Here is a 129320-nt window from a genome sequence, read left to right as displayed (position 1 = left end):
TTAAAAACGGGTTTAAGGGATATGGAGAACAGGTGGGGAGGTGGATTTGATACAAGGAAGAGATCAGCTATGATCTGATTGAATGGCGGAGCAGGCTTGAAGGGCTGAATTGCCGACTTCTGCTCCTGCTTCCTATGTTCGCGTGCTCTGAGGACCCCTCGCCCACTCCCAAGCTTGGGTCATCACGGTAGCCTCACCAGTTTCAATTCGGTCCTGTGTTGGCATTTGGATTAAGTTAACCTTTTGATTAATAAAAAGAAGAGGAGGTGACCCTTCCCTCATACTAAATAAAACACATTCTCAGAAATTACAGATTCACGCATTCCATAATTTGGTTTTTCCGTAGAAAGTAGAATTCTGCACAGCCCAGAAGATGGCCATTCGGCACATTGTGCTTGTGCTAACTCTTAGGTATGCTCCGAACTTGAACACTCTCCTCTGCCTCCAAGCTGACAGTGCTACCACTACACGACAGCTGGCAAACATAATGTCAGTAAATATTAGGTCATCAACATGTAGGACTTTTCTTCGAAGCGTTTTATTTTTATTTAAGATTGCGTTATCGTAGATGGGAAAAGATTGAGCGGTGTTAAGAGGGTGGACTGGGAACACCTGCCACTGCAGGGACCCAGTGTCAACATCAGATGCTCCTGGGTCAGACAAAGCCCCCTCTACACTGTCCCAGCAAAATGTCACGACCTTCTGTATTAATGTGCATTTTATTCCCACCAGCACCCCTCAGCTTGTCTGCATGACATTGCCAAATGAAGGATACTCTTGCACCGTGGGCTAAGACTAGTAAACCCACTTCACGAGGAACCTTGAAAGCTGGGGAGGATGGGAGGGCTTCTGTGCTATCAGTCAGGGAATAGATTAAGAATGTGAGTCTTGAGAATTGAAAGGTTCGCAGCTCACCCTTCGGACAGTTTTGAAGAGATTACTTACCACGCCATGGGTTGCTTTCTCAAAGTATCAGCATCGCCATGATGGGCTGAGTGGCCTTTATTGCTATTTGCTTCTCTCATTCTGTGAAACTCAAGATGCACTGTCACTGAGCACGAGGGAGTTGGACTGACCAGATTATTTATTTGTTAAATCTCTACCATCACGTCCTGTATCTTTAACCACCAATCAGATCTTTTACTCATTTTGTCTAAAAATATAACTTCATCCCTTGTGAATGAGTGTGGTCACTTGGCCCAGTTCTCACGATGAGGCAAGTTTAGTGCATATTATCAATGAAATAGTGCTCCTAGCTCAACACTGACTTTTGTTGTCACTGCTCGTTCTGCCCACGCATGTTTATAGTTTAAAGATACATTGCAATACCTCCTCAGTTCAAAACAAACGCTCGTTCCTTTAAAATCTTTTGGGGTGGATTTTCAACAGTTTACAAACGCAAACCCATCACTTTTTAAAATATATTTTTTAACATTTTACCCATTAAGGGGCAATTTAGCGTGGCCAATCCACCCAACCTGCACACCTTTGGGTTGTGGGGGTGAGACCCACGCAGACACGAGAGAATGTGGAAACTCCACACGGACAGTGACCCGGGGCCAGGATCAAACCCAGGTCCTTGGTGCTGTGAGGCAGCAGTGCTAACCATTGTGACACCATGCCACCTAAATGCAAACTCTTCACAAAGGGTGCTGGAGAATTAGAGCACTCACTCTCGCCCTGACACCAAACTGTCCCTGTCTCCTTGCAAGTTGCTGGTTTGTAACTCGTAGTGGTGACCAAGATCCTTGCTCCAGTCAATTGATAGACACAACAACTTTACCTTTAATTCAAATCATGTCTTTATTGAACACTATAAGATCCCAATGCTTATCACTACTGCGAGAGGTTCTATTATACACTGCATCATAAACACATAAATGATTCTACCTTCCTTTGCCACCATACAAGTTCACTAGCATAGGTTACATAGAATTTACAGTGCAGAAGGAGGCCATTAGGCCCATCGAGTCTGCAGCGGCTCCTGGAAAGCACCCGACTCAAGGTCAACACCTCCACCCTATCCCCACAACCCAGTAATCCCACCCAACACTAAGGGCAATTTTGGACACTAAGGGCAATTTAGCGTGGCCAATCCACCTAACCTGCACATCTTTGGACTGTGGGAGGAAACCGGAGCACCTGGAGGAAACCCACGCACACACGGGGAGGATGTGCAGACTCCGCACAGACAGTGACCCAAGCCGGAATTGAACCTGGGACTCTGGCGCTGTGAAGGAATTGTGCTATCCACAATGCTACCGTGCTGCCCTGTTAAACTGTTAATACTTATCTAACATCTAGTATTGGATTTGTGGAGGATGTCACTAGTCCATCGCACTTGACCAGGCACAAGTGGGAATCGAACTCTGTCTTCAAGCTGGAGGCTTGAGGCTTCCTTCTTCTGTGATGTTGTTCCTTGACATTTCACTAATAAAATCTCTTTGTCTACTTCTTATACAGATCCCGCTGGCACTAATCTCATGCTTCCAGTCATGTGCTCACGGGATAGTACTAATCAATCATTGTATTTTCTGGTCACGAATGTTCAAAGAATAGTGACTCACTTGGGGGTCATTCTTCTCAGGAATACGACATGTGGGGGTCTGTGTTTAATCACTGTGTACAAGGCATAGGAACAACCATTGCCCAATCAGTTCCTGAGCTCACTCCCTGACTGCACCTCTGGTTTTTCACTACAGACCATCACTGTTTATGTTGATACCATCAGGCTTTATCAGTGTCTTCCCTTTGCTGGGGCCTTTACAAATAACCATCAGGCAATAGTGTCTCTTTCACCTTGGCCATGTTTCCCAGTAAGTTTAGGGCCAGGACTACAGTAGGCCTCTGAAAATAGAAGTCATCAACCTGCTCAAGCCTCTTAAAATAGCTTGTGCTTTTTAAAAAGAAAATTAATAATCCAAAGTAACTTACTCTGGTGAGTACTTGAAAAGTGACAGATTCTGCCATTAAATATATGAACTCAAATCAAGAACCAGGAATAGGCCATTTGGCCCATCGAACCTGCTCCACCACGCCATAAGATCAGGCTAATTAGATTGTGGTCTTAAACTCACTTTCTTATGGGCCCTCCATGACCTCAACCCCCTTGCTGAGCAAAAATGTGATCAAGGCGGCACAGTGGCACAGTGGGTTAGCACTGTGGCCTCATGGTGCTGAGGTCCCATGTTTGATCCCGGCTCTGGGTCACTGTCCATTAGGAGTTAGGAGTTAAACTAAAAAGTAGGACCTCAAAGTTAGTAATCTCAGGATTGCTACCAGTGCCACGAGCTAGGCAGAGTAGGAAAGTCAGGATAGATAGGATGAATGCGTGGCTCAAGAGATAGTGCAAGAGGGAGGGATTCAAATTCCTGGGGCATTGGGACCGGTACTAACCGGACGGTCTGCACCTGGGCAGGACTGGAACCGATGTCCTAGGGCAGGGGTGGGCAAACTTTTCCGTGCAAGGGCCACATTCAGAAATTCACAATTTTAAAGGGCCGCATAGTATATTAAGTAAAATAATTAATATTTAAAATAGCCAAAATAAAAGGTTTTTAAAGAAAAAAAAGCAATTAATTTTTATTAATTAATATTTTAAAGTAGAAACTTCACATGAAACACATGTTGTGCCGAGCAATGATCACCCTACTCAAGTCAACGTATCCACCCTATACCAGTAACCCAACAGCCCCCCCATTAACCTTAAAATAAAAATTAAAAATTAAAAAAAATTTTTTATGACTTGATCTTGGTGGGCCGCATAAAGACCTTTGGCGGGCCGTAGTTTGCCCACCCCTGTCCTAGGGGGAGTGTTTGCTACAGCTGTTGGGGAGGGTTTAAACTAATGTGGCAGGGGGATGGGAACCGATACAGGAAGTTGGAAGGTAGTAAAACAGGGACTGAAGCAAAAGGAAGTAAGGTGGAAAGTGTAAGGCAGAGAAGCCATAGTCAAAAATCAAAAAGGGCGACAGTACAAGGTACAGTGACTGAGGGGAGCTCAGTGAATAGGCCCAGTAATAAAACTGGAAGTAAAAACATTAACGATAAGCGACGCAGCAGGTTGTTACATGAAGATATGGGTTCAACGACAAGGAAAATTAGGAGAAAAGATAAGAGGAAATATAACTTAGGAGAGGTTACTGATCGAGATGTTAAGATTCAAAACAGAAGTAAAAAAACCAACATAAGTGTACTTTACCTGAATGCTCATAGTATTCAGAATAAAGTAAATGAGTTGATGGCGCAAATCATCGTGAATGACTATGATTTAGTGGCCATTACTGAAACATGGTTAAAGGATGGTCACGACTGGGAGTTAAATATCCGAAGGTATCAAGCTATTTGGAAAGACAGAGTGGATAGTAAGGGAGGTGGTGTAGCTCTGTTATTTAAGGATGACATCTGGGCAATAGTAAGGGATGACATCGGTGCTATGGAGGATAAGGTTGAATCCATTTGGGTGGAAATCAGGAATAGTAAGGCAAAAAAGTCACTGATAGGAGTAGTCTATAGGCCACCAAATAGTAACGTTATGGTGGGGCAGGCAATAAACAAAGAAATAACTGATGCATGTAGAAATGGTACAGCAGTTATCATGGGGGTTTTTAATCTACATGTCGATTGGTTTAACCAGGTCGGTCAAGGCAGCCTTGAGGAGGAGTTTATAGAATGTATCCGCGATAGTTTCCTAGAACAGTATGTTATGGAACCTACGAGGGAACAAGCGGTCCTAGATCTTGTCCCGTGTAATGAGACAGGATTGATTCATGATCTCATAGTTAGGGATCCTCTCGGAAGGAGCGATCATAATATGGTGGAATTTAAAGTACAGATGGAGGGTGAGAAGGTAAAATCAAATGCTAGTGTTTTGTGCTTAAACAAAGGAGATTACAATGGGATGAGAGACGAACTAGCTAAGGTAGACTGGGAGCAAAGACTTTATGGTGGAACAGTTGAGGAACAGTGGAGAACCTTACAAGCGATTTTTCGCAATGCTCAACAAAGGATTATACCAACAAAAAGGAAGGACGGTAGAAAGAGGGAAAATCAACCGTGGATGTCTGTGGAAATAAGGGAGAGCATCAAATTGAAGGAAAAAGCATACAAAGTGGCAAAGATTGGTGGGAGACTAGAGGACTGGGAAATCTTTAAGGGGCAACAGAAAGCTACTAAAAAAAGCTATAAAGAAGAGTAAGATAGATTATGAGAGTAAACTTGCTCAGAATATAAAAACAAAAAGTAAAAGTTTCTACAAATATATAAAACAAAAAAGAATGGCTAAGGTAAATATTGGTCCTTTAGAGGATGAGAAGGGAGTTTTAATAATGGGAGATGAGGAAATGGCTGAGGAACTGAACAGGTTTTTTGGGTCGGTCTTCACAGTGGAAGATACAAATAACATGCCAGTGACTGATGGAAATGAGGCTATGGCAGGTGAGGACCTTGAGAGGATTGTTATCACTAAGGAGGTAGTGATGGGCAAGCTAATGGGGCTAAAGGCTGACAAGTCTCCTGGCCCTGATGGAATGCATCCCAGAGTGCTAAAAGAGATGGCTAGGGAAATTGCAAATGCGCTAGCGATAATTTACCAAAATTCACTAGACTCTGGGGTGGTCCCGGTGGATTGGAAATTAGCAAACGTGACACCACTGTTTAAAAAAGGAGGTAGGCAGAGAGCGGGTAATTACAGGCCAGTGAGCTTAACTTCAGTAGTAGGGAAGGTGCTGGAATCTATCATCAAGGAAGAAATAGTGAGGCATCTGAATAGAAATTGTTCCATTGGGCAGACGCAGCATGGGTTCATAAAGGGAAGGTCATGCCTAACGAATTTGGTGGAATGTTTTGAGGACATTACCAGTGCAGTAGATAACGGGGAGCCAATGGATGTGGTATATCTGGATTTTCAGAAAGCCTTTGACAAGGTGCCACACAAATGGTTGCTGCATAAGATAAAGATGCTTGGCATTACGGGTAAAGTAGTAGCATGGATAGAGGATTGGTTAATTGATAGAAAGAGTGGGGATTAATGGGTGTTTCTCTGGTTGGCAATCAGTGCTAGGGATCAGTGTTGGGCCCACAATTGTTCACAATCTACATAGATGATTTGGAGTTGGGGACCAAGGGCAATGTGTCCAAGTTTGCAGACGACACTAAGATGAGTGGTAAAGCGAAAAGTGCAGAGGATACTGGAAGTCTGCAGAGGGATTTGGATAGGTTAAGTGAATGGGCTAGGGTCTGGCAGATGGAATACAATGTTGACAAATGTGAGGTTATCCATTTTGGTAGGAATGACAGCAAACGGGATTATTTTTTAAATGATAAAATATTAAAGCATGCTGCTGTGCAGAGAGACCTGGGTGTGCTAGTGCATGAGTCGCAAAAAGTTGGTTTACAGGTGCAACAGGTGATTAAGAAGGCAAATGGAATTTTGTCCTTCATTGCCAGAGGGATGGAGTTTAAGACTAGGGAGGTTATGTTGCAATTGTATAAGGTGTTAGTGAGGCCACACCTGGAGTATTGTGTTCAGTTTTGGTCTCCTCCCTTGAGAAAGGACGTACTGGCGCTGGAGGGTGTGCAGAGGAGATTCACTAGGTTAATCCCAGAGCTGAAGGGGTTGGATTACGAGGAGAGGTTGAGTAGACTGGGACTGTACTCATTGGAATTTAGAAGGATGAGGGGGGATCTTACAGAAACATATAAAATTATGAAGGAAATAGATAGGATAGGTGCGGCCAGGTTGTTTCCACTGGCGGGTGAAAGCAGAACTAGGGGGCATAGCCTCAAAATAAGGGGAAGTAGATTTAGGAGCAACTTCTTCACCCAAAGGGTTGTGAATCTATGGAATTCCTTGCCCAGTGAAGCAGTAGAGACTCCTTCATTGAATGTTTTTAAGATAAAGATAGATAGTTTTTTGAAGAATAAAGGGATTAAGGGTTATGGTGTTCGGGCCGGAAAGTGGAGCTGAGTCCATAAAAGATCAGCCATGATCTCATTGAATGGCGGAGCAGGCTCGAGGGGCCAGATGGCCTACTCCTGCTCCTAGTTCTTATGTTCTCATGTTCTAATCTACTGCCTCTCGGGCTTGACGGTGACATTTTTCGACCCCCAGGTGACCCTCGTGGAGTTGGCCGAGGGCGAGCTCTCGTTTACTCTGTGGGATTACTATCCTGTCCAGTTTCATTAGTATGCCATCGACTACTGCCAGATCATCTTTTATATTATAGAACTGTGGGCACTGGCCCTTTTGCCAACCATCCATGAGATGGCGCATGACCCGCTGGAGTAAAGGATCCCTGGCCGTTTCCTGACGAATCTGCACAACCCTTTCATCAGTGGCCGGAAAGTTGGGTGCGCAGAACTCAACATGGGCGTTTGGCAGACGAAGTCCGACTGCTCGCACGGCGTGGTGATGGAGCGAGAGAGTGCGTCGGCCGCGATGAGCTCCTTGCCCGGGGTGTAGACCAGGTCGAAATCATAGCGTCGGAGTTTGAGGAGGATACTGTAGGCGTGGCGTCATATCATTGAGGTCCTTCTGGCTGATGTGAACCAATGGCCTGTGGTCCATCTCGACTGTGAATTTGGGGAGTCCATACACGTAATCATGGACTTTGTCAATCCCTGTGAGGAGGCCCAGGCATTCTTTTTCGATTTGAGCGTATCGTTGCTCAGTAGGTGTCCTGGATCTAGATGCATATGCGACTGGGGCCCAAGAGGAGGATCCGTCGTGCTGGAGGAGCACTGCCCCAATGCCAGCCTGGCTCGCATCGGTGGATATCTTTGACTCCTTGCAGGGTTGAAAAACGCCAGTACCGGGGCCTTGGTGAGTTTCGCCCCGAGCTCACGCCACTCTCGCTTATGAGCGGGGAGCCACTGGAAGTCGGTGGTTTTTTTAACAAGATTGCGGAGAGCTGTGGTGTGAGATGCAAGGTTGGGGATAAACTTCCCAAGGAAGTTGACCATCCCGAGGAAGCGGAGGACCGCCTTCTTGTCTTCCGGTATCTTCATAGCGCTGATCGCTGACACCTTGTCTGCATCTGGCTGCACACCGAACTGCGAAATATGGTCGCCAAGGAACTTTATTTCTGCTTGACCGAACGAGCATTTGGCTCTGTTGAGTCGGAGGCCATGCTCATGGATCCTGTGGAACACTCGCTTGAGGCGATCGATGTGTTCCTGAGGAGTTGTGGACCAGACAATTATGTCATCGACGTACACCCGCACCCCCTCGATGCCCTCCATCATCTGCTCCATTATTCGGTGGAACACCTCCAAGGCGGAGATGATGCCAAAGGGCATCCGGTTGTAACAGTAACGTCCGAACGGGGTGTTAAATGTGCACAGCTTCCGACTGGACGCGTCCAGCTGTATTTGCCAAAACCCCTTGGAGGCTTCCAGCTTCGTGAAAAACTTGGCATGAGCCATTTCGCTGGTTAGCTCTTCTCGTTTAGGGATAGGGTAGTGTTCCCTCATGATGTTACGGTTCAAATCTTTGGGGTCGATACAAATACAAAGTTCCCCTGACGGTTTTTTGACACAAACCATGGAGCTGACCCAGTCCGTGGGTTCCGTGACCTTAGAAATGACGCCCTGGCCCTGGAGGTCTTGCAGCTGCTGCTTGAGGCGGTCCTTAAGGGGCACCGGCACCCGACACGGTGCGTGGACCACAGGTGTGGCATTCGGTTTCAGGAGTATCGTTTATCAGTAAGGGAGTGTGCCCATACCTTCGAAGACGCTGTGGTATTGTGCTATGATGTCATCGAGTTGGGCTTGGAAGTTGACATCAGGCGAGGCTGATGCCTCAGCGGGCGACGTGGTGTGAACCCACTGCACTAGATTCAGGAGTTTGCAGGCCTGAGCACCGAGCAAGGAAGCTTTGTTGGACCCGACAATTTCAAAACGCAGGGTGGCTTTGAAAGAACGATGGGATACCGCAAGCTGGCATGAGCCGCTGGCAGCAATGGCATTGCCATTGTAGGCGAGGAGCTGGCAGACCGGTGGAAGAATGCTTGGTCTGACGCGGATGTGTCCAGGTCAGATTTCAAAATGAGGTTCGCTGAAGCGCCGGCGTCCAGCCTGAAGCGTATGTGAGCCTTGTTGACCATAAGGGTGGCACACCACGCGTCCGGATCAATGCTCATCACTGGTAGTGGTTTAACCTTTTTTGCTGAAAGCAGCGTATGCTTGGTGATGATGCCCATCCGGAATAGGGATGTGAGGTCCTCGTGTCGGGATCTGGAATCATGTCAGAGTCTGCAACGGGTGGCTGTACTGACCGGATGTTTCTGCGCTGCGGCTGGGATCGCTGTGTGTTGGGCAGTGGAGCAGATCTGCACAGGGCTGCGTAGTGGCCAAGCTTGCCACACTGGAGACAGCGTCGAGATTTCGCGGGACATTGCCGCTTTAAATGGGCGGAGCCACAGTTGTTGCACGTCATGGCGCCAACGCCAGGACGCTCCGTCCACCACCGCGCATGCGTGGTGCGGTCGAACGATGTGCGCACCTGCGCAGTCGGTCGTCGGCCTCGCCGTCCCCTTGGTCATTGCCCGGGAAAAGCGCGCGAAATGGCCGCCCTCATCCAGACTCAGGCCCTGGAGCTGTTTGACAGCCTCCATCCGCTCCGCATCGTGGGGGCATTGCCGCGCCGTCTCTGCCGCCTTGATATGGGAGTACCGGTTATTAGCGTGCTCATGTAGGATGCAGGTCTCCATGGCGATGGTAAGGGTGAGCTGCTTAACTTTAAGGAGCTGCTGGCGAAGGGGATCGGAGTGGACCCCGAAAACGATCTGGTCCCGGATCATGGAATCGGAAGTGGAGCCGTAGTTACAGGACTGCGTGAGGATGCGGAGATGGGTTAAAAAGGACTGAAAAGGTTCATCCTTACCCTGAAGCCTCTGCCTGAACACATAGCATTCAAAGCTCTCATTGACTTCGATGTCACAGTGGCTGTCGAACTAGAGCAGGACTGTTTTAAACTTGTCTTGTCCTCACCTTCAGCAAAGGTGAAGGAGTTGAAGATGTGGATAGCGTGGTCCCCGGCTGTAGAGAGGAAGAGAGCAATCTTCCTGGCATCCGATGCGGCTTCGAGGTCGGTGGCTTCAAGATACAGCTGGAACTTCTGCTTGAAAATCTTCCAGTTTACATGAGGTTGCCGGCGATGCGGAGTGGGGGGGGAGGGCGGACGCTGTCCATGTTACCGGATGGCTGATCGCTGGTCAAAGGCAGATTATCTCAAGGTAGGTCCGTCAAACCCGAGCATGACCCCACTCCTGGTACCATGATGTGTTGGGTAAGCTGGGTCTGCGAGGACTGCGTTTACTGCAGCAGTGAGAGAGACAGGCTTCCAACACTTGAAGAAATGCAACTCGATTTTATTGAACTCTGAACTATCATACATACTTTAACTGTGGGTTGACACTATGCTGAGTTGACTGGAGACCTGAGGTTAACCTGACCAGACTATCTTACTACCACATGGTGAATGTTCTAGTTGTTGCTCATGGGCTCTGACTGTCTCAGAGGCTGGGTCCCAAGAGAGCGGGAAAACTAGTGCCCTCTGGCTTTATAGTGGTTGTGTCCTGTCTGGTGATTGGCTGCTGTGTTCTGTGTGTCCATTGGCCATCCTGTGTGTCAATCACTGCCTGTCTGCGCGCCATCATATACTTGTGTGTATATTCTGACATCCACTTCTGTCCTTATGATAGAAGGGAGGTGATTGATGAAGCAGTTGAAGATGGTTTGGCCGAGGACACTACCCTGAGGAACTCCTGCAGTGATGTCCTGGAGCTGAGATGATTGACCTCCAACCACCACATCACTTTCTTTGTGTCAGATATGAATCCAACCACTGACTCCGGTTTAGGTAAGGCTCATTGATGCCACACTCGGTCAAATGCTGCCTTGATGTCAAAGGCAGTCACTCTCACCTCATCTCTGGCATTCAGCTCTTTGTCCATGTTTGAACCAAGGCTGGAATGAGGTCAGGAGCTGAGTGACCCTGGCGGAACCCAAACTGAGTGTCCGTGAGCTGGTTATTGCTGAGTAAGTGCCGTTTGATAGCACTGTTGATGACCCCTTCCATCACTTTGCTGATGATGGACAGTAGACTGATAGGCCGGTATTTGGTTTGGTTGGATTTGTCCAGTTTCTTGTGTACAGGACACACCTGAGCAATTTCCCACATTGGCGGGTAGATGCCAGTGTTGTAGCTGTACTGGAACAGCTTGGCTAGGGGGCAGCCAGTTCTGGAACACAAGTCTTCAGTACTATTGCTGGAATATTGTCAGGGCCTTTGCAGTATCCAGTACCTTCAGCAGTTTCATGATATCACCTGGAGTGAATCGTATTGGCTGAAGACGGATATCTATGATGCTGGGGATCTCCGGAGGAGACCGAGATGGATCATCCACTCGGCACTTCTGGCTGAAGTTTGTTGTGAATGTCTCAGCCTTGACTTTGCGCATGTGTGCTGGGCTCCTCCATCATTAAGGGTAGGGATATTTGTGGAGCTTCCTCCTCCAGTGAGTTGTTTAACTACAGAGCTTAGATCTGATGTGTTTGTTTTGGAATCGCTTAGCACTGTCCATTATTTGCTAATGTTGTTTGGCACACAAGTAGTCCTGTGTTGTAGCTTCACCAAATGACACCTCATTTTTTGACATGCCTACTGTTGCTCCTGGCATGCTCTGATTCACTCTTCAATGAACTGGGTATGATCCTCTGGCTGGGTGGTAATGGTAGAGTGGGGGATATGCCAGACCATGAGGTTACTGATTGTGGTTGAAAAAATTCTGCTGCTGTTGATGGCCCACAGCAACTCATGGATGCCCAATCTTTAGTTGCGAGACCTTGTCGAAGTCTGTCCCATTTAGCTCGGTGGTAGTGCCGCACAACACGACGGAGGGTATATTCAATCTGAAAGCGAGTCTTTGTCTCCACAAGCACTGGGCGGTGCTCACTTCTACCCACACTGTCATGGACAGAGGGACTTACATTCTCCTCAGCCTTTATATTAGATATACAGAGTTTAAAACTGGTTGTCACGGCATCAACAATGAAAAAACATGCGCATTTTAGAAGTGAAACACCGTAATTGAGTATGTAGAAGTGAATCCCAATAATTTAGTATTTAGAAGGGAATCCCTGAACTTTAGTATTGAGAAGTGAATCCCAGTAATTTAGTATTTAGAAGGGAATCCCTGAACTTTAGTATTTGGACCTGAATCCCTGATCTTTAGTATTTTGAAGTGAATCCCTGATCTTTAGTATTTAGAAGGGAATCCCTGAACTTTAGTATTTAGAAGTGAATTCCAGTGATTTAGCATTTAGAAGGGAATCCCTGAACTTTAGTATTTAGAAGGGAATCCCTGAACTTTAGTATTTAGAAGGGAATCCCTGAACTTTAGTATTTAGAAGTGAATCCCAGTGATTTAGCATTTAGAAGGGAATCCCAGATCTTTAGTATTTAGAAGTGAATCCCAGTGATTTAGCATTTAGAAGTGAATCCCTGTACTTTAGTATTTAGAAGGGAATCCCTGAACTTTAGTATTTAGAAGTGAATTCCAGTGAATTAGTATTTAGAAGTGAATCCCTGTACTTTAGTATTTAGAAGTGAATCCCAGATCTTTAGGAATTGGATGTTGCAAACAGGGAGAGAAGAATCCGGAAAAGATGCTCATGGAACAGCAAGGACTCTATCTCTATAAGTTAAGTGAAACCCTATCTCTGCAGTCTAAAACCAGCGCAGGAGATAGAGACATCATCAGAGACATTTTGGAAAAAGACTTCAGCAAAGAAACAGGCTGAAGATCTCTCCCTCTCTTGCCTTAGGGATAAGGGCAGCACCTGATTCAAGGAAGCATCTGTCAGAAACCCACCAACGACCCGAGACCGTGTTAGAATTGCAACATGTTCTCCATCTACCTGCTCCAAAGAATTAGATTACTTTGAAATGGGCACAGAGCGGTTAACAAACTACACCAAAGGGAGGGGGGTCCGGGGGGGAGGGGGGGGGGGCAGCACGGTGGCGCAGTGGTTAGCACTGCTGCCTTACGGCGCTGAGGACCTGTGTTCGACCCTAGCCCCAGGTCACTGTCTGTGTGGAGTTTGCACATTCTCCCCGTGCGTGTGTGGGGTTCACTCCCACAACCCAATGATGTGCAGGGTAGATGCATTGGCCACACTAAATTGCTTCTTCATTGGGAAAGAAATAAATTCTTTTAAAAAATCTATACCAAAGTAAAGCAAAGTCTTCACATGTATTCTTTTATTTGACTTTCCTTACTTCTGATATCCATGTGCGTTTTTGTGTATGCGAGAGTGTGCATGAATATGAGTGTGTGTCTGTGCGAGTTTGCGAGTGCATGTCTGTGTGTGAGTGCGTGTGTGTGCATGAATGTGTTTGTGTGTCAGTGTGCACATATGTGTGTGCGTGTTTGAATCTGTGTGTGCATGTGTGTGTGTGTCTGTGCATGAATGTGTGCGTGTGTCAGTGTGCATGCGTGTGTATGTGTGTCTGCATGAATCTGTGAGTATGAGTGTGTGTGCTCGTGTGTGTGTGTGTTTGCATGAATGTGTGTGTGTCAGTGTGTGCGGTCTGTGTATGAATCTGTCTGTGTGTATGAGTGTGTGCCGTGTCTGTATGCATGTGTATGGTGTGTCTGTGTATGAATCTGTCTGTGTATGCGTGTGTGTTGCGTGTCTGTGTGTATGAATCTGTGTATGAGTGTGTGTGCGAGTGCGTTTAATGTTGCGTCTTGTAAAGTTTTTTCTCAGGTTCACTGGCTAATAAACTTTCTCTTTCTTTAACTCAAGAAACCATTGTTCATTTGCCCCTTGTTGTTTGCTGCATAGATAGTAAAAGATTTCGATTTAGAAAAGGCACCCACGGGGAAAATGCATTTTAAAACTTTTGCTGTGACTAATTGAGGAGGCTGAATCAGAGGCAGTCAGTTCACACCTCTTTGTAACACTGTTTACGTCAATTTTATGCATTACCACTGGGTATTATAGCTCCGGAAATTCCCACTTTAAGCTGCTAATTGGACCTTGACTCAACGAGCCACGGTTTCCTGTATTTTTGATGGCAGACCCTGAGACCTAATTGCAGTAATGGTTAGTGAGCACTAGAGGGCAATGCCTATGTGATTCTGCATTCTGAAGGATCTTGTCAGATACTTGTCCAGAGTTGAATGATACTTTTGTTTCTGATTTGCTGTTACCATGTACTGTCAAAGTTTAATTTCCCTTTCACATCTTGAAAATAAATCATTAAATCTGAGGCCTTGTTTGTGCTCTCAGGGCAGGTGTGTTCTCCCCAAAATCCTGGGGCCAATATTTATCCCATAACCAATGTCACATTGCTGTCTGTGGAATTTTGCTGTGGAAAATTGATCGATGGTTTCATCAGAACATTGAAAAACCAGTGGCGCAGAAGCTGGCCATTCTGCCCATCATATTCCTCCCAGCTGAAAATACTATCCAGCCATTCCAGCTGTTCTGTAATCCTCCTGGGTATGAAACCTCACCTGCACATCCAAGTATTTATTAAAGATGATGAATGTCTGTCCCTCAACCATCCTTTCAGATACTGAGTTCCAGATCCCATCAATTATTAATCACGATAATTAAGACTATCACATCTACATCTCAATTAAATCTCCCGTTGACCTCCTTGTAAACTCAATGTGACTAAGGGGAAGAGTAGACAGGGAAGAGATGATGAACGCAAAGGTGGTCTGAGGTGCATTTGTTTTAATGCGAGAAGTGTAGCAGGTAAGGCAGATGAATTTAGGGCTTGGATCAGTACCTGGGAATATGATGTTATTGGTATTACTGAGACTTGGTTGAAGGATGGGCAAGACTGGCAACTAAATATCCCAGGGTATAGATGCTTCAGGAGGGATAGAGAGGGAGGTAAAAGGGGTGGAGGAGTTGCATTACTAGTCAGAGATGATATCACAGCCGTGATTAAGGAGGGCACGATGGAGGATTCGAGCACTGAGGCAATATGGGTGGAGCTAAGAAATAGGAAGGGTGCAGCAACATTGTTGGGACTTTATTATAGGCCTCCCAAAAGCGAGCGTGAAGTAGAGGTACAAATATGTAGACAGATTATAGAACAATGTAGGAGCAATAGGGTGGTCGTGATGGGAGATTTTAACTTCCCCAACATTGAATGGGACTCATGTAGTGTTGGAGGCGTAGATGGAGCAGAATTTGTAAGGAGCATCCAGGAGAGTTTTTTAGAGCAGTATGTAAATAGTCCAACTCTGGAAGGGGCCATACTGGACCTGGTATTGGGGGATGATCCCGGCCAGGTGGTTGAAGTTTCAGTCGGTGATTACTTTGGGAATAGCGATCACAATTCCGTAAGTTTTAGAATACTCATGGACAAGGACAAGAGTGGTCCTAAAGGAAGAGTGCTAAATTGGGGAAAGGCAGAGTATAACAAAATTCGGCAGGAGCTAGGGAATGTGGATTGGGAGCAGCTGTTTAAGGGTAAACCCACATTTGAAATGTGGGAGTCTTTTAAGGAAAGGTTAATTAGAGTGTAGGACAGACATGTCCCTGTGAAAATAAGGGATAGAAATGTCAAGATTAGGGAACCATGGATGACGGGTGGAATTGTGAGACTAGCTAAAATGAAAAAGGAAGCATACATAAGATCTAGGCAACTTAAAACCGATGAAGCTTTGGAGGAATATCGGGAAAGTAGGACAAATCTCAAACGCGCAATAAAGAGGGCTAAAAGGGGTCATAAAATATCTTTGGCTAACAGGGTTAAGGAAAATCCCAAAGCCTTTTATTCGTATAAAAGGAGCAAGAGGGTAACTAGAGAAAGGATTGGCCCACACAAAGATAAAAGAGGGAATTTATGCGTGAAGTCAGAGGAAATGGGTGACATTCTTAATTCTTAATTGGTATTCACCAAGGAGAGGGACATGATGGATGTTGAGGCTAGGGATGGATGTTTAAATACTCTAGGTCAAGTCGGCATAAGGAAGGGGGAAGTTTTGGGTATTCTAAAAGGCATTAAGGTGGACAAGTCCCCAGATCCGGATGGGATCTATCCTAGGTTACTGAGGGAAGCGAGGGTCAAAATAGCTGGGGCCTTAACAGATATCTTTGCAGCATCTTTGAGCATGGGTGAGGTCCCAGAGGACTGGAGAATTGCTAATGTTGTCCCTTTGTTTAAGAAAGGTAGCAGGGATAATCCAGGGAATTATAGACCTGTGAGCTTGACGTCAGTGGTAGGCAAACTGTTAGAGAAGATACTGAGGGATAGGATCTATTCACATTTGGAAGAAAATAGACTTATCAGTGATAGGCAGCATGGTTTTGTGCAGGGAAGGTCATGTCTTACAAACCTAATAGAATTCTTTGAGGAAATGACAAAGTTAATTGATGAGGGAAGGGCTGTAGATGTCATATACATGGACTTCAGTAAAGCGTTTGATAAGGTTTCCCATGGCAGGTTGATGGAAAAAGTGAAGTTGTATGGGATTCGGGGTGTACTAGCTAGATGGATAAAGAACTGGCTGGGCAACAGGAGACAGAGTAGTGGTGGAAGGGAGTGTCTCAAAATGGAGAAAGGTGACTAGTGGTGTTCCACAGGGATCCGTGCTCGGACCACTGTTGTTTGTGATATACATAAATGACCTGGAGGAAAGTATAGGTGGTCTGATGAGCAAGTTTGCAGATGATACTAAGATTGGTGGAGTTGCAGATAGCGAGGAGGACTGTCAGAAAATACAGCAAAATATAGATAGATTGGAGAGTTGGGCAGAGAAATGGCAGATGGAGTTCAATCCAGGCAAATACAAGGTGATGCATTTTGGAAGATCTCATTCAAGAGCGGACTATATGGTCAATGGAAGAGTCCTGGGGAAAATTGATGTACAGAGAGATCTGGGAGTTCAGGTCCATTGTACCCTGAAGGTGGCAACGCAGGTCGATAAAGTGGTCAAGAAGGCATACAGCATGCTTGCCTTCATCGGACGGGGTATTGAGTACAAGAGTCAGCAGGTCATGTTACAGTTGTATATGACTTTGGTTAGGCCACATTTGGATTACTGCGTGCAGTTCTGGTCACCACATTACCAGAAGGATGTGGATGCTTTAGAGAGGGTGCAGAGGAGGTTCACCAGGATGTTGCCTGGTATGGAGGGTGCTAGCTATGAAGAAAGGTTGAGTAGATTAGGATTGTTTTCATTGGGAAGACGGAGGTTGAGGGGAGACCTGATTGAGGTCTACAAAATTATGAGAGGTATGGACAGGGTGGGTAGCAACAAGCTTTTTCCAAGAGTGGGGATGTCAATTACAAGGGGTCACGATTTCAAGGTGAGAGGGGGAAAGTTTAAGGGAGATGTGCGTGGAAAGTTTTTTACGCAGAGGGTGGTGGGTGCCTGGAACGCTTTGCCAGCGGAGGTGGTAGAGGCGGGCACGATAGCATCATTTAAGATGTATCCAGACAGATATATGAACGGGTGGGGAACAGAGGGAAGTAGATCCTTGGAAAATAGGCGACAGGTTTAGATAAAGGATCTGGATCGGCGCAGGCTGGGAGGGCAGAAGGGCCTGTTCCTGTGCTGTAATTTTCTTTGTTCTTTGTTCCTTTGTTGCAAAAAGATTATTTATGTAATGACAGTGATGACAGTTGCGATGTCCTGAAGTTGTGAAAGGTGCTCTCGAAATGTTATTTCATTTGCACGACACCATTTCCTCCATGTTGTGATCTTTTTGCGTGATGGAAAATTTACTGGCATTAGGTCCTAAATCTCGTTTTTATTCCCTTCAACCCTTCATTCTTCTCTGGATTTTAATTTGAAAGTAAATTTTTGAATTTGCCGTTTCCACACTAGAGTTTGTGAAACTGATGTTCATCGGCCAACACATTTTTAGTTCCGTTGGAAGATGCTGGGCGTAGTTCGATATGTCTTATTAAGGCATTTGTCGCCTTAGGTGGTTCCACGCTAAATATTTCTTAACTACCAGAAATTATATACATAGATACGGTAAAGGGCCCTGCGCAGAGCTGCCTCCATGCTTGCTTCTACACACAGCTCAGTCCAACACTACACTGACCCTCTGGGTGAGGGTCATGTGTTCTCTTATATCTCTGTGTGATGTATCAGTTCCATGTTTATTCTTTATTTATTTTAAAGTTTTATTATTCGCCACATTTTTATCATTTTCATCCTTCAAACAAAAAAAACAAAGCTACAACAGCAAAATGACTCCCCAATATGCAGCCTCAAACATTGGTTCGCAAGTTCAAAACAGGTTAAAAATAAAGAACAAACAACAGACCCACCCCCTCCCGTCCCCCCCTCATTATATTCAACGACAACCAGCTCCAGGAGGTGCATGATAAACAAAGCCCGTGATTTGTAGAACCCCTCCTTCGTCCGTCCCCCCCCCCCCCGAACTCAAACTTCACTCTCTCCAGGGTCAAACCTCCAGCAGGTCGCCCCAGCCACACCGAGGCACAGGGTGGAGAGGCTGAGCTCCACACCAACAGGATCCGTCTGTGAGCAATCAGCAAGGCGAAGTCTAAAATGTCTGCCCCCGAACCCGTCTGCAAGTCTGGCCGGTCCGACACTGCAAAAATGGCCTGTGGGAGATCTGGCATCCAAATGATCCGCTTCGGGCAGGACAAAATATATGTACATGGTTTGCGGGGCCCCTCCCACACTGCTCACAGACATCTTCCACCCCCTCGAGGAGGCGGCTCATCCTCACCCTCATGAGGTGCGCCCTATACATGACCTTCAATTGTATCAGCCCCAAGCTCGCGCATGATGTTGAGACATTCACTCTTCACAGCACCTCACACCACAGACTGTCTTCCATCGCCTCCCCCAGCTCTTCCTCCCACTTCACCTTCATCCCCCTCCGTGGACCTCCTATTCCCCCCCCCCCCCATCTCTCGCCTCCTCAAACATCCCTACCATCAGCATCACCAACCTGTCCTTAAGCTTCTAATAATACACCACTGGGAACCCATCCACCCTGCGCCTTCCCTGACTGCATCCCCTCGATTGCCTCCTTTACCTCCTGCTCCCTCACCGGCCCCTCCAGCCCTGCCCTGTCTTCCCCCCTTCTCCACCGACCAACCCCTAGAAACCCCAAGTCCCAACCATTCCCATCCCTCATACAAGGCAACTTAACATCCTTTTTTTAAAATAAATTTACAGTACCCAATTCATTTTTTCCAATTAAGGGGCAATTTAGCGTGGCCAATCCACCTACCCTGCACATCTTTGGGTTGTGGGGGTGAGACCCACGCAGACACGGGGAGAATGTGCAAACTCCACACGGACAGTGACCCGGGGCCGGGATCGAACCTGGGACCTCGGCGCTGTGAGCCACAGTGCTAACCACTGTGCCACTGTGCTGCACTGCAAATTAACATCCTAATAATAATAATAATCTTTTTTATTGTCACAAGTAGGCTTACATTAACACTGCAATGAAGTTACTGTGAAAAGCCCCTAGTCGCCACATTCTGGCGTCTGTTCGGGTACATGGAGGGAGAATTCAGAATGTACAATTCAACTAGCAGCATGTCTTTGGACTGTGGGAGGAAACGGGAGCACCCGGAGGAAACCCACGCAGACACGGGGGAGAAGGAGCAGACTCCGCACAGACAGTGACCCAAGCCGGGAATCGAACCCGAGACCCTGGAGCTGAGAAGCAACAGTGCTAACCACTGTGCTCCCGTGCTGCCCACGTTTCCTTCAACAGCAAACAGGAAATGAAACTATTTTCAGCATTTCAACCCCCCCCCCCCCCTTTCCTCAGTCCAAATCCAAACCCCAGTCCCATCTCTCATTTTAACCTCAGACCTTCAGCCTCCGCTGCCTCCACTGTCTCAAAGTAGAAGATCTTCGAATTATAGGCCACCCTCAGCGTCTCTGGGTAGACCACGCCAAACCTCACACCAGTGCTGTAGAGTGCTGCCTTCACCCGGCCAAAGGCCACCCGCTTTCTCGCCAGCTCCACGGTTACGTCCTGGTCTATACGAATACCAGCTCCTTCCCACTGTACCTCACACAGGCGCCCAACTCAGGACCTTCTCCTTAACATGGTAATTATGAAAACAGATTATCACCACCCTTGGTGGCTTGTTTATCGTTGGCTGATTAAACATTACTGATCCTCACAGGCATTTATGATCAAACTCTAGCAGGACAGGTTAACCAACATCTGTGCTGATTAATGAATCTAGATCTTGGTAATAATAATAATAATCACTTATTGTCACAAGTAGGCTTCAAATGAAGTTACTGTGGAAAGCTCCTAGTCGCCACATTCCGCCGCCTGTTCGGGGAGGCTGGTACGGGAATTGAACCCACGCTGCTGGCATTGTTCTGCATTACAAGCCAGCTGTTTAGGCCACTGTGCTAAACCAACCCCTGGTGTGTTAAATGAAGTACAAGGTCGGGTTTTATAAAGTACAGATAATATTCCGGCAGCAATACTGAAGACTTGTGCTCCAGAACTGGCTGCCCCCTAGCCAAGCTGTTCCAGTACAGCCACAACACTGGCATCTACCCAGCAATGTGGGAAATTGCCCAGGTGGGTCCTGTACACCAGAAACAGGACAAATCCAACCCAGCCAATTACCGCCCTATCAGTCTACTGTCCATCATCAGCAAAGTGATGGAAGGAGTCATCAACTATGACTTCCCGTACCAGCCTCCCCGGACAGGCACCGGAATGTGGCGACTAGGGGCTTTTCACATAGCTTCATTGAAACCTACTCGTGACAATAAGCCATTTTCATTTTCATTTTTCATTTCATTTTCATTTCATTTCCTTTCATTTTCATTCAACTATGGTATCAAACGGCACTTACTCAGAAGTGGGGATGTTTGCGGATGGCTGCACAATGTTCAGCACCATTCGCGACTCCTCAGATTACGAAGCAGTCCATGTCCAAATGCAGCGAGACCTGGACAATATCCAGGCTCGGGGCTGACAAGGGGCAAGTTACATTCGTGCCATACAAGTGCCAGGCAATGACCATCTCCTACAAGAGAGGATCTAACCATCGCCCCTTGACATTCAATTGTGTTACCATCACTGAATTCCCCACAATCAACATCCTGGGAGTTACCATTGATCAAAAACTGAACTGGACTAGCTATATTAATACTGTGGCTATCAGAGCAGGTCAAACGCTAGGAATCCTGTGGAGAGTAACTCATCTCCTGACCCCCCAAAGCCTGTCCACCATCCACAAGTCAGGAGTGTGATGGAATACTCTCCTCTTGCCTGGATGAGTGCAGCTCCAACAACACTCAAGAAGCTCAACACCATCCAGGACAAAGCAGCCCAGCTTGATTGTTCCCCTTCCACAGACATTCAAACCCTCCACCACCGAACAGTAACATCCATGTGTACCATCTTCAAGATGCACTGCAGGAACTCACCAAGGTTCCTTAGGCAGCACCTTCCAAACCCACAGCCACCACCATCTAGAAGGACAAGAGCAGCAGATATGTAGAAACCCCATCACTTGGAGGTTCTGCTCCAAGTTACTCACGCCTGCCATTTGGAAATACAACGCTGTTCCTTCACTGTCTGTAACAGCACAGTGGGTGTATCTGCACCTCGGGGACTGCAGCGGTTGGAGAAGGCAACTCATCGTCACCTTCTGAAGGGCTATTAGGGGTGAGTAATAAATACTGGCCTAACCAGCGCCACCCATGTCTCGTAAAGGAAGTCAGTTTCCCCGTTATTTGGCGACATCGAAATGTGATGTTGCACTGCATCATCTTCATTTTATTGTGACCATTTTTTAATGGCCAGTAGTCATATAAGAAAGAAATAATTTACTTTTATAAAGTGACTTAATTCACAACCTCCAAGAGCTTTACAGCCAGTAAACGTTTGCTCAGTTTGTGAACGTGGTCATGGTTACAGTGTCGGGAATACAACAACGATGTGAGCTCAGTGAGCTCCCACAAATAGCAATATGATGATCATCAGATCATTTATTTTTAATGTTGTTGACTGAGGGATAAATATTGACCAGGCAGAACTCTCCTGCAATAGTCCCACGGGCTCTTTCACCTCCACCAGAGAGAGAGCAGATGGAGACTCAGTTTAGGATGATTAAAATAGCCATTCAGGCCCCTCAAGACTTTTCCAGTTTGGCGCTCAGTCAGCCTAGACTATGTGCTCAAGTCTCTGGAATGGGGGGATTGGGGAGGGGGGGGGGGGGGGGGGGGGTGTTGTGCTGGGGGGAGATCTGGCATTTGCAACCTTCTGTCTCAAAGTTATGAATTCTACCCACAATGAGGGACGGATATAACACAAATGTGCAGCTTAATCTTCAAAACTAATTGAAAATATTGTGTCAAAATTGCAAATACACATGTTCAGTGTGAGCTGCTGCTCCGTAAACCTCAGACAGCTTGTACATTGAGGTAAATAAACCACAGGACATGTTTACTAAATTCGGTTGTGTTAGCCGCTTTGAAGCAAAAATTATCTTAAATAAGACAACTTTGACAAGCTAGTTTTATATAGTCTGACGCTGACATCATTCACTAAAGGAAGAAGCTAAAGAGTATATCTCTTCATCGCAACAATCTTCAGTGAAGCTGGAACAGCAACAGTCGTGCAAAATGGACAGAACTTTGCAGCATTCACCAGTTGAAGTGTTAATAGCAATTTCCAATCACCTGTGTCATAGCTCAACCACACATACCCACAAGAGCAGCGAGCCAGTGCGGTGATGAAGGCTGTTACCTGCCAGCATTGTTGGTGAAACTGAAGGGTTTAACTTTGCAGGCAGACGCTCCCTGCACTATCAAAGGTGTTAACAAAACTGGCTACGTGTGTGTGTCAATCTTTAAGCAGGACTACTCGACACCTGTTCACATCAAGTCTTGATCACAAAACTTTAAAAAAGCCCACAAATAAGAAAGTTATGCTAAACATAAATTTTTTTTCAAATATTTTTATTAGGATGTTTGCAAATTTTTATAATAATAACAATAACAACGACATAAACATGGTACAATAAACATTTCCACCCCCATCACAATCTTCACACACCCCAACCATAAAACAACAATCCGCCGCGCCCCCCCCCCCCCCCCCCCCCCCCCCCCCCGGAATTCTGCTTCTGCTGACAGTTTAATTTTCCCCGAGAAAGTCAACGAACGGCTGCCACCTCCGGGTGAACCCTAACATTGACCCTCTTAAGGCGAACTTTATTTTCTCGAGACTGAGAAGCCCAGCCATGTCACTAACCCAGGTCTCTACACTCCGGGGCTTTGAGTCCCTCCACATTAATAAGATTCGTCTCCGGGCTACCAGGGAGGCAAAGGCCAAGACGTCGGCCTCTTTCACTCCCTGAACTCCTGGGTCAATCCAAAGATCGCTACCTCCGGACCCGGCACCACCCGTGTTTTTAGTACCGTGGACATTGCCTTAGCGAAACCCTGCCAAAACTCTCTAAGCTTCGGGCATGCCCAAAACATGTGGACATGATTTGCTGGGCTTCCCGCGCACCTCGCATACCTGTCCTCTACCCCGAAAAACTTGCTCATCCGGGCCACTGTCATGTGTGTCCGGTGGACTACCTTAAACTGTATCAGGCTAAGCCTGGCACATGATGATGTGTTGACCCTGCTTAGGGCCTCCGCCCACAGACCCGCCTCTATCTCTCCTCCTAGCTTTGCCAAACATTAATAAACCGCTGGTTTAGCCCCAGCTGGAGTAATGTGTGGAATTCTGGGCCCCATGTTTTGGGGATGTCGGGGTTTAGAACAGATGCAGAGGAGAATTATCACACTGGGATCAGAGATATGCAGAGGCTGGAGAAGCCGGGAATATCCTCCTTCGCCCAGAAACACTTGGGAGGGGATTTAATAGGTATTTTCAAAATCATGAAGAGTTTTGGTGGAGTAAATAAGGAGAAATGTTCAGTGGCATGAACGAGGGTCAGTATCAAGGGGACACATATTTAAGGTAACTTGCAAAAGAACCAGAGAGGGAGGTGAGAATTATTCTTCTCACAGCGACTTATGACCTGGAGGGTGTGGCCAGAAAGGGGCGACGGAAGCCGATTCAATAATAACTTTCTAAAGGAGAACTGGATCGACACTTGTGAAAGAAACATTTGCCAGGCTCTGGGGAAAGAGAATGGGGGGAGGGGGGGGGGGGGGGGGGGGGGGTTAAGGAAGCAAAAGAGGTTACACCAATCCCCTGTGACTGGAATAATGGTTGTTCTCCCCCACCACACCCCACCCTCCCCACTGCCTTCACTTCAACTTTGCCAGAAGCTTTATTTACTTTATTTTCACTTCTGATGACCCAAACTATTAGAATCGCTTCCCTAGGGTGGCACAGTGGTTAACACTGCTGCCTACAGCGCTGAGGACCCAGGTTCGAATCCCGGTCCTGGGTCACTGTCCGTGTGGAGTTTGCACGTTCTCCTCCTCATATCTGCGTGGGTCTCACCCCCACAACCCAAAGATGTGCAGGGCAGGTGGATTGGCCACGCTAAATTGCCCCTTAATTGGAAAAAAATAATTGGGTACTCTAAATTTATTTAAAAAAAGAATCGCTTCCCTATGCATCTTGCCTGTGGTCATTGTGCAGTCTGAAATTCCATTGAAAGCAAGCGTGTGCCAGAGGCAAAGAGAAAATGTAAAGAGAGGAAACCCCAATGCAGCAACTCCACCAAAATTCAATTGTCTGTGCTATCCTATCCAATTGCATAGAACCTTCCCGATGCAGATCGGCCTCAGCAGTCACCTACGTGTCCAATGGAACAGCTCCCAAGACACCCCAGATGATGAACACAGTCATCTTCACCTTGAAGAATGAACAAGTTTACTGAACCAAATTCTGGGTAACTGGAGAAGTCCATCCATCATTTGCTTCAATGTGGTGGGACCACCGGCATCTCCACCAGATGGTGAGGGACAAGTGGTTATTGCTTGAGTGTTCCACTCCCCATCCAGCATGACTGACCAGGAATCCCGCCCACTGCCTGTCCTGGGTGCCTTGGAAGGAGTAGCAGGTTGATTATCAACCAACAGAAGTTCCGACTTGAAAATAACTGCTGCATCTCGAGTTAGTTTATTTATAGATGCCAGGTGCCTTGGCTCAATGCCGAAAGGAAATCAGCATCTGTTACTGAACCAGTAAAGAAAAAGGTTAGTCAGAGGGTGAAGAAGGAGTTTAGTGAGTGCGTTGTAACGGCCAAGTTAACCAGGAAACTCTTGATTGCTCAACCATCTGGTCCCCAATGGGTTACCAACTCTGGTTGGACATATTCCTGGAGATTCATCAGATGTCCTCCCCTCCAATGAGTCGCAATCCCCCAGCTTATCCTCCCATCTCCAGAAACGTTTACATCCCAGAAACAAAAGCGTTCAAAGAAAATTAAAAGAGACGCATGATTTTTTTAAATGCTCCTGTGATTTCTTTTCCCTGGGTTCTGCACATAATAATGTCCCTGAGATTAATATTTAATTGCTGGAGATTTTAAGGGCAATGTTAGATATCCAAGGCATGATTTGTTTATTAAGTGGGTGGATGGCCAATCAATACCCTAGGTTGTGGCGAGATGGAGTTCTTTAAGCCTGTTTAGTCAGTGGATGCTCCTCAGCTATCTAAGTCACTGTTTGGACTGCGCTAGACCTGCAGCCTGGGTCGTCTTGGTGACCCCACTGGAGTTGGGTGGCTGCCCCGGGGTCTTGGCCAGACCAGAAATTATTTAAAAGGGCCCACTGTTGCCATGGGAGATCAGAATCGGGTGGACAAGCAGCGGGGTCTGTGATGAAAGCATGGTTTCAGGTGGATGTTTTCTCCGGCCAATCAGTAGCGTAATGAATATAACTATGTCCCATCGAACGCCAGTTCCCACGAGGTTTCCCTTAGAGCTTAGTAAGTTTATCCAGTGAGTACTTGCAATCATTTGGAACAGGCTCGAAGGGCTGAATGGCCTCCTCCTGCTTCTATTTCCTATGTATGTTTCTATGTCTGTCCTCAAGCTGTAGTGGAATGCTGCAAGGGATGTGACAACCAGCCGCAGTGCCCCCTCCCCCACCCCCTATGTTGGAGCAGAGGAAATTTGACATTGGGCAAGGTTCAGCAAATTGCCAATTTAAGCACAGCAAGATCCCACAAACAACAAAGTGATATTGACCAGATAATCTGTTTTAGCGACGTGGGTTGTGGGTTAAATATTAGACGCTGGGGAGAACACCTCTGCTCTCCTTGGTAAGAGTATTGTTGGGAGTTTTGGTGATATGCATCACTGTAGATACACAAAGGGTTAATGGAAGTACATGTAGACTAGATAGACACTAGAGGGAGCACCAGAGACATGACACACAGACATTCAACCAATAGGTCAGTAAGATAGGACATGACCAATGGGCATTCACGATACACACAGAGGTGACACTACCACAGGGGGGCATTATACCAACCCATATATAAAGGGTACAGCACACATGATCTTCCTCTTTCCAGTGGAGACACTCAGTGAGTACAGACACAGGGTTGATTCAACATCACACCCACCACGTGGATTGTAGCAGACTGGTTCATCAGTCTGAGTAGCTATAGAAGGATTAACAGTAGAGGCGAACCCGAGTAGGAGAATTGTAAATAGTTCAATAAACGTGTTGAAATTATCTCCACGTCTGAACCTTCCTTTGTCAGAGTGAACATCAAGGAAGTAGCTTATGCTACGCCAAGAGCATAACAAGACATGGTACCAGTTGAGTGACTGTTTCAATCCATATAGTTATAATTTAGCAAACAGTGACAACCAGCAACAACAGCCAGGAAAGATGATTGAGATTCTGGTTCCACAGCGGCTCAGGTGCCACGGCAATCTCCGCGAAAACTGCCGTGCATTCAGGCAAAGGTTTGAGATCTTCCTGGTAGCAGCCGATCTACAAGACGTGGCCGATGCTGAAAAGACAGAGCTTCTGCTCACCATCGGCAGTGCCAGAGCATAAGAAATCTTCAAAACATTCAAGTTCTCCAAAGGGTAAAACTGGAGCGACTTCCAGGCAGTCCTGGACAAATTTGAACAATACTGCGAGGAAAACACAAACAAACCAACAAAAAACGGTAAGAGAAGCGCCAATACTCACCACGAGGCCGAGTTCCCGGAGCAGAGAACGACAATTTTGATCGGCGGCCATCTTGGTAAAGATGCTGCACATGCACAGTTGAGAAAAAGGCCCCAAGTAAAGGAACAGCGATCTGAGCATGCCCAATCGCTTCCTACGACCTACGTCACATGCTTCGTGACGTCAGAGGCCCCAGACCACGGCCACTTAAAGGGGAAATGTCCCAAAACACGGAAAAACATTTTTTAAAGCCGTAAAACCCAATTCTTTCACCTGGAACGACAGCACAATGCCTGAAATTTGACTAGTAGCTGAAAGTAACGTCTGCAGAACCCTGCAACAAGCAGTTAGCCCAAAGAGATGATACAGTCCTTGAAGGCTTGAATTCTGCTTTGGACATCGCGATCTCAATGCCAACTCCGACACAAAACCTGATGATATGGTCTTGGAAGACAACGACTCAGATGAAGATTTCACCTTGGGAGGTGACTACCCCAGTACCAAATCCGAACCGCAACTAGACGTGTTGTACATTGAAGAACCCGACGACGGGTTCTTCGGATTGGGGAATCTTCAGCCCAGCATATACGACATCCCGACTCATGAGTGCAGGATTATGCTGCAGCCTGATGCCAAGAGACAGAGAGCCATGAGTCCAGGGGTGGCAATTTTTGGGGTTTCGGAAGACCCGGGCGTCCAGGGGGAGAAAGAGGCCGATGTGTTGGCCTTTGCTTCCCTGATAGCCCGGCGACGAATATTATTGGCGTGGAGGGACTCAAAGCCCCCGAAGACTAAGTGGTGGCTTGCGGACATGTCGAGTTTCCTGGGGATGGAAAAAATTAAGTTCGCCTTGAGGGGATCTGTGCAGGGGTTCACCCGGAGGTGGCAACCATTTATTGACTTCTTTGCGGGAGAGTGAGCGTCAGTAGGGGGGTGGGGGGGAGGGTGGGGGGGAGGGGGGGGGGGGGGGTAGAGTAGAGTAGGAGGGAAAATATGGCGTTTAGTACCGGTGGGAGGGGAGCGGGCTTGTGCAATATGTTACGATGGAAGTATTGAAAGTACGTGGATGTTTGCACACTTTTGCCTTTTTTGCTTTCTTTCTGATGATGTCTGTAACTGTTTATAAAGCCAAAAACTACCTCAATAAAATTGTTTATTCAAAAAAAAGAGACAGAGAGCAGTACAAGCCCACAGAGAGCGGCCTGCTGCCACAGAGAGTGGCTCACGCACCACGAAGGGTCCCAGCCTCCACACAGAAAGTGACTCCAGTGTCACAAGCCTCCACACCGAGCTCGTGGACAGACTCCACGATAGAAGAAACGCAAGACTCCACACCGCAGTCCTTGCATGAACAAGAAGTGACTCAAGTGACACAAGCCTCCACAGCGAGCTCGTGGACAGCCTCCATGATAGAAGCAACGCAAGACTCCAAAGTGCAGTCCTTGCATGAACAAGACCATGAGGGTCTAGCAACCTCCTCTGAGCAACCAGCAGCAGACGATTCAAGTCTGCCACGCTCAAGTGAACAACAGAAAGACTATGACAGTCTACCACACTCCAGTGAACAACAAAGCGACTATGACAGTCTGCCATGCTCCAGTGAACAACAAAGCGACAATGACAGTCCACCCAGATTGTTTGAGCCACCAGAAGAAGACTCTGACAGTCTACCCAGCTCAAGTGAACAACAAGAAGCTACTAAGGCTCTACCCACTGTATGTAAGACAAGTGACGACAGCATCCCACTTCCCTTACAAGATGTGCACCTCAGCTAGTGTGTACAGAGGCACTCGACGATCACAGTGAGACTATTGGTGACTCCGGTGACACCACGTTACTTCAAACCTCATTCGCTCGAGCCTCTCCACAAGCAAATGCATTCCTGAATGTTTTGACTCCGGACGTGGAGCATCACAAAATCTCAGAAGATGCAAGTGAACCTGAAATGACTCCGGACGGGGAGGGGCAAGAAGCCAAAACTGACTCGGGTGACACAGACCAGACTCCAGACGGGGAGCATCAACAAGCCAACGCTGATTCATGTAAGCCGGACATGACTCCAGACGGGGAGCACCGCAAACTCAGTGACGGCCGCTCAAGGTGACAGCAGATGCCACAAAGCACGCTGACACGAGTAACTGTGTGAGGGACACGTATTATCCACAGAGTGAGGTCCTTGAGCGCAGCAAACACGGCAACAACAACACAACCTATGAAAACCATATCAAAGACAACGACACAACGCGCACCAAAGGCAACATCGTCGACAGCAAGCACGGCAATGACTACACCAATGGGACTACGACTGGTACAGCATGGTACAACTCTGCCCATGAGGGACACTGTTACTGCTCAGCTCAGTACAATGACATACCATGGCAGGACGATGTATCTTCCCAATTCACGTTTGCTGCACTACCAACAGGCAACCTGGCTTTCAGGACAGATGCCATCCAACATCGCTACCACAAGCATCGGAAGAAAAACAGACTCCAAATCAGACAACAAAGTGATTTGACCACTTCTTGGTTCCTCATGCACAGGGACAAGGATGGTGTTTACAATGCAATGCCACCATCAACGTCACCACCTCACCAACCCAACAATAAAAATATTCGACCATAATAATTGATGAATTTTGGACTCATGCATATGATTTGGACTTATTGTTTAGTGATCACTGTTATCATAACTTGTACATAGCATCACTTATCTACCTGTTTTTGTTAAATTTTGTTTAACACTGTACAGGAAATCTGTAACACGAAAAAAGGGGGATGTGGTGATATGCATCACTGTAGATACACAAGGGGTTAATGTAAGTACACGTAGACTAGGTAGACACTAGAGGGAGCACCAGAGACATGACACACAGACACTCAACCAATAGGTCAGTAAGATAGGACACGACCAATGGGCATTCACGATACACACAGAGGTGACACTACCACAGGGGGGCATTACACCAACCCATATATAAAGGACACAGCACACATGATCTTCCTCTTTCCAGTGGAGACACTCAGTGAGTACAGACACAGGGTTGATTCAACATCACACCCACCACGTGGATTGTAGCAGACTGGTTCATCAGTCTGAGTAGCTATAGAAGGATTAACAGTAGAGTCGAATCCAAGTAGGAGAATTGTTAATAGTTCAATAAACGTGTTGAAGCTATCTCCACGTCTGAACCTTCCTTTGTCAGTGTGCATATCAAAGAAGCAGCTTATGCTACGCCAAGAGCCTAACAAGACACTCCTGACAGGGCAGATGGGGCCTCAGTTTTTAAAAAATATTTCTTTGCTCCCCTCGTTTTTCTCATTTTCTCCCAACTTTACACCCACCAACAATAAACAATAATCAGTAACAAATATGTCAATCCCCATAACGATATCAACGATCCCATCCTCCCACCAAACCCCAAACATTCGGCCACATGTTCACATAAACAAATGACAAAAAGGAATCAGGAATCGCCCAGAACCACCATTAACACACACAGCCCCCCTCCCCCCCAACCCTCCCACGCACCCCCCCCCCCCCAACTAATGTTCAGTGTTATCCAGTTCTTGTAAGTGCATAATGAATAATGCCCATGAATTGTAGAACCCCTCCATCCTTCCCCTCAGTTCAAACTTAAACTTCTCAAGGGTCAAGTATTCCAACAGGTCCCCCCGCCACGCCAGGGCACAGGGTGGAGAGGCTGCTCTCCATCCCAGCAGGATCCACCTTCGGGCGATCAACGAGGCGAAGGCTACAACATCTGCCTCCGCACCCGTTTCCAACCCCGGCTGGTCCGACACCCCGAATATGGCCTCCCGAGGGCCCGGGTCCAGTTTCACGTGCACCACTTCAGAAATTACCCTAAACTCCTCCTTCCAGTAATCCTCCAGCTTTGGACAGGACCAAAACATATGAGCGTGATTAGCGCCCCCCCCCCCCCCCACCCCCGCCACGTTCACACACATCTTCTACCCCTTCAAAGAATCGGCTCATCCTTGCCCTCGTGAGGTGTGCTCCGTATACCACCTTCAGCCGTATCAGCCCCAACCTCGCGCACGAGGTGGAGGCATTCACTGTCCAGAGCACCTCACACCAGAATCCCTCCTCCATATCCACTCCCAACTCTTCCTCCCACTTTGCTTTGATCCCTTCTAGTGGTGCCTTCTCCTCTTCCAAAATAGCTCCGTAAATCGCTGACGCTACCCCCTTCTCCAGTCCCCCTGTCAGATGGGGCCTCAGTTTGATTTATTTTTTGTTTTTATTTATTGCCACGTGTACCGAGGTACAGTGAAATGTATTATTCTGCATACAGTCCAGACAGATCGTTCCATACATGAAAAAACATAGAGTAGAATGGCTCGCGACTGCCGCTGCGGCCACCGTGTTGGCGCCAATGGCACAGCTTCTCCGCTCTGCGGAGAATCGCATGGCCTGGTCTTGGGGATTCTCCGGCCCAGGGCTGGAAGAATGCCGCCCCTGGCAACAGCGGGGAAGAAATTGTTTTTGAATCTGTTTGTGCGTGTTCTCAGACCTGTGTATCTCCTGCCCGATGGAAGAAGTTGGAAGAGTGAGTAAGCCGGGTGGGAGGGGTCTTTGATTATGCTGCCCGCTTTCCCCAGGCAGCGGGAGGTGTGGACAGAGTCAATGGATGGGAGGCAAGTTTGTGTGATGGACTGGGCTGTGTTCACATTCTCTGAAGTTTCTCTGCTACCCCTATCCATGAAAAATCTATCAATCCTATTATTGAAATCTCCAATTGTATCCATAGCTTTTTGTAGGCAGAGGATTGTGAATTCTCCCTCACCCTGTGAGTGAAGAACTCTCTGATTTGCCTCATGTGTAGCCTGGCACGGATTTTAAGATTGTGTCTCTCTGTTCCTCCCGCCAGAGGACATAACTTTTCTGTATCGACTCACATATTTGTCAGTCTGAGAGGTGGAGCGTGACGAATAGACACTTTGGTCCTTTCTCCAGCCTCACTGCCTGCTTTAACTTTCATCACTGCTTCACTAATAGTCTTTCATCTTCAGTGCTGTGGCACAGATGCACTTTTCTCTGTTATAACGATACAACGATTGATGACAGGTGTGACGCATAGTGGTGTTTACGTCTTTTTCTGCATTCCTGATGTTGACGTTACAACACAGGGACAACAAACTCCATCAAAGTTCACCGCCCTTGACATGCACCTCATTCAATTTGGTCCAAGATTTTTACGTGTCGTACATGTAAATATTGTGGGCTTCTGAAACAAACTCTCCAATGACCACAGAAGGAAGCCACTCAGCCCATTGTGGTCTGTGCTGGCTCTTTGAAGAGATATCCAATTAGTCACACTCTCTCTGCTCTTTTCCCCAGGGTTCCAGGTATTTATTCAATTCTCTTTTGAAGATTATTATGAATCTGCTTTCACCAGCTTCTGGCGAAGATGGTGGCATGGCAGAAATATTAGTGGTTAATAGTAATAATATAATCTTTATTATTGTCACAAGTCGGCTTACATTAACACTGCAATGAAGTTACTGTGAAAATCCCCTGGTCGCCACATTCCGACGCCTGTTCGGGTACACAGAGGGAGAATTCAGAATGTCCAATTCACCTAACAAGCACGTCTTTCGGGACTTTTGGGAAGAAACTGGAGCACCCGGAGGAAACCCACGTAGACACGGGGAGAACGTGCAGACTCCGCACAGACAGTCACCCAAGCCGGGAATTGAACCTGGGACCCTGGTGCTGTGAAGCCACAGTGCTAACCATTGTGCTACCGTGCCACTCCAGTGAGCCAGGCGAATGAGGTGGGTTGCACATAGCAAGATCCTACATATCGCAACGTGACGACAACAAGCTAATCTGTTTCTCAGTGATGTTGATTGAGGGATAAATATTCAGCAGGACACTGGGGAGAACTCCTGCAGCTCTTTTTTGTAATAGTGGCATTGGCAGCGTCTGTCCCCACCTGACAGGCCAGACAGACTCTCAGTTTAACGTCTAGTTAATTCTATTTAACACAATGTAAATTCTTTCCATATTTATCCATTTAATATTAATCATTAAAATAGTTGTTTTAAATGCATTAGTTAAATAATTATTCTGCAAAAAGTTCAATTTTAGTACAGGCCAATGAAAATCATTCTTCTTGTAACAAACTTTACATTTTACAAAAATTGAAGAGCACGCACAGAAGTTCCATGTATATTCATTGCCTAATTTAGTTATAAAAAAACACAAAATATACAAACAGCCTCTGACAGGATTCATTATCCTTGGGAAAGCTGTGTCCTGGGCTCCGAAAGTGAGTCTCGTGGAGAGTATCTGAAAGCAGTGTTATAAAGAAAATGTTCCCTTTTGGCTGAGTGTTAGAATCAGTGGAGGGAAGGTAAAGCAACAATTGCACTCGTCAGCTGGTCATTGACAGGCAGCCCTATGTCTGGGACGATATAGAGAGATGTCCTTCATGAATCCCAAACGTCACAGCACTCGTCAAATTCGTTCTCAGGTGGCCCATGGAATGCAACACCTGGAAAAATAGTTTGGGCTGTCAGGTCCAGCACAAATCGAAAAACAATAGTTAGAAAAAAGGCTGCCCGCCTCCAGCAGAGCCTCCTCTTTTTGTTTAAATAAAGAAGCATTGTTCAATGTTTGATATTTATGGCAGCATATTCTGTATCTTCATCCGGGGCTGTGACTGATGCCTTTCTGCATAACATGGACGTGTTCAATGAAGCATAAATAATTGGATTGTTTGAACCATCGTCAAAAGCATCAGTTCCGTGATTTGCAGGATTATTGCAATCGTTAACAGTTAAAGAATTTGGAGTTGTCGAGCCTTCAGGACGTCCATTCATGTTTTCATAGATTGTAGGTTTGCCATTATTTACAGTCATAGCCTTGAAAATGAAAGGAAAAAGAAGCAATGAGATTTTCCGCCGACATATATATAAATATACTCTCGCTGACTTCCAGAGGGATATTGATTTACCAATAAAACATGCAAGTAATGTTGCAATGTTGGGGAAAGGAACTGCATTGTTTAACTTTTCTCACTGCCCTCGCAATCCAGTTTTAGCGCTTTGCTGAGGTGGTTTAAATTTCCGACCCCGGATCCGAACAGCACCGAATGTGTTCTGAATCGATATTATCATGGGAGTGTCCCTTTAAGAAAGGTTTTTGTTTCATCACATGGCTTCAGTGATGTCATTTTGTGGGTGGAGCTGAGCTGTGGCTGTGAGGGGTTTTTTTTAGTTTCATTTTTAGTTTGACTGCTGGGGACTCAGAGGAAGAAAGAAGTGTTTCTTTTCCACTGTCTTTGTATGTTTTAATTTTGAAGACTTGTTCCAGTAGAAAATCCATTGGTTATGGCTCCCTGTTTTGGCAACTTAAAATATATAGTTTGCTTTCCGGAAGGAGTTGCAATCTGCTGGTGAGACGGGGTCAGAATCTCAGGAAAAGCCAGTCTTATTCAAGTGAGAATGCAGAGTGCTGGGCCACACCCTTGAAAAGGGATTTTTGGTTTATGGGATTTTGTTTTTGAATTGGAACAGTTAAGGGGAAATTCATTACGCATTGTACATAGATTACTGTAGCTGTGTGGTGTCTTTAGGTTTATAAGTGATAAAAATTCTGTTTGTTTATATATATATGTTAACTAAGTTCTTAGAATAAAGCTTGTTTTGATTAAGGAAGACTGTTGAATCATACCTGAAGGGAAGGCTCCTGTGCTCATCCTTGCCAAATTCAACATAAAGGTTGTAGGTCAGGTGGAATTCATAACATACTTTGGAGTTTCTGAGCCCTGACCCATAACAATATCTGCAATGCTATTTACTCCCATTACACAAATGGAGAGAACCAAGTTTATGTGGTAACCATTGTTTATTGGGCATTGGTGGTTGGGGCCAACTCTTTGAATATTTTTGAGGCAGAGGTAGATATTGATGAATAAGTGGGTCAAAGGTTATCGGGTGTTGGAAGGAATGTGGAGCTGAAGTTAAAATGATCTTATTGAATGGCGGAGCACGCTCGAGGGGCCGAGGGGCCGAGTGGCCTCCTCCTGGTCATAATTTGGATGTTTGTATGCACATGAAACATTTAATTGAACACGACAAGGAGCCATTTGCAGAAGAGATAATTTCAGGAACAGAGATGCACCCAGTAACCGGTTGCTAATGACTTACGTCCATTCTCAACCTTGCAACCTTCCATCTGTTTTTTTGCTGTAGATAGACTTGGGGGAAAAGACTCTGCGTTTACATGTCGCCTCTCATCATGTCAGGATGTACTAATGATGGAAATGTAATAGCCAACTTTGTGCACAGCAAGATCCCACAAACAGCAATGTGATAACTAATCACCAGATCATCTGTTTCTATTGATCGTGGCTGCCACTAGCCGGTTTAGCTCAGCTGGTTGGACAGCTGGTGTGTGAAGCAGAGCGAGGGCAGCAGCATGGGTTCAATTCCTGTACCGGCTGAGGGTATTCATGACCTTGTCCCTCTCACCTGAGGATCGGTACCCCTCAGGCTAAATAACCACCAGTCAGCTCTGCCGCCGAAAGGGGAAAGCAGCCCATGGCCATAGAATTTACAGTGCAGAAGGAGGCCAGTCGGCCCATCGAGTCTGCACCGGCCCTTGGATAGGGCACCCTATCTAAGCCCACACCTCCACCGTAACCCAGTAACCACACCTAACCTTTTTTGGACACTAAGGGCAACTTAGCATCGCCAATCCACCTAACCTGCGCATCTTTGGACTGTGGGAGGAAACCGGAGCACCCGGAGGAAACCCACGCACACACGGGGAGGATGTGCAGACTCCACACAGACAGTGACCCAAGCGGGAATTGAACTTGGGACCGTGGAATTGTGAAGCCACAGTGCTAACCACTGTGCTACTGTGCCGCCCAAATTTAGAGTATCCAATTCATCTTTTCAAATTAGGGGGCAATTTAGCGTGACCAACCCACATACCCTGCACATCTTTGGGTTGAGGGGGGCGAAACCCACACAGACACGGGGAGAATGTGCAAACTCTACACGGACAGTGACCCAGAGCTGGGATCGAACCTGGGACCTCAGCGCCGTGAGGCTGCTGTGCTAACCGCTGTGCCACCCTGCTGCCCCAGATCCCCCTCACTCCCCACAGCCTTTAATATCCCACCCAGTCTAATCGTCCACATGCCCTCACTGTCCATTCACTTAGATTTTCAAGTCTGCTTCAGCTGTAGTTAGTGACTGAGATTTCCACATCCTCATGACCCTGTGAGTAAAGACACTTTTGGAAAATGTCCCCATCAATTCCTTTTGTAATTATCATTAATTTGTGCTTCTCATAACACTGTCAGGATCAGTCTTTAAGTTTCATTCCTCCAATGATAATTGGACCTGAAATTCTTAATTCCGTCTTCAGCAGCTGCTGCGTGAGTCAGGTTTGATTAAAGTTTTACCAAAACAACAAAACCTATGAATAAGGTTAAACTAAGTGTCTAAATGGCTAAAGGCGCCTATCAAAGACCTGATAGATGTACTCTGCTGAATCTCCCTCAATTCTCAGCCTCAGATCTACAGCGATGGAACTGGAAATAAATTTTACAATGATTATTTGTTTGAAGTATAAATATTCACAAATTAGTTAAGCAATGCTGAATGAGGGTTTAGCTTGAAGTAGCCCCAATCTGGTCTCTGTTTTAGGGTAAATCTCCTTTTATAGTCTTCTAAATCTTTAATAGTCTCACAGCTTCTCGATCACCATTGTACTAAACGGGAAAATCTCACACTGGGAAATGGTTTAGCTCTAGGGGCACTAGGGGCTGGTTTAGCTCACTGGGCTAAATCACTGGCTTTTAAAGCAGACCAGCAGCACGGTTCGATTCCCGTACTAGCCTCCCCGGACAGGCGCCGGAATGTGGCGACTAGGGGCTTTTCACAGTAACTTCATTGAAGCCTACTCGTGACAATAAGCGATTTTCATTTTTCATTTAATTTCAAATGATGCACATATACCACGTTCCTCCTCAGATATAAGAGTCACTCAAGATCAACGTTAATTGGGTTAAGCTGATTTGAAAACTATTAAAACTAGCTAAACTACCCACTGACCGTCCCTTTCTTTACATTTTGTGAATAAAATTTACAACGTTGGAACTGACAATTCAACACAATTATGTTTATTTTCCTCCTATCCTCCCTTTACCTCACCCTGTCAGCATTTCCTTCTATTCCTTTCTCTCTCATGTGGTTATTCAGCCTCCCCTTAACTTCCCCTTACTATTCATCTCAACTACTCCCTGTGGGAGTGACTTCCACATTCTCATCTCTCTGCAGAATGCGTTTCTCCTGAATTCCTGACTGGATTTATTAGTGACTCCCTCACATTTACAGTCTCCCATAAGTGGAAAATTTTCCAATACATGTATCATTCAGAGATCATTCCTGATTTAAACATTCCTATCAGGTCACCCCTTCTCTATTCTAGAGGGGGCCTGTCACTCTATCCTGAAGCAACGACAATTGTCAGGGACCTGTGGTGCCACAGGACATCACAGAGTCAGGGATAGCGAGAGGCTCGGAGGCGATGCAGAGGAGATTGACGAGAATGTTCCCAGGGACGATGGTCTTCAGTTAATGTGGAGGGACTGGAGAAGCCGGATTGTAATCCTTAGAGTGAAGGAGGTTAAGGGGAGTGTTGCTGATCAGAAGATCCAAATTTAAGCTAATTGGCACATAAAGCTACCAGGGAGATGAGGAGAAACGTTCGATGCCATGGGTTGTTGTGATCTGGGACGCAGCATCCTGAAAGGGCAGCGGAAACAGATTCAATAGTAAGTTTCAAAAGGGAATTGGGTAAATACTTGAAAAGGAAGAGTTTGGAGGGCTGACATTAACAACGTACATTTATACAGTACCTCCCATGGAGCAACATATCCCAAAGGGTTTGACTGGAGAATTATCATTTGACACTGAATCACATCAGGGGATATTAGCGCAGTGACAGAAAGCTTGGCCAAGGAGGTAGATTTTAAACAGTGTCTGAAAGGAGATGGAGAGGTTGAGGGAGGAAATTTCAGAGCTTAGGGCCCAGACAACTGAAGGCCACCAGTGATGGAGTGATTCAAATCGAGATGTGTTAGCGGCTAGTTGGAGAAGCCCAGACTTCCGAGGATCATAGAGCTGGGGGGGGGGGGGGGGGGGGGGGGGGGGGGGGGGGGGGGTGAGAGCGGGATAGTGAGACCACCAGGATAGATCCTTCATCGAGCCAGCACAAGGCACTATGGGCCAAATGGCCTTTTTCTGTGTGGTGTGGTTCTATAATTAAGTGCACGAGGCACATTAGAGACGGAAGAGAGACATTACTTTGACTTTCAGCTCTACATTATTTCTAATGAGAGTGAAATAATGAAAAAATGCAGACTCACGTGACATTCATGCCTTCCACAGCTATCAACGGGTTCTCTCGTTTCTCCAGGTTCTAGGAAAATGACGAATAAACTGATTATGTAGCAACGGCAGAAGAAATGTATTTTAAAATAAGGTTGTTATTAAATGAAAATTGTGATGATATGGATTGGACTGGAATTCTCACCATTAAAGTTTCTGATGCAGAAATATGTGATCAGCACAAGAAATAGGACAGTGCCCAAAATTCCCACGACAATAATACTGTAAAAAATCCAAATCGGGGTACCGAGAGGATTTTGTGTCTTCATTGTGGAGTTTGCAGAGGTCTCTGTAGACACAAAAGGTACAGAGTTTATAGCTCACAGGTTACGTACAAGCTGAGGAGACAAATACTGTGCACCATTCCCCAAACTCCCCTCCCCCCCAGTAACATTTAAAAATATTGCCACCAGGAAATAGGGCCTGGCATTGATATGATGCCTTTCATAAACCTTAGGGTGTCTCAAAGTGCTTCACAGCCACTTTTAAAGTGAAGTTACCGTTATGATGTAGGAAACACTGCAGCCAATTTGTGCACAGCAAGATCTCGCAATCAGCAATGCGACAATGACTGGATCATCTGTTTTTCTGTTTCGGTTGAGGGTAAAACATTGGCCAGGACACTGGGGAGGCCCTCCCTGCTCCTGTTTGAAATAGCGGGCATGGGACCTTCTCTGCCCAGATTACCCACGGAGCCACACTGTTCATCTTCAGCAGACTGGTGATTTCAGAAGGCTGGTTATTTAAGTAGACCGGTGATTTTAGCAGACCGGTGATTTCGGCAGACCGGTTATTTCGGCAGACTGGTGATTTCGGCAGACTGATGATTTCGGCAGACCGGTGATTTCAGCAGACCGGTGATTTCGGCAGACCGGTGATTTCGGCAGACTGGTAATTTCAGCAGACCGGTGATTTCGGCAGACCGGTGATTTCGGCAGACCGGTGATTTCGGCAGACCGGTGATTTCGGCAGACCGGTGATTTCAGCAGACCGGTGATTTCAGCAGACCGGTGATTTCAGCAGACTGGTTACTTCAGCACGGACAGTTGCACGGAACCTTACTGTGGAGTTAGCAGCTGTGTGATTTTGTACATTTGTTAAAAATGGCTCATTTGGGGAGGATTTAGTCTGGGATTCTCTCACTGCAGAACCTCAATGGGGTGGAAATACCAAGCTGCTAACTTGCAAAGGAGCATCAGATCTATCTCTGCTCGAGCCGAGATCTTGTCCTAGAACTTGTTCAGATTTATTCCTCCTAAATTTTCTCAAAGCAGGAGTTATGTTCTGTGGTGTCACCATTCATTAGGATGCACACACAACATGAATGTGTTTAACTAGCACAATGTTTTATTGTCAAACACGTGGAAAGGCAACTAACAGAAATAAATATATATATAGACAAAGTTACTTGGAGTTACTCAAAGTGCGACTGTCCTGTTCTACGACCTATCACCAACTGCCCGGTGTCCCACGTCACAGGACCGAGGTCTGACGCCACCAACTGGTTGGAGGTCGCAGTGCAAATTATGTACAGTGTCATTCACCAACATATCACCACATCCCCCTTCCTTTGGAGGTGTCAACATTTATATACAAAAAACATTATTTACAATGAACATAAACATTGTTTATATTGATATGTACAAAGGCATGATGGTTTTAAACATAAATTGTTAGAAGTTCAGTCTATCCGGCTTGTACTGCAATCTGTTTCACACTCTGAGTACTGGCTGACTCAGTTAACGTGCCCCACCTTCTTCTGGTGCTGGTGTTTCTGTTCTTACAACATTTCCTGCTACGGATTATTTATTGATCACTGGCTCCATGGTGTGGGTCATGTCTTCCTCAGATTTGGTGTTGCACGCCAGCTCTTCCACTGGATTCTACACCAAGGGCACTTTTAGTAACGCCCTCTGGTTCCTTTGTAGGACCGAACCATCCTCCATGATGACCCATGACCAGCCCCAGGCATTCCTTTTCGATCTGCGCATGTCGGCACTCTGTTTCAGTCATTGCCCTCGGGGTATGTGCCGCCGGCAGCCAGCTGGCATCTGCACCCTGCTGCCGAAGCACCGCATCCTGAGACACTTGGGTCCTTTTTGTCGGGTAAAAGAAAGCAAGGTCTGGCGCTGTCGTTCGCGAGATGCACAGTGCCTGCCATTCCTGCTCTTGCTTGGGTGTCCAGTTGAAAACTACATCCTGCTTGATTAAATCTCGCAAGTGGGATGTTTTTGAGGCCAGGTTGGGGATAAATCTGCCCACAAAGTTTTTTGCCCAGTACACGTAAGATGCCTTTTTTGACTTTGGGCTTTGGCATCGTTAGAATGGCCTTTTCAGCATCTGGCTGTACACGTTTTGCCGATAACCTGTCTCCTAAGAATGCGATGGTATCCACCCCGATTTGGCATTTAGTCTGATTTGCTTGAGACTATTTTTTAAAATCCTTTGTAGGACTTGTAACCGCCTTTCATAATTTCCTTCACGTGTGGACCCCCAGGTGATGATGCCATCAACGTGGACCCGGAAGCCTGGTAATCCTTCGACTATGTGCTCCATGGCACGATGGAAAATTTCAGACGCCGAAATTATGCTGAACGGCATTTGCAGGAAGCAATAGCGCCCGAAGGGTGTGTTGAATGCACGCAACCTTGTGCTCGCATTGTTGAGCTTCAGCTGCCAGAAGCAGTCCAAAGATGTGCGGGTTAGGTGGATTGGCCATGCTAAATTTGCCCGTAGTGTCCTAAAAAGTAAGGTTAAGGGGGGGTTGTTGGGTTACGGGTATTGGGTGGATACGTGAGTTTGAGTAGGGTGATCATTGCTCGGCACAACATCGAGGGCCGAAGGGCCTGTTCTGTGCTGTACTGTTCTATAAGCCTTGCGACACATCCAGCTTGCTGAAACAGGTCGCTCCTGCCATTTTGCACGCTATCTCTTTCCTCTTCAGGATCGGGTAATGTTCCCTTTTTATACTTAGCTGGAGATCCTTGGGGTCCATACATATCCTCAGGTCACCATTCCTCTTTTTCACGCACACCATGGAGTTGACCCAGTCGGTGGGCTCCTCGATGCGCCTGATGACTCCCAAATCCGTCATTCTTTGCAGCTCAGCCTTCAGATTGTCCCTCAGGGGAGCCGGTACACATCTGGGCACGTGCACGACCAGCTCCTCATGCTCCTTCACTGGATATAATATGTCAACGGCAAAGTGCCAAATCCTTAAAACACCTCCGGATAATCCTTCATGATGGACTCCGCAGAGATACGTCGGCGGGATGCCATGCTATCCATCGTATACACCTGTTTGACCAGACAAGCTGGTTCACAGGCCGCCACGCTAATGAGCGAATCGTGGTCCGTCTTCACTCTGGAGAACATTATTCTGCGTGTTCTGTCCTTGACCGTGACTTCGAGCTCACATGGCTCCTCAGGATGTGATCTGATGCCCATTGTGATCCTTCAGGACAACCGTCCGTGGAACCATTGTACATTTGACTTTGAGACGCTCCACTGCTGACAGTGGGAGCAGGTTAGCGCTTGCTCCCGTGTCAAGCTCACAGTTAATCGACGTTCCATTAATCAGTAGCGGGATCACCCATCTGTCCTCAATGGTCCCCTCATTTGCGCCATTGTGGCTGCAGATGGTGAGAGCAGATGTTTTACTTTGGCCAGTCAAACCCTTTGTGTCCCTTTCTGAGGTCAGGTGCACATCAGCCTGGCCATCGGTGCTTGTATCTGCACCCACACTCACTCCAGTCAAGCGGCAAGCGTATGGCGCATCGCCTCGCAAAATGCCCCATCCGGCCACACTGGTAACACACTTACCCCAATGCTGGCCATCGTTGTGCCAGATGTCTGTTGCCGCACAAAATGGCGGCTCTGGTCAGTCACCTAAAATGGCCACCGGCATCAACGTTTCTTATTTAACGGTATGACACTGCTCCCAAAATGGCTGCCATGCTGAGAGCACATTTCTTTTTCTGCTGCGCCACAGTGATAATGGCACCAACGTCTTCTTTGGGACTAGCACCAACATTTTTTAAACTGAACGTACATAGTCGCTGCCCAGCCACCTCACTCGCCTCGCATATTTTGTTAGCATCTTCGAGCGTGAGGCCGTCTTCGCCCAGCAATCTCTCATGGAGCCCATTATTTGATGTGTCAAAAACTATTTGGTCCCAGATCATTGAAGAATGTAGATGACCAATATTGTAAGATTGGGCCTTCAACCTTAATTCTGTCGCATAACTGTCAAACGATTCATCGGCCTTCTTGGTGCAAGTACAAAAGAGGTACCTTTGAAACATTTTGTTCTTTTTCGGAGAGCAGTGCCGATTGACATGATCGATCACCTCGTTGTATCTCCTGCTTTCCTCGTCGCTATCAAAAGCGAAGGAATTGTAGATTGTGATTGCTTGAGGACCTGCTACTGTGAGCAGCAGCACAGTGCGCCACTCGTTAGACTGCGCCTGGAGGCCAAGGGCCAAGATATAGAGTTAAAACTGCTGTTTAAAAACACGCCAGTTTTCATCTATGTTATCCGAGACTTGAAGCTGTTGGGGTGCCTTTAAACCTCCCATCTCAAGCTTCACTGCCGTTCGCTGCACTGAGTCGCAGTTAGTTGCAGTTCACGAGGTCGGCTGAAGATTCTTCTTTCTGTTCCGTTCTTCGGCCGGCTTTACTTTGTCTTTTCTGCAGTCACCTTTAAATGTTCAGTACACCTGGTACCATGTTGTGTTCTGTGGTGTCACCATTCATAACGATGCACACACAACATGAATGTGTTTAACTAACACGACGTTTTATTGTCAACACATGGAAAGGCAACTAACAGAAATAAATATATATATAGACAATGTTACTTGGAACTATGTACAGTATCATTCACCAACATGTCACCACAGAGAAATGTTATAATCCGATAGAAACAGAGGGAAAGGAAGAGGAGGATCCCATTAATGTTCTCGACCGTGTTCCACTATTCAATTAGATCATGTCTGATCTGTATTTTAGCTCCATCTACCTGCCTTATTTCTGTAATCCCTCACCCAGAAAAATCTATCAAACTCAATTTGTAAATTGTCATTTCACCCCCCTTCCCCCGCACGGTCCCCAATGAGCCACAGCAGCTGTTCGAGGGGGACATGGTTCCAGATTTCTACTGAATCATGCCCCACAGCTGGAGTACTGTGTGCAATTCTGGTCACCACATTATAGGAAGGATGTGATTGCGCTGGAGGGGGTGCAGAGAAGATTCACCAGGATGTTGCCTGGGATGGAGCATTTCAGTTATGAAGAGAGGTTGGATAGGCTTGGGTTGTTTTCTCTGGAGCAGAGAAGACTGAGGGGTGACCTGATCGAGGTGGACAAGATTATGAGGGACACGGACAGGGTGGATAGGGAGCAGCTGTTCTCCTTATTTGAAGGATTGATTACGAGTAGCCACAAGTTCAAGGTGAGGAGCAGGAGGTTTAGGGTGGCTTTTTTCCCCTGAGGGTGGTGACGGTCTGGAACGCGCTGCCTGGGAGGGTGGGAGAGGCTGGAACACACTGCCTGGGAGGGTGGTGAGGGTCAGGAACACACTGCCTGGGAGGGTGGGAGAGGCTGGAACACACTGCCTGGGAGGGTGGTGATGGTCTGGAACACGCTGCCTGGGAGGGGGGTGAGGGTCTGGAACGCACTGCCTGGGAGGGGGGTGAGGGTCTGGAACACGCTGCCTGGGAGGGGGGTGATGGTCTGGAATGCACTGCCTGGGAGGGTGGTGTCGGTCTGGAATGCACTGCCTGGGAGGGGGGTGAGGGTCTGGAACGCACTGCCTGGGAGGGTGGTGACGGTGAGGAACGCACTGCCTGGGAGGGGGGTGAGGGTCTGGAACGCACTGCCTGGGAGGGTGGTGATGGTCTGGAATGCAGTGCCTGGGAGGGTGGTGAGGGTCTGGAACGCGCTGCCTGGGAGGGGGGTGAGGGTCTGGAACGCACTGCCTGGGAGGGGGGTGAGGGTCTGGAACGCACTGCCTGGGAGGGGGGTGAGGGTCTGGAACGCACTGCCTGGGAGGGGGGTGAGGGTCTGGAATGCACTGCCTGGGAGGGGGGTGAGGGTCTGGAATGCACTGCCTGGGAGGGGGGTGAGGGTCTGGAATGCACTGCCTGGGAGGGGGGGTGATGGTCTGGAACGCACTGCCTGGGAGGGTGGTAGAGGCGGGTTGCCTCACATCCTTTAAAATGTATCTGGATGAGCACTTGGCACGTCAGAACATTCAAGGCTATGGGCCAAGTGCTGGCAAATGGGATTAGGCAGACAGGTCAGGGGCCTTTAATGTGGCAGTACAGACTCGATGGGCCGAAGGGCCTTTTCTGCGCTGTATTTTTCTGTGACTCTGGAGCATTTCAGCTACCATGAGAGACTGGTTGGGTGGGGTTGTTTTCCTTAGAGCGGAGAAGGCTGAGGCGGATTGAGGTGAATAAAATGATGGGGGACACAGATTGGGTGGATAGAAAGAAACTTTTCCCCTTAGTGGAGGGGTCAATAACAGGTGGCACAGATTTAAGGTAAGGGGCAGGAGGTTTAGAGGGAATTTGAGGAAAAACACATTCACCCAGAGGTGGGAATCGAAGTCACTGCCTGAAAGGTTGGTGGAGGCAGAGACCCTCATAACATTTAAGAAGCATTTAGATGAGAACTTGCCAGAGCACACAAGGCTACAAGGCCAAATGCTGGAAAATGGGATTAAAGTAAATAGGGACTGTAAAACTCTCTGACTCCTCTACTCCTTGTTCCGGATTCCCAGCACCAGAGAGAGGGTGATGGTGGTGTTGTGGTAATGTCACTGGACTGGTTGAGGATCTCGGCTAATTCTCGAGGTGCACGGGTTCAAATCCCATGGGAGGTTGGCACTGCAAACGAAGATCAGCATTGATCATAGTGGAGCAGCGTCAAGTGATCCACTCTTCAGTTTCTCTCTGGCGCTCAGATCAAGGGGCTGGTTTAGCTCACAGGGCTAAATCGCTGGCTTTTAAAGCAGACCAAGCAGGCCAACAGCACGGTTCGATTCCCGTACCAGCCTCCCCGGACAGGCGCCGGAATGTGGCGACTAGGGGCTTTTCACAGTAACTTCATTGAAGCCTACTCGTGACAATAAGCGATTTTCATTTCATCTAAACACGTCAGTGAGAATGCCCCTTCATCTTCCATACTCCAGGCATGGGAATGGAAGTCTAGTCTCTACAATCTTCCAGCCCTGTTATCATTCTGATTAATCTGTGCTGCATTTCGTCTAAGATCAATAAATACCCCCTGGAGGCGAGGAGTCCAGCATGGAACAGTCATCCCCAGATGAGATCATATCAAGCTCCATGTAAATTGCTGCGCAACCTCCATTCTTTGGTATTCCGGCTTCCTTTCCAATGAGGAGGAATTCTGCCGCAGATTACTGTCAAGTTGCTAAGCAACAGAACAGTCAGCCAATAACAATGAAGGCCGCGTTTCGCGTCAATGACAGTGTTGAGTGAAATGAGACTCATTGCAATCTGATTGAATTCTCACTCCGAGAGGGTCCAGATTGCTTAGACTAAGCGATGCACAACGAGAAGATGATCCTAATGAGCAAACAATTCATTTTGTTTTATTGTCAGCTGGTTCGGGTGACGTCGTCAAGAGTAAACACAAGTATAAAAATCACCTTCCAAAATAAAGCAGCTAAGGACTCACCAGTGAAATTGTTCTCATCAATGTGCCCTTCTGAGTCTAGACAGAAGAATAAGCATAGATTCAAAAAGTTTATCTTCAATTGTTCGATACGTCAACTGTGGCATTTTTATCTCTAACTCTGCACAGGTCTGCAGAACCCTGAGCATTTAACCAGACAAGCAAGCTGTCAAAAGCAACATCTGTCCATCCCAGCAACATCTGCCTTTAATTGAGAGTTAAGCAGCAGTTGAACAAAACCAAAATTGAAATAAACAGAAAAGGGCAATTCTGAATTCACTTTAAGCTACCTTCAACACCCCCTTAAACATTCACTTCCTCCACCACCGACACACAGTAGCAGCCGTGTGTACCATCAACGAGATGCACTGCGGCGACTCGCCAAGGTTTCTTAGTCAGCACCTTCCAAACACATGACCACTACCATCTAGAAGGACAAGAGCAGCAGATACCTGGGAATCCCACCACCTGGAGGTTCCCCTCCAAGTCACTCCCCACCCTGACTGGGAAATATATCGGCCGTTCCTTCACTGTCGCTGGGGCAACATCCTGGAACTCCCTCCCTAACAGCACAGTGGGTGTACCTACACCTCAGGGACTGCAGCGTATCAAGAAGGCAACTCAATACCACCTTCTGAAGGGCAATAGGGCAATTAGGGATGGGCAATAAATGCTGAGCTAACCAGCGACACGCTGAGTGAAAAACATGACCTCACCTGTGCACCGGAAGGTTTGCCTGAACTAAAGAACAAAGGATACAGACTCAAAATATTCACATGGGCAGTCGGTGACCAAATTTAGGATCCGTTGATGATAAATCTGAATGGTTAAGAATCTAAAGCAATCTGGACACTTGCCCATAGACACTTCAACATTGTGCAGATGTGTCTGGTTATCTTGTGAGTAACACTAATTATGATATCACAAAGCTTAGTGTCATAAAGCTTAGTGTACAGATTCCATTCTGATGTAACAATAAAGGGATTGGATAGAGGGAGTGCTATACTATTGGAGCGTCAGTACTGAGGGAGTGCCGCACTGTCAGAGGGTCAGTACTGAGGGAGCACTGCACTGTCAGAGGGTCAGTACTGAGGGAGCGCCGCACTGTCAGAGGGTCAGTACTGAGGGAGTGCCGCACTGTCAGAGGGTCAGTACTGAGGGAGTGCTGCACTGTCAGAGGGTCAGTACTGAGGGAGCACTGCACTGTCAGAGGGTCAGTGCTGAGGGAGTGCCGCACTGTCAGAGGGTCAGTACTGAGGGAGCGCTGCATTGTCAGAGGGTCAGTACTGAGGGAGTGCCGCACTGTCAGAGGGTCAGTACTGAGGGAGTGCGGCACTGTCAGAGGGTCAGTACTGAGGGAGAGCTGCACTGTCAGAGGGTCAGTACTGAGGGAGTGCCGCACTGTCAGAGGGTCAGTACTGAGGGAGTGCCGCACTGTCAGAGGGTCAGTACTGAGGGAGTGCCGCACTGTCAGAGGGTCAGTACTGAGGGAGTGCGGCACTGTCAGAGGGTCAGTACTGAGGGAGTGCTGCACTATCAGAGTGAGTGTAAAATGTCCCATGAATATTATTGCCAAGATGATTGGTGAATTTACCTCCGTGCAGTGTTCAATATTTATCCCTCAACCAACATCACAATCAACAGCTATCTGGTTATTTTGCGATCTTGCTGTGAACACAAAAAGGCTGAAGGGCATAAATTAATGCAAAAGCTGAAGGAGAAACAAATTCTCTTCAACAAACTTCAGAGAGACAGGATGGAGAAATGATCAATAATGCTTTTTGCTCAGTGAATCTATCATTTTGTGATTGATCTGTCATCTTAAATCAAAAGGGAAAATTTGGTGATAATAGTTGCAGAGCTAATTCAGCAGCGACATTGATGACGTTACTGTAACACAGAGAAACATCCCACCATGAGTGTAACTGAGACAGTTTGACACTGAATACATTGAGTGAAATCTTGGTGATTGAGGTCATGTTTAAGGAGCTGTTGGCAATATTGGAGCGATGATAATGGGGCTGCACAAGAAGCTGGATTTCATAGAATTTACAGTGCAGAAGGAGGCCATTCGGCCCATCGAGTCTGCACCGGCTCCTGGAAAGAGCACCCTACCCAAGGTCAACACCTTCACCCTATCCCCATAACCCAGTAACCCCACCCAACACTAAGGGCAATTTTGGACATTATGGGCAATTTATCATGGCCTATCCACCTAACCTGCACATCTTTGGACTGTGGGAGGAAACCGGAGCACCCGGAGGAAACCCACGCACACACGGGGAGGATGTGCAGACTCCGCACAGACAGTGACCCAAGCCAGGAATCGAACCTGGGACCCTGGAGCTGTGAAGCAATTGTGCTATCCACAATGCTACCCTGCTGCTCTAGTAATTGGAGGAATGCAGAATTTTACAGCGTTGTGGGACTGTAGAAGCCACCAGAGATAGGGAGGATCGAGACTATGGAGGGATTTGAAATTAAAGGCGTGATTCTCCGGAAAGATTTCTAAGTGTTGTAGCGAGCGGGAACTTCCGCAGGCTTCCCGGCGCTCGGCCCAGTGACGGCCGGCAACGCTATTCAACCTGAATTGGATCTCTAAACGAGGCCTCGCGGGCTTCTCGCCGCAAATGAAGGCTCACCAGCTGATTGGCCGGGGTCGCGCTCGCTAGCCCCCCCCCCCCCCCGCTAACAAGGTCGAGCAGCACTTAAGCTGCACTTGCTCAGCCAACCCCAGCCAGTTGGCAACAATGGCGCCGAGGAGACCGGGCCCAAGATTCGGGGACGCTGACCTGGGGAGGCAGTGGAGGCCAGGAGGGATGTCCTGTTCCCCAGTGCTGCCTGGGATGAGGTGAACGACCTACACTGGGCAGCACGAGTGAGTCGACACCAACGTGCCCCCCACTCTCCAAAACCTTTCTGTCCCCATGTGAGCATCCATCTTCCCCAACTCTCCCTCCCCACCCTCCTTTCACCCCCCCCTCCCCCCCATCCACCATTGTAAACCGCACATGTGGCCAACGATGCCCTCTCTCTGTCTCGGCAGGAGAAGCTCTCCCACAATCGGCAGGAGAGGGCCCAGACTGGCGGTGGGTTGCGGGACATAAGAATCCTCCCCTCCTTCGAGGAGAGGGCCCTGGAGGTGACCGGTGTGGCCATGGACAGGGGGGTCACCCACGAGGAGGATGGCGGACGCCACAGAGGTGAGGAGGAACGACTGGGCTCCACCCGGAGGACCTGTCAAACGTGAGTCGTTATTGGCTTGCTGACTGACCCATCCCTCCCATTGACCACATGTCCATTCTCCCGCAGGTCCTCCAGCCGACAGCGCCGGCCCATCCCGGGCGGCCCCCCTCTCCAGCCTCTCAGGTGACCACCTCGGAGAGGAGTCCTGAGGAAGACACGATCGAGGCATCGCAGCTATCATCCCCTCCCTCCACCAGCTCAGAGCCACGCACCTCAGTGCGCAATGTTAGTGGACAGGCTTCTGGGGCACAATCTGGTGAGCTGTTGGTGTATATCAGATGGAGGCAGGAACACCCAACGAGGTCTTCTGGATCCCAGGACCCAACGTTTCACAGCCAGCACACGGAACACGGCTGTGCATGTTCCTCCGACAGGGACACCGGAGCCCTCCGGCCCCAGACCCCCCAGAGGAATCCCGCCAGGGGCATCGAAGGCCATGGGATGAGGTAAGCAGGTGGCTGCCTCCAACTCAGATGTGCATCCTGGTGACACGCCTAGACATAGCGGGAGAGCTGGAAAGGTAAAGCACACAGAGAATCACTGAGGGCACCAGGGGAGGGGAGGAGAGGGGGTGGGGGGGGGGGGGGGACTAGGTAAGGGGTGAGGGTGGGGGGGGGGCGGAACTATCAGGAATGTGAGGAATTGTAAAACATGAAACAACCTTGGCCACAACTAATATGACGCCTCCGTTACTTTCTTCTACAATGCGGGCTGACCTCTGAACCCTTGGCCCACCTCTCCGAGCATCACCCCCTCGCCCCATCGTACTCACCCACCCTCCAGCCGTGAACATGTCCCTGGAGCTGTGCCCCATCCCCTGGGTGCTCGGATGTTGACTGCTGCGAGTGTGGTGTTGCCTCCCACAGTGTTCAGGCACAGTGTCCGGCCATCAAGATGTGATTGGGATGCTCGGCAATGACTCCCACATGCTACACGGCCCACCCACGGGGATCAACTTGGATTGTGTGAAGTGGTCACGATAACCACGATTGCCAATTCCCTGTTGGCATTTGCCTTCAGCCATCCGATCAGAGGCCTCGGCAGTCAGTGGGGGGGGCGGTAATGGGTGGTTGGTGGGCAGAAGGCCAGGGGCTAGGTTTGCCCCTGGAGCGAGTACACATGATCCAGGGGTTGGCACGGTGTACCGCGAGCGTTTCCCCCCCAACCCCCGCCCCATTTCCCATGTCAGCCCACCCAGCTGAGAGTCCCCCACCCCGTGCCTAGTACTAGGGTGCTCCCAGTGCCCCTGGGCTCTTTTCCTGTGGGCAAAGATGGCTACCCACCTCCTCGGCTCCCCACGGAAACCCTTCCGCCAGGTTCATGTTTTCAAAAGGCGCACTAATCAGCGGCAGTGTGAGCAATCGCTGGGGAGGCCAATGAATGACAGGAGGCTGCTGGATGTGGGGTGGTCCCGTTAATTGTATGGAAATGGGGCCTAAATGGTGATGGTTGTTTTCTCGCCTCGCGACGGCGAGATCCCGATTTCACCCACGCGAGTGGGCTGCTTGCATCGCAAACTGTTTGACCCCCGGCATGATTCCCGTTTTTAGCCTCTCCCGCTATTCACCGGCCTTGTTTTACTCGAGTGAGGGCATTACGTGGTCGGAGAATCGCGCACTAAGAACGGGAGAATTTTAAAATCAAGGCATGGTTAGACCGAGAGTCAATGTGGGTCCGTGAGAACAGGGGTTGATGGTGAACAGGATGGGGTGAGATCGGACAGGGGAAGCAGTTTTGGATCCTCAGGTTTTCAATGGGTGAAAGTTGGGCAGCTGGCCCGTTGGAAATAGTGGAGTCAGCAGGTAAAAAAGGTACCGACAGGGCAGCACGGTGGCACGGTGATTAGCACTGCTGCCTCACGGCGCCGGGGTCCCAGGTTCGATCCTGGCTCTGGGTCACTGTCCGTGTGGAGTTTGCACATTCTCCCCGTGTCTGCGTGGGTTCCACCCCCACAACCCAAAGATGTGCAGGGTAGGTGGATTGGCCACGCTAAATTGCCCCTTGATTGGAAAACAGTGAATTGGGTGCTCTAAATTTATGGGGAAAAAAAGGTACTGAGAAGGGTTTCAGTAGCAGATATGTTGAGGTAGGGGCAGAGATAGATGATGGAGAGAGGGGATATTTTGCAGTTGTTAGTGATGGACAGGATATAGGATCAGGATCTGAGCTCAGTATCAAATGGGATGACAAGATTTCAAACAATCTGGCTCAGCCTCAGAGAATTCCCAAGCAACAATCATGAAACAGGTCAGGAAATAACGTTTCATTTATACAAAGGAAATTGTTTCAGTTGATGAATATTTTCAGCCACACGCTTACCAAACACATTGACAATGATGGAATTTCCGTTTGCTTGTACATCCCCTTCTTTGGCATGACATTGGTAGCTACCACTGTCCGTTAGGTTAACAGAAGAGATTGTGTAAACTACAAGTATTCCTCGTTCTGTCATATTGTGAATATTTTTGATGCTCCTGTTTGTTGCATTCAGTTGCTGACAGCTGTTTGCGTGATATTTACACCAGTAGACCTCAGGTTGTTCTGCTGCACAATAGAGTACCGTACAATTCAATGTCAGACTGTCTCCAACGGTATTGTTAAGCGTCACTCTGGGATATCCAACCCTCAATGGACACGGATAACTTCCTGTAAAAGAAACAAAGAGTTGTGTTTTCTCATGTTATCTGAAATTAACAAACAGTCCCGAGATTCACAGCTCCGGTTTTCCTGCTGTTAAACACACTCCAATATGGAATGTGGAAACCACGCTCATTACAAACCAGGGGCGTTGGAGTCAACCCAATTTCCCTGATATTCATGGTGACTGCCGTAACCAGGTGGATCTTTATCCTCCCATCTCTACTAAATAGCCCAGTGCTGGGGAATTGACACAAATAAAAGACAGAGTGAAGGAGAGAAAATGAGAGAGAGGGGTACAGAGGAAAAGAGAGAAAGAGATACGGAGAGAGACAGGGAGAGTGAGTGAGCATCTGGTCAACTTCAGCTCCAGTTTAGTTTTGAAGTAACAGTGCCGAGGAGATCTAGCAACACTTCTGGCCAATACAAACTTTTCACTTCCAGAGCTAACCGGAGGGCACATCAAAATCCAAGGTCAAAGGTGGCATGAAGATGCCCAAAAGATTGACAACCTATCAGTGTCTTGGGATTGGATACTGGACAATGTCCTGGGATTGGATACTGGACAATTTCCTGTGATTGGATACTGGGCCGTGTCTTGGGATTGGATACTGGACAATGTCCTGTGATTGGATACTGGGCCATGTCTTGGGGTTGGATACTGGACAGTGTTCCGGGATTGGCTAGTGGGCAACCCTGTGATTGGATACTGGGCAGTGCCCTGCGATTGGATACTGGACAATGTCCTGTGATTGGATACTGGGGCAGTGCCCTATGATTGGATATTGGACATTATCCTGTGATTGGATACTGGACCATGTCCTGTGATTGGATAATGGACCGTGTCCTGTGATTGGATACTGGGGCAGTGCTCTGTGATTGAATACTGGGCAGTGTCCTGTGATTGGATACTGGACCATGTCCTGTGATTGGATACTGGACCATGTCCTGTGATTGGATACTGGGGCAGTGCTCTATGATTGGATACTGGGCAGTGTTCTGTGATTGGATACTGGGGCAGTGCTCTATGATTGGATACTGGGCAGTGCTCTGTGATTGGATACTGAGCAGCTCAAATGCAGAAGTGAGGAGAACAATAAGTGTTAGCCTTAGGTGTTATGATAACAATTTGTGACTCTTCTTCCTAGTATTTCAGAGAATCACAGATAACTGAAGGAGGCTATTCGGTCTATTGTTTCTGTGCTGGCTCTTTGAAAGAGCTAGTCCCACTCCCCCACTCTGTCCCCACAGCCCTGCCATTCTGTTTCTATAAGCTACACATTCCAGCTCACAACACCGGCGTGTAGAAAACAAACCTCTTCTTTCCCCCTCTGCTTCTTTTGCCGGTTATGTTAACCCGGTGTCCCTCTCAATACTGACCCTCCGGACACTCAAAACGTGTCTCATAATCTTGAAATTATTTTAAACACTTCCATTAAATCTCCCCTTAACCCGCTCTGCTCTAAGGAGACCAATCCCAGCTCCTCCAGTCTCTCCACAGGAACTGAAGTTGCTCAGCCCTGGGAATATTCTGGGTAAATCTCCACCGTCTAAAAGATTGGCAAAATAAATCTTCTGCTCTGTGTCATTGGCTGTTTTGTGGTTAGCAACATCTGCACTGAAATGTACCACAAACAAACCTCTTTACCTTATTGCAATAACCTTACAATGAACAACTTTTCTTCTTTCAAACACATTAAAATATCTCCTGCTGTCCTCTGAATACAAGTCAGGTATATTTCACACATGAAATATTTCCTTCATTTTACTCTGCTTGCTGGGATATTGGAACTGGGCCCTATCTCTATCTTTGGTTAAGTTAAGGTGCTATAATTTTGTTGTAAATGTTACAGCGCAAAGGCATGTTTCGGTTGTTAAGGTATGGATGAGCCGTGATCTGGTCTTGTAAAATGGCAGAACAGGCTCGAGGGGCCGAATGGCCTTCTACTGCCTCTATTGGCTCCAGGTAGTTAGTTCTCTCCTTGTTGGTCAATGCTGTCATCAAACAGATAAGTTAATGTAACTAGAAACACCAATGCTGAAGGTCATTAGGAGTGAGATTGGCGAATACTAGATGACAGATTGTAACAGTGCTGTGTAATCGCCAATGGAAACTGTTCAAGGTAGAAGTGTTTAGTTTATCAGAGATGGTATGTGCTGCGTGTGGAGGGGGTGGGGGGGTGGATGTTGGGGTGGTGAGGGGGGGATGGGAGGGGCAGTGTGATGGACTGGGTGTGGCTGCCAATGAAGTGGCCTGTGGTCAGTGTCAGGAACAAATGAAACAAGAGTGAGCAATGTGTCACACAAGCTCCTATCTGAAAGATAAATGCACAAACGTAGCCTTGTTGTCGAGCCACAGCTGCCAGAACGAATTCCACCTTTATTTACAAAATTTCAAACTTATTTTCAACTCCCTCCATGGTCTCGCCCTTCCCTATCTCCATAGTCTCCTGCAGCCTCACTCTGTGCCTCTCCAATCCCGGCCTCTCATGCATCCCTGATTTGAATCATTGCTGGTTGTACCCTGAACTTTGGGTTCTATCGTTGCTACAAATCAACACTTATGTATCAATAGAACATAGAACATACAGTGCAGAAGGAGGCCATTTGGCCCATCGAGTCTGCACCAACCCACTTAAGCCCTCACTTCCACCCTATCCCCATAACCCAATAGCCCCTCCTAAACGTTTTGGATACTAGCCGGGCCAAACCACCTAACCTGCACGTCTTTGGACTTTGGGAGGAAACCGGAGCACCCGGAGGAAACTCACGCACACACGGGGAGAACGCGCAGACTCCGCACAGACAGTGACCCAGCGGGGAATTGAACTTGAGACCCTGGCGCTGTGAAGTCACAATGCTATCCACTGTGCTACCGTGCCCTTCTGTGTCTCTGTCTATTTTGTGCAATTTAATTGGCTCGTTGGCTAATCACATGGCCTTTCCATCTGAGTTCTGATTGGCGATAGATAGAAATTTCAGTACGGTTTACCTGACTGATGCGTTTACAATTTTCAAAAGGGAGTTAAATAAACACTTGACGGGGGAACACTTTACAAGGCTACCAGGAAAGTGCAGGGGGAGTGGGAATGGTTGGATAGCATTCTCAAAGAGATGACGCGGGCAGAATGGCCTCCTCCTGCACTGTCTGCTTCTATGTCCATCACACTGAATAAACTGTAGAGTTTAGATGTATGAGTTCCTGTGTGTGAGTGAATATTAAATGCATCATTACAAATGGCTGCTGGTTTGTTATTGAGCCCCACATAATGTCATGAATCGCGGTTTTGCACCGTTTAAGAGAAATATTTTTCCTTTTCTTTACGGAACACGAACGCAGGAAACAATCACCTTAGAAATTATTTTCCTTCTTAACTTGGCGTCCAAGCCTTAAAGCTGAAGAGCACGACCCTGTGAGATGAATTTTCCAAATGTGAAAGTTGAAAGTTGTGTGGCCTTTAACTTTGTCTTTTCTTTACTGAGTTTGAACAGGATGTGGGAGGGTGATGTTCACGGCTTGCTCCGAAACCAACCCCTCAACAATGTCCCACCAGCAGAGGTTTCACCACCTCAATTCCCCACTCACTCGCCCATCTATTGTTTCCACTCTGCAGTACGCACGCAGCAACTGGAGGCTCTTTAACTGTTTTGCAAGCATTTTACATCCTCCATAATCTCTCGGGCCTTGATCTTTTAGATGCATTCAGGCAAAAGAAAATGTATTTACGAAAGTAAAAGTCACAAAATATGCACAGAATGGGTGGTTAATCATGTGACTGACAGACGACCCCCCCCAGGTGTGAGGCAAAGAGACACATCGCCCTTCCAATTCTAACCTCCTGTAAACCCCAATTTTAATAGTTGCTTCAACCCTAAATTGTGGAATTCCCTCTTTAAACCTCCCCAAGTATCTCCTCCTTTGGGTCACTCTTAACAATTTACTCTTCGACCAAGTCCTTCATCACCCAGCTCAATGTCGATTTGCGTTCGATAATCACTAGGTGCTACATAAATGCACATTGTTGTTGTTGACTTCCCAAATTGGGCTAATTCTGCCCCATTAACAGCCAGTGGGGTCCCGCAGGGATCAGTGTTGGGGCCCTTGCTGCTTGCAGTTTATATATAAATGATTTGGAGTTGAATATAGGAGGGCTGATTAGTAAGTTCACCCATGATACAAAAATTGGTGGTGGGGTGGTAAATAGTGAGGAGGATGGCTTTCGATTACAGGAGGATATAGACGGGCTGGTCAGATGGGCTAATCGGGGCAATTGGAATTCAATCTGGATAAGTACGAGGTGATGCAGTTGGACAGGACAAACAAGGATAGGGAATACATGATAAACAGCAGGACCCTGGGAAGCACCGAGGATCGGAGGGACCTTGCTGCGCATGTACACCCGTCCCTTAAGGTACCAGAGCAGGTGGATACAGTGGTTAAGAAGGCAGATGGGAGGACTTCCGGTGGCGGCTATGAAGGAGTAAGTCGCACATTTGGTGGCTCCCGCTCTGGTTGGACTTTTCGACCATTCCCCCGGACGTTTTCCGGTTTTAAACTGTAAATTCAAAGTCTGAAGCAATTGTGCACCGTTTCCATGGTGTGTGGAGAAAAGAACCAGGAGTGTACGGAAAGGCAGAAATAAAAAGACAGGCGAGGGCTGGGTGAAGCTGCTGCAGGAGGCAGCATGGCCGAAAACCGGACCCCGGGTGTGTCGGCCCAGCGATCAACGGAGCAGTTGATGCAGGTCATCCAGGACGGCTTTGCCAAGCAGAAACAGGAACTGCCTGGACCCGATAAAAGAGTCGATTGATCGGCTGGAGCACAGATTGGACGCCCAGGATCGGGCGATCCAGAAGGTGGAGACGGCGCTGGCTGAGCTGGAGGAGCATCAAACTGCGGTGGAGCTGGAGGTGGGGATGTTGAGGGACCAGCATGAAAAGCTTCTGGAGAAGGTGGGGTTAGGTTTCAGAGTGGTGTTGCTGGGAGGCGGGGGGGGGGGGGGGGGGGGGGGGTAGTTGTTCTGCTGACGAGGGAGGGACTTTGGTGGAAGGTGGGAAGGTGGAGAATATGTCCCGTCGGTAGAACTTAAGAATTGCCGGGCTCCCGGAGGGGTCTGAGGGAGCTGATGCTGGGGCATACGTTGCCGGTATGTTTGAGAAGCTGCTGGGGGAGGGAACATTCTCTCGCGTACAGAGAGCTTGCGAGGAAGCCGCGAACGGGGGACCCTCCGAGGGTGATGGTGGTGAGATTCCACAGATTCCTGGACAAGGAATGTATTCTTCAGCGGGCCAAGCAAACACGGAGCTGTAAATGGGACAACAGTATCCTGCGGGTGTACATGGACCTGAGTGTGGAGGTGGCTGGGAAAAGGGCAGGTTTCAACCAAATTAAGTCAATCTTTTTCAAGAAACAGGTGAAGTTTGGACTGCTGTATCCGGCTCGTCTCTGGGTCACATATGAGGACCCAGCATCATTATTTCGAGTCGCCCAAAGACGCACTGGACTTCACGAAAAGAAAAGGACTGGTGGTGGACTGAGAACTTTTGAACTTTGATGCAACTTTTTGGCTTATATTTGTTTGTTTTATTCTCTTCTGTTTTTGAGTTCTGTGTAAGACGGGGGGGGAAAAAAGTTTTTCGTGTTCGGGTTTTCTTTCTGGTGAATGTTGGCAATGCCTTTTGCTTTGATTTGCGTTTTTGTGGGATGGAGACGTGCTTGTTTGGATTTTGGTGTTTTTCTTTCAGTTGGGTGATTGTGTGGGGATCGTTAGATGAGGGAATTTGTTTTTATGAGCGGGTGGGAGGGGAGTGAGGGAACAATAGGTGGGAGACTAGCTGGTGCCAGGGGCTGGGGGCCACCAAGCTAGTTGGGTGAGCTAGCTCACGGAAGCGCAGTGGGGGGTGTGCATATGTTTAGTTTGTTGTATGGGTTAGATTTCAGAGTGGTGTTGCTGGGGGTGGGGGGGGGGGTAGTTGTTCTGCTGACGAGGGAGGGACTTCGGTTGAGGGACAGAGAGGAGATTGGGGGGGGCGGGGGCTGCCGGGGGGGCAGACCGGAGGAGGCGTGGTGCATGGGCTGGAGGCGGGCCCAAGAAAGGGGATGGCTGATCGGCGGAGGTGGGGGGGGGGGGCACTGTGCCCCCCGACTAGGCTGGTCACTTGGAATGTTCGAGTGTTAAAGGGGCCGGTTAAGAGGGCGCGTGTGTTCACGCACCCGAGGGGACTGAAGGCGGACGTGGTAATGTTGCAGGAGACGCATATTAGATTAGCGCACCAGGTTAGATTGAGGAAAGGCTGGGTTAGTCAGGTCTTTCACACGGGGCTGGACACAAAGACCAGAGGGGCTGCGATCTTGATTAATAAGTGGGTGATATTTGAGGTGGGCAGAATAGTTTTGGATGTTCGATATATTATGGTTAGTGGTTAGCTGGAGAGGATGAAGGTAGCGCTGGTTAATGTGTATGAGCCAACTTGGGATGACGTGGAATTTATAAAGGATGTTGGGGAAGATTCCGGACCTGGAATCGTACAAGCTGGTCATGGGAGGGGACGTTAATACAGTTATTGATCCCGGCCTGGATCGATCATGCTCGAAAACAGGTAGGGTGCCAGCAATGGCAAAGGAACTGAAAGGGTTCATGGAGCAGATTGTGGGGGTGGATCCATGGAGATTGAGGCAGCCGAGGGTGAAGGAGTTCTCCTTCTACTCCCACATACATAAGGTATACTCTCGGATCGATGTCTTCATTTTGGGTCGGGCCTTGCTGGCAGGGGTGGTGGATACGGGGTTCTCGGTGATCACAATCTCAGACCATGCTCCGTACTGGGTTGACCTGCAGGTTAGTAAACATAGTAATCAGCGCCTGCATTGGAGGTTAGATGTCGGGCTGTTGGCGGACGAAGCGGTGTGCGAGAGGCTGAGGAAATGCAGACAAAATTACCTGCAGGTAAATGATACGGGGGAGGTCCCAGCAGCGATGGTCTGGGAAGCACTGAAGGCAGTGGTGAAAGGAGAGCTGATCTCGATCTGCGGCCCACAGAGACAGGACGGATAGGGCAGAGACGGACCGACTGGTGAAAGAGATTCTACAAGTCAACAGGAGGTACGCGGAGACTCCAGAGATAGGACTTTTAAGGGAAAGGCGGAGGCTACAGGTGGAGTTCGGCTTGTTAACCACAGGGAGGGCAGTGGAACAGCTCAGGAAGGCGAGGGGGCAATATACGAGCACGGGGAGAAGGCCAGTAGGATGCTTGCACAGCAGCTAAGAAAGAGGGAGACAGCCAGGGAGATAGAGAAAGATATTGACAGGGATGGGAACTTGGTTGGGGATTTGGCTAGGGGGTGAGTAAGGCATTTAGGGATTTCTACAGCAGCCTGCACAGGTAGGAACTCCCTACTGGGCCGGAGGGGATGAGGCACTTCCTGGAGGGGCTGACTTTCCCGAAGGTGGATGGGGAGCTGGTAGAAGGGCTGGGGGCCCCGATTGGGTTGGAAGAGAGTGGAGGGTGTGAAGGCCATGCAGTCGGGTAAAGCCCTGGGACCAGATGGGTACCCAGCAGAGTTCTACAAAAAGTTATCTGGGATATTGGGACCGGTGCTGATGAAGGTGTTCAATGAGGCAAGGGAAAGAGGGGTTCTGCCCCAGACGATGTCACAGGCCACGATTTCGCTTATCCTGAAAGAAGGCACATAGTATACATGCCTTTATTAGCCGAGGCGGAGAGTTTAAGAGCAGGGAGGTGATGCTGGAACTGTGTAAAATGTTGGTTAGGCCACAGCTAGAGAATTTTGTGCGTTCTGGAATCCACATTACAGGAGGGATGTGATAGCACTGGAAAGGGTGCAGAGGAGATTTACCAGGATGATTGGATAGACTTGGATTGTTTTCCTTGGAGCAGAGGACGTTGAGAGAGGGGGGGGGGGGGGGCATCATTGAGATGTGTAAAATGATGAGGGGCACAGATAGAGTAGACAGGAAGAAACTTTTCCCCTTGGTGGAGGGATCACTGACCAGGGAGCAGAGATTTAAGGTAAGGGGCAGGAGGTTTAGAGGGGATGTGAGGAAAAACTGTGAGGTGGTGGGAGTGTGGTACTCGCTGCCTGAAAGGGGGGTGGAGGCAGAGACCCTCAGAACATTTCAGAAGTATTTAGACGTGGTTGTGAAGTCAGGGGAGCGATGGGCCAAGTCCTGGAAACTCTATGACTCTATCACACTTTGGTTGACAATATAAACACATCAAAGGTGAAGTGGATCAAGTGAAGCAAAGGTTCAGCAAGAGTGTGGGGATGTTACAGAAAGACTCATATTTCAGAAGCAGAAAAGATATTGGGACAATGATAAGTTTTTTCCAATCTCGGTGTGAGCCATGGTTCACTCTCTGACTTTCAGTCAGGCTGAAGGTTGGATCTGATCAAACAGATCACCGGAACAAGGGGAATAACCATAAACGGTGAGCCAGGTGGTTCAGAGGTGATGGCAGGAAGCACTTCACACAAAAGGGAGTGGAAATCTGGAACTCACTCCCCCCATAAAGCTGACGAGGGTGGGAGTCAATTAAAAAGGGAGAGCTGAAATGGATCGATTTTTGTTGGGTGGGAGGATGAAGGGTTTCGGAATCAAGGCAGGTAGATGGAGCCATTTTCCGATTGAGAGACAGAACAGGTTCAAGGGGCTGAATGGCCTCCTCATGTTTGTAATATTGCAATTGTGTATCGGGTAATTTTACCCAATTTAATCCTCATCCACTATTGTACCTGACCAGGGAACTTGAAGATTCCCCTGTTCTGTATGTTGCCAGAAATGTCCAGGGGTCTAAAAGCTCCCCACAGAATCTGTCAAACATGAGACACAACGGGCCTTCACTGAGTGGACACAGTGGCCGGAATTCTCCAGCCATTGCGATTCCCTGTTCCCGCTGGAAGCAGAATCCGGGTTTCCTGGTGGTGCGGCTTCAATGGGAAATCCCATCGACAAGCGGAGGAGTAGAGAATTCCACCAGCAGAGAATGGCGTGACGCGGAGAAACATGCGGGTATGTGCGGTATGTGCGGTATGGGCACTATCTATCTAAGAAACATTCTGTTCTGGGCGGGATTAGAGGGGTCATTCCGAGCACTTTATGTGTAGGGAATGACCCCGCTATCTAACGGCCTCTGTTGTGTTTTCAGGTCTTGGTGGGGAACGCCCCCTGAGGCCCCCTGAAGCCCCCTGAGGCCCCCTGAGGCCCCCTGAGGCCCCCTGAAGCCCCCTGAGGCCCCCTGAGGCCCCCTAAAGCCACACTCAGCATCAGTCCCTGCACTGTGGAGCTCCACTTGCTATTTTCCAATGGCGCCTGATCCCTTGAGGGCCCAGCGCAACCCGCAGACCCCCCCAATGCCCAATTTCCCCATTGGGGGTCCTCGGGCTCCCTGAACCCATCCCTGAGCCACCCTGGCATCTTGGCAGTGCTCCTGCCAACCTGGCAGTGCCACCAGGGCGGTCAGAGACTGGCACTCGGATGGAACTGCCAAGAAGCCAGACTGGCAGTGAAAGGCACTCGGCTGGCATCGGCAGTGCCAGGATGCCACCCATCCCAGATATCAACCTCCTGGGGTCCTCTGAGCGCCTGGGAGACCACCCCCCAAGTGCCGTTCCACCTGGGGAGCAGTGCTAAACGGTGTGGGGATCGGTGCTAAACGGTGTGGGGATCGGTGCTAAACGGTGTGGGGGTCGGTGCTAAACGGTGTGGGGATCGATGCTAAACGGTGTGGGGATCGGTGCTAAACGGTGTGGGGATCGGTGCTAAACGGTGTGGGGATCGGTGCTAAACGGTGTGGGGATCGGTGCTAAACGGCGCCCAGCTGGGGCCTCCTTGGCGAGGCCGGTAGATGATGGGAGCCGGTTCCGCCCGGCGTCGACAGGGTTAAGTGAGCTCTAAAACTCGCTTATCTCTGCAAGTCTGGGTCCCGCTCATTGTGGGCAGGATCCAGATTGCGGCGTCGCAAGATCTAACGAGATCTCCAAGGCATAACGACCGTCGGGGAGCCCGGAAAAGGCCCATCCTGGGATCTACCGGCCGCTTCCCGTTCCGATTCTGGCGAGACGTGGCCGGGAAACCGTGCCCTATGACTCTCCGAAGCTGTGGATTGAGCTGAATGAATGAACATCTTTTCTTGTTCTCATTCCCGGCATTCTTACATTTTTAAAAATAAATTTAGAGCACCCAACTCTTTTGTTCCAATTAAGGGGTAATATAAAGTGGCCAATCCACCTAGCCAGCACATCTTTGGGTTACATAGAAGATAGGAGCAGGAGGAGGCCTTTTGGCCCTTCGAGCCTGCTCCGCCGGGGGGTGAGACCCACGCAGACACGATAAGAATGTGCAAACTCCCCATGAACAGTGACCCGGAGCCGGGATCAAACCCGGGCCCTCGGTGCTGTGAGGCAGCAGTGCTAACCACTGTGCCACCATGCTGCCCCCGGCATTCTTACATTTTAACAGCCGCATGGCCAGCTTGCTGGAGACAATGGATTATAACATTGGCTCATTGGTCTCTTCGCTCTAATCGGTTTATGGGCTGCACACACACTGTCCTTTTATAAACGGAACAGTCTGACTCGAGGGCATTCTGAGAGGAGTTTGTAATAAGATTAACTCTCTGCAATGTTTCACCAAGGGATACTGACAGGTTTGCAGCAACATGCAGCAATATCGCTGTCTTATAGCCAGACGTCCTCTCCATTTACAGAGAGCAGCTTCACAGCATTCCCTAATCGGTACTGAACATACAGTAGGATGAAAACCACCTGGCCTTGACTGTGGCCAGTACACCTCACAGCACCTCTTCCGGTGGGGAACTAAGAAAATGAAACACATAAATCCAGAGTCGAAGTGTACAAAGTTCTCTATTTTGCAAAATCGACCAACTCTGGATATATTTAGATTTGGTGTCAACCTCTCTGGCCACAGGTATTTCCATCGCGACTTTCCATCACGTGATTTCCTCCACGCGCATCCCAACCAGTGGCTGCTCAACCTGGCCAACCAGCCAAAAATCATCCAGTCACCCAAACCAAACTATTTCTGTAACAAATAAACAAAAGCGTTTGTAATGAAAAAGGAATAGTTGGTTTTCAAATGTCTCTCTGATTTTCCCCCTGCTTTTGGCTCCGAGCAGCATTCTGAAGATTAACCTTCAATTGGGTTGGCAAGCCTAACTTGGATGGTTTTAACGATTTCTACCAGTCTTTTTTGAGGATTGCTGAAAAAGATACATGCTGTCCAAACCTCTCGTAAAGGGAACAACACTTCATGAACAGAGAGTGCTGATTGGCTGGCAAGTATACCCTATTGTAACTATAACTGGCTCTGCACAGCATCAATTGGCCGTGTGGTTGAGCGGGTTGCTATAGCCAGATTTGAACAAGTGAAGGATTTGTGCACATTTGCGAAGACTATACAGAACTTCAATATCAATAGAGATGCCGTTTCCAGTTGCTCATTTGACATTGCTCGTCTATTCACCAAGGTACCATTCAAGGATGCCATCGACATTTGTACAGCAGCATCATATCATGGTGATCATCGCCACCACTGTGTGAATCTGTTTTCACTGAACGTATGAACTCAGAAACTCGCCCATGTTGACTTTAGTTTTACTGACACCATGGGCGGGTTTCTCCACCCCGCTGTTCCACATTTCTGCCTCACCACGCCGGCGGGATGCTCCGTTACTCCGGCCGGTCACCCCCCATTGTGGGGCAGCCCCATGCCATCGGGAAACCCCCGGGCACCGGCAAAATGGAGCATCCCACCTGGAAGAATCTCGCCCCATGTTTGTCCAAATCGATGGTGTTGCCATGGAATCCCCTCTGGGCCCAGCTTCTCGATAGAATGACAGCCGACCTCCTACCCCTTACCTAATTCTGATATGTCGATGATATATTTGAATGCACAGCTGCATGTCGGGATTTCCATACGCAGCGGAATGGGCTCCATCCTGTGCTCAAGATTCCCCGTGAAATCGAGCAGACAATTGAGCTCTCTTTCCTCGACGTGCTTGTTGTGAAATCTGTCCCGGGGGATTCTTCGCTAGCGTTTCCCGCAAGCTTCATTCACTGGTCAATATCGGTGTTGGGATTTTTACAGTTCCACACACTGTACGGATTGGCCTCGTCGGCAGCATCGTAAATAGAGTCTGAACCATTTATTCACCATCGAGCTTGATGCTGAAATAGAGCAAATCAAAACTATCCTGCGGAGTAATGGGTCGGATCATTGCTCGCTGCATATCGCACACACTCCTGAACAGGTGTGAGGATGTCACTTTAGGCGGGGCATTGTCACTGGACGGGTAATCCAGAGACCCAGGGTGATGGGGACCTGGGTTCGAATCCCACAATGGCAGATGATGAAAATTGAACTCAGTAAAAATCTGGAATAAAAGTCTAATGATGCAAACCCATCTGGGTCACTAACACCCTTTAGGGAAGGAAATCTGCCGTCCTTACCTGGTCTGGCCTACATGTGACTCCAGACCCACACCAATATAGTTGACTCTTAACTGTCTTCTGAGATGGCCGAGCGAGCCTCTCAGTTCAAGGATAATTTTGAGCTGGCAATGTCCACCTCCCATGAAATATTTTTTAAAAATGTGCCCAGTCTATCACAGATTACCCCGGAAGGACAAGGCATCTCAAAATATTGAGCAAGAGGTGAAGCGAGCTGAGTTACGCTGCTACCACACAGGAGCAACACAAGTGGTATTCGGCATTAACAGGTTGCTGCTGTCAAACCATAAAGATATTCTGCCAACTACACAATTGAGTAACCTGCTATATGAGTTTCAATGTCAGTGTGATGCCAGGTCTGTAGGCTAAATGTTTCAAAGACTGATCGCTCATATCAGACAACATGTCCCAGCCGCTGTTCGCAACAGACAAGTTACAGACTATACCCAACCAGCCTGTGTTTGCAAAACTCAAAACACATGATTGGGCAATACTTGTGAAGCAACCCTGTGCTAACAATTACACTTAAAAATTTAAGATTGTCAGTGGGACTCAGTGTGGCGCATTTGCATGTTCTAGAAACTACACCGGACCCTGTTCTTTGTAGACAGAAAGAACATGAACACGCATTTCACCGAACAAAATAGGTGACAGCCATTCTTTGGTTCATTCTTCAGAGCAATGACTTGACCAATCAGAGTCAACCTGCCTGGTTTGAATTTAAAGAAAGCTGGGACATTAACTGTCAGTTATCAGTTAACTGGTTCCTTCTCCAAGACGCTACCAATCAGAGTCCACTTGCCAACCAATCAGCACTCTGTCCTCATGAAGTATAATTTGCTATTCCTTTTATATTTGATATTGTTAGGAATTGTTCTGATGAGTGCAAGATGAAAAGCTTTGACAGCATGTCTCTTTTTTCAGTAGTAACCAGGCTCTGGACCACCAAATGACTATCAATATGTATTCTTCAGCCAACATTACTTAACCAGTTTAGCTGGTCATTTATTTCATTGCTGTGTGTGGGATCTTGCTGTGTGCAGATTGGTTGCTGCACTCCCTGGCTGACAGTACTTTGGAACCCCCCTGAGCTATATAAATGCAGACTCAGTCTGTGCTGTCCTGGCAGAGGGAGACTTTGGAATATTCTGGGATGTCATTACTCCTATTGAAATGGCATCGGTCTGAAACGTTAACTCGCGCTCATTCTCTGCACAGATGCTGCCTGTCCCACCCACTATTTCTATTTCTGTGACGTTGGCTCAGTTTAATGCTGAGTCCTGCCCAGCTTCCAAGTCTTCCCGTTACACAAAAACACCTTTCTTTCCTAAAGCAAGTGCTTAAATTCTAAGAATGAACGACAATGTGTCACCCATTGCATCAGTAGACCACAGGGTCTACGTGGGAGACCACATTTGAACAGATCATATATTTGACCAGATACATTAGATTGGTGTTTCATGGCAAGTCCCCCACATTTAACGTGGTGTTATGTGGTCAGATATCTTGAATGGTGTCTGTTTATAACTACCCATCAAACAAACCTCTATATCAGGCTGCTTTCAGAGTCCAAACCAGCCTTAGGCAGCGGCATCTGTGACGTTACAGAAAGAAGTACCATTTAATTGTTTTATTAATTACAGTAGCCTATTGTTACTGAAAGGGCCAATGGAGGCAATAAACTTAAAATACGCTTGAAACGTATATGTTTGCAGGGCTATGGGGAAAGAGAGTGTGTGTGGGATTAATTGGATAGCTCTTTCAATGAGACAGCATGGACTGTGATGGACTGAATGGGCTCTTTCTGTGCTGTATGATTCTATTATTGTAGCCCAGGAGATGCTAGTATGTGTGAGACTTTGTGAATCATGTCTTCAGTCTCTTGACTGTGCGAGACAAAACCGCTGTGTCATAATATACACCAGTATATCATGGTGCAGACACACACTGATGGACACACACAGGGACCAATCAACATGTACAAACACCGCAGCCAATCACCAGTTAGAATACACACACTATAAAGGCAGAGGGCACCACGGTTCCCACTCATTCTGGGTGCTGCCTCTCAGTGTAACAAGAACTCATCCAGCCCAGCACAGACTCACACCGCGTGCTGAGAGAATCAACTGGTTCGGGCAAGGCTTAGGTCTCTAGTTTAAGTTAGCATCATTTAGACCCACAGTCATCGTGTGTTAGTTAGTTAGAAGTAGTTAATAAAATTGAGTTGAACCTTCATCAGTGTTGGAAGTGTCTGTTCATCTCTCAAGTCTACACTAGCCAACACTTCACGCTGGACCATGGTCCACTGTCCATCGTTACACACAATCCTAAAATGTTACAGCACAGAAGGAGACCATTCTGGCCACCCTGTCAGTGTTAACTCTTTGAAAGAGCCATCCATTTAGCCCCACTCCCGTCCTGTTTGCCCACAGTCTGACAAGATACTCCTCTGCCAATGGCTATCCAATTTGCTTTTGAAAGTTATTGTTGAATCTGTTTCCAGCGCCCTTTCAGACGACACATCTTGGATCACAACTAGCTTCTCTCAAAAACATTCTCATCTCACCCCCGGCCAATGATTTGAAATCTGTGTCTGTCTGGTGACTGACCCTCCTGCCAATGGAAGCAATTTCTCCCCATTTATTTAACGGAACCATGAATGATTTTGAACGCCTCCAATAAATCTTCTCGCAACTTTCTTCACTCCAAGAAGAATAGTCCAGTCTCCGCCTAATCGCTGAATTTCTGCGAGTTTGCGATCGAATGGAGGGCTTTGAGGAAACTCCCCCGGGTAAATAGAAACATCCAACAGCAAAACATGGACAAATAAAACAGATTGTATATTAGAGGTACAAATATTTCCTGGTAATCTCGTTATATTGTGTTCTTTTTTTCTGTGAAGTTAAACGCTTCAATTAGATGTGTTAAAACACTCAATTTATTGCGCAGACTTTGTGAGGAAGCTTTACTGGGTTTAAATGCCGGGTGTGCACAATAATCAGCAGCTTTAAAATAAACTAACCCGGTGTCCCACTGTGAGAGCCACTTCATTCACACACGCTCAACATTCACTGAATGTCCAAATACAGAGGCTGCCAGTTTGAATCTGCCACCTAGTGGTGTCTCTGCCAAGCTGTCTGACATAGTGCAACGGTTCAGATCTCGAATAATCTGGGCGATGTCATGATATGCAAAAATGCAACCAATGAACACTCAGAATAGGACACAACCAATGGGCAGTCAGGACACTCCGAGGTGGCATCACCACAAGGGGGCATGACATAAACACTATAAAAGGGATGAGGCACTCACACCCTGCCTCTTTCCACAGACAGACATCTAGAGAGTTAGACAGGGTTGATCAGCAGCATCACACCCCAGCACGTGGCTTAGAGCAAGCTGGTACACTTAGACTGAGTTACTACAGTTAGATTAGCAGAGAGTCGAACTCGTTTTAGAACTGTGTTAATAGTTTAATAAACACGTTGAACTCATTTCAGAGTATGGAGCATCCTTTAGTTAAGACTGCATCAAGTAGCAGCCTGTGTTATCCGAAGCAGCAGAACACAGCAGGTGAGATCTTCCTGCTCTACACACAGGCAGGACCTTCCGATCTCCCAATGACATGCCCCCGCCACGTGTCTCCCGATGGCTTGACCAAGAGATCCTGCCGCTGGTCAACACAGACTGCTCCCCACCACTGAGAAACAAGCTGTGTGTGTGTGTGTGTGTGGGGGGGGGGGGGGGGGGGGGGGGGGAGGCAGAGAATCTTGCCCTCCGTGATTCTCATCCATTGTCAACTGTCACATTACTCTGTGGACCATCATCCTGAGCGTTAGCAAAAGATTGTATTGAGGGAGTGCTGCGTTGTCAGAGGGTCAGTGCTGAGGGAGTGCCACACTGTGAGAGGGTCAGTACTGAGGGAGTGCCGCACTGTCAGAGGGTCAGTACTGAGGGAGTGCTGCAGTGTCAGAGGGTCAGTACTGAGGGAGTGCTGCACTGTCAGAGGGTCAGTACTGAGGGAGTGCTGCACTGTCAGAGGGTCAGTACTGAGGGAGTGCTGCACTGTCAGAGGGTCAGTACTGAGGGAGTGCTGCACTGTCAGAGGGTCAGTACTGAGGGAGTGCTGCACTGTCAGAGGGTCAGTACTGAGGGAGTGCTGCACTGTCAGAGGGTCAGTACTGAGGGAATTCCGCACTGTCAGAGGGCCAGTACAGATAATCTCTCACAGGAATTTACATGGCGGTGAGGGGCAAGTTGGAGTGTGTGATGTGTGGAGTTATGGTGCTCCTGGCATGACTCTGGGCACTTCCGTCCAACATTTCTGCTGCCTGTCAATATTTGTGTCTTCAGAAAATTGGCAAAAAATTGCCACAAATGTGGTTGTGATTGACGTTTTCATCAGGATGCTGGGGAAAGTGTTGACTAACAGTTGAAAACAAAAGAAAGAATTATATTTCTATAGCACCTTTTGTGTCCTCAGGATTCTGCTGCACTCTGCAGCCAATAAAGTTCTTAGGAAACATTTCACCCAAATTGCGCACAGCAAGCTCCAACAGAGAGCAAAGTCATTGCGGCCAGATAATCTGATTTTAGTGATGTGGATTTTTGCTCCATGCAGTACTGCACTGCCCTTCATCAAGTAACAATCATGTGATCTTTGATATCCACGTAAGATATCTTTATTGTCACAAGTAGGCTTATATTAACACTGCAATGAAGTTACTGTGATAAGCCCCTAGTCGCCACATTCCGGCGCCCGTTCGGGTACACAGAGGGAGAATTCAGAATATCCAATTCACCCAACAGAACATCTTTGGCAACTTGTGGGAGGAAACCGGAGCACCCGGAGGAAACCCACGCAGACACGGGGAGAACGTGCAGACTGCGCAGCACAGACAGTGCCCCAAGCCGGGAATCGGACCTGGGACCCTGGAGCTGTGAGGCCATAGTGATAACCACTGTGCTACCGGGCTGGCAAGTGGAACCATCTCCTCCTAAAGACAGCTCCTACAGCCACGCAGCGCTCTCTCGGCATTGCACCGGAGTATCAGCCTGGATGATACCGTCATGTCCTTGGATTGGGAACTACACACGCAGCCTTCAGAGACAAGGGCGCTGCCCACTGAGCCAGATTTCAGACCTGTGTAATGACAATCTTTCTGAAACATTAACCACTATCGACCTGAAAAGGCATTTTAATGAGTGCCTTAAACCGAATAGGGTGACATCTTATTAAATAGACTCACAATCTCCCAAGTCAAATTCTCAATAATAATAATAATAATCTCTTATTGTCACGAGTAGGCTTCAATGAAGTTACTGTGAAAAGCCCCTAGTCACCACATTCCAGCGCCTGTTCAGGGAGGCCGGTTCGGGAATTGAACCCGCGCTGCTGGCCTTGTTCTGCATTACAAGCCAGCTGTTTAGCCCACTGTGCTAAACCGGCCCCAGTCACCAATCACACATCAATGTATTCTTGCCCATATTTTGCAAATGATTTGAAGTTTATGTTGGAGAAAAAAAGTTGGGGTTATGATTTAAAATAATGACCAAGACAAAAGGAGTCACTTCCTCATTTAAGAGATGGGAAATATATATTTCCCCTCTAAATTACTGTAACATTGACCAAAAAGAGGAAGTTTCCTTTATTAACCAGTTCCATCAGAAGCCATCTTTGGACAATGTTTCCTTCTCCATTTGCTGAATTTGAAGGCTTTAATTTATTGCTGAATGTTTCTGAAGCTTTTCCGACGTTTGGCCAACCTGTTGGCTGAGACATGTGAAAACCCATCACGTTGGGGGAACGATCTGGGTGAGTTGTTTAACCCGAGGCTCTGTCTGCCTTCCAGGTAGAACAGTTAAACCCCCGGGACTCTGTTTTTGGAGAAGATCAGTGAAGTTGTCCGCAGTGTCCCAGCCATTATGTATCCCTCAACCAACGTCACCAAAAAAAACAGATTAACCAGTCATGACTACATCGCTGCCTGTCGTTACCACATCTTGCTGCATGCACATTGGCTGCCAGGGTTTCTACATCACAACTGCGTTTCAAAAAAGGAATTTCATTGGCAGCAAAGGGGCATCCTGAGGGTGTGAAAGGCCCTATATAAATGCAAGGCTTTCTTTGTGGGGAGAGTGCCAGGTCCAATCTCTCATGCTTGATGTAACCCAGAATTGTGGCGGCTATAAAATGTTCCTCTTTGTGGTTATGATGATGATTATGGTCATGCATCAGAAGGCCACGAGTTCAATTCCCACAATGGAATCGTAGACTAATGTTTTGTTAGGCTCTTGATGTAGCATAAGCTGCTTCCTTGATGTGCACTCTGACAAAGGAAGGTTCAGACTTGGAGATAGCTTTAACACATTTATGAAACTGTTAACGATTCTCCTACTTGGATTCGACTCTCCTGTTAATCCTGCTATAGCTACTCAGTCTGACAAACCAGTCTGCTACAATCCACGTGGTGGGTGTGATGTGTTCAATCAACCCTGTGTACTCACTGAGTGTCTCCACTGGAAAGAGGAAGATCATGTGTGCTGTGTCCTTATATATGGGTTGGTGTAATGCCCCCCTGTGGTAGTGTCACCTCTGTGTGCATCTTGAATGCCCATTGGTCGTGTCCTATCTTACTGGGCTATTTGTTGAATGTCGGTGTGTGATGTCTCTGGTGCTCCCTCTAGTGTCTATCTAGTCTATGTGTATTTACATTAACCCCTTGTGTATTTACAGTGAAGCATATCACCACAACTAGAACCATCGCAACACAGAAAGAGGTCATTGAGTCCATCCTGTTTGCTGGCTCTTTGCAACAGAAACTTAGCTCATCCGAAGCACTGCCCTTTCCCAGAAAGGGTTTGAAAAGAAGGACCTCACCTTAAATCACCCCAAGAACATGTTGTCAAACTGAATTTGATCTATGTGGGCTGGTGTCAGTTAACACCACCATGGAAGTTTCAGGTAAAACCCCCGGCTGCTTCATTCACAACCCTTTAGGGAAGTGAGTCTTCTCCCTGATCATCGAAGCCTGACTCCAGAATCAAACCGTTGTGGTTGAACTGAAATGTCCCCTGGACTAAAGTGATCTCGCAAATCACCCAACACTAAACTCGGAGGAGAGGCAGGGTAGAAATGCAGATTCACCCATAGAGAAAAATGACCATCGAATACTCCCCCAGCCAAATCTGGTTCGAGCAATTTGGAAATTCCAGTCAGATCTAAAGACAAAAAGAATTCCGTGCAGAATGTAGAAGAGGTACTGAACTCCATTTCACTTTCACTCTCACCCACTCACTCTGTGGTTGCAATCTATCAAGATGCACTTTCACACTGAAAAATCCTAATGAATGCGTGGCTGGAGAGTTATTGATTACAACCAGTAATTCGTAGGTAATTGTTATGAGTCATATGATTGGGTATATTCATAACAGATTGATAATTCCTTTCACTTTGCTCAGAATTACCCCAAGACCTTGGGGGGTAACTTTGGGAAAGTGGTCACTGTTACTGTGCAGGCAAATGTGACAGCCGATTCAGACATAGCGAGAGTTAAATGAATGGTTAATCTGCTTTTGTACAAACTGCTGTCCAGTCATAGGACCTTGGGACTTAGGAGCAGGAATAGGTGGCACGGTGTTGCAGTGGTTAGCACTGCTGCCTCACGGCGCCGAGGTCCCAGATTTAATCCCGGCCCCGGGTCACTGTTCGTGTGGAGTTTGCACATTCTCCCCGTGTCTGCGTGGGTTTCACCCCCACAAGCCAAAGACGTGCAGGGTGGGTGGATTGGCCACGCTAAATTGTGCCTTAATTGGAAAAAAATGAATTGGGCACTTTAAATTTATTTTTAAAAAAGGAGCAGGAATAGGCCATTCGGTCCTTTGAGTCTGTCCCTCCGTTCAGTCAGACCATGGCTGCCCTCATTGTGGTCTCAGCTCATCTTTCCTGTCTTCCCCCCATAACCCCCGACTCCCTTATCTGTAAATATTTAAAGAGCCGGCCTCCGCTGCCTTTTGCGGGAGAGAATTTCACACTCTTCATTGAAAAGATTCTCTTCATCTCTGCCTGAAAAGTGAGTCCACTTATTCTTAAACTCTGCCCCTGACTTTCAGCCCCCTCCCACAAGTGGAAACGTCCAGCTGGTATCCACCTTGTCGCGTCCTCCTCTGGATCTTCTATGTTTCAATAAGATCAGCACTCATTCTTCGAAACTCAAATGGGTGAAGAGCCAACCTTTTGTCATAGGACATCGTCTTCACCCCAGCAATGTGTCGTGTGAACCTTCTGTGAACCACAGATGTGGTCTCACCAAGGCCCTGTACAGATCCAGTAAAACATCCCGACTTTTATATCCCATTCCTCTTCTCCTCTTGCAATAAACACCAACGTTCTGTTTGCCCTCCCCCAGATCACTTGTTGTGCCTGTATACTGACTTTTTGTCCAACAGGTTTATTTGGAATCACTAGCTTTCAGAACGCAGCTTCTTCATCAGATGTGCTACAAAAGCTAGTGTTTGAAACAAACCTGTTGGACTTCAATCTGCTGTTGTCAGACTTCTTACTGTGCTCACCCCAGTCCAACGCCGGCATCTCCACATCATGACTTATTGTGATTATGGTAAGATGTCTTACAACACCAGGTTAAAGTCCAACAGGTTTGTTTCAAACACGAGCTTTCGGAGCACTGCTCCTTCCTCAGGTGAATGTCAGTGTCTATATGCGCGATCTTCCTGGAGATTCTCTCCACTTTGAGCCGGCAGTTTGCGGTGTCGACGGTAGCCATGATGTGGAGATGCCGGCGTTGGACTGGGGTGAGCACAGTAAGAAGTCTTACAACATTCACCTGAGGAAGGAGCAGTGCTCCGAAAGCTCGTGTTTGAACCAAACCTGTTGGACTTTAACCTGGCGTTGTCAGACTTCTTACTGTGCTCACCCCAGTCCAATGCTGGCATCTCCACATCATGGCTTATTGTGATTATACACCAGGACACTCAGATCCCTCTGTACTGGAGAGTTCTGGAATCTCTCTCTGTTTGAACAGTGTTGTGCTTGTGTATTCTTCCTGCCAAAGTGGACAAGTTTACATTTTCCCACATTATACTCCTACTGCCAAATTTCCTGCCCACCTTGGTGTCATTGACAAATTTAGCTGCCGTACACTCAGTCCCTTCATCCAAGTCATTGATAAAGGATGTGTTGACCCAGCATTGATTCTCGACGCACTCTCTTGTTCCAGCTTCCTGTCAGAGACATCAAAGACTCATTGAACCCGAAGCCTGGCGTCCTGTTATCTAACCAATCAACTATCCATGCTAACATGTTACCCTCTAGACATTGTTCCATGATCTTGTGAAGTAACCTTCGCTGCGGCACCATATCAAATGCCTTTTGGAAATCCAAGTACATCAAATCTTCCAGCTACCTTTATCCACCATGAATGTAACTTCATCAAAAACTCCAACAGATTAGTTAAACATGATTTCCCATTCACAAAGGAAAAGCAGGTTGGCTCAACGTGACCACATCATGATTATCTAAGTATCCAGCTATAAACTGCAGAATAACAGATTTTAGCATTTTCTCTACGATAGATGTTAGGCTGACTTATTTGCGAGGAGTGATGCACTGTCAGAGGGTCAGTACTGAGGGAGTGCCGCACTGTCAGAGGGTCAGTACTGAGGGAGTGCCGCACTGTCAGAGGGTCAGTACTGAGGGAGTGCCGCACTGTCAGAGGGTCAGTACTGAGGGAGTGCTGCACTGTCAGAGGGTCAGTACTGACGGAGTGCCGCACTGTCAGAGGGTCAGTACTGAGGGAGTGATGCACTGTCAGAGGGTCAGTACTGAGGGAGTGCCGCACTGTCAGAGGGTCAGTACTGAGGGAGTGCTGCACTGTCAGAGGGTCAGTACTAAGGGAGCGCCGCACTGTCAGAGGGTCAGTACTGAGGGAGTGCCGCACTGTCAGAGGGTCAGTACTGAGGGAGTGCCGCACGGTCAGAGGGTCAGTACTGAGGGTGTGCTGCACTGTCAGAGGGTCAGTACTGAGGGAGTGCTGCACTGTCAGAGGGTCAGTACTGAGGGAGTGCATCACTGTCAGAGGGTCAGTACTGACGGAGTGCTGCACTGTGAGAGGGTCAGTACTGACGGAGTGCCGCACTGTCAGAGGGTCAGTACTGAGGGAGTGCTGCACTGTCAGAGGGTCAGTACTGAGGGAGTGCCGCACTGTCAGAGGGTCAGTACTGAGGGAGTGCTGCACTGTCAGAGGGTCAGTACTAAGGGAGCGCCGCACTGTCAGAGGGTCAGTACTGAGGGAGTGCCGCACTGTCAGAGGGTCAGTACTGAGGGAGTGCCGCACGGTCAGAGGGTCAGTACTGAGGGTGTGCTGCACTGTCAGAGGGTCAGTACTGAGGGAGTGCTGCACTGTCAGAGGGTCAGTACTGAGGGAGTGCATCACTGTCAGAGGGTCAGTACTGAGAGTGTGCTGCACTATCAGAGGGTCAGTACTGAGGGAGTGCCGCACTGTCGGAGGAATAGTAATGAGGGACTGCTGCACTGTCAGAGGGTCAGTACTGAGGGAGTGCTGCACTGTTAGAGGGTCAGTACTGAGAGAGTGCTGCACTGGAAGTTTACTGGCTTTGATAACATCGTTTATGAAATCATTCTTGATCATTGCTCAATATACTACAAAGAAAACACAATCGCTGGTTTTATCAGTGTCAAACAGACGTTCAAGTTAGTCACAATATTTTCAGTTCCCTTTACCTCATATTTACTGATTGGTCGTCCTTCAACAACAACTGCATTGATATAGCTCTCTGAATGTGGCAAACTGTCCCAAGGAAATTCACAGAAGCCACGTCAAACTAAAATTGTTCATTGAGTCAGATCAGCGATAGTTTGAACATGGTACCAAAGGTTGAGTCGGAGAGGGAGGGTTTACAGAGCGGTTTAGAGGGAGGGAGAGAGGTTCCGCGACGGAGAGGTTCAGTGAGGATTTTCTGGAGATAGGACCTTGGCAGCTGAGGACACAGCCGTCAATGGTGCAGTGATTTAAAAAACTGAGGCCAGAATTGTAGATCACTGAGGATCAGAGAGAATCAGCATGGATTTTGAAAGGGGAAATCATGCTGCTGGAATTCTCTGAGGATGTAACTAGCAGTGTAGACGAAGGGGAGCCAGTGGATGTGGCTCATTTGGACTTTTAGAACACTTTCAACGCAGCCCACACAGGAGATTAGTGTGAAAAATTAAAGAGAATGGGATTGGGCGTCGTTCATTGAGATGGATAGAAAACTGGTTGGCAGACTGGAAACAAAGATTAGGAACTAACAGGGCTTTTTGTGAATGGCAGGCAATGGCTAGTGGGTACCACAGGGATCGGTGCTGGGATCCCAACCATTCACAATATATTAATGATTTAGATTAGGGAACTAAATGCAATATCTCCAAATTTGCAGATGACGCAATGGTGGATGGGAGAATGGGAGAGTAAACTGTGAGGAAGATGCAGAGATACTTCAATGTAATTTGAACAAGCTGAGTGAGTGGGCACATGCATGGCAGATGCAGTATAATGTGGATAAGTGTGAGGTTATCCACTTTGGTGGCAAAAACAGGAAGGCAGATTATTATCTGAAAGGCTATAGATTGAGAGAGGAGAATGCGCAATGAGACCTTGTGCGCCAGTCGCTGAAAGTAAGCATGCAGATGTAGCGGGCGGCAAAGAAGGCAAATGGTATGTTGGCCTTCATAGCGAGAGGATTCAAAGACAGGAGCAGGGCCCTCTTGCTGCAATTATACAGGACCTTGGTGAGACCACACCTGGAATACTGTGTGCAGTTTCTTTCTCCTTATCCGAGGAAGGGACTTCTTGCTGTGGAGGGTGTGCAGCGAAGGTTTTCCAGACTGATTCCTGGGATGGCGGGAATGACACATGAAGAGAGATTGATTTGGTTACAATTATATTCACTGGAGTTTAGAAGAATGAGGGGGAAATCTTATAGAAACCTATAAAATTCTGACAGGACTGGGCAGGGTAGATGCAGGAAGGATGGTCCTGATAGTGGGGGAGTCCAGAACCAGGGGTCACAGCCTGAGGATACGGGGCAGACCATTTCGGACAGAGATGAGGAGACATCTCTTCACCCAAAGAGTGGTGAGCCTGTGGAATCTGCTACCACAGAAAGTAGTTGAGCCTAAAACATCAAGAAGCAGTTAGATATAGCACTTGGGGCAAAGGCAAGGATGTGGGGGGGGGGGGGGGGGGGGGGGGACATGAACAGGTTACTGAGTTGGATGATTAGCCATGATCATAATGAATGTCTGGGAAGGCTCGAAGGGCCAAGTGGCCTCCTCCTGCTCCTATTGACTATGTTTCTATGTGGAGCTGGAGGGGAGTTCAGAGATATGGTGGTGGGTGAGGTGAAGCAGGGGGTTCAAACAAAGGTAGAGCACAATTGATCCTGGAATCCCCTAACTAAGACCAACCTTGCTGCATCATCACCATCACAAGGACTGAGATGGGAAGAGGAGAGGACCCATCACCACCTAATCAGCATAGCTAGGCATGAGCAGCAAATGCCAGTTTAACCAGCGTTGTCCACAACCCAGGAACAAATATTGACAGTACGATATGTCCTTCAGTCCCAACTTACACATAGTATTCAGAGACCTATTTAAGGTACAAGTTGGCTTTGATGGAATACTCTTCATTTGCCTGGATTACTGCAGCTCCAACAACACTCAAGAAGCTTCATACCATTCAGGAAAAGCGACCGGCTTGATTGGCACCCCATCCAGCACCTTCACCATTCACTCCCTCCACTACCCATTCACAGTGGCAGCCGTGTGTACCACCTACAAGATGCACTGCAGCAACTCGCCAAGGGTCATTGGGCCGGCAATACTTTCCAAACCTCCGACCACTACCATCAAGAAGGACAAGGGAAGCAGATACCTGGGAACCCCACCACCTGGAGGTTCTCCTCCACCTCACTCACCATCCTGATTTGGAAATATATCGCCGTTCCTTCACTGTCACTGGGTCAAATTCCTGGAATTCCTTCCCTGACATCACTGTGGGTTTACCTACACCACACGGACTGCAGCCGTTCAAGAAGGCAGCTCGCCACTACCTTCTCACGGGCATTTAGGGTTGGCCTAGCCAGTAACGCTCACATCCCATAATGGAATCAAAGTGCTGTAAGGTGTTGGATTGCACTGCCCTCTACAATGGGCACAACTTGATGCATTCCTACATTCCTCTGTTCTCCTCTTCCTTTGAAATTTAGTTTGTGATGTATTGGTAACAATCCTGACTCTGAGGCAGAAACCCTTCTTGCTGATGTTGGGCTAAGCAGGACTGAGATTTCAGTGCACTGACAGAGTGAGAATTGCAGTGTTTGACGCACTATCCTGCGGATATTCATACCAGCTCCTACGGTGGACTCGACCATTTAGGGACGTGAGGACTTGGGGTTAACCTGATCAAGTTAATGAAGGGAACAGACTGTGTTCCAGTTAAACAGCTTCAAAGGACCAGGCATCACATTGTGAGGTTGTTTGAGGTCAGACCTAGGTTAGAGATCAGGTGTTGATTCTTTTCCCAGTGATTAATAAACCTTTGGAACAGGCTGCCATCTGGTGGAATGGACACTGTCTCACTGACTTTCTTTGATCAAGAGTTTCTGCCTGCAACACAGATTACCCTGTGCAAAACAGCCACTTTCTTGTTTAGTTTCTATTGCGCAAAGGGTTCAGAGTGAAGTTTCCCTTCATTTCCCCCAAAGTTACCTGACAAAAGAACGAGAGGTGACATGAGGAAAACCTTCTTCACACAGCGAGTGGTTAGGGTGGGGAATGTCTGAGGTGGAATCCGATTCAACCGAGGCTTTCGAAAGGGAATTGGATCATTATGAAAATAAAACAATTTTCAGGCATATGGAGAAAAGATGGGTGAGTGGGACTCTGGAAGTCAGTCTTACAGAGAGCGAACACAGTACTAAATGGCCTTCTGTGCTGTCACCATTGATGCAACGTTTTCTTCAGGGTTTCTGCCTCTATATCACGTGGTTTTGGGCGGTGTGATGACAATCTATATTGTGATACACTAAGGCAGGCAGGATTGGCCAAAGGCTGGTTTCCTGCCCTCATTCTCAGTGTGTACAAAATCCCACAAAACCTTTCAAAGAAACGATGAAAATTATTTTGGTGTTCAGCACAGAAAGAGGCCAAAGAGCTCATTGAGTCTGCATGAGATCCTTAAAGATTTATTCAATTAGTCCCTGCAATCTGTTCTCCTTCAAGTACTTGCCTAATTCCCCATTGAAGGGTAACAATTGAGTGTGTATCTGTCATACATTCCAAATCCTAATCACAGCTTGCATCACCAGGATTTCAATGTCGCGCCTGGTACTTTTGCTGATCACCTTAAATCTGTGCTTTCTCTCGACCGCCTCTTCAGATATTGGAAACAGTCACTTTATTGACTCTATCTAAACCCTTCACGATTTCAAACAGTGTGTGTGTTTTTATTATTATTTCCTGGGGTGTGGGCATTGCAGGCTGGCCCATCATTTATTGCCCATCCCTATTTGTCCTTGTGAAGGTGGTGGTGAACCTTCTCGAATGGCCGCAGTCCGTGTGGTGTAGGTAAACCCGCAGTGCTGGTAGCAAGGACGTTCCAGGATTTTGGCCCAGCGACAGCGAAGGAACGATTAATGCTATTGTAATTATTATTCACAGTGGGTGATTATAAATGTGAAATTGTTTTTTTAAAGATGTATTTTATTACAAACGTGTCAAAACAGTGAATAAACACCCCGGGAAACATACTTCCCAACAATCAACTACACAGTCTGTACAGATTTTTCCTCTTTTTCACCCCCCCCCCCCCCCCCTTCTCCTGTGACGAACAACACCTCAAACACGGTCACAAACATCCCCCACCTTTCCTCAAACCCTCCCTGCTGAGCCCCTTAACTCATACTTTATCTTCTCTAACTGCAGGAAGTCGTGCAGGTCACCCAACCAAGCCGCTACCCCCGGTGGCAATGCCGACCGCCACTCCAGTAACCAGAGGCGTGGATTTAAAATAATTAGCCAACAAACTGGAGAGAAATTTCTTCACACAGAGTTGTTAAGGTCTGGAAACTCCATCTTAGAGGATGGTGGCATTGGATTTGTAGGAACTTTCAAACAGCAATGGGACACATGCTCGAAGAGGACTGACTGGTCACTGAAACTAGTTTTATATTCCTGATTTATTAGTGAAATTCCACCAGCTGCTGTGGTGGGATTTGAACCCTGTACCCAGAGCATTAACCTTGGCCTCTGGGTTACTAGCCCAGTGACATTATCACTGTACCACATTGCAATGGTGACTACACTTCAAAGGGGCTGTTTAGCTCACAGGGCTAAATCGCTGGCTTTGAAAGCAGACCAAGGCAAGCCAGCAGCACGGTTCGATTCCCGTAACAGCCTCCCTGAACAGGCACCGGAATGTGGCGACTAGGGGCTTTTCACAGTAACTTCATTTGAAGCCTACTCATGACAATAAGCGATTTTCATTTCATTTCAAAGTCATATTGCTTCAGGACGGCATGGTGGCGCAGTGATGGCTAAATTAATTTTCATTTCATTTCAGTGGGTAATACTGCTGCCTCATGGTGCCAAGGACCTGGGTTCCATACAAGCCCTGGGTCACTGCCCGTGTGGAGTTTGCACATTCTCCACGAGTCTGCATGGGTTTCGCCCCCACGACCCAAAAGATGTGCAGGGTAGGTGGGTTGGCCACGCTAAATTGCCCCTTCATTTGAATTTTTTTTTTAAAAAGGCCACATTGCTTCATTAAATGAATGATAATGACATTATTACATCACCATCTATAATGGGATTTTCCAGCTGTGCACAGTGTGTGCTCATAGCTTCATCTAGATGCTCCTCATACAGGCAAACAGATGATGAAACTGCTCAGAGAACTGGCCGACCGAGACTGAATTCAGCAGAGCCTTTTTATTTATTCTCTCATGGGATGTGAGCATTATTGGCAAGGCCACATTTGATGCCCAACCCAAATTGTCCTTGAGTCAGATAAAGAGTCTGCCCTGGTAAGAACACCAGATTTACCTTCATTAGTGAACTAGATGGGTGTTTACAATAATCAATGATAGTTCTGTGGTCACCATCACTGAGACTAGTTTTATATTGCAGATTTAATAATTGAATTTAAATGCCACCAGCTGCCATGGTAGGATTTGAGCCCGTGAGCCCCGGGCCACTACCCTGGGCCTCTGGATTAGTAATCTAGTGTCATTACCACTACTCCACCATCTCCCTCCCCCTCACAACAACAGGCAAGTCCTGATACAACTGCCTAAACTGGTCACATAATCTTACAAACTTCAGTGACGTGGATAGATTGGAGAGGTTGGAACTGTTCTCCTTGGAGAGGAGAAGGCTGAGAGGAGATTTGATGGAGAGGCTCAAGATCAATGAGGGGGAGGGGGGCTGGCCAGAGAAGGTCGGGAGAAACTGTTCTCGCTTGTAAAAGGGTCGGGAATGAGAGAGTGCCGATTTAAGGTGATTTGCAAAAGAGGCAAATGTGATGTGGGAAAACAATTTCACACAGCGAGTTGTTGGGGTCTGGAATGCACGGCCTGGAAGTGAGATGGAGGCAGGTTCAATCGACACTCCTGCTAGTGAGAACAAGGAATCTATCAAAACTCTCCATGATTTTCAACACCTCAGTCAAATTTCCTCTCATCTTTCTCCATGAAGAAGAGACCGAGCATTGCCAATCAATGCAAGTAATCAAAGTTCCTCATCCCTGGTTCAATTTTAGTGTATCGCCTCTCGGGTGCTGTCCTGAGTTGAACACAATACTCCAGCTGGGATCCAATCAGTGGTCGATAAAGATTTAGCATAACTTCCTTGTTTTGGTATTGTTACAGCCGGCTCGAGACCCACGGGTTTGGAGCAATCAACCTGCCCGTCAGTCTCGCTGAACACGAGCTCCCACATTAAGGGAGCAGGGAACCTTAAATCATCCATGGTTAAGCTCTGCATAAAGCCAGCCAGGTACAGAACCGACAGTTCAGACCTGGTTGGGAGCTGGTGTATATTGTAAATACTAGTGTGTGTTAATACACCACGTTTTCTTAAACTACTCAGTCTGGATTTGTTTGTGGTCGACAAAAGGTATCAATGACCTATTTTCAAAGCCGCGTATTCCATTTGTTTTCTTAATCATTTTATCAACTTTGCTCTGTCACTTTAAAGGACAGTGGGCATCTTGAATAATGGCTACTTTTTGCTCAATGTAAGGGTTGTCTGTGATAAGTATGGTTGATGTAAGAGGTAGGGATTTGCATTATATGTTTCAAACAATTGAATCAGATTTGTGTAATGTCAAAAAATGAGGCCAATATTGAAGTCAAGATGAGAAACCCTAAAATAGTTCCCTGAATTAAGAGTAAAATTCCACATTGACAGGAGCTGGACTCTGCACTTTGAACTCCCGGGTTCCGCCTTACACTGAATGGATAAATCAGCATTTTAATTGTACGGCGTCTAACTTGAAAGCAAAGATTCAGAAGTTGCAGTAACTAGAAGGACAATGGTTTGGAAATTCATTCTTTACCAAACAGAATGATTCTGCTGATAAGATTTCTCAGAAATGATAAATTGGCTTCAGTGGTTTTTTTGAGAAGGATTGATGTCTTAAAACTCAGAAGCACTAACTCATTATCATTCACATCAGACCCAATAGATAACATTCAGAGTAGTGAGGGACAGATGACAAAGGAACATTAGATACCTTATCAAAACAAAGAAATCACAGAAAAGTTCAATGTAGGGGAATGATTAAGCAGTTTGTAGCTGATGCAAGAATTGATCGTGTGGCTGATATGCAGGAACATATCAATGGAATGGTCAAGTGGCCAGAAAAATGACCAATAGAATTCAACCCCAATAAATGTGAGGTGATGCATTTGGGCAAGGATGACATCTACTGTATAAAATATTAATTAGGTCGCGGCTAACGTACGGCATATAGATCCTTCCATCGCATTACAGGAAGATTGTGATTGTGCTAGAGAGGGGGGTGGAGAAGATTTTCTAGACAGGAAAATTTTAAATCTGTGGGGAGATTGATAAGGCTGGAAATGAGGAGGCAGAATGGAGAATCAGGACCTACTTCCCTTAGCAGAGGGGTCAATAACTTTGGGACAGAGGTTTCAAGTATTTGAAAGAAGGATCAGAGGAGAGTTGAGAAATATTTTTTCATCCAGAGGGTGGTGGATAAATTGAAACTCACTCTATAACGGGGTGGTAAAGGCAGAAATCCTCACTGCATTTTTAAAAATACTTCGATATGTGCTTGAGGTGCTGTTACCTCCAGGGATCACAAGCTGGAAAGTTGGGTAAAGCTGGGATAGCTGTTTTTGACAGGCACAGACAGAATGGGCAGAATGGCCACCTGTACTGTATATTCTCTATGTTGCTTCTGTGTTTCTTTATTTCAGGAGGCCATTCAGCCCTTTGTGCTAGTTCTTTAACGGCCGCTGCCGATTCTGACTCCATTATCCTGCAACTTCACAAAATGGTTTTTTATTCTTCATATTAAATAATAATCCAACCACATAAGAACGTAAGAACTAGGAGCAGGAGTGGGCAATTCAGTCCCTCTATTCTGCTCCGTCAATCATGGCTTATCTCATCTCTACTTTCCTGCCTGTTCTCCATAACCCTTCACCCTGATACGAATTAAAAATCTGTCTATCTCTCCCTTAAATTTACTCAAAGTCTCGGCATCCACCACACTCTGGGGTAGTGAATTCTACAGATTCACGGCCCTTTGAGAGATGTCATTTCTCCTCATCTCTGTTTCAAATTTAAATTTGCTCCCTCTTACTTAAAACTACGACCTCATTCTAGATTGTCCCACAAGAGGAAGCATCCGCTCCACATCTACTTTGTCAATAACTTTTATCATCTTTGTGTACCTCAATTAGATCTCCCCTCATTCTTCTATACACGAGAGACTGTTCAATCTCTCTTCATGCGACAATCCCCTCATCTCTGGAATCAATCTAGTGAACCTCCTCTGAACTGCCTCCAATGCAACTACATCCCTCCTCAAATAAGGAGACCAAAACTGTGCACAATGCTCCAGGTGTGGTCTCACCAATGCCTTGTATAGTTGCAACAACACTTCCCGACCTTTATACTCAATTCCTTTTGCTATGAAGACCAAAATTCCATTTGCCTTTCTTATTACCTGCTATACCTACATACCAGTTTTCTGTGATTCATGGACGAGGACATCCAGATCCCTCTGTACCAAAGCACTCTGAGGTTTCTTTCTATTTAGATAATAAGTTGCCTTTCCATTTTTTCGACTGAAATGAATAACCTCACACTTATCCACATTAAACTCCATCTGCCAAAGTTTGACCCACTCCCCTATCCTATCCATATCCATTTGCAAGGTTTCCTCATTGTAACTTATTTCTCCACCTACTATAATCAATCTGCAAATTTGGCTATAGTACCTTCTATACCTGTATCCAAGTAAACAATATTAATTGTAAATAGTTGGGGCCCGAGTACCGAACCCTATGGCACCCCACTAGTTACATTTTGACAACCAGAAAATGACCCATTTATCCCGACTCTCTCTCTGTCTTCTGTCCATCAGCCAGTCTTCTATCCAAGCTAGTAAATGACCCCTAATCCTTGGGGTCTTACCTTGTGAGTTAACCTTCTGTGTGGCACCTTATCAAATGCCATCTGGAAGTCCAGATATACTACATCTACAGGATTCCCATTATTCACTTGGCTTGTTACATCTTTGAAAAATTCTAGCATATTAGTCAAACACTATTTACCCTTCATAAAACCAAGCTGACTCTGATGGTTAGCGTTTTGACCTTCCAAATGTCCTGCTATTACATCCTTAATAATGGATTCTAACAACTACCCAAGGACAGATGTTAAACTAACTGGTCCATAGTTTGCTACATTCTGCCTCCTTCCCTTTTTGAATAGCATTTTTCCAATCCATTGGAACGTTTCCTGCATCCAGGGAATTTTGGAATATTATGAACAATGGAACCTCTATCTCCACTGCCATTTCCTTTAAGACCCTGTCACTGTCAAAATGATGCTACAGTTGCTTGGGTTCTAATGGCCTTCATTCTGAAACTATTTTCTTCCACTAACCCCTTTAATCTTCCTGTGAGAACCCCCAGCCTGTCTTAAGAAGTTGTGTTTCTTCTGATAACCAGTCAGAGGTCATTGCCTCCAGTGAAGGATCTTACTTTCAATCAAGGCCTTGGAGAGGGTGTGGAGGAGATTTGCCAGAATTGCTCCTGGGATGAGGCATTCAGTGATGGTGGAGAGATTTCAGAAGCTGGGATTGCTCTCCTTAGAGCAGAGAAGGTTAAAGGGGAGTTTAAATCGAGGTGATGAAAACCATGAAGGCCATTGACTGAGTAAATAACTAGAACCGTTTCCACAGACAGGAGGTGGGCAACTAGAGGTCCCAGATTAAACTTTATGGGCAAGGATGTTGAGAGGGGGAGGTGAGAAGTTTTATTTTACACGGCAAATTATAATCTGGAAGGTGGTGCCTGAAAGAGCGGTAGAAAGAGATTCAATAAGGAATTTACGAAAGGGAATTGGAGAAATACTTGTAAACATTTGTAAGGCGATGAGGGAAAGAGCAGGGAGCGAGATTAATTAGAATTGCTCTTTCAAAGAACCAGCAAAGGTATGATGGCCAAATGGCCTCCTTCTGTGCTGAATAGGACTCCAGCCTAAACCTGCAGCTACTGAAGAACTGTTTTCTATTGAATTGATAAAGTTTTTCACACTCTTCAACCTGATCAGAATTAACTCCCTGTTGAATCTCTTTATCCCAACAGAATAGAACAATCTTAAAAAAATTAAAATAAGATTTAAAATGTATTGGCCATAATCGATCAAAGAATGAACACAGTGCAAAAAAAACAATATTCTTGGTATATTTAAACTAAGTGAAGGTTTTATTTGCAAAAGATATCCTGTTCAGTATTATACTGAGGGGGCATCAGGGTAGCATGGTGGTTAGCATAAATGCTTCACAGCTCCAGGGTCCCAGGTTCGATTCCCGGCTGGGTCACTGTCTGTGTGGAGTCTGCACGTCCTCCCCGTGTGTGCGTGGGTTTCCTCCGGGCACTCCGGTTTCCTCCCACAGTCCAAAGATGTGCGGGTTAGGTGGATTGGCCATGCTAAATTGCCCGTAGTGTCCTAATAAAAGTAAGGTTAAGGGGGGGGGGTTGTTGGGTTACGGGTATAGGGTGGATACGTGGGTTTGAGTAGGGTGATCATGGCTCGGAGCAACATTGAGGGCCGAAGGGCCTGTTCTGTGCTGTACTGTTCTATGTTCTATGTTCTATACTTGTGTGTATGTACAACGATAGGGATAACTGAGCTATCTATTGTCTGTGATAGCCTGACCTCAAACCTTTCTCTGAAGTAGTATTTACATTAAATCTTGACACAGAGTTAACTGTGATTACAGAACGGATTGTGATTGATGGAGTTTGTTTTGACAGCAGTAAGTTCTTGACTAAGTTACTCGACAATATCCCAGGTAGCAATTGGAGATCTCTCTTACCTTTCAAATGTGCTGAAAAGTAAAGGAAGGACGTCAGGAAGAAATAGTTGTGAGTTTTTATACGCCACATCGTTCTCCGGCGTGTAGTCATTTACCCATTAAAACCAGCAACTAGGGACAAGGTAGAGAATGAAGCTCCCGCTCTCAATGATTATCAGAAAACGTTCAAGGAGCATATACAAAATCCTGTGAAAGCAGTTAGTTCTGCTGGCATTGTCTGTCACACTGCTGGCAACGTGTGAGCGAGCTGCTCGATGACACACTCTACTTCACCAGAAGTGACGTAAACTCTGTGGTTAGTTATGTGAACAGATGTGTTTCAGATATTTTTGATAAAATTACCATTATAGTCAGAGCGCTTCTTCTGATTAAGATCTGTTTATTCATAAGGTGGCAAACTCTGTACCTTTTTTCTTTCCCCCAATTTCTTGCTGACTTCTTTTTCTAAAAATATACTTTATTCATTAAATTTATAAAAGCACCTGACGCAATATTTCTTTGTTCTTTTAAGGTGCGAGGGGCAAGGTTTAGAGGAGATGTACCAGGTAAGTTTTTTACACAGTAGATGCCTGGAACTCGCTGCCGGAGGAGGTGGTGGAAGCAGGGACGATAGTGCCGTTTAAGGGCATCGTGACAAATATATGAATAGGATGGGAATAGAGGGATACGGACCCAGGAAGTATAGAAGATTTTAGTTTCGATGGGCAGCATGGTCGGCACAGGCTTGGAGGGCCGAAGGGCCTGTTCCTGTGCTGTACTTTTCTTTGTTCTTTGTTCTGATGTAAATCCAATCTGCTTTTTCCAATGTTGTATGTTAGACATTACACATTACAAATGTATTTAATATTTTCCTTTTTAATAAACATTTTATTGAGGTATTTTTTTGGCACCACCTCCTCCAGCAGCGAGTTCCAGGCAGATGGAGAATAATGTGGGAAAATGTCCAAATTTTCCACTTTGGCAGGAAGACTAGAAAAACAGCAATTTATTTTGATGGAACGAGATTGCGGAACCCTGAGGTACAGAGGAATTTGGGGGTCCTGGTACATGAATCATAAAAGGTCAGCATGCAGATACAGCAAGTGATTAGGAAGACAAATGGAATGCTGGCCTTTATCGCATAGGGGTAGTGTACAAATGTAGGGGAGTGTTGATATGATGGTATGGGACATTGGTGAGGCCACATGGAGCACTGTGTACAGTTCTAGTGCCCGTACTGAAGGAGGGATCTACTTGTATTAGAAGCCGCTTAGAGAAGGTTCATTCAGCTAATTCTTGGGATGAACAGAGTTGTCTTATGGGGAAAGGTTGAATAGATTGGTCCTGTACTCACTGGAGTTTAGAAGAATGAGAGGCGATCGTATTGAACATAGAACATAGACATATAAGATTATGAGACTCCTATTTATTGACTACAGCTTCGCCTTCAACACCATAATCCCAGCCAAGCTCATGTCAAAGCTCCAAAACCTAGGATTCGGCTCTCCACTCTGCAACTGGATCCTCGATTTTCTGACCAACAGACCACAATCAGTAAGAATGAACACCAACACCTCCTCCACAATAGTCCTCAATACCGGTGCCCCGCAAGGCTGCGTACTTAGCCCCCTACTCTACTCCCTGTACACACATGACTGCGTGGCAAAACTTGGTTCCAATTCCATCTACAAGTTTGCTGACGATACGACCATAGTGGGCTGGATCTCGAATAACGACGAGTCAGAATACAGGAGGGAGATAGAGAACCTGGTGGAGTGGTGTAACGACAACAATCTCTCCCTAAATGCCAGCAAAACTAAAGAGCTGGTCATTGACTTCAGGAAGCAAAGTACTGTACACACCCCTGTCAGCATCAACGGGGCCGAGGTGGAGATGGTTAGCAGTTTCAAATTCCTAGGGGTGCGCATCACCAAAAATCTGTCCTGGACCACTCACATCGACGCTATCACCAAGAAAGCACAACAGCACCTATACTTCCTCAGGAAACTAAGGAAATTCAGCATGTCCACATTAACTCTTACCAACTTTTACAGATGCACCATAGAAAGCATCCTATCTGGCTGCATCACAGCCTGGTATGGCAACTACTCGGCCCAGGACCGCAGGTAACTTCAGAGAGTCGTGAATACCGCCCAGTCCATCACATGAACCTGCCTCCCATCCATGGACTCCATCTACACCTCCCGCTGCCGGGGGAAAGCGGGCAGCATAATCAAGGATCCCTCCCACCCGGCTTACTCACTTTTCCAACTTCTTCCATCAGGCAGGAGATATAGAAGTCTGAGAACACGCACGAACAGACTCAAAAACAGCTTCTTCCCCACTGTCACCAGACTCCTAAATGACCCTCTTATGGACTGACCTCATTAACACTACACCCTGTATGCTTCAACCGATGCCGGTGCTTATGTAGTTACATTGTGTACCTTGTGTTGCCCTCTTATGTATTTTCTTGTATTTTCTTGAATTTTGTTTAATTCCCTTTTCTTCCCATGTACTGAATGATCTGTTGAGCTGCTTGCAGAAAAATACTTTTCACTGTACCTCGGTACACGTGACAATAAACAAATCCAATCCAATCCAATGAGGGGGCTTGACAGGGTGGATGCTGAATGAATGATTCCTCTCATAGGGAAAGTTACAACGAAATGACAAAGTTTCAAAATAACAGGTCTCCAATTTCTTCTTCTTGGGCAGGCCTTCAGGGTCGAGGGTGACTTATTTCCACTCCGGAAAGGTGGGTTCTACGGTGGCTGAATAGTCCAATCCTGGATCCACAGACTCTGCCACAGGTTTGGTAGCTGGTGTTTGATGAGGTGGGTGGGTGGGACGCACTGGAATCCGCTGTTTACACTTGGCCTCTACGTGTTCAACCATACCTCGCTCCAGGTGATTGGCGTCTTAGCAAATTGTTCTTCTCCAGTTTGTGTGATCCAAGGCAAGCGATTCCCACGTGTCGGTGGGGATGTTGCATTTATTTAGGGAGGCTTTCAGAGTGTCCTTGTAGCATTTCCTTTGCTCTTCTTAGTGATCGTTCACCATTGCGGAGCTCGGAGTAGAGCACTTGTTTCGGGAGTCCAGTGTTGGGCGTGCCAGGCATGTGGGCAATGTGACCCGCCCATCGCAGCTGGTCAAGTGTGACCAGTGCCTCGATACTGGGGATATTGGCCTGGGAGAGGACGCTCACATTGGTTTACCTATCTGCCAGTTGATTTTCAGGATTTTGCAGAGGCAGCGTTGTGATATTTATCCAGAGATTTTAGATGTCTGCTGTACATTGGTCATTTTCCTGATGCATACAGGAGGGTGGGGACCATGGCTGCTCTGTAGACCATGAGCTTGATGCTGGGTTTGAGGTCTCAGTCTTCGAACACTCTGTTACTCAGGCATCCAAAGACTGCACTGGCGCATTGGAGTCGATGTTGGATTCATCATCAATGTCTGCTCGCACTGAGAGGTCATCTGCGCACTGCAGCTCGATGACAGAGGTTGGGGTGGTCTTGGTTCTGTTCTGGAGGCGTCGGAGATTGAACAGTTTCCCCTTGTCCAGTAGGTTAGCTCCACTCCAGCAGGGAGTTTCAGAGTGATGGGGTGAAGCGTTGCTGCGAGGTAGATGGAGAAGAGCGTTGGTGCGATGACGCAGCTCTGTTTGACCCAGTTTGCACACGTATTGGGTGAGTGGTTACGTTGGTGAGGATCACACCTTGCATGTCATCGTGGAGCAGGCGGAGAATGGTGACGAATTTCTGCGGGCAGCCGAATTTGAGGAAGATGTTCCACAATCCCTCACGGTTGACAGAGTCGAAGGTCTTTGCGAGATCCAAGTCATGTACGAGGTTGATGCTGCTCCCTGCGCTGTTCCTGGATTTGTTACGCGCTGAAGATCATTTCCAAAGGACAAAGTTTCAAAATGACAGGTCTTCCACTTACGATGGTGATGAGGCGGAATTCCTTTTCTCTGGAATTCTCTTCCACAGACAGCAGTGGTGGCTGGGTCATTGAATATACTCAAGACCAAGTTAGACAGAGTTTTGATTGACGAGAGAGCCAAGGGTTATAGAGTTGGTGAACACGATCGTAGTGGTCAAGCTGCTAAGACCCTCGGGACACACTGGCTCGGAGTCGCCAGTCGGGGCTGCGTGTGTCTGACCGGGGGGTACGTGGCTTTCCTCCTGACAGGGAATCAGGTACTGGGTTCAACCGGGAGACAGGAACATGGGGTTAAGGCCTCAATCAGACCAGCCATGATCTTATTGAATGGCGGAACAGGCTCGATAGGCCGAATGTCCTACTCTGCTTCTATTTCTTATGTGTTGAAATCCATCAGTTTTTCCCATTCACTTCATCTATCAATGTCTTTTGGTGATTTCCTGTCAGTATGAGATACCATACCACTAACCTTTGTATCATTGGCGTGGTGTTCTGATATGTGTTATGTGGCTGTCTTCTGGTCCCTGAAGGTAACGTTCCTGAGTTTGTGCTCTCATTACTGAAGGTTCTGTGACAGGAGCCAATACTTGCCTGTCTCCTAACTCACAGAGAGTCCCTCTTTCTCCCCTGTGCTCATTGACCTCCACTCTTTTCCGCTCATCCTGACTTCAAAATCCTCAGCCCTGTTTCTGAAGCTATCCATGATCTCTGGTCTCTGCAATCTCCTTCAGCCTCCACAACCCCCCTCAGGTGTCCTCTAATTCCGGCCTCCTCAACATCCGGGAGTTCAATCGCTCCACGGCTGTGCCTTCAGCTGCCTGAGCCCCAACCTCTCCAATTCCCTCCCTAAACCTCTCCGCCTCCCTTTCTTTCTTGAAGACCTTCTTTAAAACGTACTTCTTAGAGCGAGCGTTGGGCCATTTGCCATAATGCCCCCTGGTGTGGTTTGGTGTATCATTTTGCCACTAAAGGTGCTCAAAGTTGTTGTTGTTATGCATTTGTGTGGCCTTCGCCCAGGCTGCGCTCATTATGCCACTAAAACCTTCCAATCGTGACAAATCAATAAAGATTTTTCAGATGTCAACACTTGTGCAGAGAATGTGGATCTAGTGGAAGCCACAACAAAGTGCAGTACTTTGCAAAGGGTTTGCAATGATTTCTGGGTTGACTTGATGCTAAGAGATGCTAGCTGTTATTATGCAGAATCCATTTGACAGGGGGAGATCTCGGAACACCTGCAATCACCTCTCCCAGCTCCAGATGGGGACAGTGAGTGTGTTACACATCACGATAATTCAACACAAGCCATGCTTTCTGTTTACAATCTGCCTCCCACTCATTTTCCACCAGCCCATAGCTTACAGCAGGGAAAGTTACCCAAACAATGTGTTACCACGGACCGTAACATCCAGATCACACATTGTAAAAACTGCTGCTGAGCATCTGATAATCCCTTTCCTCACCACACCTTCACATGTCCTCATGGAGGCGTGTTACACACATACAAACAAATGTACACATTCACATACACCCACACACCCATAAATACAATTATACAATCATGCCTACACGCACACACAAATATACACACACACGCACACAGACATATACACACACACATACCCCACCCACACACACTCATATATACACACATATACCCACACACACACACATATAGCCACACACATACCATGAGATGTTTGTAAAGTCCTTGTCTAACTTCAAATTTTAACAAGAACATAGGAACATAGGACTTCGGAGCAGAGCGAGCCATTCAGCCCTCCAAGCCTATTCTGCCATTCAAGCAGATCATGGCTGATGTAACACTCACAGACACACTCACACTCACTCACGCACACACGCACACTCACCCTCACACACTCATACACACACTCATACACACACACTCATTCACCCTCACACACTCATACACACACTCACACTCACTCACACACACACTCATACACACATACACACACACTTACACACTCTCTCACACTCGCACACCCACCCACTCACACACTCACTCACACATTCACTCATATTCACACACACACACGTACACACTCTCACACACACACTCACATATGCTCACACACACACTCACCCATTCAGACTCACACACACACTCACACACATACACACTTGCACACTCACTCACACACTCACACACATACACACTTGCACACTCACTCACACTCACACACACACACCCTCACACACTCACACACACACTCACCCACTCACTCACACACATACACTCATACACACACACTCACATTCACACACACACTCACTCGCACTCACCCACTCATGCACCCTCATACACACACTCACACACTCACTCACACACGCAGCTCTCACAGAAACACTCAGATAGACACACAAAAACTCACACATCATCAATTCATCATCACCCACTTTCATCCATTTGTAACATTTATTCAAGGAACTTCGAAATTTCAGCTAGCTGGGGGGAACGAGCTACGGTACCTGCAGCTCAAAAACTTCCTACGAAAGGAGACAAGGACGTACCCACAACCGCCACGACAGACACTACTGGAAGACCTACTGGACGCAAGTATCCTAGAGAAAGGGAACTGTAGTGACATGTATGGCCGACTGGTAGATAGGGACGACACCGTACTGGACGCAACAAGAAGGAAATGGGAGGACGACCTGGGGATGGAGATAGGGTGGGGACTCTGGAGCGAAGCACTGCATAGGGTCAACTCCACCTCCATGTGCGCAAGGCTCAGCCTGACGCAACTAAAAGTGGTACATAGAGCCCACTTAACGAGAAACCGTATGAGTAGGTTCTTCCTGGAGGTGGAGGACAGATGTGAGCGGTGCCAAAGAGGCCCGGCCAACCACGCCCACATGTTCTGGTCTTGCCCCAGACTTGTGGAGTACTGGACAGCCTTCTTCGAGGCTATGTCCAAAGTGGTGGGGGTGAGGGTGGAGCCATGCCCGATAGTGGCGGTCTTCGGGGTTTCAGACCAGCCAGATCTATTCCTGGGGAGGAGGGCGGACGCCCTTGCCTTTGCCTCCCTGATCGCCCGCCGTAGAATCCTGTTTGGCTGGCGGTCAACAGCACCGCCCAGAGCTGCAGACTGGCTGTCCGGCCTCTCGGATTCTCTCCAAATGGAGAAAATCAAATTCGCCATCCGAGGGTCGGACGACGGCTTCCACAGAACGTGGGAGCCATTCATGCAATTGTTCCGGGACCTGTTTGTGGCCAACGTACAAGAGGGAGAATAGTCGGGGGAAGGTAGCCGGCGGGGGGGGAAGGGGGGGGGGGGGCTACGGGCTCGTTACGGGGGTTTGATGGCTAGCTAAGGCCCAAAACCAAACTAAATAAATGCCAATAAACATGTTGGGGAATGTAAAATATGTATGCCGGCGAAAAGGGGGAGGCCACAGTTATTACTACGAAGATGCTCACCTGTAAATATATATGTTAATTTTTGCGTGTTCTTTTTTTTTCTCTCTCTCTAACAATTTGTAATTTGTTCAATATAAAACATGAATAAAAAACATTTATAAAAAAAAAAGTTCAAGGAACTTCGGCATCGAGCAGTTGCTGAATGAGTGAACGATTACACCAAACGCAGAGAGTGTTTAACTTGCTGTAAGCTGAAAATTTACAATTAATAATAAAGGTAATGGAAAATACTTAGACTTTATATCTTGTTTTATCAAACACCCGATTTAAACACAGATTCTTAAGTAATGATGCCTCTATCAGAGATTATACTTTGTCTACTTGCTGATGTGTCAGAAAAGGAACAGTGATACAGAGGCCTTGTTGGACCAGACCTGGAGTTACTCGGAGCAGTTCTGGGTTCCGCACCTTCGGGAGGAAATATTGGTCTCGGAGGGAGGGCAGTGTCGACTTACCAGAATGATCACTCGACTCCAAGGGTTAAATTACGAGGCCAGATAACACAAATTTGTGTTCTTTAGATGGTTAAAGGGTGATTTGATCAAAGTTTTCAAGATATAAATTGGACCTGTTGGGGTCGATAGAGAGAAGCTATTTTCACAGGTTGGAGAGCAAAGGATTAGGGAGTATATTCTGAAAATTAGACCCAGACCGTCCAGGAATTAAATTAGGGAACAAGAATCGGCAACTCCCTTTTACAAAAAGAAAGTTTAAAATCTGAGATGGATAAACTTTTGTTATTAAGAAATAGGTGGCAAAAAAGACGCGAGGCCCCCAAGCGTGGAGACCTGGATCAATGACATGGCGGGATTTATCAAACTGGAGAAGGTCAAATTCGCCCTGAGAGGATCGGTACAAGGGTTCTTTAGGCGGTGGCAACCTTTCCTCGACTTTCTGGCTCAACGATAGGGTACTGGGACAGTAGCAGCAGCAACCCGGGGGGGGGGGGGGGGGGGAGGGAAAAGGGGGGGGGGGGGGGACGATGACTATGTTTGTCTATTTAACTTTAATTTATTTTAAAGTTTTTTTTGTTGTTCATTGGGGTTGGGGGGGGGGGGGGGGGTGATACATGCGCTGATACGGTCTGGGGGGTGTTACAGTTATTATGGGGTTATTTTTGTTGCATTTCATTGCATGCTGTTATATTTTCTGTAAAAAATTCCAATAAAAATTATTAAAAAAAAGAAAAGAAATAGGTGGCAAAGAGGGGCTTGCAGAAGGAAGTCAGCCATGATCTCATTGAATGGTGGGACAGGCTTGAGGAGTGGCCTCCCCTTGTTAATAACTGTCTAGATTTTCCTGCTTTTAAAATGATTTTCTCCTTAAAACGTACAAAGGATCCACAGTACCTCAATGTGCTGTTGTTAATAACAGGTTTTTTATTGAGATGCAGAAAGGAATTATGAAAACAAGCGAGAGAAACATAAGGAACTGAACCCATTTTTAATACTGAGAAACTGGCCAGGAACATCAAACTGGTCCAGAACTGAAGACAGATGTAAATAAAAGCAGAAAATACTGGAAATACTCAGCAGATCAGACAGCATCTGTGGAGGGAGAATGTTTCAGATTGATCACCTTTCATCACAACTCATTACTTCGTGTGCACTCTTGTAAACTCAACTCCAATTTCAGATCAGAAGCACCGATCCCATTGGGACACCAGCTGCCATTTACTCTTCACACATCTTTTGTTTCTTGTTCCATTGCCAGCTCCTTTTTGGATTCTCCTGTGAGGCGAGATTGAGGAGGCCAGGCCTTTATTCTTGGGAGTTGGGAAGAGTGATCTCAATCAATGATCCACTATTCTTACTGGGTTCGACAGGGCAGGTGCAGGAAGGATGTTTTTCCCGGCAGGGGTGGGGGGCATCTAGAACCAGGGGGTGCAAGAACCAAGGGAATAAGGGGCCATTCAAGACTGAGAGGAGGAGGAATTTCCTCATTCAGAGGGTGGTGAACCTTTGGATTTGCCTGCCCCAGAGGGCGGTGGAGGTTCAATCACTGAGTATGTTCAAAGCAGAGATACATTTCGAACTACCAATTACATAATATCAATCTCCAAATTTGCAGATGACACCAAGTTGGGTAGGAGGGTGAGCTGTGAGGAGGATGCAGAGATCCTTCAGTGTGATTTGGACAGGTCGAGTGAGTGGGCAAATGAATGGCAGATGCAGTATAATTTAGATAAAAGTGAGATTATCCACTTTGGTAGCAAAAACAAGAAGGCAGATTATTATCTGAATGGCCATAAATTAGGAGAGGGGAATGTGCTACGAGACCTGGGTGTCCTTGTACACCAGTCACTGAAGGTAAGCATGCAGGTATAGGTAGCAGTAAATAAGGCAAATGCTATGCTGGCCCTCACAGGAGCAGGGATGTCTCACTGCAATTATACTGGGCCTTGGTGAGACCACACCTGGAATATTGTGGCCAGTTTTGGTCTCCTTATCTGAAGAACGATGTTCTTGGTTTAGAGGGAGTGCAGCGAAGGTTTACCAGACTGATTCCTGAGATGTGCAATGAGAGATTAAGTTCGTTTTGATTGTATTTGCTGGAGTTCAGAAGAATGAGCGGGATCTCACAGAAACCTATAACATTCTAACAGGACTGGACAGGGTAGATGCAGGAAGGATGTTCCCGATGGTGGGTGTGTCCAGAACCAGGGGTCAAAGTCTGAGGATATGGGGTAGATCATTTAGGACAGAGATGAGGGGAAATGTCTTCACCCAGAGAGTGGTGAGCCTGTCGAATTCACCACCACAGGAAATAGGACAAAGCATTGTATGTTTTCAAGAAGCAGTTAGATACAGCACTTAGGGCGAAGGGGATGAAAGGATATGGGGAGAAAGCAGGATCAGGCTATTGAGTTAGATGATCAAGCATGACCATAATGAATAGCATAGTAGACTCGGAGGGCCGAATGGCCTCCTCCTGCTCCTATTTTCCATGATCTATGACCTTAAGGGATACAGGGATAGTGAGAGAAAATGGCGTAGAGGTAGATCAGCCATGATCTAGTTGAATGGCGGAGCAGGTTCGAGGGGCCGAATGGCTTACTCCTGCACTTATGGTCCTTTTGTCGCGCACCATCAACTCTTCTGTATCTCTCCAGCCATCCACCCTATCACAGACAGTCCCCTTTGTCATTTCCTGCCTTGTCTCCGCCATTCGCTGCCTTTGACTTGCTCAAAACGTGTTCTGTCTCTAAACGTTTCCAATTCTGACGACAGGTTGATGACTGAAACATTAACTCTGTGTTTCTCTCCACACATGCCGCCAGATCTGCTCAGTAGTTTTTTTGTTTTTATTTCACAGTTTCAGCATCCGCGGTATTTTGAATGCTTAAAATGTCAGTTTAATAGATGCGTTGCTATTTCCACGAAACTGTTAAATTACACGCCTCCGCGATTGGGGCCCACCGATCTGCGGGCGGGCCTGTGCCGTGGGGGCACTCTTTCCCTCCGCGCCGGCCTCTGTAAGGCTCCACCATGGCCGGGGCGGAGAAGAAATCCCCTGCGCGTGCACAGGAAACACGCCGGCGGTTCTGTGCATGTGCCAACTCGCACCGGCCCCTTTGGTCGCGGTGGGTGTGGCGCCAACCCCTCCGTCGCCGGCCTGGCCCCCGGAAGTGCGGAGGATTCCGGAATGGTTCGCTCCGCTCTTGGAGCCGGCGTCAGGCCATCCTGCCGATTGCGGGAGAATCCCGCCCCATAACTTCTATTTTAATTTATAAAACGTGGAGCAACACAATCGCTGGACCGCTAAGTACTTTTAAAAATGAAAAAAAAAACATTTATTGAACATGAAGAAATTGGATTGTGAACCCGGGTCCCGCCATGATTTCGCCGTTAAATCCGATTCTCCGCCCAATCGCGTTTCCCAATTCCGGCGTCAGCTGACAGAGACACCCCCCCCCCCCCCCCCCCCCCTATTGTTTAAAACTGGCCAAACTGCAGGTTCCCAGTTCAAAGGGGGGGGGGGGGGGTAGGGGCTGTTAAGTATGAGAATCCTATAATTATCAACACTCTTCAGCGTGGAGGATGTTCCGTCAGTTGGAGGGAAGACCAAAATGAACTTCCGCTCGCTCCCATTCAGGGAAACCCAGAATTCCCGAGCCTTATGAAATGAAAAGAAAATCGCTTATTGTCACGAGTAGACTTCAAATAAAGTTACTGTGAAAAGCCCCCAGTCTCCACATTCCGGCGCCTGTTCGGGGAGGCTGTTACGGGAATCGAACCGTGCTGCTGGCTTGCCTTGGTCTGCTTTCAAAGCCAGCGATTTAGCCCTGTGCTAAACCAGCCCCTGGGCTATGGATTCAATATCTGGAGAGATAGAGATATTTATAGGCTAGGAGACACATTCAAAGATGTTTCATTGCCATCTTTTGAGCATCTATGCCAAAAATTTGATATCCCAAGATACTCCTTTAAATATCTACAACTTGGGGACTTTATCCTTAATAAGATAATTCTGCACCTTGATGTTTCAATCGAAAACCATCCTTGCGCTGGATTCTCCGCCATCGGGATTCTCCATTTTGCCGGCAGCCCGGAGATTTCCCGACGGCGTAGCATGGTGGGACGGAGAAACCAGCCCCTGATTTCTGCTCAACCTAAGCGGTTAATTAGCTCGTTATATGATGCTTTCTGTTCTAGACCCTGTGTAAATTAGAGACTCTGCAGTCTTGGAAAAGAGACCTTGCAGTCAGTATTGATAAGAAGACTGGAGGTAGTATATGGGAAAATGCCAAAATTTCAGGCTATAATGCAACCAAGTTCAAAGTTTTACACCATCTGTGTAAAAGAGCCCCCTACCCAAGATCAACACCTCCACCATATCCCAATAACCCAGTAACCCCACCCAACACTAAGGGCAATTTTGTACACTAAGGGTAATTTAGCATGGCCAATCCACCTAACCTGCACATCTTTGGACTGTGGGAGGAAACCGGAGCAACTGGAGGAAACCCACGCACACACGGGGAGGATGTGCAGACTCCACACAGACAGTGACCCAAGCCGGAATCAAACCTGGGACCCTGGAGCTGTGAAGCCATTGTGCTATCTAGAATGCTACCGTGCTGCCCTAGGTTCAATGCTAGGTCCATTATTTTATTTGATTATATACACAAATGATTTGGAAACTGTAATATCAAGTAAAATTTAAAAAGTTGCCCATCGTCCCAAACGTGGATGTGGTAAGCAGTAAATTATTTCTACTATCTCCGTGTCTACCAACATTTTGTCTGCATTTTCTTGATTAGTAAATACTGACACTAAAGTAATTGTTAAGTATTCTAGCCATACTTGAATTTTCTATTGACTGCAATACAACAGATAAGCTATAAAAATGGGCAGACAAGCACCAAGTGGAATGAAATGGAGAATGATCACTTGGGCTTCAGGGAACAGTCACAGATTCCATACATGGCGAGTTATTGTTGGATAACTTACTGTTGACAGTTAGGGTGGTAATGTGGCCCTGTGCGACCCAGTGCCAGTTAGCTTGGCCTGGCACTGATACCACCTGCTATCTTATTGATTTAGCTTTAAGAACCGAAGCAGGACAATCACAGCAAAGCTCCCAGCTTCCTGTTGTTTCAGCTCCGTGTAGTCAACTTCAGCGTTACTGTAATCTTCTATTCCGGAACATCCAATTCCTCCCTTCGGTCTCTGACACCAATAAATCTGAGACTTTTCATTCTCTGAGGCTGGGTATCTGACAGTGCAATTCAGCGTCAATTCCTTTCCCTCTTCGATCTCAATGTGCGCCGCTGGGTAAATGGCCAGAAGTGACACATGGCGCTCTGTGAAGAAAAGGAAAAGAGGAAGAGTGCCTGAGTACGATGCAGAGTTCATATTGCAAAGTCCATGCTCCTGATTCGGACTCACACTGGGTGATACACAGCTCAGCAATGCACCATTGGGTGGTTGCTTTTGCACAAACTGATAGCTCAAGGCAAGGGCTTTGTGCCATTGGCTTCATCAAACTGCACAATCTTCAACCAGTCACAGTCACTAAGCATGGAGGCAGCTCCTCGCTTCGACCACATACTGCATATATGTGCTTAGCTGTGAGTTTCTGATAGATATTCGCGGTTACTTAAGACTACAAGGACTTTATTAAGGCTGACTGAGAAGGAATCAAACCTCACAACAATAACCAGATGCAAATAATCATCGGAGGAATGGTCAAAAAGCAAAGAAGATGCAATGAAAACATAGGGAGATAGGGATGAGGTGAAATGATAAGAGAAAGGTTTCAACCACCAAAAGGGGATTGAATGTTAAATCTTCCTGCCTTGAATGTTGGGTGGGATCTTCCGGAACCTTCCATCGGGGGGATGGGGGGAATCTTCCAGTCAATGCCCCCCCTCCCCCCCCCCCCCCCCCCACCGCCCCCCCCCCCCCCAATCCCGCCACAGGTTCTCAGGTGGTGGAGGAAGCGAAGAACACAAGCGGCGGGTACAGAAGATCTCATCGACTCTGCCCCCGCAAAACACGTTGCGGGGATGGCCGGGGGGGGGGGTTCCAGAAAACCCCGCCCCTTTGTCTCAGCTTTCTCTTCTTTCTCTAAATAATTAACTCTCCTGTGAATATAAATACATGGCATGCAGGAATGGATTGCCAACCCTCTAGGACTGCCCTGGAGTCTTCAGAAATTAAGAATTAATTTTATTCAAACAGTTTGGTGGAAAAATCATTGGCAAACACAATAAAGAAAATATTGTTTTTTAAATTCCATCGTCTTTCAGTAATGGTCATGAAATTCTCGCAGATTGGGAACAGGAGACTGGTTTGAAGGGCAGCAAGAATCATCCCATTGGTTACTGAGGAGGCTATTCATTTTCTGATTGGCTGCGGTCACGGCGTTGGGCGTGTCCGGTAGGGGAGTGTGGGGGTGCTGGAATTTCTGAGGCGAAATCTCCAGGAATATGTCAACCCAGAGTTGGCAACCTCTCCTCAGGAGAAGTGAGAAAACAACGTGAAGAGTTAAAGCTGTGAATTCATTTCACAACAATTAAATTAAGACTGAATGAGTGAAGCAGAGTATGAGCGAAGGAAAGGTAACCTCAAGCCCGCTGGCAATTGGTCAGAAGGAATGTCAAGCATTCTAATGAGCCCGCAGATTGTTTACCTGGAAAATAATCTCATGACAGTTCGAACTAAATTATAGAAGCTGAGAATAACAGCACAGGAGGCCATTGAACACATCATGCCTCTTTGAAAGAGCTCTCCAATTAGTTCCTAACCCCTTCTTTTCCCCATAATCTTGTAAAGTTTTTGGGTATTTCTCCAATTGAGGTAGAGCTGCCTCTCATCAGCGCTTGAGTGGAAACGGACAGTTGCACTCAAAGTTGTCTGGTCATTGTGGAACCCACTTAGTCATAGCCTGTCAGACACAGGCCGCAACAGATCTATAATTAGCAGAAAAGACTTAACCTGCAACTTACACATTGATAATGTGTGACGCAACTCAGAAAACCCACCACAGGTTATTGTGGATGACACTTGAGATCCCCAAACCAAAGCCAACAGGCCCTCCTGTCATACTTTCCGACGGTGAAGCCGTTTCTTTTTCTGGGCCCGCACTTATAATCCTGGCTGCATTTATATTTTGCAATCTGTTTCTTCACGATACAAGCTTGCAGCCTGATGGGTTTGACCATAGCGGCTTCTGGAACATTGAGCTCATGTCACAGAAACAAGTCATTTCCCCCATTCGCTCTGTGCTGGTGTTTATGTTGCACGTGAGCCTCCCCCCATCCCCCTCTCCATCTCACCCTGTCAGCACCTCCTTCTAGTCTTGTTTCCCTAATGTGATAATCCAAGTTCCCCTTCAACGTATCGAAACTATTCACCCCGCCCACTTCCTGTGCCAACGAGTTCCACATTCTCAGCACTCCCTGGGTAAATAAACTTCTCCTGAATTGCTGATTGGATTTATTAGTGATGATCTCCTACTAATAACCTCTAGATAAGATCTTTGAAAACATCATCTCTACTCCAACCCTTTCATACACCTTCATTAATTTTGACAACCTGTAATAGAAATATCTGATGGGTGCTAGCTGGCCAACATAGACATGATAGGCCAAAGAGCCTCTTGCTGTGCTGTCAAACTCTATTCCCACCAGGTAGCTTGGTTTCTGCCTAAGCCTGAGGGGGTTGTGATGAATGTCCTTGGAACAGTCAAACTCAGCTTTAGATTTCACAGAAGTGGCAAGATGGCACAGTGGCATAGTGGTTAGCACTGCTTCCTCACAGCACCAGAGACTGGTTTAAATTCCGGCCTCGGGTGACTGTCTGTGAGGAGTCTGCACGTTCTTCCTTGTGTGCGTGGGTTTCCTCCGGGTGCTCCGGTTTCCTTCCACAATCCAAAGATGTGCAGGTTAGGTGGATTGGCCATGCTAAATTGCCCCTTCAGCACTGTCGGGATTCTATGATTCTGTGAAAAGCCGCAATCGATGTTCTCACACTCAGCAAATGAGTCGCATGCTATCACGGTCTGATTATGGGAATATAAATGCTTCACAGCTCCAGGGTCCCCGGTTCGATTCCCGGCTGGGTCACTGTCTGTGTGGAGTCTGCACGTCCTCCCCGTGTGTGCGTGGGTTTCCTCCGGGTGCTCCGGTTTCCTCCTACAGTCCAAAGATGTGTAGGTTAGGTGGATTGGCCAGGCTAAATTGCCCTTAGTGTCCTAAAAAAAATAATGTTAATGGGGGTTGTTGGGTTACTGGTATAGGGTGGATACGTGGGCTTGAGTAGGGTGATCATTGCTCGGCACAACATTGAGGGCTGAAGGGCCTGTTCTGTGCTGTACTGTACTGTTCTAAAAAATGAGCGTCTGGTAAGGTTCTGCCTCACGGGATTTTGAAGTACAAATTTTTGAAATTCATTGGTACCCTTGCCTGATGCACATCCCAAGTATGTGCTACCACCTGTACAATGTGGTGGGTGACGTACATGCAGTTCGTGCCGGAAGGAATCGGTAAATGCTCCTGCACCTTCCAGCTTGCACCGAAAATGGGGATCAGGTCCTTTGCAAATCAGCGGCAGAACACCTACTCCAGGGCCTGATTTACACAATTCGTTCAGAACTGGCCGCAGATTGCAAGAAGTATTCTTTGATCCTTGGCCGCCAATCCCAGCAGTTTTTAAAGAGCTGCTGGAGGCTGACTCCCAACAGGTTGTGTTTTTATTTATCTTATTTTACTTTAATTTGGAGCCGAGTGAGCCCAGCGAACCATGCCCATATGTTTTGGGAATGCCCGGCACTGGGGGAATTCTGGCAGGGGGTGGCGAGGACTGTGTCGAGGGTGGTAGGATCCAGGGTCAAGCCAGGCTGGGGACTCGCGATATTTGGGGTTGGGATGGAGCCGGGAGTGCAGGAGGCGAAAGAGGCCGGTGTTCTGGCCTTTGCGTCCCTAGTAGCCCGGATCTTGTTGCAATGAAAAGATACGAGACCCCCAAGCGTGGAGACCTGGATCAATGACATGGCGGGATTCATTAAGCTGGAGAAGGTCAAATGCGCCCTGAGGGGGTCGGTACAAGGGTTCTTCAGGAGGTGGCAGCATTTCCTCGACTTTCTGGCTCAACGATAGGGAACTAGGTCAGCAGCAGCAGCAACCCGGGGGGGGGGGTTCAGGAGGGCATTGTTTATGTTAACTTAATTTATTGTTAATTTATTCTGTTGTTTATTGGGTTGGGGGGTGTGGGGGGGTTCGTTATATGCGATGTTACGGGTGCCGGGGGGTGGGGTGTTTATTATTGTTATTATTATTATTGTTCTGTTGTTATACATTTTTCAAAAATTTCAATTAAAATTATTTTTTTTTAAATTTGGAGCGGAGTAGAAGCAGGAGTGGCCAGTGCCGGCTCCATAGATAAATTGGGGGGGGGGGGGGGGGTTTCCCCAACTCCCAAATACTTCATAACCCAACCATCTCGAGACTCAACAGCCTTGGCCCGGGTCCAAGCCTGATCTGGTCCGAGATCTCTGTGTCTCTTTCGCATTTACTATTTTAATCGCTCTACAATCCTGCCTGTTATAACCCTGCACGGGACTGGTCCAGCTGGGCATGCTTGTTCCCTATTACTGGGTGAGCTGTGGGTTAACCAGAACTATATATAAAAGGTCAGCTGACAGGAAGGAGTGAGGACCCTGAGATCTGTTACTGGGTCCTGTGGAAATAATGCTCTGAAGCCGAATAAACGTCTTTCTTATGAATCTCCGGACTCTCCCCCTTTGCCCTTTCCTTCGCTGCCTTCAGCTGCCTGGGCCCGAAGCTCTGGAATTCCCTCCATAAGTCTCTCCGCCTCTCTACCTCCCGCTACTTAAAGTCTCAACCAAGCTTTTGGTTATCTATCTCAATATTTTCCAATGTGGCACAGTGGCAAATTCCGTTTCATAATCCTGCTGTGAATGTTTAATCAGATTAAGGCGATAGATAAATTAAAATTGTTCTTCTTCAGTCAGTGGAGGTAAAATTCTTCCCTGACAGTTTTTGTTAAAACAGTGACAAAATTTAATAATAATAATCTTTACTGTCACAAGTAGGCTTACATTAACACTGCAATGAAGTTACTGTGAAAATCCCCTCGTCGCCACATTCCGGCGCCTGTTCGGGTACACAGAGGGAGAATTCAGAATGTCCAATTCACCCAACAAGCACGTCTTTCAGGAATTGTGGGAGGAAACCGGAGCACCCGGAGGAAACACACGCTGACACGGGGAGAACGTGCAGACTCCGCACAGACAGTGACCCAAGCCGGGAATCAAACCCGGGACCCTGGCGCTGTGATGCAACGGTGCTAACCACTATGCTACCGTGCTGCCATTTCATATGGACTTCATTGGCTGAAAAGTACTTTGATCGTGCAAGGTGTGAATTGCAAGTCTGTCTTCCATTCCGTCGAAGATTCATTCAGACCCGTTAACTCGTCCGTTTCCCTCCGCAAAAGCTGCCAGATCTCTTGAATCCATCCAGCAGTTTATGTTTTTATTTCAGTCTTTCTTTCGCACTTTCTGTTATTTCTTTCTTCCTTTTCTTTTTCTCACTTTCCTACTGTTTTGATCGTCGATAAAACAAATGCACTTCAATGAATATTTAGTGAGAGATGGCAGCTCGTGCGCCCCAGTCCTGTGGCTGAGCTGCATATGTACAGGAAGCTGTTGGAAGAGGAGGTATTTTTATTTAAACACCACAACAGCCATTCTCTCAAATCTTCCTGCCTGCAAAGCTATGGAGAGATAGGGGCTGTGGTTTAATGTCAAAGGAACCTTAAGCCAAGGGCTGCGCCTCCGAACGACTTGTGAAGTGTTCAAAGCCACCAGCAGCGATAATATTTTCAGCAGCTGTTATGTAAGGTTGCAACGGACCCTGTCTATTTTGAGAGCGATAGAGTTAGTTAGGCCATGGTAGCAAAGGATAAAGAGCAAAGACAGGGAACTGGAGTTAGGGTGCAGTCTCTGCAGCCAGGGTCAAATAGGATCCTGGACAAACAACACAAATCACTAAGATATGGCACACTTCCAGAATCTATCTATAAATATTAAAAAGCTGCATCTCAGCACATCACATTCTGTTGAGTAGGAACAGGAAGAGATTGCCTAACCTCTCAAACATGATCCATCATTCCATGAGTTCCAAGCTGATCTGTGACTAAGACCATAAGACATAGGAGCAGAATTAGGCCACTCGGCCCATCGAGTCTGCTCCGCCATTCAATCATGGCTGATATTTTTCTCATCCCCGTTCTCCTGCCTTCTCCCCATAACCCCTGATCCCCTTATTAATCAAGAACCTATCTATCTCTGTCTTAAATATACTCAGTGATTTTACTCCACAGCCTTCTGCGGCAAAGAGTTCACAGATTCACCACCCTCTGGCTGAAGAAATTCCTCTCTGTTTTAAAGGATCGCCCCTTTGGCCTGAGATTGTGTCCCCTGGTTCCAGTTTTTCCAACAGAAGTGGAAATATCCTCTCCACATCCACTCTATCCAGGCCATGCGGTATCCTGTAAGTTTCAATAAGATCCCCTCTCATCCTTCTGAACTCCAATGAGTACTGACCCAGAGTCCTCAACCGTTCCTCATACGACAAGTTCTTCATTCCAGGGATCAATCTTGTGAACCTCCTCTGGACCCTTTCCAAGGCCACCACATCCTTCCTTAGATACAGGGCCCAAAACTGCTCACAATACTCTAAATGGATCTGACCAGACACTTATACAGCCTCAGACGTACATCCCTGCTCTTGTATTCTAGCCCTCTTGACATGAATGTTAACATTGCATTTGCCTTCTTAACTGCTGACTGAACCTACACGTTAACTTGAAGAGAATCTTGAACAAGGACTCCCAAGTCCCTTTGTGCTTCTGATTTCCTAAGCAACTCCCCATTTAGAAAATAGTCTATGCCTTCATTCCTTCTTCCAAAGTGCATAACCTCACACATTTCCACATTGTATTCTATCTGCCTCTTCTTTTCCCACTCTCCTGGCCTGTCCGCATCTTTCTGCAGCCCCCTTCCTCAATACTACCTGCCCCTCTACAGATCTTTGTATCATCTGCAAACTTAGCAACAGTGCCTTCAGTTCCTTCGTCCAGATCATTAATGTATATTGTGAAAAGTTGTGGGGTTGGATTCTTCGCACCCCGATGCCGAAATTGTGTTCGGCGACAGAGCGGGGAATCCAGTTTCACGCATGAAATCGGGACGGGCGCCAGTTCAGCGATTCTCTGAGCCCCGAATAGTGGCGTACTCGGGGAGTACGGCACGCCGATTATCCACCACCTGAGCCCATTGCCTGAGGCCTGCCCCGTTATTCTCCGTCCCCGAACGGCCGAATTCCCGACGGCGTGGACCACTCATGATTCCACCGTCTGTGATACCCGCGAGGAGATGGTTGCGGACTCGGTCCGGGGCCGCCACAGTTGGGGGAGGGCCGATCAGAGGCCGGGGGGGGGGCCTCATTCGGGACTGGGTTTTTTTTGTGCGGGCGGTCTGGGTCGGGTGAGCGGCCAATCAGGGGCACTATTTCCGCAGTCCAGGTCCGCGGTCTGAGTCCACCATGGAGCATGGCGCGGCCGCTGGAGGCCGCCAACGTGCGCATCCGCGCCCTCTGACCCGGTACTGCAGGGGGCCATATCGGCAGCTGGAGCTACGAGCTTCACAACAGCTGCCTGCTAGCCCCCTGCAAGGCTGTGAATCTGTGGCCTTTTGATGCCGGTTTTCCTGGAGTAAAAGCACAGTTTTCACGACGGTGTGGGGGACATAGTCCCAAAAACGGAGAATCCAGCCCGTGGTCCCAGCGCTGACCCCTTGAGGTACACCACTGGTCACCGGCTGTCATCCTGAAAAACACCCCTTGATCCCCACTCTCTGCCTTCTGCCAGTCAGCCAATCCTCTATCCATGCCAGGATCTTACCCTTAACACCCTTTAACAGTCTCCTAAGTGGCACCTTGACAAAGGCCTTCTGGAAATCTAAATAAATCACGTCCACTGGTTCTCCTTTGTCTAACTTCCTTGTTACCTCCTCAAAGACTAACTCCTGTCTTTACCCCATATCACTTAACACCTTTGGATTAGACACAATCGATCAAACTCAGATTTGTACTGAACAATTTATCTGTCATTAATTGCCATTTATGGAAAGGAGTTCCAAAATTCTACCTCCCGTTCTGCGTTAGACAGTTTCCTACTCTTCCTCCTGCAAACATGGCTCCAATTCATTGACGATGTCCCTTGGTCCTTGATTTTTGACCAATGGGAATAGTCTCTATTTATTGATCCAAGCTGTTGCCTCTGCCATCTCACGAGCTTCCATCAAATCACTCCTCAACCCCCTAAATTCCAGGGAATACAGTCCTAATTTGAGTAAAAACAGAAAGTTTTTACTTTCATTACATTTCATTACATTAGTGAAATGAAATGTAAATGAAAGTTTTGAGTAAAAACAGAAACTTCAGAGAGTCGTGAATACCGCCCAGTCCATCACACAAACCTGCCTCCCATCCATGGACTCCATCTACACCTCCCGCTGCCGGGGGAAAGCAGGCAGCATAATCAAGGATCCCTCCCACCCGGCTTACTCACTTTTCCAACTTCTTCCATCGGGCAGGAGATACAGAAGTCTGAGAACACACACGAACAGACTCAAAAACAGCTTCTTCCCCACTGTCACCAGACTCCTAAATGACCCTCTGATTGACTGACCTCATTAACACTACACCCTGTATGCTTCAACCGATGCCGGTGATTATGTAGTTACATTGTATATCTTGCGTTGCCCTATTATGTTTTTTCTTAAATTTTGTTTAATTCCCTTTTCTTCCATGTACTTAATGATCTGTTGAGCTGCTCGCAGAAAAATACTGTTTACTGTACCTCGGTACACGTGACAATAAACAAATCCAATCCAATCCAATCCAATCCAATCCAAGTGTTGGAAAAACCCAACACCTGTGGAGAGAGGAACAGAGCTGATGTTTCAAGTTTAGATATCTCTGCAACAGAACACTGCTCATAATGTAAACTTTGGAATCCAGGAATAATTCAGATGAATCTACAATCTACGCTGCAGTCCCTCCAACGCCAGGATCTCCGGCTTAATGTGTGGTGCCCTGGGCTGCTCAGAGTTACTCTGACTCTGCTCTAACCTGGGCTCTGCCGGCAGCGCACCCACGCCCACGGGTTTCCCGACAGCGTGGGGTCTCCACAATGGGCAATCCCTTTGGCAGGCGGGAATGGAGTTCCCGCTCAATGCGAGGGCGTGCTGGAAAGTCCCGCACCCTGGTGTTTGAATAACTGAACTGCGGTTACTACCTGAAGCATTCTTCCGGTCCACTCGCTGGAAGGGCCAGAATTCCACAGAAAGCCATTTTCAAATGTTGGCTATTTCAGAGAGGCAGCCTATCCTAAAGCTCTTTCGCAAACTGGACTTCAGTCACCGAATTGTGAACAATAATACCGACCAAAATTCATTCTCTGTTTGGGAGACTGTTCTCCCGGAATCAGGAAGCAATTTCCAATCCTTAGCCATGCAAATTATTCTTGGCGAGGATTGTGAGGGATTCCCTCGGGAATCCTGCTATCGAGCCGCCAGACGCTGGGCTGAATGGCCTCCTTCTGCACTGTAGGGTTTCAATAATTCTATGGAGACCCTCCAAAGACACCCCAGAAAATTGCCCCCTGTCTGGAACCTTGAGAGCAGTCCAGACAGAGGCAGTGAAAAGAATTCATTTATCTGCAAGACATTCATTTATTTCTCTTTGATATTTATTTTACCAGGCTGTGATTGACAGCTTCCACACACACACACAGCTGTCAGCATTGCTCCATTCACCTTGCTTCAGGCTTGAGCCCAGAGGACCAGGAATCACGGGGGGCCTGGAGACTTTGGTGCCCGGCCCATTTGCATCTCCCACCGGCATGCGGGGTGCGCTCCGTAATCCCGCCAGTGAGGCGCCAGAGTATAGGAAACAAATGGTCACCGTCATCACAAACTGCTGAATTCTCCGCCTCACATGGACCTCTGCTACCGGCAGCGCGAGGCAGAGAATTTCACCCACTGTCTGTAAGACTGGCTGAGCTGTGACATTTACTGTGCAAGTAAAGGAAGCCGTTAATATTCCCATCAGCACTGAGGGAGTGCCGCACTGTCAGAGGGCCAGTACTGAGGGAGTGCTGCACTGTCAGAGGGTCAGTACTGAGGGAGCGCCGCACTGTCAGAGGGTCAGTACTGAGGGAGTGCCGCACTGTCAGAGGGTCAGTACTGAGGGAGTGCCTCACTGTCAGAGGGTCAGTACTGAGGGAGTGCTGCACTGTCAGAGGGTCAGTACTGAGGGAGTGCTGCACTGTCAGAGGGTCAGTACTGAGGGAGTGCCGCACTGTCAGAGGGTCAGTACTGAGGGAGTGCTGTACTGTCAGAGGGTCAGTACTGAGGGAGTGCCGCACTGTCAGAGGGTCAGTACTGAGGGAGTGCTGCACTGTCAGAGGGTCAGTACTGAGGGAGTGCTGCACTGTCACAGGGTCAGTACTGAGGGAGTGCTGCACTGTCAGAGGGTCAGTACTGAGGGAGTGCCGCACTGTCAGAGGGTCAGTACTGAGGGAGTGCTGCACTGTCAGAGGGTCAGTACTGAGGGAGCGCCGCACTGTCAGAGGGTCAGTACTGAGGGAGTGCCGCACTGTCAGAGGGTCAGTACTGAGGGAGTGCTGCACTGTCAGAGGGTCAGTACTGAGGGAGTGCCGCACTGTCAGAGGGTCAGTACTGAGGGAGTGCTGCACTGTCAGAGGGTCAGTACTGAGGGAGTGCCGCACTGTCAGAGGGTCAGTACTGAGGGAGTGCCGCACTGTCAGAGGGTCAGTACTGAGGGAATGCTGCACTGTCAGAGGGTCAGTACTGAGGGAGTGCTGCACTGTCAGAGGGTCAGTACTGAGGGAGTGCAGCACTGTCAGAGGGTCAGTACTGAGGGAGTGCCGCACTGCCAGAGGGTCAGTACTGAGGGAGTGCTGCACTGTCAGAGGGTCAGTACTGAGAGAGTGCCGCACTGTCAGAGGGTCAGTACTGAGGGAGTGCCGCACTGTCAGAGGGTCAGTACTGAGGTAGTGCCGCACTGTCAGAGGGTCAGTACTGAGGGAGTGCTGCACTGTCAGAGGGTCAGTACTGAGGGAGTGCTGCACTGTCAGAGGGTCAGTACTGAGGGAGTGCTGCACTGTCAGAGGGTCAGTATTGAGGGAGTGCTGCACTGTCAGAGGGTCAGTACTGAGGGAGTGCTGCACTGTCAGAGGGTCAGCACTGAGGGAGTGCGAGGGTCAGTACTGAGGGAGTGCTGCACTGTGAGAGGGTCAGTACTGAGGGAGTGCCGCACTGTCAGAGGGTCAGTACTGAGGGAGTGCTGCCCTGTCAGAGGGTCAGTACTGAGGGAGTGCCGCACTGTCAGAGGGTCAGTACTGAGGGAGTGCTGCACTGTCAGAGGGTCAGTACTGAGGGAGTGCTGCACTGTCAGAGGGTCAGTACTGAGGGAGTGCTGCACTGTCAGAGGGTCAGTACTGAGGGAGTGCTGCACTGTCAGAGGGTCAGTATTGAGGGAGTGCTGCACTGTCAGAGGGTCAGTACTGAGGGAGTGCTGCACTGTCAGAGGGTCAGCACTGAGGGAGTGCGAGGGTCAGTACTGAGGGAGTGCTGCACTGTCAGAGGGTCAGTACTGAGGGAGTGCCGCACTGTCAGAGGATCAGTACTGAGGGAGTGCTGCACTGTCAGAGGGTCAGTACTGAGGGAGTGCTGCACTGTCAGAGGTGCGATCGTTTGGCTGGTCCTATGAACTTAAGGCTCACCAACTCTCTGGATTAGATGTAAAAGATCAGGTGGCAATGTTCATTGAATTATTTAACATGATGATTTGACAAGTAGTTTGTGCCCGACAAGCCCCTCCAATTCACTTTCTCACTCGATCAGCATATACTTTGATGCCTCACCCCCTTGTGTGTTTATCAATCGGCCCTTAAATGAATCAATGCTATTGACTTCAATCTGTGTGAGTTCCACATTCTCACCATTCTCTGCCTGAAATGTTTTCCTGAATTTCTTATCGGATTTATTCGTGACTATTTTACAATTACAACTCTAGTTCTGGTCATCACTTAAATGGAAATGTTTTATGTACCTGTATCCTGTCCACCCTTCATCACCGTAAAGATCTCTATTAGGTCATCCCTCTTTATTGTAGGGAAAGTTCTCCCAATTATCCATGTCTCAACCAACTGTAAGTCTGTTGATAATCTAATTATTGTCAGGTCAATTTTGGTTCGATTTGCTCTGTGTAAAATCGGGAAGATATTTATCAGGTTACTCCTCAAGAGGAAAGGGAATTACCCTGTGCAGTCTCTGGCTCGGTGTCATCTCACAATTCTGATTCCATCCTCAATAATATTCTCATGCCTCCAAATCCTTTTCAACATAAGAACATAAGAACATAAGAACTAGGAGCAGGAGTAGGCCATCTGGCCCCTCGAGCCTGCTCCGCCATTCAATGAGATCATGGCTGATCTTTTGTGGACTCAGCTCCACTTTCCGGCCCGAACACCATAACCCGTAATCCCTTTATTCTTCAAAAAACTATCTATCTTTACCTTAAAAACATGTAATGAAGGAGCCTCAACTGCTTCACTGGGCAAGGAATTCCATAGATTCACAACCCTTTGGGTGAAGAAGTTCCTCCTAAACTCAGTCCTAAATCTACTTCCCCTTATTTTGAGGCTATGTCCCCTAGTTCTGCTTTCACCCGCCAGTGGAAACAACCTGCCCGCATCTATCCTATCTATTCCCTTCATAATTTTAAAAGTTTCTATAAGATCCCCCCTCATCCTTCTAAATTCCAGCGAGTACAGTCCCAGTCTACTCAACCTCTCCTCATAATCCAACCCCTTCAGCTCTGGGATTAACATTTTGGTGCAAAAAGCTGACCATTTCACAGAAAACTGGTGCGGATGAGTGATGCTCTTTCTAATACTCATACCTGACATTAACACAGATCCAGTGGAGATCTTTGGTGAGAATGATGCAAGCATTGATTGCAGCAACAGTTGAACAAAACATTCAAAGTTTTGCTGCATTAAAGGCAGCCGAACATTCGAGCATTGTAACCCACGGCGACCACACCCAATACCAGAATTATTTAACATTGAATCAATCCAAAACGTTTAGCGCATCTGCAGAAAGCTCAATTGTTCACTTCTAACCTTCTGGAGATCAGTTCCTACCTCATATTGCAACGTCCACAACGATAACCAGACGATGTCAGCACATCTGGAATTCCCACTCACAAACATAGTTCATTAATCAAGAGACGTTTACGGTGAATGTTCTGTTCTAATGATGAGGGGCAGGAAAATGACACTCGGTATCAAAACCAATCCGACTTTGTGTCCATTGATGATATAAGGGGTGTTACCTCAGAATGGACATTAATAGCGCGCTGCCTTTGTTGAAAAGTCTCTGGGTATTTTTGGCTTCTGACCGTTGCAAAGTCTGAGCTGACACTTCCTTGCATATCACCTCTGTAAAGCAAATAGTCTCCATTCACCACGATTACATGGTGTGAGAGACCCGAGGGTGGTACTTTCTGGTCCGGTTGCCACTAATGTGCACAGCCCGTACCAGCCTCCCCGGACAGGTGCCAGAATGTGCCGACTAGGGGCTTTTCACAGTAACTTCATTGAAGCCTACTGGTGACAATAAGCGATTTTCATTTTCATTTTTCAGAAAGACTGGGCGCAGTGTGACTTTGCAATGGCTCAAAATAGCAAGTACGATAAAAGTGATACCTGGTCAGGCTGTTATATCACCCGGGACATAGAATCATCCAGTCCAGAAGGCAGTATGCACATCTGGCCCATGCACATCATGCCTGTTCTGCCTTTTTACTTTGTCGCACTCCCTGCTCTATCCCCAGAGAACAGCATTTTGTTCCTTTCTGTGGTGTGACTCTGTTGTGGGTTGGAGCTGTTGGGGCTGTTTTCCTGATGGAAGAGAAGATTGAAATGGGATTTGTTAGAGGAGTTCAAAATCATGAAAGGTTTCGAAAGAGCAGACGGGGAGAAACTTTGCCCATTGGCCAAACAATCGAGATCCAGAGCTTACAGATTTAAGGTGATTGGCAAAATAACTACAGGCAACTAGGGGAAAGTCGTTTTTTAATGCAGTCAGTGGTTAGAGTCTGGAATGCACTGTCTGAGAGTGTGGTGGAGGCAGGTTCACACAGCGAGTGGTTAGGATCTGGAATGCACTGTCTGACAGTGTGGTGGAGGCAGGTTCACACAGCGAGTGGTTAGGATCTGGAATGTACTGTCTGAGAGTGTGGTGGAGGCAGGTTCACACAGCGAGTGGTTAGGGTCTGGAATGCACTGTCTGTGAGTGTGGTGGAGGCAGGTTCACACAGCGAGTGGTTAGGGTCTGGAATGCACTGTCTGTGAGTGTGGTGGAGGCAGGTTCACACAGCGAGTGGTTAGGGTCTGGAATGCACTGTCTGTGAGTGTGGTGGAGGCAGGTTCACACAGCGAGTGGTTAGGGTCTGGAATGCACTGTCTGAGTGTGGTGGGGGCAGATTCACACAGCGAGTGGTTAGGGTCTGGAATGCACTGTCTGTGAGTGTGGTGGAGGCAGGTTCACACAGCGAGTGGTTAGGGTCTGGGATGCACTGTCTGAGAGTGTGGTGGAGGCAGATTCACACAGCGAGTGGTTAGGGTCTGGGATGCACTGTCTGAGAGTGTGGTGGAGGCAGGTTCACACAGCGAGTGGTTAGGGTCTGGAATGCACTGTCTGTGAGTGTGGTGGAGGCAGATCAATCGAGGCTTTCAAAACAGAATTGGATCATTATCTAAAAGGAAAAGATTGCAGGCTATGGTGTAAAAGTGGGTTTACCTGTGCTGCTCTTGAGAGGGCCAGTATGGGCACAATGGGCTGAATGGCCATCTTCTATTCTGTTACCACATGATTCTACAAATAGAAGAAACTTAAGCTGGAGATGTTGGGGGAGCCGGAGTCAATATAGATCCATAGGGCAGGGAGCAACAGAAACAACTTACATTTAGTTCATAAAGTTACGCTCCCCTAGGTGCTGCACTGAACTGACAACATTTGTGTAATGTTCTCTGTCTGCACAGATCGTGAGGTCTTTGCAGTTGAAGTGATTGAGAGAACATACGGCTTTGTGAATGAACAAAACTGTTTATTAATGAACTAAAACACTAAAGGGTTTCTATGATGTCTACTAAGATTACAGTTGGATATTATGGCTAAATACAAACAATTATGATTACTATTATTAATAACGGTTGCTCGATATGTTACTGTGCCCTGTGCTTGCTGTCCAGATTCTCCCTTTGTGTTTCTATGCTGTCCAGGGGAATACATGCGGTTTGGGTATATTATATACATCGATGATAGTTCACATATCATCACAATTTAACGCCAAGATACATAAGGAGGCTTTAGGGCAGGTGACTAAAAGCTTGGCCTGAGGAGCCAGTATTTAAAGAGCACCTTTCAGAAATGAGAGAAGTGGAAACGTTCAGAGAGGAAATTCCAGAGGTCAGGACACAGGAAGCCAAAGGCATGGCAACCAATGATGGAACAATGAAACTCCGGCTGCCCTGAAAACGGCCAGAGAATGGCACGGCTGATGACCTGCACCGGTGGCGCCATAAAGCATGGCACCGGCCGTGTGCAAACCCAACCCGCCAACCGCGGCCCCACAGCCCACCCCCCCTGGCCACCCCCACCAGTCCTCCCCAGCCCCAGCAGGAGCCCCCCCCCCCGGCCAGCGGCTCGGACTCCGGCTGAGTGTGCCGTCGCTGGACACAGGGCGAAATTCTCCCCACGCAGGGTCGGAGAATCGGCCGGCGGCGGCGTTATTCTCGCTCTCGCCGGGTTTTTTATTCTCCGAGCGGCCAAAAACCGGCGCTTTGCAAATCCCGCCGGCAGCCTCTGAGAACAGCCGGCGCCGGCGGGATGTCATTGATTTTTTAGTTTCAACAAATCTCCGGCCCGGATGGGCCGAAGTCCCGCCGACGTGGCCACGGGTCACGTCGGCGAAAAACAGAGTAGCTTTAAAACGGCGTCAACCATTGATAATGGTTGACGCCGTTCAGTGTCCGAGGGCAATGGGGGGGGGGGGTTGCGGCATTGGGGGGGGTTGCGGCATTGGGGGGGGGTTGCGGCATTGGGGGGGGGGTTGCGGCGTTGGGGGGGGGGTTGCGGCGTTGGGGGAGGGGGGTTGCGGCGTTGGGGGGGGTTGCGGCATTGGGGGAGGGGGGTTGCGGCGTTGGGGGAGGGGGGTTGCGGCGTTGGGGGGGGTTGCGGCATTGGGGGAGGGGGGTTGCGGCGTTGGGGGATGGGGGGTTGCGGCGTTGGGGGGGGTTGCGGCATTGGAGGGGGGGGTTGCGGCATTGGAGGGGGGTGTTGCGGCGTTGGAGGGGGGTAGGGGTGGTGGGGAGGGGGGTAGGGGTGGTGGGGAGGGGGTAGGGGTGGTGGGGGGGGGGTTTGGTGGCAGTGGCATGCAGGGGGGGGGGGGGGGCGACGGATGCCCGGGGCCAACGCACCGTCGCCCCCCCTCTGCACACCGCTGCCCCCTACCCCAACCCCCCCTAACCACCCCTACCCCCTCCAACGCCCTTACCCCCCTCACCACCCCTACCCCCCTCCCCACCACCCCTACCCCCCCAACGCCGCCCCCCCATCTCTCGTAACGCCGCAACCCCTCCCCTCAAACCCCCCCCCCCCCTCATCGCCGCGACCCCCCACCCTCTCAACGCCGGGTCCCCGCCCCCAACGACGGGTCCCCCCCCTCTCCTCTCAACGCAGGGTCCCCCCCTCTCCTCTCAACGCCGTCCCCCCCCCTCTCCTCTCAACGCCGGGTCCCCCCCCTCTCCTCTCAACGCCGGGTCCCCCCCTCCTCTCCTCTCAATGCAGCCCCCCCCCTCTCAACGCAGCCCCCCCCCCCTCTCCTCTCAACGCAGCCCCCCCCCCCTCTCAACGCAGGGTTCCCCCTCTCCTCTCAACGCCGGTACCCACACCCCCCTCCCTCTGAAGCCGGTACCCACACCCCCCTCCCTCTGAAGCCGGTACCCACACCCCCCTCCCTCTGAAGGCCGGTACCCACACCCCCCTCCCTCTGAAGCTGGTACACACACCCCCCCTCTCTCCTCCTCCCCCCCTTCCTTCCTCCTCCTCCCCCCCCTTCCTTCCTCCTCCCCCCTTCCTTCCTCCTCCCCCCCCTTCCTTCCTCCTCCCCCCTTCCTTCCTTCCTCCTCCCCCCCCCGTCCTTCCTTGCTCCTCCTCCCCCTTCCTCCTCCTCCCCCCCTTCCTCCACCTCCCCCCTTCCTCCACCTCCCCCCTTCCTCCACCTCCCCCCTTCCTCCTCCACCTCCCCCTTCTCCTCCCCCCTCCTCCTCCCCCCTCCTCCCCCCCTTCCTCCCCCCTCCCCCCCCTTCCTCCTCCTGCCCCCCTTCCTCCTCCTCCCCCCCTTCCTCCCCCCCTTCCCCCCTTCCTCCTCCTCCCCCCCCCTCCTCCTCCTCCTCCCCCCTCCCCCCCTTCCTTCCTCCTCCTCTCCCCACGCCGGTACCCGTCCTCTCTCTCTCAACGCGCCACTTCTGCAGCGCATTAAAATGACGCGTATCGCGTCGGTCCGATGCTGGCCCCTCCGGGAACGGAGATTAGGGGCCTAAGAGGAGGCCCCGACGCCGGAGTCATCTGCACCACTTTTGCTCGCCGGAAATCGGCGTCACGACGGTCCGTGGAGAATTTCGCCCACAGTCCGCAGCAGGCACGCCGGGTTCCCGCACGCTCGGGACCACACGTCGGGAACCCGGCCATCGGGAGCGGAGCATCATGGGTGGGCCAGCATCAAACTCCCACCAGCCCTGATTCTGGCGTCGGGATCCATTCTCCGCCCAATCACAGATCACAAATTCGGCGTCGGGCGACGGAGAATCCAGTCCATCCGATTTATCATGCTCATTATCTGGTAATAAATGACTAACAGCAACTATTTTTGGAAACAAAATTGGACTTTATTCAAACTGAAGAGATATAAAGAGATGACGGAATAACCTTCCTCTCGAGCTCTTTGTGTCTGAGTTTCTCTCACTCTGCCCAATTTACTAACAGCGCCCTTGAGAACTTAACCTTCAATCTTACTGTTGTCATGTGGCAGGTTGGACTCTGAGCTCTACCAAGGTTGTCCTCTCTGAAAACTATTCACCCTAGAAAATGGTCATTGACAGATGATGTGATATTCAGGAGGGAGGATTTTTATAGACGGGAGAGAAAGTTTGCTTTACATGTGCAAAAAAACAATTTGGAAATTAAAGATGTTTCTTGAGAGGTCAACAATTAAATGATCTGGGCCGGAATTGGAGGAATGCTGCCCCTCCCAGGCTGGATAAAGGAAGGTGACACAAACTTATACCAGGAAGTAAAAAGGGTTAAATTAGATCAATGTGTCAAATCGATTCTTGAACCAGAGTAAACTTGCCGCATGATGTGGAACCAGATTGGATCTCAATTCACTGTCGCTGGATCAAATTCCTGGAACATCATCGCGACCAGCACTGTGGGTGTACCTACATCACGTGGACTGCAGCGGTTCAAGAAGGCGGCTAACCACCACCTCCTCAAGAGCAATTAGTGGTGGGCAATAAATGTTGGCCGAGCCAGCGACGCCCACATCCTGGGAATCAATATTTTTTTACATCCAATTTGCAGAGAATGATATTTGGGAAATGAAGATAAGGGTCTTCTGCAAAATGTTCAACAGTGTAGCACTCCCTCTGACCCTCTGACAGTGCGACACTCCCTCAGTACTGACCCTCTGACAGTGCGGCACTCCCTCAGTACTGACCCTCTGACAGTGCGGCACTCCCTCAGTACTGACCCTCTGACAGTGCGGCGCTCCCTCAGTACTGACCCTCTGACAGTGCCGCACTCACTCAGTACTGACCCTCTGACAGTGCGGCACTCCCTCAGTACTGACCCTCTGACAGTGCGGCACTCCCTCAGTACTGACCCTCTGACAGTGCGGCGCTCCCTCAGTACTGACCCTCTGACAGTGCAGCAGCTCCCTCAGTACTGACCCTCTGACAGTGCAGCGCTCCCTCAGTACTGACCCTCTGACAGTGCGGCACTCCCTCAGTACTGACCCTCTGACAGTGCAGCACTCCCTCAGTACTGACCCTCTGACAGTGCGGCACTCCCTCAGTACTGACCCTCTGACAGTGCAGCACTCCCTCAGTACTGACTCTCTGACAGTGCGGCACTCCCTCAGTACTGACCCTCTGACAGTGCAGCACTCCCTCAGTACTGACCCTCTGACAGTGCAGCACTCCCTCAGTACTGACCCTCTGACAGTGCGGCACTCCCTCAGTACTGACCCTCTGACAGTGCAGCACTCCCTCAGTACTGACCCTCTGACAGTGCGGCACTCCCTCAGTACTGACCCTCTGACAGTGCAGCACTCCCTCAGTACTGACTCTCTGACAGTGCGGCACTCCCTCAGTACTGACCCTCTGACAGTGCAGCACTCCCTCAGTACTGACCCTCTGACAGTGCAGCACTCCCTCAGTACTGACCCTCTGACAGTGCGGCACTCCCTCAGTACTGACCCTCTGACAGTGCAGCACTCCCTCAGTACTGACCCTCTGACAGTGCAGCACTCCCTCAGTACTGACCCTCTGACAGTGCGGCACTCCCTCAGTACTGACCCTCTGACAGTGCGGCACTCCCTCAGTACTGACCCTCTGACAGTGCGGCACTCCCTCAGTACTGACTCTTTGACAGTGCAGCACTCCCTCAGTACTGCCCCTCTGACAGTGCAGCACTCCCTCAGTACTGACCCTCTGACAGTGCGGCACTCCCTCAGTACTGACCCTCTGACAGTGCAGCGCTCCCCTCAGTACTGACCCTCTGACAGTGCAGCGCTCCCTCAGTACTGACCCTCTGACAGTGCAGCACTCCCTCAGTCCTGACCCTCCGACAGTGCGGCACTCCCTCAGTACTGACCCTCTGACAGTGCAGCGCTCCCCTCAGTACTGACCCTCTGACAGTGCAGCACTCCCTCAGTACTGACCCTCTGACAGTGCAGCACTCCCTCAGTCCTGACCCTCCGACAGTGCGGCACTCCCTCAGTACTGACCCTCTGACAGTGCAGCACTCCCTCAGTACTGATCCTTTGACAGTGCGGTCTCCCTCAGTACTGACCCTCTGACAGTGCAGCACTCCCTCAGTACTGACCCTCTAACAGTGCAGCACTCCCTCAGTACTGACTCTCTGACAGTGCAGCACTCCCTCAGTACTGACTCTCTGACAGTGCAGCACTCCCTCAGTACTGACCCTCTGACAGTGCAGCACTCCCTCAGTACTGACCCTCTGACAGTGCAGCACTCCCTCAGTACTGACCCTCTGACAGTGCGCTGCTCCCTCAGTACTGACCCTCTGACAGTGCAGCACTCCCTCAATACTGACTCTCTGACAGTGCAGCACTCCCTCAGTACTGACTCTCTGACAGTGCAGCACTCCCTCAGTACTGACCCTCTGACAGTGCAGCACTCCCTCAGTACTGACTCTCTGACAGTGCAGCACTCCCTCAGTACTGACTCTCTGACAGTGCAGCACTCCCTCAGTATTGACCCTCTGACAGTGCAGCACTCCCTCAGTACTGACCCTCTGACAGTGCGCTGCTCCCTCAGTACTGACCCTCTGACAGTGCGGCACTCCCTCAGTACTGACCCTCTGACAGTGCGGCGCTCCCTCAGTACTGACCCTCTGGCAGTGCAGCAGTCCCTCTGTCCTGTGGTCTAACAGTGCAATTTATGATGATTAGACTGTGGTAGCATGACTAGAGATACTACGGTACCTAGCAATGCCGAGATACCATTGACGGAGAAGGCTCGCTGCTCATTGGCCCGATGGTATGTAACACTTGTCACCCATTGGTTAGAATGGTAAGGTAGCTCCGCCCAGCAAGGCAGGGTATAAGAGCCCGTGTGTATCCCCCACAGCTTCCTTTCTGTACCTGAGCTGCTGGGGGAAACATCTTGTCTATTAAAGCATTCAGTTCGGACTACAACCTCGCTTCTGTGGTCATTGATAGTGCATCATAGACATTGGATACAGCTAATAAAAATAAACTATTGGCTCTAGTGGGGTGAGTTCAGAACAAGGGGCAGAATCTTAAATTGTAGCCAGGTTGTTCAGGGGGTTACGTCAGGAAGTATTTCTACACACAGGCGAGTGGAGGTTTGATGCCTAGCGACTCTGAAGACCCAGGATCCATGCCGACCCTGGGTCACTGTCCGTGTGGAGTTTGCACATTCTCCCCGTTTCTCCGTGGGACTCAACCCCACAACCCAAAGATGTGCCTGGTCGGTTGATTGGCCACGCTAAATTGTCCCTTAATTGGAAACATTTTATAAAAGGAATGGAAGTTTGAAGCTCTCTGAAAAGCTGTTGAGGGTGAGGATCAATTGCAAATCTGAATGTTTATGCTTAAATGTGTGAAACTAAGGTGGGTAGATGGAGATCAACCAGTTTGGCTGTTGGAACAGAGTCAGGGCTGGATGATCTGTTCCTGTTCCTGCAGAGCATCCTGCGAGGTGACTAATGTGCCAATATGGATGTTCGATGCTTCATTAATCTAATGCTCTGGAAGCCATTTCCCAGAATGGTGTGTGTGAAAATTTGACGTCACAATACACACTCTCCGAGCATGAGATCGGAAAATCTGGAAGGTCTTTTGAAAGTGGCGACTGAAGGATGGTGCTCAGTCTGACATCACCCAGTTTGATCACATGGAGGATGCAGGGTGATGGGGTGATCCTTCAAAAGGTGCCAGCCACCCTCATCTGCATGTACAGGGGAGAACTTAGGAAACCCAAGTACTCCTGCCAAAATAAGCAGTGAGCTAAAAGCAATATGTCCAATTTGCTAAATTATCCATGTTCCACATGAAACACACACCATTATCTACCCTTGGGCATTTTATTTACAATGAACAGCCACTCAGGTGTTTGACTACCTGAGGAACTCCATTAAAGGCCGTCGGCCCCTCTGAAAGGTGAGGGGTCCCTCCTGCTGGTTCGCGGATATGATTTTCTAGAACTTCCACATTTTCCGATGGCGCCTTGAAGGAGTTCAAAGAGCAAGTGATCTGTCGAAAGGAATAGCCCCTTCCCCCTTTATTGGTACAACGTACTGTTGCAAATGTTTGATTTCCTAATTCAGGTGTTTCAAAGGTCTAGCTTTTAATTTTAGGAGTTTAAGGTAAATTGAAATAGCGGAGTGAAAAACTGATAAACAACCCTGAGATAAATGCAATTCAAACAGGCCTGTGGTGATTACAGTTTCAAAGGGTGACCTGTGCTTTTTTAAAGAAGGTTAGAGCTAGACAAGAGAAAACAGTGGGTGACCAGTCTTTGAGTTTTTGGTACGATTGGGAGCTCTGTAGTTATTTCAGTAATGGATTTAAGTTGTTCATATAGTTCCTTGATCAATTAAACTAAAAGCACCTTTATAAACAAGGGGGTTCCTTGGTAGAACCAGCAAGACTGACGAGAGAGTTGTTTAGCTCCATTACAGGTATAAGTTATTCATGTCGGTCCCATAATTGAAGAGAGGTTTGAAGGTAAAGAGAATTAGTTGACACTTCTTTTTGGAACATCCCAAGTATGCCACATTGCCACGGAGATAGGCTTTTGGGCTTACGAATATTCCTTTGTTTATTTATCTGTGTGTTTGCTCACAGAACCATGCAGTCAGCAGTTCAGTTTTTGGAATACATTGAGTCAGTTGCAGAGATAAATGCTAGCCAGGCACAACTATAAGCAAAGAAAATACTTACTTTATCATTCACTCTGTGCAATGCAGGTGGGAGTTTGCACTCATATTGGAGAAACAGTTCATGAGAGGAAAGAGGCTGGAAGATTTGCCCAGCTTGGGGCTAGAGGAAGAGATTTACAGTAACTCTGCAGAGAGAGAGAAATGGGGTCCTCCAGGAGCTGGAAAATAGTCATGGGACCAAGAACTTTACAGGGTGTAAAAACCATAAAGAGTCAGCTGGGAAGACCACATTGGGCAGCACGATAGCACAGTGGGTAGCACTGTTGCTTCACAACTACAGGGTCCCAGGTTCGATTCCCAGTTTGGCCACTGTCTGTGCGGAGTCTGCACGTTCTCCCCGTGTCTGTGTGGGTTTCTTCCGGGCCCTCCGGTTTCCTCCCACAAATTCCGAAAGTTCTGAATTCTCCCTCAGTGTACCCGAACAGGCGCCAGAATGTGGCGACTAGAGGATTTTCACGGTAACTTCATTGTTGTGTTAATGTAAGCCTACTTGTGACAATAAAGGTTACTTTACCATGATAATCTGAAGAAAAATTGGAGTATGACATAGTCAAAAGCTAATGGAAGGAGCCCCATGAAATCCCAGACCGCAGAGGATAGCTGAAGCACCAAGGAGAAATGAAAGTGAATTCCTCAGAGCTGTGGCATACATGGTTTGAATTTCAATGGAGAACTGAAAGAATCCTCTATAACCAGCCATGTCTACTGAAACTCTTGGGTTGAATTAGGAAGTAAAAGGAGATCTGTGTTTATACTTTAAGTCTTGGCAAACTATCATATTGTTTGCAGTTCTGCTTTGTTTTTGTTTGTAAGTACAATAAAGTTTGTTTCAATTTAAAAACATGAAGTTTTGTGCTATGGTTCTTTCAGTTAAGCGCTGGGTGTTCAAATTTTTCTTTAAACATGAATGGTGTCTCTGGTGATCGTAACAGCGCCCAGACAAGTTTGCCAACCACAATGGAATGCGATGGAAGAGAAAATCAATGCCAGCCTCATTATACCCGAGAACAATGCAGAAAGAAGCTTCACAATCACACCAGGACCACACAGGTACAAGTCCCCTTCAACGTCCCCCTTACTCTCTCCTGGGCCCCGTACCAAAAACTCTTCTTCCCACATGCCCAGCATCTGCCCACCTCACTTCCCATAATTGCCCTCTAATCACTATGGGATGCTCCACTGCCTATTCTTACACTCCCGGAGCAGACCCCAACATGGCTGGGACACCGGACAGAAACCCCAATATTTAATTTTCTCAGACTGTGAGGAAAGGATTTCTCGCTCCAGTAGTGATTTCACAAAGAATAGGGATTTGGGATATTAAAACAAACTTTATTACTAACACAGTATTAAAATATTTTAATATCACCTAAGAAAACAGCTTACCCTTTAAATAATGCTGATTAATACAGTGCCACAATAACCCTTAACTGCTATCTTTATTCCCACTCAAACAACTAAACCATCTCAGCTCCCAATTCACTTTCAAATGCAGTTAGCAGACCCAGGAATACTGACTTAAGAGATGCCCTTTGAGACGGTTCTAAGAGAGAGTCTTGAATCCTGTCTGCACAGTGCAGGATCCCTAGCTGAAGTCCTCAGGAACTGTCTGCATGATCTGACTTCCAGGAACCAATTGAAGTGCCTGCTTTTCTGCAAAATGTCTGCTACTTTAGCTCCTCCCATAAGTTACATCATCTTACCAAGCTGAAACACAAAGGGCTGGATTCTCCGATAGCCGACGCCAAAATCGAGAGCGGTGTTTTTACAGCTCCACCCCCTCAAAAACAGTGTAATTGCTGATTACGCCACACGTCATTGCGACTGCCTCAGGATGTCACCTGAGGTCCTCCCTGATGCTCCGCTCCCGACGGCGTCAGTCGCGTGTCCTCTGGGTTTTCGGGGATCTCACATGGCGGCTGTGGACTGTGTCCAGCGCTGCCACAGTTGGGGGGGGGGAGCGTTCCGCTGGCAGGGGGGGCTTCGGCGGGGGCTGGGGGGACTGGTAGGGTGTGGTCCGGGGATGGCGAAGGGGTTACAGGGGGCACTATCTGGCAGACTGGGTCCGTGTGTGACTGGCGCCAATGTGACTGGCTGGTTAGCACACTGGGCTAAATCGCTGGCTTTGAAAGCAGACCAAGGCAGGCCAGCAGCACGGTTCGATTCCCGTAACAGCCTCCCCGAACAGGCGCCGAAATGTGGTGACTAGGGGCTTTTCACAGTAACTCTACTCGTGACAATAAGCGATTTTCATTTCATTCATTTCATGGTACAGCGTGGCAGCCGCAGGTTGCTGAAATATACCTGCGCAGTCATGGACCTGGCTATTCTCCGTCCGTATCGGCAGGGCCTTTATGGCCCCCCCACCACTGTGGGGCATTGGTGTGTAGAAGGCGCCGACTTTTTGGTTGTAAGACCGGACGCTTCCTCCGATGTAGCCGCAAAATCAGAGAATCCAACCCAATGTCTGTAATTAAATGCTTCACAGAGGGAACCTTCTTAATCCAAAAAAAAAAAATCCATGATCCCAAAGCCTTTACGATGCCTTAATTTGTAGTTGGTAAATAGTTGGTAAAGTCCCATCACTAGCAGAATTCCGCAAAGCGGCATTTCCTGAGAAGAGGGTATTATTATGACCTATGGATCTCTGGAAGCAGCCACATTGGATCAATTGTTGGATGTAATAAAATAGGGAATGCGATTGACATCCTGCTTACCTATTCCAGTCCCCTGTGGAATTGTTCAATCTTTTAACCAACCCTTGATCAAAGTCCATCGGTGTAGATTGCACCAAAAAAAAAGACCGTTCGTAGATTCTCTCAGGACTCAACCAGCCAGAGTTTGGTGAGTACTTTTCTCCCCTATTTTACCTGGGGTAACTTTGGGTGGGGATTATGGTTTGAATTTAATTGTCAGCTACTAACGTTGGAATGTAATTCCTGTCTCTGGCTTCCCCTCGGTCTGTTTTAATCGTTGATCACATTGTTCATCTGTCTCTGGAGTTCTGCTGCTCTTCAAATACTGGTTGCAACCACCAAGTGATCATGTTTAATTGAATAAGCAGGTAAATAATTTTTAATTACAAATTCCACACTTCCTGGGGATTTTCACAATTTAAGCAAAGCAAAATATCCAGGCAGCCTAGAATTCTCAGTGAATACAATTCACTCCCACAACGGGTTTATCCCAGTAACAGATCACTGTCCTGATTCAATTTACCCAACTCATTTCACACATCTTTCATATACTTCTGAAAATCGAGGTTGCAGATGAGAAGGTCACCAAATACAAAATCCACAGTTAATTACATTAGGTACTGTAAAGTACTGTTCATCTGGAATGCCAGTATAGCCATGGCAGGCCGAATGGCCTCCTTCAGTGCAACAACTACTCTGTGGGTAGGAGTCAGGAGGTGCTATCTAAATGCAAGTTTTTTTCTGTCTTGTAGACGCCCTGAGAATAATTATCTCGTTCTATGCTGCCGACCCCTGGGCTCACTGCCAGCACTCGAAGGGTTAATTCACATGGACAGGCTGCACAGACTATGCTTGTATTACCTGGGGATTAGAAAGTTAAGGGGTGGTTTAACTGAGGTATTTAAGATGATTCAATAATAGTTTTAATATTTGTCAGGGTGGTAAGGACACATGCGGAGACCGAACAACCTCACCTGACTCAACATCGAAGCCTCGACTGTTCCTTTCAATCAGGTCGATAGATAGGAGTGATTGCCTCTGGTAGGAGACGGGGGGGGGGGGGGGGGGGGGGGTCCAGAACAAGGGGGGGTCCAGAACAAGGGGCCAGAACTGGGGGATTTGTGCCGGTGATGTCAGGAAGCCCTTCTTCCCACAAATTAGAGTGAAACTCTGGAATTCCCTCTTCCTAAACGTGTGCAGCAATTGGCTCTTTCAAGACTGAGATTCATAGACATGATGAGTAAGAGGATGGAGGGATCTGGATCAAAGACGCAGAAACAGAGCTACGCTATAGACACGATCTAGCAATATAGCCTGGAGGGGCTGAAGGGCCTGTTCTTAATGTAGCTATTGGCAATATTATCAGTGTTGTAGTGGACCCTGGAAGCTGGGATCTGTGATCAGTGGCCCCCTTGGACAGTTAACCTCATCAATGTTCTGTCAAATGTTCCTCTGTCACGTGCAGCCGATTGATAGCATTGCATTGAACATCGTCGATCACTGCACCAACTTAGTTTAAAGGGAACGTTCATGTTGTGCGAGGGACACAGCAGGGTTAATGTGTACCTGTACCCTAATGTACCTGTGCTACCAGTGCAGAGTTTAAGGTTAATAGCTGAAATCTCACAGCACTCTGTCCCTGAGTTTCTGGTACACTCCCCTGGTTTTTGCAAGTTTGTGCCCAGAGACTGAGATTGGGAATGGCTCTAATACACTTCATGGTGGAGGTGAGACATTTCGGCCAATGGACCTAGTTCCACCAGGTCCCCTATGTGTTCCAGCGGTCTCTGCAATGCCTTGGGAAGAGGTCCTCCACCTGCCTCTCACAGCCGGGGTGGGGAAACAATGGAAGATCTTGTATTTCACAAGCTCAGGACGTCCCGAATTGCTTTACAGTTAATGAGATACTTTTGAAGTTTAGTCACTGAGTAATATAGAAAGCATAGTGATCGCCTTACACACAGAAAGATACCACAGACAGCAATGTTTAAAAATGACCAGGTAATCTGTTCTAATGGGATCAATCAGCCAGGACACTAGGGGAGAACCGCACAGCTCTCCGTCCAATATAGAGGGTGGACATAGCATCTGAAAGACAGCACCTCCAACACGGCGGCACTCCCTCACTACTACACCTGGGAGTCTCAGTCTAGATTTTGTGCTTGTCTTTGGAATGGTCTTGAACCCACAACCTGCTGACTCAGAGATGCGAGTGCCATACCTGAGACACAGGCGGCAACATAATAAAGCCTGTCCCAACTGGGAGCCTGGTTGGCTGTAAGGTGTTAGAGCAGGCAGCTACGCTGAGTGAGAGGTAAAGTGTTTTTGGGGTCCGGAAGAATCCTACACTGCGCCATCATCCAGCCAGGAATTAACATGATGATTTTGTAGCAGATTAGCCCCCTTGTTCAGGGTGTTGTAAGATCCAGTAGTGGGTTCCAGGGGACAGCTGGGTGCACGGGGGTGGACCCCAAACGTTCTGGCAGTCAAAGGTGTCCACAAGTGATGGCCTTGCCTCCAGCTGCCTGGCTCCCAAACTCTGATATTCTCTCCCTCCAAATATCTCCTTGAGGGTCTCTCCACTCCTAGAACAATATGTGACTTGGGTAACAAAAAACTTCATCTGATAATTGCTCCAGTCAAACACATTGGGACGCTTTACAACATTAAAGATGTTAAATAAAGGTTATTGTTGTACACTCCAAGATGTTCAGGAGGCCGCTAGGTCAGGTGACTGGGTGATGCTGGAGGCTGGCTCCAGACTCAAACCTAATCAACCTTCTCTACCCATTGCATAAGAGTTGTCATTCCTCAATGACCATGTGAGGGTTCAGTCGGACTAATGATGTCCACACTCCAGAACTATCCTGGAGTCTCCGGGAATTTCATACTGATCTCCAGGACACAACAGGGAGAAAATCCATGGGGAACATTAAAAGAAAAGTGTGTTTTTATTCACTTCGTTTGAACCCTTCCATTCATCAGCGATTGGAGATGGGAAGAAATGAAATGCTGTTTGACAAGAAACCAATAAATTTCCAATCAGGTAACAATGAGCCTGTCCACGTATCAATTGGCTGTGGGAAGGATGTTGGGAAGGTTACATTGGGTGACCAACTAGCCAATGAGAGCACTGTGGGAGTGGGACAGCTCGACGCAGCAAGGAAACATTGGGAGTACATTGGTAAACCCTGCTGTGGGCTGGGAACAAAGTTCAGCTTTCTGGGGCCTGGCAGCCACATCACCTCCCTGAGTGTACATAGCACAAAAAATATTTATTCAATTAACCAGGGACAAATTGGAACACATTCCACCACCCCGATGCTTTAGCCGGGTGGGACAATCCTGGTTTTCCTCCCATGTTCTGCTGAAGTTACAATGGTCGAGAAGCGGGGAACTTCACCCCCCCCCCCCCCCCCCCCCACCCCCCAATCTCCGATTAAGCACGGGGTGCAGAATAATATAAAAACAAAATACCGCTGATGCTGGTAATCTGAAATAAAAACAGACGGTGCGGATAAACCTCAGCAGGTCCGGGAGCGTCTGTGGAGAGAGAAACAAAACCAGTTAACGTTTCAAGTCCAATATGGCCCTCCTTCAGAATGTGTGAGGTGCATGTGGACATGATGGTTGGAAATACGGACACAGTAAATCGCCACTCAAGATAAACACAGTGAGTGTGCAATACGATGGAGTGTGTACTCCTGTGGTGTGGTAAACCATTCCACAGCACTTCCAAGGAATGATATCAGGGGAGGCGATGAAAAGCTTGGTCAGGTTTTAAGGAACGACTGAGAGAGCGGGAGAGACGGAGAGGTGTAGGGAGGGAATTCCAGAGCTCGAGGCCCAGGCAGCTGAAGGCAGGGCCGCTAATGGTGGAAAGATGAAAAGCATTTGAATCCCAAAGAATTGCAGGGCTGGAGGGGGTTGGATAGAAGGAGTGAGACCATGGAGGGATTTGAAAAGGAGAATTTTAAAAATGGAGGTGTTTCCAGACTGGCTGTCAATGGATGTCAGTGAGGGCAGGGGTGGTAGTTGAATGGGACTTGCTATGAGTTAGGATATGGGCAGCAGAGCTTTGAATAAGCTTTGGTTAACCTTGTTTACTGCAGGAAGACCTGGGCTGGAGTCTTGGCCTGGCTGCTCTACGCTGCCCCCAGTGGTGGTCTGTGAATTGAGCAGCTGTGCTTTCCTCCTTGTGTGATTACACAGGCTGCGGGTCCAACTGTACACGGCCACATAATCTTCCAAATTGGGTAATCATTGTCAAAGCTGCCAAGTTAATCATGAACGCGGGCAGAAAGTTCAGCAACGCTGTTACTGCCCAGCAGTAAATAACAGAAGTAGCTGTCAGCAAAATTCCTGTACCTGTGCTGTGAGGAACATTAAAGCAGCAGACCTTTGCTCCAAATGTTGCTGCATGAATAAACGTGTGAAAAATACTCCAGCTCAACGTGAAACCTCAGCTCTGAAAATCTGTCTGGCAGATGGATGGCACAGTGGTTAGCACTGTTGCTTCACAGCGCCAGGGTCCCAGGTTCGATTCTCGGCCAAAGATGTGCAG

The 129320-nt window shown here is 47.9% G+C and overlaps 1 protein-coding gene across 2 annotated transcripts; it reads right to left on the bottom strand.

Moving 5' to 3' along the window:
• Positions 1-33136: 33136 nt before the first annotated feature.
• On the bottom strand, positions 33137-86544 carry LOC119977707. Of its 2 annotated transcripts, XM_038818891.1 has the most exons (6): positions 86288-86542; positions 51818-52144; positions 46256-46291; positions 38697-38840; positions 38530-38582; positions 33137-34006 (listed from the first exon to the last, which is right to left on the bottom strand). In XM_038818891.1, exons 1-6 carry the CDS (start codon positions 86376-86378, stop codon positions 33752-33754), a joined length of 906 nt encoding a protein of 301 aa, XP_038674819.1. In that variant the 5' UTR covers positions 86379-86542; the 3' UTR covers positions 33137-33751. The 2 variants fall into 2 exon arrangements, with proteins under 2 accessions (XP_038674819.1, XP_038674820.1); XM_038818892.1 differs by lacking the exon at positions 46256-46291 and having other exon boundaries at positions 86288-86544.
• Positions 86545-129320: the final 42776 nt, after the last annotated feature.

The sequence above is a fragment of the Scyliorhinus canicula genome, chromosome 14, assembly GCF_902713615.1.
Source record: "Scyliorhinus canicula chromosome 14, sScyCan1.1, whole genome shotgun sequence".
NCBI classification, from domain to species: Eukaryota; Metazoa; Chordata; class Chondrichthyes; order Carcharhiniformes; family Scyliorhinidae; genus Scyliorhinus; species Scyliorhinus canicula.
This window is presented reverse-complemented; position numbering and strand designations above follow the sequence as displayed.

Excerpts from the sequence above, each read along its gene's own strand:
- LOC119977707 (XM_038818891.1), bottom strand. The coding sequence starts at position 86,378 with ATGACTACACGCCGGAGAACGATGTGGCGTATAAAAACTCACAACTAT. Across the intron at positions 46,292-51,817 it reads CATCATTGTCAATGTGTTTG|ACTCAGAAGGGCACATTGAT; the intron begins GTAAGCGTGTGG and ends TCTTCTGTCTAG. Across the intron at positions 34,007-38,529 it reads GTGGAAGGCATGAATGTCAC|GCTATGACTGTAAATAATGG; the intron begins GTGAGTCTGCAT and ends TTCATTTTCAAG.